Genomic DNA, 144,179 nt, shown 5'->3' with positions numbered 1-144,179 from the left:
GGTTAAGATCTTTCCAAAAGAAACAATACTTGAAAATATTACCTGCATTGATATTTTGTATTCACTAGAAATAGAATCTTTGCCCCACGCGTTGCCGCGTGTTTGTTTAACAATTCTTCCTAACATTTATATTACAACATAATTGAACAAAGAAATCTTAGTAATTTTGCCTAAAACTTATTAAACCTTTATAATTTTAAAAAGCTAGCAGTCATAAAATTTAACAAAGGTGGCTTCCGAATTTCTATTTTGAAACCTTTATGCATAAGATTAATCATTTATGTGACTATAAATATTACTTTTATAATAACATGGATAAAACCATTTACTAAACATAAAAGTATATGAGAAACTGTTTAATTTTTAAGAAGAAAAAATTGGCATTAGAGCATCAGGTATGGATACAGAATACAGAACCATTTAGAATGCCAACGCAGCGCCACATCAGCTTTTATCATTTCATCAAATTTAGACCGTTATGATGCAGAACCACCTAAAACGCAGAACACCACTTTTATCTATTCCTTTTAATAAAAATATATAATTAAAAAGAAAAACAAGACATTATTAATAATAAAAGTAGAACACATTTTTAATAATCTAAAAAGACATTCAGAATAATTTTAAAGATACATTATTAGTATTAATGAAGTTAATTTTTTCTTGAAAAATTATTAATATTATTACTTCATAAATATATAATATATAGATTTAGATGTATATGGTTTAATGTATATTCTCATAAGCATGCATGGTAAAGAAACATATTACAAATTTAATAGATAGATATTATACTTAATATTATAGAACTACATTCATCAGTTTACAAATATTAATATCTTAAGTGGGCCTACTTTTTTTACTAAATATAGAAGAGACATAACATGCCGGATATCGGCATAAACACCATGCATCTTGATGATTCTTGATTGTATCACTCGGTAAAGAATTAGGGGGGATGGAAGAGATTCGTCGCCGAGTGCCAACACACCATTCGGGGTTCGGCATATTGAGTCCATACCCAATGCTCTTAGTAATTTATATTGTACCATTGGACTCTTTTAAATTTGACAACAAAGAGAAAAATAGAAAGAAATAACACGTGTAGAGAACTAGAGATACATGTTATACATGACATGTTAAAAAAGTACAACGTATGTAGTTTATATAGCTTTATGAAAGATAAAAACAGTGGCCTGGTTTACCTAAGGTGCAGACAAAACCATTTTTATGTCCACATAGTTCTACTCTTACACTCTAAGGCCTGTCCTTATAGTGCGTCTAAGCCCACGTCCGACGCGAAGGAGCTCGAAGACGCTAGTAGCATCGGTGGCATCCAAGGGTGTGCCCGCGGGGTTTGTTCTATAGTTAGACGTGCTTCCAAGCTTGTGAGTATGGCCCAAATTTGTGGTTTCCTTTGAAATTTTTTTTTTTAAAAAAAAAGGAAATTTACAAAGTGGAAATGTAAACCATGTGATATAAAGAGAGATAGAGGAAGAAGACACTACATATATATGTATATAAATAATTAATATTAAATGTTTGTTTTAACCCTTGGACTTTACTATATTTACGAAATAATTATTGTAATTTTGCAAATGTTACTTCTAACTCCAAAACTTATATATAGATATTTATTGTTGTTTTTTTTGTGATTTTATTGTTATGATGATTCTGTTAGTGTTAGGGAGATACGTATTATATGGCACCTTTCAAATCTTCTTTCATCTTTGTTGCCTTTATTTTTTTGGAAGTAAACATATGAAGACGATGATGATGCTATTCATATTTTTTATTTTGGTTATTGTTTAGTTTATAAACCCTACTTTGAAGAAAGTTACCCATTATGCATAAACTGTAGCACTTTTAGCTACATTAGTTTTCCCTCACAAACCGACTTTACTTTCTAGTAGTACCAGAGGTATATCCGCGCGATACAACGACAACGATGGTAACACTAATGGTGGGGGTGGCGACAGGTGGTGGCGGCGGTAACGGGTTGCGGTGATAATGGCGGTGGCGAGTAATGTAATTTATTAATGTAAAAAATATGTTGTAGTTTAACTTTATCAATATTATTATAAGGAAGCATTGATAGTGTTATAAATAACAAAGATGTCTAGGGGTATTTTGATCTTATCAAATGCTCAAAAGTTTAAAAAGAAAAAAGGTGGATTTGTTTATGGGGAAAACTAGCATGGTACCCGCGCGGTGCGATAGGGTACCATGATACAGGCTTCTCATGTCGTGATTACCAAAAAAAGGAAACGTGGACAATCAATTAAACAATAGGATACGATGGATAACGTAGCTGTAATAGCGGCCAATGTCAATTTTGTGTAGAATGAAAGATATTTATATATAACTTAAACTTGGTATTGATAATGTGTATTTTTATTATGGAAATTCTTGTTAAATATTTCCTATAATTGTCAAAATAATGAAAAGATTTTTGTAAAAGTCTTGGTTTGCAATTGTCATCTCAGTTTGAAAAAATATATGAAAAACTTTTAATAGAAAAAATTTCATTAATATGAATAAAAATGAAATAAAGATAAGCATTAATTAAGAATATCTTTCTTTGAAAAACTTTTAATTAATAAAAACAAAATAATTATCATAGTTAGAAAACATATTGATAAGCATGAAATAAGTATGCTCACGTGGGGGTGGTATTTAAATTTGAAATAGATATAAACAACACAGGATTCTCACGCGGAGTGATTTGTATTTAAAGTGTTTTGTTTAATGAAGCACATAATAAACATTTTTCCGGGTATTTTCTTTAATCCTATTATATATTCAGATTGGATGTGAATAGGAAAGGACAACTTTTAAAGCTATAGGTATTAAAGCACTAGGATATATATTTAGTTTACCATTTATACAATAGACATTTTGGTAGTGTTATCTAGGGATGAGCAAAAAAACCGTTGACCCGTGCCCGACTCGGAACCGGCCCAAACCAACCCGCCCGAAGCCCTAATGGTCCGGGTCACGGGTCACGTTTTTGTTACATTCGCGGGTCACGGGTTTCACTGGTCGGGCCGGGCCGAGTCGGGTGAAGGCAAAAACCGAAAAAAAATGAAGGAAACTCGTGACCCGCCTGCGACCCGCCCGAACTCGAACCAAACCGACCCGTACCTTCATGGGCGGGGTCACGGTTCTGATTTTCATATATTCGCGGGGTCGGGTCGGGCCAGGTTTTCATGGACCAGGCCGGGTTTTCATGGACCGGACCGGGTCGGATCATTTGCACATCCTTAGTATTATCTATGAACAGTGCACGGTGTATACATAGTATCACCCTATATATATTTAAGTTTACAATCTATAAAATCATTTTTTTTTAAGAGAGGTGGTTTGCGGACTGATTTGTCTGGCACGCTCGAAACTTCGTGTGTTAATTTCCTTCTTTATTTTTCACTAAAATTTTTGATTTTTTGTTTTTGATTTTTTTTTTTATATTTAGTTTTGATTTTCTTTAACAAGCACTATAGATGATAGACTCAACCTTTTCATTGGGACAAAATGAAAATTACGCACGTTGGGACAAAATGAAAATTATGTTGTTATCGATGCACAGTCAAAGATCTATGAATACAGAACATGCCAGTAAGGTTGGATGTCTTTTTCTATCTATGGTAAAACCTGGAAGCAGTCTCTCTACCTTTGGTAGGGTAAGGCTATCTACGTATCAACCTCCCCCAACACCGTCTTCGACAACGGTGTTGGAGACCCAAAACCCGTGAAAGACGGCATTAGTAGTTACTTTTACTTTTAGTTTATTACCCGTTTGCTTTCTATTCATGTGAAATATTTATTCACCAACGAGAGAGTTTCTTTACAGAAAATTGTGATCGTAGCTTCTGATCATTTCGGCGTGCATGGAACTAGCGAACTTGCTGATCGTAGTTCCAATTCAGAGGTATGTATTGCTCTGCTCTCTTTTCTTGCAACGTTTCGATTTTTAAATGTGCATATGATGTGTTTGATAAAATGCCCGAACGAAATTCTGGTGAGGATTTAACTTATAATTACCTCTTTTCTTCTTTTTTCTTAGATAATTATAAGGCTTTTAGATTGTTTTTGTAGAAACTGCAGTTTATTATTGCATTATAATACCAATAGGAAAGAGTCTCATATCAGCTAGAACTGTTCAAAAACGAATTTCAACAAAACGGTTACTGGCGCGGTTGATTACTGGTTTTAAAGTGTCTCTGATTAGCTCGATTACTAACCAAAAATAGTCGCAGACCACCTTGATCACTGATAAACGTATCCCAAAAACATATTTGCTGATATACTCTTTAATATATATGCATTAACACTTCAACAGTCGAGACTCACTGATTTACATCGTCTATTATTTAAATAAATTTGGTGAGGTTACGGGCACTGTCCTGCCCAACGAGACCGGCACAGAGTGCTGGATCCCGCTAGGGACCCTACCCCTAGGGGCTAGGACCTTGCAAAGGGAAAGCGGGTCTGGACTCACGTTGACTTATATGGGTGTACACTTCATACCTCCAATCCATATCAAATAGAAGAAAAGTCCCACGAATACTAACATATTGACTTGGATTTCAAAAAGATCCATAATGAAGACATCATTGATTGAAAATTGTAACTACACAATCATACTAGAGCTAGATACTATTAGTATAGCACATCACAAATTACAACTGATTGGGAGCTTATTTAGATGCATTCAGGCTATATTAACCAATAGATTTACTCTTCAAAATACAACATAAAAAAATTATACCACTTAAAAAATTTTATCTTAACTGGGCCCCAAAATCCTAGAGAACAAGAATTTTAAACTCATCGTACAAACTGCAAAACAAGAGCTTTAAACCCGACTGGGTTCATTTGATTACAGCTTTTTATAAATCGGATGACCGGTGAGCATACTCTTGAACCAATGCCCCAAACAGAGTAGGTCTCTCAATTAACTTTGAAGGTTTGTCAAATTCTTTGGCATAACCTGTTTCCAACAACACAAGTTCACAAATCAGTGAGTTCAAGTTTAAAAGAACATATTCAGCTTGTTTTATTTAGACAAGAACAAGACTTACCAGCATCAATGACTAAAACACGATCACAGTCCATGACAGTTGGAATTCGGTGAGCAATGCTAATGATGGTACAATCAGCAAAGTCCTCGCGTATGATTTTCTGAATGACGGCATCGGTTTGTGAATCAACAGAAGCTGTTGCTTCGTCCATGAATAACAGCTTGCTGTGCTTTAGCATCACTCGTCCTAAACAAAGAAGTTGCCGTTGTCCCACACTCCAATTATCGCCATTATCAACAACTAGAAACAACAAACAGTATTTTTTTTTAAGTATAGAAACACGGAACTTCTGCTATCTATGAAAGCCACACTTTAGAGTTTTCTTAGTTTTTGGTACCTGCAGAATCTAGTTTACCAGGTTTTGCAGCTACAACATCATTAAGTTGGCACCGCTCAAGACTCTGCAAAACAAGTTACTGCATTAGATGACTCAATGGAGGCCAAAAGATGTTAGAAATTATTGGTAACAAGAATACAAGATTACCCTCCAGATCTCTTCATCAGAATGTTCACCAATGGGATCGATATTACTTCTAACAGTGCCTTCAAAAAGGATTGGCTCTTGAGGAATGATACCAAACCGTGACCTTAGATCATGTAGCCCTAGAGTAGATATGTTGATGCCATCAATGACTATACTTCCACCAGATGGCTCCACCAATCGGAACATAACCTGGATTAAAGTTGACTTTCCACCTCCAGTTCTACCAACTACACCGATCTTTTCACCTCCGTTAATGCTTAGGGTAATCCCTTTGATCACTAGAGGGGTGTTTGAACGATATCTAACCTGTAATCACAAACAAATATTCAAGAACTTCAACTGATATTTCCTTAGAAAGAGGCCTCTAATTTGGAATTTTGGATATAGGATCTCAACAGACGGCTGCTTGTGCGATGCGGTGATGGTTGTAGCGGCACCGGTAGCGGCGACGACTGGTGGTGGCGGCGACGGCGATGGGTGGTGGTGGCGGCGGCGAGTATTGTATGATATTAATGTAAAAGGGAGTAGTGTAGTTATTATAGGAGCTACGGGGTACATGTTGGTAAATTAATTTAATTAAGGGTATTATAAGTATATTAAGTGAAGATGTTTAAAATAATGAATAACGGTGAAGGACACTTTAGGTAATTCATTTTCTTTTTTGAGAAATGGGGGACGGGTGAAATGCTTTATATAGTATAAAAATAAAAATAAATAATTATACATTATACATTATAGATAGATAGTTGGAAGTTACCTGTAAATCCTTGAGCTCTACATTGCCTTGAGAAGGCCAATTTGAAGGAGCGGGGTTATCTTTTTTAACCCATTCCGCTTCTGAAGGTATGTTGGTGAACTGTTTGATCCTTTCAACAGAAACCATTCGGTTTTCCACAAAACAGCTCATGTATAGAGCCATAAACAGCACCCCGTTAAGTGACAATCCATAAGAGAGTGATAGTCCAACATTTTCTGATCCAGACGACTCCTTTCAAAATTAGTTCCTTAAGGAAAAAGGAAAAAAAAAGAATGACAATAGGGTTAAGTTGTGAATATACCTGGTTTCATTATACTGCTAGGTAGAATGATCATAAACACAGTGGAAATACATAGAAACAAGCTTCCAATGAACTCCAAACGGAAACCCAACCACGCGTTCGAACCATTATTGTGGAAGTCCATTCTTAGGTTTCCATTTACACGGTCAACGTTCTCTTGAACAAATATGTCCTGCTTCCTGAAACATCGAATCGTCATAACCCCTGCAACACTCTCCGAGAAATGGTGGATAATAGGTGCTTTTGTTATTGAGTCAAGTCGTGTAATTTCTCGGGAAGTTGAAAGATAGTATCTCTGAAACAATCAGGCCATTAGATCAGATCAGATTTCCAAGTAACGTTATTGTATCATTCACTCGTTAAACAAATGAAACATACCCGATACCAAAAGTTTAACCAACCGAGAGGAATCAGTAGGAACACAGTTGGCCAAGCATTCAGGCAAGTGACAATGATAATTCCAAGCACTGTTATGAACATGGCAAGGGTCAGGCTCATCATAAATGGAAGAAAGACATCGATGGCTGTTTGATCACTTGATGCCTGAAAAGATCAAAAATTAAACCATAAGATGCTTCTCTAAAGGTCTAGCAATTAAGTAGTAAAGATTAAGAATTAATCTTTACCCTACTAAGAATTCTTCCTGAAGGTGTAGTGTCAAAAAATGACATTGGAGCATGAAGGATGCTGTGAAGAATCCGTTGAAAAAAGATTTGGGAAGTTTTAAGCCCGAGGATAGTTGAACAAATGATTCTACCAAATACCAAAACCAGTGATACACCTGCTATAGCTGTATAAACTTCTATAAATAGTAAAGGGTTAAAAGAGGAAGCACGGTCATCAGCAGTTTCATAGGCCAACCAGTAATCACTTGCCATCTGTGAGCCTTGCCACAATAATGAAAACAACATAACACCAGTCACACCCCACCATCCAAAAGCCTCTGTCACATAAATCTTATAAACGTTTAAGCTGATTCTTCCTGTTTCCCTCTCTTCTTCTTGGATTAGTTTTGATGTGCCAATGATTTTACTAGAAGCGGATCGTTCTAAACCCTTTTGATCTTTTTCGATTTTTAGGCTAGGAGATTTTTCAAGAGGTTTAGGGGAGCTTTTATCCAATGTTGTAGCTTCCATTTCCACTAGGTTCATAGAGGTTTCATGGGCAGAAACTAAAGCTTTAAAATCGAGTCCAGATTCTAGTAGTTCATCATACTTTCCTGATTGAACAACCATCCCGTCTCGCATAACCTAACAGAGTTTAAGTTAAATTCTAGTCTGAAAAAATAATGAAAACTGTAGTCTGAAAAACTATACTAGAGATTAGGATGCATACCAAGATCTGATCAACGTTATGGAGAAAATCAACTTGGTGCGTCACAAGCAAGATTGTCTTATTCCGAAGGACCCCTCTCACACATTCCTTTGATCAATATCAAAAAACAAAACTGTTAGAGTTCTTAACTCAAACACAACCTTAGAGTTTGATTCTACTATGATTACCTTAAATATTTCTGAACCCGTGTGTGCATCAACAGCACTAAAAACATCATCAAGAAGATAAATGTCACAATCTTGGTAAACAGCACGGGCGAGTTGAATTCTCTGCTTCTGGCCACCACTAAGGTTAATCCCACGCTCACCAATTTCGGTCTGATCACCAAATTCCATCATCTCCAAGTCCTTCTCCAAGCAACAGTTCTTGATCACTTTTTTGTACTTTTGTCTGTCCATTGGCAACCCGAACAAGATGTTGTCTTGAATTGTCCCATTTTGAATCCATGATGTTTGTGCAACATATGCTGTACTCCCACATACCTTCACCTGTTATAGCATCAACAAAGTTTATAGCTTTTTGTTTTCATTAAAATTACTTAGCCCATCTACCAATGACTTATAATAAAGATTAATGGTACCTTCCCGGAGATTTTGTGCATTTCACCAATAACGGCTGAGAGAAGAGATGATTTCCCTGAACCTACTGTGCCAACGATTGCTGCAAGTTCACCTTTCTTGATCTCAAAGTTCAAATTCTTGACTGCAGCACCTTCAGCCGCTTCATCGTCCCAACTGAAAGACCCATTTGTGATCTCAATCGCCGTGCTGCCACTGCAACCCTCTTCCCTCTCCACCACTTCTTCATTCAACTCCTTACTCAACATGAATGCATCCAATCTTCCCAGTGAGATCATGGCTTGAGAGATTGAGATCATTGATTGAGGGAATGTTCGAATTGGGTCTTGCAAGTTCTTGAACAATGATGTGGCAGTGAACACTGTTCCTGCATCAAGTGGGATTCCAAGCAAAATTGCACTCCCAAAAGTGAGGGAAGAAATAAACAAAGGGGCGCTCCACAACACGATCATATTTCCACCTATTGAGATCATGAATTTGGTAAGCCATCCATATTCAGACTCACGAAATGCTAGAATCCTCTTGTTGAAATGTTCTTCCCATGCTTGGAACTTAATCACCCTCATATAGTTAAGCATCTCATTGGTGGCTTTCATCCTCAAATCTCGGTTTCGCATTATATTAAATTGAAATCTGTTGTTCCTTTTAGTACCCAAAACGACATACATTAGAACCAACAAGATCCCGACCAAAGATACCAAAGCTGGCAGTCCAATGTAAGCGTAAAGAATACCTAATGCCACAGAAACTTGAACAGGCATAATCCAAATAGCATGCAATTGCATCATCATATCACCGAGTTGCTGTGTGTCTACAGCCATGTAGTTCACAATCTGTCCAACACCATGTGATTGTCGAGCAGAACACGTGAGACGTAACCCCTTTTTGTATAATGAAGTTATCAATGTGGACCGTATCAACATTCCCATCTTCTGAGAATGAAAATTGAACTGGTGGGAAGACAATACTTCAACAAATTTTGCAACAAGAAGTATCATTATCAAGTAATAACCCTCATACGGGGAGGTTCTCTTCCCCGCAGTGTAATCAATAAATCTTTGGATCAACAGGGGACCGACATACATAACACAGAGCCTCAGAACTGCAAGGGATGCTGTGAAAGCACCGTGTTTCCAGAAACATCGGATCAATGTGAGTCGAACAGGATGTTTTGAGTTTTCATGAGGCTTGGGCCATTTTTCTTCAAAAAGCTTTGACATTTTTTCAGCTCGATGTTCAGGTGAAAGCGATGGAATGTCCTTGAGTTTTAGAGGGGTAGTGTACCCTTTGGTCAACAACGGGTTCATCCACAGCCAAAAGACTTTCGATGGGATTGAAGCTGATGCCCATCCGCTCACTAATGGCGACGTGTTCAACTCATCAGCAGGTATGACTTTACCATTCCCATTGCCATTTAGGGATTCAGATTCGGTCAACACTGTGACCCCAGTTGATCCATTTACTGATAAAACCAGCAGAAATACTGAAAACGGAAGACATATCAACGAAATTATATCTTCGGATTTGTATACTGAAACGTCTCTGGTGCCAGAAACTAGTCGAACAATACTGGACGATGCCAATAAAGCAATGACTATGAAATTCACAACCCAGAATACGCGCAGAGATAATGGATGAGTGACAGCTTTAAATCTCTTTTCATGGATGATCAAAACAGTAATCACTAGGAAAGATAAAGCTTGAATCAACCAACATATTCCATCAATCAGCTTCCATGGCATTTGGCTATTTTGTGTAAAAGCCAAAACTGATGAAACAACCGACAAAACTGTTAAAACGACACTGACTAGCAGGGACAACTTAAACCAAAGATTTGTGCTGATACCACCGCTAGCTTTAGTGATGAGAGGTTCATGAACATTTGAAGTAGTGTTGTTGTTTGATGTGAATCTTGAATACAATTTTTGGATAGCGAAAACGAAAAGGATGAACAAAAAGATAACATCAATGGAGGTCAAAAGAGCTCTTTGAGGACATGGAGATAGGAATATGAATCTTAACGATTGAAGAATAAGCGAAATTCCTGATGCATTTTCAGGCACAACAGAGCTTGAAGAACATGAAACAGAAGTAATCCAAGAATCCATATCTTTGGTTCCAAATCAAAACTAACTTCTCATCAAAAAAGGTAATTAACCCACAAAACTTTAAAGCAAAATTTTTGCAATAGTTTTTGGTTTTTAGTTTCACTTTTTCTATTCTGTGCCTCCACCAAGCTGCATATTCCTGGAATGTAGACAAATTCAAAGATTAGGCATATTAAACCAACAAACAAAATAAGAGTCCAAACAAATAAATAAATAAAAACATGAGATTTTATGCTCAATTATTCAAGATTCATGGATATGTACTAAAGATAGACAAATGATTCTGATAGTACATATGTAACAGATTAAAAAACATACACGGGCAATTGTGTTACGTGTAGGATCCGCTAGTTAAACAGAATTTTCTTAAACTAATAAAAATACATGCAACTATATATCATAGCATATCATATCATATATCCATACACATTCATCATTCATCATTGAAGTTAGAAAAACAAATACTAAAACTAAGCTAATAAAATAGATAAATTTACAACATCTTTTCGCTGTTTACAACACATATACATCTTTTACTACACAACATGTTTAATTAGCACTCCCTTAATGGAAACATACTCACATGTTACATATTCTTAAAATCACCAAATACCCATAATGACCAAAAAAAAGAAGTAATTATTATGAACTTGTTTGTAGCTACCAGCTGGAAATAAAAAAGGTGAAAAGAAGTACAAAGATTTGGCTGGTGTACAAAAAGAGAGTCTTTTGGTACCTCGGCTTAAAAATTTCAAATGGTCAGTATACTATTGGTAACTGGATATATAGAAAGGAAAGAGTTGAAATAATTGTTAACGTTTTTTATTGTATTTTTCTGGTTTGGTGAAGAAGCGGGCACATGGGTGATATTATTAATTAAAGATAAATATATTATGAAAACATATATCTATCTATATAAATAATACATCATGCAAACGGAAAGAAACACGAGGTGAAGGTGGAAAATGGCGTAATATGGTTGACGTTCAGGCAAGACTGATATATAATATAGAAAATGATAAATCAATCTAATTAAGTTGATTTCATTATTCATATAATAATATTAATATCTGGGAGTAATCGAGTAATATTATCATATTATGTAATGGAACACTACACTTCATTGCTTACGTACGTACTTGTTGATTCCGCCACCTACAAATTGACAAAAATATATATAATTAAAACAAATAATTGGGATCTTTCACGATTGATTAATTTTTGCAAGATCTAAGATATTTACTTGAATTAGTACACTTGATTAATTTCATGATTGTTTTATCAACCGGTCAAATCCGAACTACTTAATCTATACTTTTTGTATAAATGTTATAAAATTGTTACAACCAAACAAAAATATACTAAGAAGACTTAAAAATAATTTCAAACAGTCATGATAAAAAGATTTTGTTTTATACTCTACAAACAACTCAAAATAATATTAAAAATTAATTTTAAAAAACTTTAAAAAGAAAATAATAATAAGATTCAAAAACTAATTGAACTGGTCATTGGTTTACCCAATTAACAAGGCCCTTTTTAAAAAAATTATGATGTAATTAGATACAAATATAATACAAGTTAATGAAATGTTTACGTGTAGTTAACATTTTCAATATATATAAATAAAAGACTATTATATGTATGAATGTATGATAGGTACTTATAGAGTTGTAGTTACAAAACAAACATATAGTAAAATATATCACTATCTAATTAAGATTGTTTCTATTTGATTTAAATAGAGAGGTATCTGCGTAATATGACGGCAAATGCAACAACAGATGGTGGTGATGGCGGTGAAAGGTGGTGTTGGTAACATTGCAGTTATTAATGTAAAAGTAATTGATGTAAAAAAGAGTTTGTAGTTTATTTAAAGGTTGATGGATATATATTGTAAATATTTTTATTAAATATATTATATGTATATTAAGTTAAGACATTTAGTGAATAAATGAAAAGATTATTTTGGTATAAAGTGAGAGTTGAGTTTGTTTTGTATAAGAGTGGAGGGAGTGGGGGAGAGGGTTGATAGGGAGATGAGAGATATGGGAGTGGTTTGACCGCCACTCGAGCGAGCTCGCGGAGGGTTGCAGGTGAGCGAGATGAAAGCTCCCGGCGAGTTGATGGAGGGTTGGGGAAGGAGGGGCTGAAAGTGTTAAAGATTCAAACCTAAATGTAGCCATTAAAGGACTGCCAGTGTAACAAATGAGGCACTAGGGACCAAATGTGTAAAGCGGCCGAAACGTTTTTATTTTTGGTTTTCTTAGATTTATATACTAATTTAATCTTCCAAAAACATGACCAAAATAATATATTAATTCCTAAATACCATTTTATTTATAAAAGCAAATACAGCGACTAGAAATTAAAAGACATTACATGATCGACAAAGAAACGCATCATAATCTAATAAAAACTACTTTGAAATTAAAAGACATTACAAACTAATTAAACCATCTCATATTATCGTTGCACCGATATGTTACAGTTCCTCAATGCGAAATCCGCACTATTAAGCTGTTCAATTGCATTTTGGAGGCTGTCGATCTTAGATTGCAAATAATCTATATATTGTCACTCAAGTTCAGAATATTCTCTTGCTTGTAAAATAGAAATATGTTCTTGATACCATTTCTTTTTGTCATTTAGCTTATGCGTAACCGCCTGCAGTTCCTCTCTAAACATTACATAGTCTAGGATATCGGCCACCATACTTTCCTCCACCTGATTGACGGTCAATGGTCGTTTTGGGAAAGTGATATTTGATGAAGAAGTCATTTGGACGATACAAATTTATATAGATAAAGTATATATTTGCTCTGAAATATTTGTTTTTTTGGGGTGGACATGTTTGATTACAAAGACAATATATATATATATAGATAAAGTGGACGACGCTCCTCCAACGTTCAAATTCGAATTTATTTACAAAACTAGTCCCTCTAACGTTCAAATTTTAAATTATTTACATATTCAGTCCCTCAAACGGCCAAAAATTCAAATAATTTACCATTTTACCCTTCAAACGGCTAACATTGATTACTATATAAACACAATTCCAGAACATCCAAATTAATCTCACATTTCCATTTTATAATCAAATTTCAATTTTCATTTCATATTTCACATCCAAATGGCCTCATCATCAAACATCATTCATCGACCCCGCATGACCGTGGATGAGATAAAGGCACAAATCATGTCTGATATCAAAGAAGACAACCCCCCCCCCCAATCAAACAAAAGTTTCTAGGATTATGGAATGTTCACGGGAGAAAAGACGACGTTGTGAGGTGATGTTAAAGAAGCTACAGGCGCTAGGCTGTGACATTTCGAAGCATGAAGGCCAATATGCCTATTTTCTCCAGGAGGAGATCAAGAGGATCAAGCTCGCAATCAACTATGTTTTTGATGCCGGTCACATGTTGGGAGAAGAATGTACTTAGGCCGAAACGTACCATGATAATTGTGGTGAAGACAAAACCATCGAAGATGTCAGATTGTTGAAACATGACCAATGGTGGCTCGACCTAAATGCTCATCAGGGCATAGGAAGTATGTAACTAGAAGATCGTCATCAAATAGTTATGTTTTTTTTTAAAGTTATGCATTGTGTGTTTTTATTATGTACTGTGAAGTTTAACTATGTATTGTTTTTATTTTTAATTTGTAATGTGTTTTTAGTATTATGTAATGTGTTTTGTTATTAATAAAACATATAAATTAAAAAAGGGTTATGGGGTGTTTGGAAATGTGTTTTGAAGTGATTGTCTGATTATTACGTTCGTAAAACGCAAATAATCTAAAAAAGTGTTTGTATGAAAAAGTAATTATCTGTTGTGAAAACGCAGTTTCGACGAAGCACGTACCTACCTGCTTTTTCAAAACACAATTTTGAAAACGCATAATTTATTTTGAAAACGCAAAATCTATTTTATAATCACAATAACAAACACCCCTTTAGTTATGCAAAGTTTATAAATGTTAAGAATAAATTATTAAAGTTTGAAGAAAAAGTTGGGAGTGATGGTTGCCATTTAAAAAAATTGAAAAAAAGATTAAAATGAGCTGGATAAATTTGATTGGATAATTGAAAGGAGATGAGAGGGATGGAGGGTGATCACTCCCTCCACCCTAAACATGATAAACATTCGTTTGAAAAGATAATTATACTGATAATTTAAAAATAATTAGATCTTAACCATATATTTTTTCTTATTTCTCTTCCAACCATCCTTTGCAATCACGAAGCGTAACATGTGAGTCAATAATTGCGGAAACTCCTTTTTTTTTAAAAGGAGTTTTTCTTTAGTATGTATTTTACGAGATTAAACATACACGGTGTACATAACTAACTGAATATATAAATAAAAAATACAATAATTAATAGTTACTTTAATATTCATAATTTATGATAATATATTCGTAATATAGATATAATGATAGAATTAGTTTGATTTTAATTTGATTAAAAGTCTTCAAGATGTAGCCGACTTCGTCATTGATACAAATATATATTTTTTACCGTTTACTTTTTTTTTAATTTTTTTTATTAATTATGATGATTAGGATTAATGATTATAAATAATTTAAATAACATGGGATGATTAAAATTAAAAAATTAATAAGAAAATGACACATCATAAAAAAATACTACATAACATGCTCTCATAATTGTCAACTAAGCAAAAACATATTATCTTTTAGTTATATAGAAAGATTCGGTACATATTTTTAAAATCCTAAGTAAATTACAAATTTTAAATTATTAATAAGAATAATAAGTTTTAAATTTATTGAGATCGATATTTTCTAATTTATAATTTGTAGTTTTATATTTTATCATATGCATTATGTGTACAAATTATAAAAACACTTAAAGAAATAAATAAAGGCTTGTACAGACTATACTACATTATATTGGTTTTTTTTTTTATTTGACAATAAAATTTGGTTTATAACAAGAAAACGAACAAAAAAATTCAAACCTAAAACCTATGTTATATATGTTTTTGAATAAAATAATTACCACGAATTCACCTAATAAAAAGAAATAAGAGTATTCGTTATACAAATGCTTAATCACTACATTGGAGGTTTTCAAGAATCACAGGTATGTATGGTTCGAGTTTTACATACTCCTCGATTGAATGTTTCTGTAGCGAATGCAAACTATTAACTATTAACTCGATGTTAAATATTTTTTATAAAAGTTGTCATATTATATACTGAAATGAGACAAAAATCTTATTACATCCATCGAAGATGTTCTACGAGCTCGTCCATGGCCGCTTCCATCTCGTCGTTTTTGGACATTAATGCCACCAAACTCTTCCACCTCGTCGAAATGGGTAACGTTCGGAAATAAGAAAGGGTTGGACGAGCTACGTGTGGGGCCCGAGTGTAGTATCTGTTGCATAAAAAAAATCAAAAAAAGTTCAAGGAAGAGGTAAAGAAAAGGTCTTAATGCTAGGAGTAGTTCTTAAATTGGAACATGCTGACGTGCATAGTTGTCGACTCGTTGTTTTCGACTCGACTCAAAATCCTAATTTTTGACTCGTGACTCGAAACGTAACTCGAATCGTAAAAGTCAGGATATTTGATAATCTATATTTTATTGTAGAAAAATAGTATTATATTTATATATTAAGTTAAAAATAAGTTTATAAAAATAAAAAATTTCAAAAAATAATAAATTATTTTGTGACTCGTGACTCGGAACACGACTCGGACCACAAAAAATGATTCATGTTACGAGTCTGGAGCAAATACGAGTCATCCACCGAGTCGCCTCGTTTTTACTTCATTTTGACTCGACTCGTACGAGTCGACTTGTGACTCGTACGAGTTTAACAACTATGCTGACGTGGCATTTAGGAAGAGATTTAAAAAGAACCTTATTAATAGAGACCTAAAATGAAAGAAAGAGACTAAGAGAGGCAAAATCACTAGAAAGCTATAATGGCTTTTTTTTGTTTTTTTGTAAAATTAGTTTCGATTCAGACGTGTTGTAGGCAATTTTAACCAACAAATCGTTGGACCTTCAACCTCATCCTTATGGAAAATACTTTGAGATAAGAAACTCAAGACTCGAATCTGAGACTTTGGAGAAAACTGAGCTCCCGGACCCACATAGTGGATTTAGAAGATTTTTATAGTTCGGAGAAAACGTGGAGCACATTACGTTGACTACTTCCATTCATATAAAAAAAAAATTAGATTGATGGATTGGAGTTGATTTAACCTCGTTACTCTTGTACCTACTCTTTTGTTCAATAACCTGATTACTAGTACAATAATTGATGAGATGGTGATAGAATTTTTTAATTTATAAGCCTAAAAATTCGGATAGTAATATGTAAAAATTCAAAGGGGGAGTTTAAAAAAATAGATTAAATGAAATTGTGATATTTACTTGTCACATTCATTTGTTTAAGAAGATTAATTCTTTTACCTAATCTCATCTATTGATCTTGTCATATGTCATGATTTTGTAAGAAGATTTTTAGGTTGATTGATTAGGAGGATTTATCATTTCTCTTATATAATATATGAAAATGCTTAATCTTCCTAAACTAATAGCCTAAATATCCCCCTAACGATTAGATGATTACATGTAAAAAAATCAAGGGGACAAAATTATGAAAGAGAATTAGTGGATCCTATATGTCACTTTTTTTTTTATAGTTTTAGGAGGATTTTTAACATAATATTTAAAAAGATTATCATTTTCTTTAATATATACCTTTAATTTCTTTACAACTTTAATTATCATTGCATCTAATGAGTGGATGAGGTGGTGAATTCTTTCTGCAAAATAACTTTACCTATTTTTTAACAAGCGTTCATGTCCTCCTTTCCTCGATTTTTTTTTCAAATTTTTATTATTTTATCAAAAGTCAACACCTAACCCACTTATTATTGTTTGTATCGAGATCTGTGAGTTATATATATATATTTATTTTAAATTAGATCTGTGATATATAATATGTCATCATAAAGGAAATGGCTAAATAGTTTCATTTAATTGTTTGTATCGAGATCTGTGAGTTATATAATAATATAATATGTTTGTATCAAGTCGACGATTGTTTTGTTGTTGTTTCACTAAAAATGAAAATAACGCTAAAATGGAACATGAAACTTCTCTATACCTATATCTATCTATCAATATCTTATCTATCTATATCTATATCTATATCTATATATTAACTAAAAAAAGTAGTTAACCTGACTTTTTAAAGACCTCGTCAAATCTAAAACTATATTAAAATATTATCACATAAGATTTTATATCAAGTTGCATCCCCACATTTTTTACATTTTAAAAAAAATATCATAATCTCAAAATTTGAACTTTATTTTCGTCAATAATATCAAATAATCAAATAACTAAATACTAAGACCAATAAAATCTATATATTACACAAAACTAATAAAAAATCTTGACATTACAATTAAAATATCTAGTGTTCTAAATCTCTTCTCTAGCTATTAGTTATATAAGATTTGATTTTATTATATTTAAACTTTTTGTGTATGTGATCGTATACCCATATAAAATTATTAAAAAAAGAAAAAAAAGAAAACAAAAACCTATCAAGCTCTCAATTATTCCAGTTCATTGTCTTTACATCTTAATTATTTTACATATGTGTTATATATAAATATGGAATGAATATCCATATTTTTAGGAGATCTTTTGGTTATATTAGAAGATTTATTACTTTAAGATGAATCCACTATTATATTATAAATATAGCCTCTTAATGAGATGAATAATAGAATTCTCCATCCTCTATATATCTCTTGTCTCTTGTTCTTTATCTTGTTTTATAGTTTTATAACACGTTATCAGCACGCTCTAAACCTTAAAAAAAAAATTTGGGCCGATCAATTTTCGAAACATTCCAGTGATTAACAAAATTTCGGCTAACAAGTGACAAGCATCTACCTTCAATACAATTTTTTTTTTTTTAATCGGCATCCGTCAAAGTATAATTTTTTTAATTCTTTTAAATTCTTGTAGCTGATTGATTCTTTTTTGTGTTTGAAGTTTTTATTGGTCAAAAAGGTTATGTTTTTCTGATTTTAGTCTCACATATTACTTTTAGTTTCAAAGACACCTTAATGAACATTTATCATAAGGTAGTATGCATATCCAGTTAATTATTAATTGGACCGGTTGCAAAGTTTGAGCTAATATGGCTGATTTGAGGGTTGATACATGTTATGCGTTTCACTCTACCGGGGATTTAATGCAACCAGTTGCGTCTGGGTCGTTCAAGATCGTTTTAATTTTATCTCTTGTTCGTCATGAATCCGATCTGCGGAGGTATATTCGAATAACTTTTTTGAGTATTAATCTTATTTTTTTTTTCTGGTTCATTATTAAAATTATACATTTTAAGTCAAATCTTATTTTTTTTTTTCTGGTTCATTATTAAAATTATACATTTTAAGTCAATATTTTCAAGTTATTAAAATCAAAATATTTATTCTTAATCTTTTGATGGTCGATTGGAAACTAACGAAAAGCTTTATGTAATTTGAGTTGTACTAATATTGAAAAGGTATGAATTTTTTATTTAATCTAAACCATCCATTCGATGATGATAGTCATGATAGGCTATCAACACTAATTTTGATTATTACCATGTTTAATTCGATCGCTGTTTGGGGCTGGGTGACTTGACTTGTTCATATTATTATTATTCAATAATTAACATCGATTTGAGTCTACTGAAGACACATTGATCTTAGGATTAGTTTAATATTAAGTCTGTAAACTTGTTGATTGTTTATTTTTTTGAGAAAAAACCTCTATTGTTGCGGGCGAGATCTAAGTAACAGTTGATGTATAACGTTATAAGAGTGATTTATTCTTTATTGAAGAATCCATAAAATTTAGGTGGTGTATATATAAATATATGGGGAAAAAAAGTATTATTTTACATAGATATATGGGTTGGTGCGGATGAAACATTGAAGTAATAATAGATAAATTAATAGTTCTTAATGGAATGAAAGAATTTATGCATAAAGATAAAAGAAAAAAAAAATAGGATACCAATTCAGCCATTACACTATGTTTTTGAGTTTTTTCTAAGAAAGAAAAGAAAGGAATCTAATGGATTATAAAATAAGTTGTGTTTTTGAGTTTATTTTTAAGATAGAAAAAAAAAGAAAATGATATGATTTGAGGGGGTAATCTAGTTGCTTTTGTTTAAAAAATTTTCTCCCCATATTTGGGATGATTTGAGAGGAAACAAACTTATCTTTTAATCTTTTCTTTTCTTTTATAAATCAATCTCAAGAACATAATGTTAGAGTTATAATCCACGACCGAGGTCATCTGGTGGAATATGTGATATTGAGGTAATACTTGTAACTTAATTATTTATTGGAATCAATATTTGGTTCTCATGAAAATCTTGATGATTTGTACTATCTGACTTGACAATTTCCACATGCATGTTATATGTATTAATCAAGTTTAGCTTTATTGTAACATTACCGTATATGGTATTTTGCATATATGCATCTAAATTGGTTTTTATGTGGTTATTATTAAGACATACTTATATCATGTTATATTGTTATAGCAATATCATATTTTCAAAGTGATAGATATTGTGATTTTAGATATGAGTACATGTTTTATATTTTGGCTAATAAACAAATTAAGTTTGTACTAATTAGCTTCAATTATATCTTGATATGGCTGTATACTTCTAAGAACTTAATTGGTAGTTATATTTTGCTTTTAAGTCATGGCTAAAGCTTACTAAGGTCATATGTTTTAGCAATATAACATGCTTGAATTGATATTACGAGTATCGGTTTTACCTCATATTCAAATGACAGTAATTATCATAATGTTGTATGATATTGCTAGATTTGAATTATGGAATTTTGTATCAACAAATTTTTCTTATAAAGAGAAAAAGTGCTATTGAAAGCATAAGAATAAGATATTTGAGTTGACTCAAATTGAGTTGAGTGTTTGACATATATGTGTGACTTATGTTTATATATGGATTTATTTGCATATGAAATCGTTCATTAATTAGTTAATGGTATAAATGTATTTAGCGAAATTGTGTAACTTCACTATTATAGAACAACTTCACTGTTTAATATTGCTATACTCTCATATGAATATGATTTGGCCAAAGAGAAAAGAAAAGTGTGGTTATGTACTAATTTCTTCTATGTGGCTTGTATTAAAGTACTTATGGTCATAAATAATTATTTATGGACTTTGTTTATATGGTTGATTGGCCTGACCGGATCGACCATTTCGGGTCAATGATGATGCGAAAAATGTAGAAGAGTTCGGAGATTCTTCAAAGTGGTTGTTTAAATTGTGAATATTTGCTCTATATGAATGTATATGCCAAGCATAATAAGGATTGAATCCTTAAGTTAATGGAACATATGCAAAGGAGAGGTAAGTAAGCCTATACATCATCAATCAAAAGACCATTTAGTGTTTAAAATCGATGCATCGTCTAAATGGGCCATCAAAGTCGTAACATAAAGTTTGCGTGATTAATTGCTCAGTTGATAAGATTGAGAGCATGTTCCATATTGAGGCAATAATGATTAGTTTTGTAATGATTATTTGAGAGCAAAATGAAAAAGATTTGGGGCCATGTTATTTAACATGCAATAATTTGAATTCGCATCATGCCAAGAATTTATTGTGTTTCCTCCCCATTGAAATTGGTTTATGGTCAGAAACCACATATGTCTCATAAGAGTTTTGAATGTGCAATATATGATTAAGTTGCTCAACCACAATGTACAAAGATGAGACTTCAAAGAATGTTGGAAATAATGTTGGAAAAATAGACGTGCCTTGGAAGTGTGTATGCTTATGCTTTGATTCAGTTCGAAACTGTCTGATTAAACTAGACATTAGTATGGCTGTTTTGGGTATGAGTTGGAACATGAAAGAGGTGTACGTATTCAATAAAGCCATAATTGGAATATTTGTTTATGGCTTAAGTTTTTCATTGACATGATTTGGTTTTCCCAACATTAGGGGGAGACGTTCCCAACATTAGGGAAAGATGGAAAGCAGCTGAAATGAGTAATAATGAATTATCAAAGATCCTCACATCAATCAATATAAACTTAAAGTTTGTGGGATAATCCATTCACATGATTTAGTAATTGCCAGCAATGTAAACTGACCCAAAAGCTGCTAATGCTCCTATTGGTAATGAGTCTGCGCACATTTGAAAGAGGTAGAAAAGTCGATTCCAAATAAAAAGCCTCGAATGAAAAAGAGCATAAAGTTAAGATGGTCAAAGTCGAGGTATAAAAGACCCCATAAGAGATTGATGATGAGAAACTAGACATGAAGGTTTCGAGAAACCCCGGGTATTTGGAAATAATGAGATCTCAATGAATTGTGACATGTTTAGGTACTTGTGGAATCAAAAATAAATAAAAAAAAGACGTCGAGATTGATTGAATATGATAGTGCTAAGAGTATGTATAATGGTGAGGATCTTGAAAGCATGCATGCAAATGAGACATACGATAGTAGTTTGGGACGTGGAGTCTATGCACTTGAAAGTGCGGAATTATTTTATGGTGGAAGCAACTATTGAAAATCTGGCAATATTAGATACTTGATTTGCGTCTAAAGAATAAGAATAAAGCTCATTTTAGAGATTTCATGAACAGGACTCATGATTTTGGATGCTTGAAACACGTGTAAAAAGTTCTCGAGAATAGAAAGTATTATGTTTGAAACTTATAAATAAATTCGGATATGAGTATGATATAAGTTTCATGTATTTTGATGATTTGAATATTATGGACTCTGATAAAGTGTCCAATGATGATTGAATTATTAAATGTGAAATAAAAAGACAATGTTTGTCTTGTTTGTGAATCTTAGAGATAAATGATGTTCATGCTTATGAGGTCAGATGATATTGTAATGCCCCTTTTGACTTTCAAGATAATGATCACAATATTGAGTTGAAGTGTCACTGAATCACTGAAATTGAAGCAAAGAGATTTATTTTATTCAGACACTTAATATGCCAAACATCGAATATGTTTGAGAATGATAAGTATTTTAAGTGATGTGATTATGAGGGGGAGAAGATACGCGTTGCACTCTTTTTCAGTTGAGCAAGGCTTTGTCCCACTGGGTTTTCCTATCAAGGTTTTTAATGAGGCAACATCCTCAAGCGTATCAAAAGAATTATGTACTCTTTTTCCTTCACTAGATTTTTGTCCCATTGGGTTCTCTCTAGTAAGGTTTTAACGAGGTATAATGTCTTTTAATAATGGACATCCAAGGGGGAGTGTTATATATAAATATGGAATGGATGTCCATATCTTTAGGAGATCTTTTGGTTATATTAGGAGATTTATTACTTTGAGATGAATCCACTATTGTATTATAAATAAAGCCTCTTTATGAGATGAATAATAGAATTCTCCATTCTCTATATATCTCTTGTCTCTTGTTCTTTATCTTGTTTTATAGTTTTATAACAATATGATCTTTCTTTTGTTTTAAAGTACTCGATCATGGGGAAAACCATTGATACAAATTTTAATTATAAAATTTTTATTTGATTTATTTTGTTTTTCGTATGTAAGTTTTGATAGAAAAGGGTTTTCTTTTTTGTCAAAGAATTAATCCAATTTATGTTGAATATTACATGTGTTTGAGGATTGTATGGATTTAGATGATGACTCAGCTGTTTTTCAACCTTTAAAGGTAAATTTTTTGAATATGATTTTAGTCATAGTTGTCGACTCGTAACTTTTGACTCGACTTGAAAACCTGTTTTTTGACTCATGACTCGAAATGTGACTGGATTCGTAAGAGTCCGGACATTTGTATATACTACATAATATTGTATAATTATATATATGTGACGTATTTATAAACAAAATATAAGTTGATTATTTTAATATATTACCAAAATATTACATATTAGATACTTTTAAGTCATAAACTTAAATTTTATCTCCAAATTCATACTAAAAGAATAAAAAATACATATATCACGTACAAAATAATGTAACGTTAAATATGAATATAATATATAGCCATATTATCAAGCTAAAACAATCATAAATTTGCGACTCGTAGTGACTCGTTTCAAATTCACACCGCGACTCGTAAGAGTCGGGAGAAAAAAGAGTCACACAACGAGTCGCCTCATTTTCGGTCTAAATCGACTCGTCGTAAGATTCGACTCGTGACTCGTAAGAGTTTAACAACTATGATTTTAGTTGCCGAACATGTTTATATTAAAAATATATTTAACATGTGTTCATATTACTTAACTAGGTTTTTGGCTCGTGGGTTGCACGAGTTAACATAAATTCTTAATGAATAACTCAACAAAAACTCAATGTAAAAAACTATCATTGAATAACGAACATAAATTTTTCTGAAATTCAAGTAAAATGTCAAAAAACACAAAGTAATAAATATTATTACAATGAAAAATTATAAATATCAGAATGGGTGAATGTTTTCATCCCTCCCCATTCTTTCCCACATGCAAGGTATGTTTCACCATTCTTTCTCTATCTCTTTTCTCTTAAAAGAAGACAAAAAAAAAAACAAGAAAAAGATGAAACATATATCTTGAGAAGGTGGAAAAGAAACCAGAAACCACCATAACCACTTTGCTCCCCATCCCTTAGGTGCATATAGGGTAGGAGCGATTTTTCATCTGACTACCGGTCAGTCACTACCTTGCTCACCTACGTACTTTCTTCACTCTCAAAGAACTAAACATAGAGTATATAGAAAAATTATATTCAACTTAAATTAAAAAAACTTTTTTATGGCATCTTAAATTTAAATAGAGTATAAACTTCCTTTTATATAAATTGAAAGATTATAAAGAGATAAATATAAGTTCTCTTTAATAATTAATAATATATGACATTTAAAAAATACTACTATATATATATTTTAGAAAAAACTAAACAAATATTATATTTCTCATCTAAATAAATATACCACATAAGATTTTTTATATAAAAAATTATAAAATGTAATTTTAATCCTAAACAAAACATAAATTTTGCAAATGAAAGTTAACAATTTGATTAAATAATAGTTATATTTTTATAGAATATATAGAAAAACTAATTTAAATATGAAAGTGAAATCAAGGTATTTTCCATGAGGAACCGGAAGTCCAACAAATCACTGGTTAAAATTGACTCTAACACGTCTGAATCGAAACTATCTTTACCAAAAAAAAAATATGAAAGTGAAATTAATATGATATAATAAAATATAAAGTTCTTGTATTCAAAATAATAGTAATTAATTAATATTTAATGGTAAATTAGTTTATTAAGTAATAGATAATATATTTATATTTAGTTGGATAATAGATAACTATCTTATTATAAAAAAAAAGTGCTAAAAAACCAAAAAATAACACCTAAGTCAGAATCCTATGTGGCAAATAAAGATAATTATTACATAATCAATAACATATCATCTCTTAGTTATATAGAGAGATTAGTTTAAAAAAATAAAATTTAATGTATAATATATTAAGATTTCATACGGAGTATTTTTATGTGAAGTGTTTTTTTTATTAATCGTGATAACACATATAAAAAAGACAAAACATGTAACAATATAATCTTTACAGAAAACATATATAACATTGTTATATTCTAATTAATATATGTAGAATATGTTAATCTAAAAATAATATTTTTTTTCAACAATAAAATGATAATGACCTATTGTCATTTTTTAATATTCAAATATTATTAAGTATGTCCCAATCTACAACTTTGATGGACATATAATGAATTTGTAATATTCAAATATCGCCAAGCATAACACAATACACAACTTCTATAAACTTATTTTTAAAAATTAGTTTGATATAAAACTCATAGTGTTAACATATAAATCAAATTTTTATTACTAAAGTTTGTAAACTAAATTTTGAACCATAATAAATTGACATGTAATATTGGTAATGTCTTAAGTTCGTGTATTGGACACGAGTTTAAAATCTAGTTAATATATTAATTGTAATCGATAAGTTTTTAATACATCTAAATATCTTGCGGATATTAAAGACACCAATTAATTTTCTTAATTAAACATGAAATATGTAATAGGCGTATTTAAATTTGTGTGTATACAAAATAAAATAATATATATATATATATTATATATAGGGTAACACTCCGGTGAGAATACTTTTAAAATAAGAACGGTGAGAACACTTAAAAACATCATTTTGATGCATTAAAAGTCCATAAAACTAATATAGTGCTTAACTAATTATCATTATTTAAATGTTTAACAACACATTGATCCGTCAAAATCGAAAAAATCACGTTTTTTGTTTTGTGCATCCATCAAAATGATGCATTCAACAAAAAACGTAATTTTTTCGATTTTGATGGATCAATGTGTTGTTAAACACTTAAATAATGATAATTAGTTGTGCACTATGTCAGTTTTATGGACTTTTAATGCATCAAAATGTAATTTTTAAATGTTCTCATTTGTTCTCATTTTAACTTGGTTCTCATTTGATTGACACCCTATATATATATATATATATATATATAGTGGTCTTCGAACACCTTGCAATTCTAGCAAATGAGGATTCAAAACATAGCAAGAGCATTTTTTTGAAAATTTAACATCGGTATTGTTATAATTAATTATTGAGTACATATTAATTTAAATTTAAATGCCACATACCATTTAAATACGTAGAATATGTCATCTTCTTAGAGAAACTAACATGAAAACGACAAGTAAGAAAAAGATGATGTGACATTAGTATCACTCACACCTCTTTTTGTTTAAAACTAGAGTGGTCCACACTACTGTTTGTTTGTACTCACAATTTTAGAATCTGCCACATCCACTTAACTACAAAAACCATATAATCATCATCCAGATCTAACATTATTATTATCTTAAAAGAAAAAAAAATTACGGGCACACACTTAAACAAATATTTACCCTTTCATAAAAACCCAAATCTCTCATAAATTTCAAACAAATCTCATAAAAAGGTAAAACACATACTTACACCCATTGTAATTCTGGTAACAACTATCATCTTCCCCGACTACCCGTTGTAGATCCGGAAATGATGAGAAAGAAGTGATGGGTTTCAATTTTAGATGATAAAGATGGTGTTGTTGGTGAAAAGTCTGGTGGTGGTGCGGCAGCTCCTGGTGGGATTGGGGTGGTGGTGGCGCGGCTGTGAAGTGGTAGTGGGATGATGTCGAGTGGTGAAAGGAAATGTTGGGTGGTTGTAGATGGTGTTGTGGATGACTCTGAAAGTGTTTAATGATTTTTCCGGTTACCGAAAGACGGCAACAGTGGGTGGCTGGCCGGAATGGGAGAGAGTTTGCTTTGTTTGTTTGTTTGTTGTGCAAGTAAAAATGAAAGTGAAAGTGAGATGTGGATGTTGTAAGAAGTGAGTGAGCTGTGGTCCAACCCCTACATCATGTTTGATGGGGGTGTACTCAAATAAAGCCCCTATATATATATATAGAGAGAGAGAGAGAGAGAGACATGGTTAATACAATTGTACATGTATTAATCTATGTATAGATTTAAAACTTATAATGTTAAGTAATTTTATGAATCATTTCATTGTTGCTATGTGAAACTTGACTAGATACATTAGATTTATATTTAACAACGATGTGTTGTGTAACTTGTGTTGTTTTCAAATTTATATGTATGTGTTATTGCTTAACTTTTACATTTAGATTTAAGTACTTAACAGAAGCTTTTTAATTCTTAGATTTTAATGATAGTGTCGTCTTGGTAAATCTATACATTATTATCCTAGCTATGGCAATTAGAAGTTGTATCCGCTTCGGCTGAAGCCAACTACATATAGTAATTTTTTCTAAAATCAGTTCCTCAGTCGTCTTAAAATCATATAGGGGACATCTTCATGTTATTTTTACATTTTAAGACTTTTTTAACAAAGTTAAGGAAAGACACAATGAACTAAAGGCTTCTAATATTTTGTTTCAAACAATGGAATTTTAAGATTTTGCTTCTATCAATAGCTTTTAAATTATTTTTTATATATTATGCAACTTTTTTTATTTTTTATCTTTTACATATTCATATACAAACATCGTTGCAAATCTAATAAATCATTTGTTTATTTGATTATTTCTATTTATTGTTTATTTGATTATTAACATGCGGATTATCTTAATATATATACATGCAATTCATATTGTTTTAATAATTAATGTATTCTTGAATATTTAAACATTTGATTACTATGTTTCTAGCAATGGCACAATATTTAATTATTTATAATATGTGTTGTTCACTTTTAAAGGTTTTTGCAATTACTTTGTTTCTATGTTATTGAATCTTACATATTGATAAGAGAAAATAGCGTAAATAACTAAAAACCATCTTCAATATACAAAAATATCTAACTTTTTTTCAATTCATCAAAAATACCCACAAAATCGTAAGACCGTAAGGAGGAGAAGCGGATCGCAAGAACTGCTTGCGGATCGCAAGCACTGCTTGCGGATCACAAGGAATCCTTGCGATTCTCAAGCAAGGCTTATTGCAAGCCTCAAGCAGTTATTGCGATCCGCAAACACTGCTTGCAATTTTGACTTTTTTGACTTACGAATAAGATTTTTTAAAAGTTAAATGTAAAATAATGATATAAAGTTAAATGTAGATGCTACATTTTGAAAGTTTTTATATACAAGAGATAATTAATTATATGTTAAATTTGTATAATGTAACACCCCAAAAATATAAAAGATAAATAAATCAATATTTTATGTATTTTAGCCCTTAAAATAATTTCATAGTATTTTGTTTTGAGATAAAGGGTTAATTTAGTTCGAACTTTAGTGGCTAGCGGGTATAATACCCACTTAAAATAAATAAAACGTAGCAAGAGAGTGGGATGTCCAGCCACTTTGTGTTGATGATTCATGTTTTCACCATCTAACTCCCTCTCAAATTTTCTCTTCCACTAATTCTTCCATAACCTTCTTAATTCACAAAATTAATATATGAAATTCACTCCCCAAATTCTCTAATTCAAATTAAAGAGCTAAAATTTAATTGAGGGTTTGATTATCCTTGGAGGGGAGTTCAAAATTGACAAAAGGAATGAGATTGGATTTCAATTGTATTATTGTTCTTTTGAGGTAAGAAATTCTTCCTAATTGTTAAATTAAGAAATTAGGCTTCTTAATGATTGAAATTTGGGGTTTTTGTTATTTTTGGAAAAGAACCTTAATGGAACTAAAAGGGGAAATTAGCGGTTAATGCAAATGAGTTTTTATGATAAAACCCCATAGTAATAAACCTTATGTTTTTTGGTGTTTAGCTAGAATTATGGTATGAAAATCATTATGAATTTGTGTTGAAATTTTTTGTGAAGCCAAACATCATAAGGAATGAGTTCATAGTGAATTTAGTTTGGTAATGAAGGAGAATTGAGATAATGGAACTCATAGATATGTATTGTATATGAATAGGTGATGGTGAAGACCACCTAATTGTTCATAATAGTCAAGTAGAGCCTAATAGTCAAAGTTAAGGTGAGTGTATATGCATATGATCATGTTCTTGTTATTAGAGGTCATAAGTGGGTAAATTTCTATGACCCATATGTTTGTTGAATATGAAGTGAGTAAATTCATACTAGTCAAATTGTTGATTTAATGAATAAAAGCTAGTAGGTGGGTAAATTTCTACTAGCATAATTGATGTTTGATGATAAAAGCTAGTAGATGGGTAAATTGCTACTAGCATAATGTGAATTTGAATATGTGAGCTAGTAGGTGGGTAAATTCCTACTAGCCAAAGTGAATGATAAAGACTAGTAGGTGGGTAAAGTCCTACTAGCATAATCCATGGCTAGGGGTGTCCATCAAACCGTCAAAACCGGACCAAACCGGGGTACTTGGATTGGTTTGGTCGGATTGAGTTGTTAAAGCCTGGTCTGACGTTTTAATTTTTGAAAAACCGGGTTCCTTGGTCCGGTTACGGTTTGAGCAAAACGTAAACCGTCAAGACCGGACCGGACCAAAAGATATATATGTATATATATAATATATTTACTTCACATATTTATCAACTTTTACCGAAGATATTCTACTTACATATTTTAGTATTATGCGCAATATATTATCAGGTATTTTAGTTCAGATATATTATAAAAAAAAATTTGGTAGACAATTATAAGATATTCTAATAAATATTTATTTATATTATATAAATATACTTTTTCTTTCATTCTTTCCTATTTTTAGTTTATCCTTTTATTTTTTTTCATTTTCATTACTCCACTATTTTCCACTCAAAGATCAAAATTATAAGACTCGAGTCCTTCATCACCTTTAATATTTCATATTTTGTGAGTATAAAACACAATATAATTGTAACTTTATTAGTGTTTTTATTAATAATATTAAGATCATAGTGTTCGTGATATTTATTTGAGTAATAAAAGAAAGAAAAAAATATATATATACGGAATATATATGCATAAAATTATTTGGGGATGAAAATGAAAAAAAAGAAATCACGAAACCGTTGAACCGGTCAAACCGGACCGGCTTACATGGTTTGGTTTGGTCCGGTTTGACAACACACCTGGTCCGGTTTGGTTTGAGATTTAGTCAAAACCGGACCAAACCGGACCACGAACACCCCTATCCATGGCCATGTTGAAAATGATTTAAGATGATTTTTGTGTTTATGATTGATATGAATGAAATGTCTATCAAAAGATAGGCTATGAATGATGCTTGATGCTTTAATGTTTTGGTAACTTGATTATAATCATATGTATATGCATTCACTAAGCGTTGCTTAAAGTTTTAGTGTTTACTCCTTTATAGGAGTCGGTAGTAGCCGTGGCAAAGAATTGAGCAAGTAAATGTGCCTTGAATGAAGCTTTTTGGGTAAGAAGTTATTACCATTATGTATGATCAATTGGATGGTTAGTAGTCCCTTTTGACCCATGTGCTCCCAAGTACCTCCAAGTTGGTGTTTTGTATAGGATAATTGATGAATGAGGTTTTATGGTCATTGTAATGTAACTTTTTGTAAAATTTCAGTTTGGTCAAATAATATTGAAGTATGAAGTCAAGGTGTTAAACCTAAATGTTTGGCAAAATCGGTATGATGACCCACTTTGTGGTGTATTGTATTTTTGAACAATTGTAAGCTCTTGGAATGTTTTAATATGTGTTTATAACTTATTTGATTTGTTAAAGTATTTTGGAAAACTTGTAATTGAGTCGAAAACATTGAAAATTGATCAAAAGGCCAAAGTTTGATTCAGATCCACGCGCGGACTCTGAGATGCCTAGTGCGGAAGCTGTCAGGCCACCTACGGATGATGCAATCAGCATCTTCCGCCCTTCTTTGACTTTTTCGCTTACTTTTCACGAAGCATCGTTTGATCTTTCCGAGTTTTGAAACTCATATACTAGTCTTATTTCATTATTTTAAGAACATTCCAAGTGTCATTTGTTGATTTGGAACACTTTGATTTTTGACTAAAATTGGCTATATTTTTCTAAGTTTAAAGTTTTTCCCAAAGTGTTCAGTAGTTAAGGTCGATTGCTTTGATAATTTTGGTCATATAATTATGGGCGTTACATATAATATCATAATTTAACAAACATAGATTATAGATGTTGCAAAATGGTGATGTTGTCATTTTTAAAATCGTTTATTTATTGTGATCTCTCTAAACACCGTATACATATTAATATCTTTTATTTATATATCATAAGATATTAACGATGTAAACTAAGTAGTATAACCAATTCTCACCTGTTTACCCTTTTTTATATTTATTACGTCAAATGATAATAATCGCATGTTTACCCTTTTTTATATTTATTACGTCAAATGATAATAATCGCACGCTAAATGTAATAAAGAAGTAAACAAAAAAATGATTTAAAATATAATGATATAAAATTTAGGAATTATTTTTCATATTTATATCATTAAAATTATTACTTTTCATAATTATAAATTGCAAGGATTAGTTTTCATAATTACTGACTTATTAAATCAAAAATATAGAAGTTTAAAAAAGTGTATGCATTAGCATTTTGATCTAATGACTCTAATTAAAAGTTAAGTTTTATCTTAAGGTCCAAACTTTTACACTTTAAAGTTAAGGTTAGTCTTTCATATACATTTAGAGATATTCTAAATACTATAACTTTTATTATCATTATTCTTATAACGACAGTGATGTTTAATCCCAACAAAATTGGAATTTGAAGGAGGTACGACGTAGACATTTTTACCCATATTCAAAGGTAGAAAAGTTGCAGAAAAAAATCTCGACAACAAGAAGATAAGCAGAAGAGGAAAACTCTCGATCTTAAAATTGGATCTCTCTCAGATCTCATATCTAGAGCAACTCTAAGAGATAAATAGAGAGGGAGTAGTTGAGAGAGAGAGATCGAGAGATCAATATGCAAATTATTTTTTCTATTCTTATAAATCAAGGGGAATGTAACCCAATTATATGTTCTATCTATAATTAAGATGTCATTAATTAAAGCATCATAAATACATGATACATTTTTCGATATATGCATGATAAGGTATGTTTTACTTGCGAATGTAAATATTGTTGTAACCATATGATATGTAGATGAATCTGGTTCCTTAATTTGATAGATATAACAACCATACACGAATTATTAGATTATGGATGAATTGTCATAGGTTATATGTTTGAGGTTACAAAAACTGCACAAAAATTATATATGTTTTTCACTCACGGTTTTTTTTTTAATTTGAATTTTTATTGAGTTATTTTGTTAGAAATCTAGCTCGTGCAACGCACGGGCCAAAAACCTAGAAAGTTATGTCTATTTGATGTAGCTTCAAAATGCGGTAAACTATATTCCAGAACCCCGAGGTAAATCGAAACTAACCTATAGACGTGCTTTCTTAGGTATTAAGCTAAAACGTATGATGTTTTCCTTGTTTAGATTATTTAGATATGACGAATCTTTATGACTTAAATGTAGTTAGGTAACAAAAGAAACACCCACATTGTTTTGTGTGTAAACGTATTAATTATGTTGGATTCGTAAACGTAGTGTATGCTTTTACTTGAAAAAACCATACATTAGAAGTCAGAAAGAAATTAAAAGAATGGCTGATGGGCTTCATTGTAAGGAAGGTTCTTTGCCTTTTAATCTGCTTGGTTGTATTGGTGGCAATATGAATCGAGTTTCAAACTGGAATTTTTTATTCGATGTTTTTGAAGCTCGGTTAGCTAGATGGAAGGCGAATTGTATCTCAATTGTGGGCAAGGTTTTAAATCCGTATTGGAAAGTTTACCCATTTAGACTAAGTGGTATGAGGGGTTTTGGGGGAGGGGGGTCTTTTGACATGTGGCGCCAACTAGACATGATGACATTCCACCAAAAATGATGGTATGAGGCATTCCAACACAAAGGGACATCTCTTGCCATGTGTCTTTGACCAAATCTTTTTTTTTTTTTTTATAGACTTTTATTTACATATTTTTATTTATATACTAACATTATATACTTTTTACTATAGTTTAAATTATATGGTTATTACTACACTTTTTAAATAAGATAAAGTAAATAAAATTCCATAAAATCCATTACATAAACAACTAAATAACATAAACTTAGAACACAAAATTAAACTAAAGAAGAACATAAAAAAAAGACATAAACTTTGACAATTTTAAAAAACTACTAGTTACCGCCGTAATACTTTCCCCGAATTTCCTTTTTCATCTCCTCCATGATACTACGTTCTTCGTCGTCAAGATAGCTATAATTTTTCGCCATCATCTTCAACTCCTCCCTTTTCCCTTTTTTTTTTCTTTAAGTAACAATTTTCTTTCACTTAACTCCGCACGTTTATTGCTTGATTCCATTAAGCCATGCAATTCTTGTGTAACTTTCTCAAAAACTTCCGTGTAGTCAATACGCCGAACCAAACCCGAACCCGAAGCCGACCCCGATGCGGAAGCCCTTTTGGCCGCGTCTCGGCCTATGGGTCGAATATACCGACCTTCAACTTCCTCATCATCGTTTAAATCAATGTTCATCCTAATGCTTGACCCTTCGCTTTGTGGATCAATGGATGAGGAAGTTTTGGACCTTTTGGCGGTTGGTTCACCGTGTGTAGCCTTTCCATCAAACTGGGCAATAATATGGAACCTTGAACTTTTCTTAACAAGTTCCCAAATAGCCATGTACGGGAACGGTTTGAGCATTGCTCCTTGATACTTGGCCAAAACTTTTTCCAAAATTTGAGCATCGTACCACCACTTTGATGGTTGTTTTTATCTTTGTGACGAGTGTAGATTTGGTTGAAGACGGCAACTTGAGACTTTATCTTTCGCCATTTCGAACCGAGCGAGTTTTGGTCACGGTAGTCATCTCCTTTATTTTCAAGAGTGCGAAACTTCTTGGTAATTTTGCGCCAATATATCTTCTCTTTTTGATAGTTCGCTACAATTCACAAAAAAAAAAAAACGAAATTATGTTAAAAAAGAAAAAAAACGAAACATTTAAAAAAAAAAAAAGAAGTCGAAGCCTTTTTTTTAAAAAAAAAACTAATACAAGTTTGAAAAGAAAAAAAAAATAACAGAAACATTTAACAAAAAAAAATAAAAAAACAGAAAGTTTTAAAAAAAAAAAACAAACAGAAACATTTTTAAAAAAAAAAAAACCGAAACCTATTTTTTAAAAAAAAAGACAGTAACATTTTTTTTTTTTTAAAAACGAAAACTTTTTTATTTGTATTTTTAAAACCGAAAACATTTTTTTTTTTTTTAAAAAAACCAAAATCAAATATTAACAAAAAAATAATTAAAGAAACCAAAATAGTATATAGAAAAGTACCAAACTTCGGGTCCTCCGTCACGTCGAGCCACGCTTTAGCAAAGCTAAATTCTTCATCTAGTGTCCAAGGGATGGGCACCGCTTTCGCCCTCGGTTCGTCGGGTCCTTTCTTTTTGTGATTTCATTTTTTTTTTTTTGTGATGGACCGATTTGCTCTTCTTGTACTTGGGTCTTTTGTATTATTTCAATATCCGGCGAGTGTGGTGTGGGTGATGGAGTCTCGACCATCCTTTGTCGTTCTAAAAGAAAGTGTAAAAAATATATAAGTATATAAAAGTGTACAAAAAATTATATAAGTATATAAAAGTGTACAAAAAATTATATAAGTATATAAAAGTGTCAAAAAAAAAATATAAGTAAATAAAAGTGTACCAAACATTTGTTGTGGACTATTATAAAATTGTGAAACGGGTTGACTTTGCCCCAAACCGAACATGTCGGGCATCGGTTGCATCGGCATCGGCATCGGCATTTGTTGCATTTGAGCCATATACCTTATAACCCCGGGACTATTCAAGACGTTTGGATCGTTAACATCGGGTGGAGTTTGGGTATTTGATCTTGGAAATCCATAGTTGAAGTTGTTGGGATACATGTGTTTTTTTTTAAAAATATGATAAGATAGTATAGAATAAAGAATGAGAAGAGAAGAAAGTGTAAAGAGTTGTGGAGAAAAGGTGGAGTTTAAATAGAGTTAAAATTCTTTTTTAAAAAAATAAAATTTTTTTTTTTTTTAGAAAAAAGAGGTGGTAACGGGTCTTTTTTTTTGGGGAAGGGAAAAAGAAGCTTTTTGGTCGAACAATTTTGCCCGTTCGGTTTGGGCATTGTTGGCTTGCGAAACGCCCTTGCGGGCCGATGTGGACCGCGTCCTCTACCTCGTTTGGGCCGAGAACGGTGGGCTTCAACGCCTCACACCATATAGTCTTACTAGTTTTTCTTGTTTAAAGTTCCCGATATGGTCATTAATGGTTTGGAAGCAATTATTAGAAAATTTTAATGAAGCGGGTCGACCGAGAATAAAAAGATTCATTGGGTATCGTGGGAGAGGGTTACTATACCGATTAAAGAGGGGGGTTTATTGGGTATTTGTAAATTAAAGGACTCGAATATAGCAATGCTCTCGAAGTGGTTTTGGAGATACAAAAATGAACCCGATGCTCTTTGGAGGAAGGTTATAGATGCGCTTCATGTTTCTAATAGAAGCTGGAATTCTGTTCCAGTTAAAGCCTCTCTATCGGGGGTTCGGAAAACAATTGTCGGGGTGGTGGATAAGTTCAAGGTGGAGGAAAGAAGGTTACCAAATTTATTCAAAGGAGTTTGTGGCAACGGAGACAATATTCGTTTTTGGCTTGATAATTGGATCAGTGATGTTTGTTTGAAAGATTTATTTCCTTCTATATTCAAGATGGAAAAAAATAAAAAGTACGTGCAAGGTGAGTGATAGATTTTGTCAGAATACTAAGATGTTTGTTGGCTGCCAGGGTGGTACTCGATGCCTTTGAATGGCGATATGATAAATGAATGGATTAGTTTTCGTAATTTGGTGGATGTTGTTCGACTATCTGATGATACTGATAAATGCGTTTGGCTTAGCGATTCCAATGAGAGATTCTCGGTGAAAAGTGCAAAAGATTTTGTTAGAAGCAAGACGAGCGTTAATGGGAGATTCGTGTTTAAATGGGCAAAAGGGGTGCCAAAAGAGTGTAATATATTTATGTGGCGGACTTCTCTTAATAGGATACCTACTTATAAAGCTCTCCAGGTACCTAATTGTAATTTTGGCTCTACGTTGTGTGGATTATGCAACTCATGGGACGAAACCATTGAACACATATTGTGCCACTGCCATGTTGCTGCATCCATTTGGGATCACATTAGTATGTGGTGTAAGGTGGATTCGATATTTGTTTCTTCAGTCAAGGATATTATCGAGTTGTCTAGCAAAGTTAATCTTGATAAGAAGTCGAGGAAGGTTTTCAAGTGTATCGTGTTCGTAACGCGTTGGTGCCTTTGGAAGGCAAGGAACGAGAAGGTCTTTGACAATGCAACGATTACTATTGAATATTGATAGGGTGTTCTTCGATATTAAGTCGATAGGTTTTTTGTGGTATAAATGTAGAGAAAAAAAATCAACTAGGTGGGAAGATTGAAATTCTTTCGATGTAACTTAATCATTGTAATTGTTATCTACTCCGCATGCGGAGTAGAGTGATATATGTGATATGATACTTTTTTTAAAAAAAAAAAAAGGAACTACAACAAAAGGGGGTCCCAATATAAATAAAAATTCATATATGTATTTTGGCTGTATTTATTTTTGAATGTAATATATTATATTTATATCTTCATGATACTCATGAATCATGATACTATTTTTTTTATTCTTATATAAAACTGTTTGTGCAAAAACGAAGATAATGATTAGGCATTCTACGGAGTTTTTAAAAAAAAAAACTTTTCAGCTTGACACCTACTTTAGGACAAATTATATGGCAACTTCCTTGTTGTTCGAAAACTTTGATATATAATATCTTGTTAACTATGATTTAAAATCTTAACTTTTAATATTGTGATTTTCTTTTGGAAAGGCGTGGATTACTAGGGTCTAGCATCGTTGTCTTAACCGGGTCCGAGCTATATACCCCTCACTTCCAATATTTAGTAGAAGGGGAAACCTTCAACTACACCGCCCGAAGGCACGACATTTAATTGGGATAAAACTTTGTTCCCTCTGCAGAACTCAAACCTGCTTCACTGGATGACCTTATTTATGAAATTACCTGAAATGTCCTTCCCAGCACGTAAAGCTAGTGTTAATTCGATTAGATTACAAAACCGAAGATAAAGAGATTGACCAAAACGGGGTATGCTAAATGGATTTGGTCGACGAATTTAATCATTTATTAATGTTATCCATTGCCAAGTTACGAAAAATGGTTGCTTTATAGCGACGATAACCCAATATTATTTGCAACGAAAATGGAAATGTACGCACAATCTTTTTGGTTTATCAAGTATTTTTTTATTTAACGGCCAACAAATTCTAAAGCCCAGAACTCTATTGGGGGTGTACCAATGACGGAATTTAACGTTATCTAACGCAACTGAGTCAAGCAGAGCCCAAAGTCGAGTTGCACCAATTCCAAGAAAACCAATTCAAAGCCAAGCCGGTGATCAAACCTATGTCTCGCGAGTAAAACGTAGGTGCCCTCACCACGCGGATCATAGATCACTGGCTAATTGTGCAAGGGGTTAAGTCTATGGATTTTCTTTGGTTCACTTATAGAGCTAAAAAAGTGTCGATCATTTGGGAGAATTGATAGTAAATTTATATTGTCATATTTGTACATGGTGTTATTCCACCGGCCATTTTGGGGGTGTTTGTACCACCGTTGATGACGGTTTGACTTTGACCGTGCTGGTGACCACCGCTGATGACAGCTTGACTTTGACCTTGCTGGTCCATTGGAACAAGACAACGTCCCTGAAGATAACAAATTATCAATGGTAAAGTATACAACAGTGCAATTTCTTGTCATTTCTAGCACGGGTGTCAAATTGGATGGATTGGATAACGGGTCCAACAAGGTAGTTTTTATATGAGTTGATCTTTGATCATTTTTAGAGGGGATTCGATCCTCTAAAGTTGAAAGGAGTGGCTAATTCCTTGTCTGACTTGTTGCAAATATAACATAAGCCGTTCTAAAAAATAAAAAATATCAGTTTTAAGTAGTCACCACACATCATGCTTTTCATGTGTCTTGTGGAGAGGCGTGAAAGGATCAAGGTAATGTAGTAAGTATGCAGCTTCTGAACGGTTGGTGTGGCTTGCGACTCTAAACTGCTAAACATCTGGTTCATAATCATAAGCTCGTTTAGAGGTTTCTTCATTCGTTTTCAAACACACTGGCCTTCTCAAAGCTAGCCTATACATCCGGGCACTATCATCCAATCTCATCGTCATTTCAGTGCTCACACCTTTTTCTAATCTTCTCAATTCTCAACAAATTAGTTGGATGAAAACTCTCCATAACAAAAGAAACATCACCAAAAGATATCATATCCCATACAGTAAAAACGATCTTTTTCAAATATAAGAAAACACTTGATTGGAAGTTTTAATTATCTGTCTTGAATAACTAAGCAGCCTTTTCCATCCAAAAAAAAGGAACATCAATAAATCAAGCTGCTATGTGCATTAAGGCAGAAGCAGGACGACAACAAACAAAGAAAAAAAGTTAATAAAACTACTTTTTGATACCATCTGCATACCATAGCAGGTCAGCTACAAGCCTTTCTAGAAGTAGCAAAAGGAGCAGCCTATAGGTGTTTGCGCATCTACTCCCCCCTTATCGTGGTCCACGTCCACCTGGAACCATAACAAAAACATTTTCAGGGGCAAAACCAGGATTTCAACTCATAAGCATTTCTTTGTGTAAAAAAAAAGGATTACCTACAGTTTAAAATTACCAAACACCATAAAATCATCGAGGAAACAAAAATCAGATTAAGAAATAATCAATTTTTAATCAAATACCTCTGGTCCCTCCAGTCTTGCCACCGGGCCCACCCCTGCCACGCCCTCCTCTACCATTTCCATCATCATAGCCTATACCTCTCCCAGGTCGCCCACTACCATCACCTCTTCCCCTGCCACGTCCCAAAACAGGCGGTTTCCTATCTGAAAATTGTAATCCAAAAAGATAGCATTAGCATTAAGTAGTACATAGAGTTTGTACGGGGAAACATAAGCTTCTAAAGTCTGAAACTTAGTGTAGTCCAATGAGTTGGTATCGAAACAAAAATAGAGATACTCATAGTAATTAATAAAGAAATGAAATATACCGGCACGACTCTTCTCATCCTGAACCTTATCAATAACCTGGTTATTAACGAACAAAGTAGGTTAGAAATGTGTGCATTAATGAATGCCATGAAACACAACATATAAAGAAAAACATTTTAAGAGGATTAATAACTGTCACAAGAAGTTTAACGGGCAGACATTATACAATATATGAGCATCAAAAAACAGTATAAAGAAAATGACACTAACAAGACAGAAAAAACTAGACATTTCCATGTGGAAAACATTAAACTCAATATGCATATGCATGGCAAACTTCGAACTTTTTTTTTATATGTTTACACATGATGAACCCTTTTTCGTTATATAAGACGTGAACTAGAATCAATTACATCTTATTAGACGATTTATATAACCAAAGATGGAGCCTATGAGAACATTTAGCAAGGACCGATACATATGCCATTCAGAAGGTCTCCAGTATCCGTGGGTTACCTCATAACCAACTTATATGGTACAAGACATGTGAATAAAAACACAGTAACAGCTAGCCCTGGACAGTGAAAATGATGCGTGGACAGAGGCAGAGAGCTAAATCAATGTGTAAGTGAAGCACTCGCAAACTCTCTGAAATTTATTAACTTTTATACAATCCATTTAGTTATCGATCATATATTCATAGCCAGAAGTGTGAAATTTAGACCATTTACTTGATATATAACTCAAGTGCCTTGAAGGCCAGCCAATATGTTATATGAATGTTTGCAACCTTCTAAATCAGTTTAATCCAAGAAAACATATATTGTTTCGAAAGTATGGTTTTTTTTCCATATCAATATTCAGGGGAAATTGGCAAGAAAGATAAACAGAAATTCCAAAGTTACGTATGTGAACATGAAATCTCTCTCTTCTCAATAGATTGAGAGTTGAACTTTTATTTCCCTTCTTTTTTAAACAATAAGAGTGACAACTCATTTCTCGCCAACTTAGGTGGGCAGACCAAATTCAACATCAGTGAAACTTTTTTATTAGAAAGAATTCTTCCTCTACCCTAAACTTATGAAAACTTAAATCTGAATCCTACAATGTCAAAATTTGACCTCTTAATCCTAAGCGCTCAACAACTGAAGTCTCTATCCTATAATTGCCGAAAGTTGAACTTCAAGTCCTATTGATGTGAGAGAAAGCAAAAGAAAACAAACAAGAGGTCCAGTCACAAAACTCACAACACATAGTCATTCGATGCGACTCAAACACAAAAAAATTATATCCAATCTCACACCAAAGCTGGGCACTAACATACAGTAATTCACTCAGCAATTGAGCTAGCAGCGAGGTTTAAACTTAATTTTGTGTGTATGACATCACATGGGAGTATATTCATACTATCGCATATAAATTTACTCTCGTCCACGCTTCTTTTTTCTGGTTTCTTAAAAACATGCAAATAGAACTCGTTGCTCTTTCTTCCACGCTAGAAGTGAAAGCCAAGTTCTCTTTCTTTTCTATGGTGGACACATTGAGCATATTGTAGTACTTGATTTTCTATTTGCTAATTCTATTCGATGTGATATGTTCGCAATACAAGCCTATATATCAGATCTTCATTACCAATAGCACTAAATCAGTATGTGTTATAAGATACAAAAAATAAAAAAATCCAGTAATAGCGTAAACACTATCATAATAACAAGAGAGAACGTCTAGCTTACCTCATCAGGAACTCTAAGATACTTAATCGTATTACCACGTATGTAACATTCAGGCATTCGCCAAAACCTATCTCCATCCTACACAAATAATCATACAAAAGTGAGACTAAAATCATTGAGTAAAAACAAAACTGTATATAAAGATTTCTGTGAAGTTAATACAAACCTTTGAAGTACAGATAACTTCACGAAGATGGATATTCATCCACGTATCGCAGTTAACCAAATGTCCATTGTATGTCTCCCCATTTTTCAGTTCTACCAACTATCAGAAACACGCAAGTAAAACATATAATGTGTTTATATCCTTTGGTAAGACCTGATTAACTTCAGCTCATATACATATATGATAATAGAGAAATAATTCAAACAATTGACATTTTCTCTCCTTATATTATAGACTACAGGAACATGCAAAACGCAGTAACACGCTATTAGACAATGTTAACTTTGCAGCATGACTTTACTTTGTAACATACTTTTAAAAACATTTACTAAAAAGGTACTTTACACGTTAAAAAGCTTAAATACGTACCAAAATAATGCATAAAAAGAAAACTTAAAGGGTAACATACATTATGCCAATGTTACCCTTTAAATTATTCTGAATATTTAGTCAACTCACTATCGGACAATCATGAAGTATATGGTTGTAACACCCCAAAGTCTAAAGTCGTAGGTTGCCCCAATAAGTACAAGTAATAATGGAAGATATTAGGAGCCCATAACTCAAAATTTCTTATATTCTATCTATGCATGATCAGGTTGTTGTCCCCCAACTGAGAGACCTCTCTTACTTTTAGGCCACGGTGAGTTTAAAGTCACTCCGATTAACCCTTTCGCCATTAATTTACCAAAGGATCGGAATTTTGCCAACTTCAAAAGTTTAATTTTTAACTATGCTTTGAACATTGCGTTTAGTTTAGGACTAAGCAGATACATATATACGTATATAACTTGTGCGGAGAAAAAAAAAACCTACCATAGGATGGCCTTGAGCAGTCTTTAGTAGAGATAAAGGAAGCTGTAACAACAATTACACACCAAAATTACGTAAATGAACAAATTACTTCACAAAATACGATTCCGCACATTTTTTTTCAGACCACCGAACTATTTTTCATCTATTAGGTCACAAAGCTATCTTTTTTACCCCCTACGTGTCAAAAACTAATAAATTTTTAAAGTTAATACTAATAAACAAATAAATAACATCAGTTTTACATATAATAATAACACTAGTTAGTAAAGTTTCAACGACTCAATTGGACGAAGAATAGTTCGACGGTCTGGAAACGACAAACGAAAAAGTACTTAGGCATAGGTTATTAAGGCTAACAAAAAGGATGAGCTAAAAAAAATAATAATAATAAACAAAATTAGAGTTATAAAGTAGGTACCATTTTTTGGTGTGTTTTGCTAGGGTTTCAGAATGCAAGTAAAAGAAACCTGAAATCAAACAGAGTGCGGAATCAGTTGAATTATTATAGATTACAGATACAATAACTTTAATTATAACTACAATAATAAATATAACTATAATTATCTATATGTAAGCATATGGGATAAACCCCGTATAGATCTGCACTAATTTTATTAGTTAGCAATCTCATGATTATTATTATTATTATTATAGGGTTTAGTTAATATAACAATAGAATATATTAATAATAATAAAGTAATAATAATATGAAGAAGAGATACTTACAGAGAAGAATGGGGAAGACAGCTGAGAGGAAAATTATTGAGGTGAAAGATCGGGGCTTTAGCTCTTTTTTTTTTCCAAATAAAGTATGACTGAAAGTACAAAGTGCGACAGAATATATATTAACTATATTTTTTTTAAGGGTAATATATGACGTTGCAAGCCACCGGCCCACGGTCGATAATGATGTTTGTTTTGTTTAAATTTCAGGAGGCCATCAAATCGATCCTTTTGTCAAACAAATTGCTTGATTGTTTTTCGGGCTATCAACTTATCAAACTACTCATATACTCGAATGGTAGTAACGTTAAAAAAATCAATTCAACCTCAATATTCTCGAAATTAAATTTATAACTGACACAACACTATGAACAATATTTCATTATTTTTTTATTAATTTTTATATCTTTATATTAAATAAAATAAAATTGTTATGACATCACATTTTATAAAAATAACTAATTTGTCATCTCCAATTTTTTTCTTAAAATTAGTTCTTTTTTATTTAATTTATTTATGATGTCAAAAATACCTTCCTAATTAAAGTTTATTTCATTTTTATTTTGTTATTTTTGATGTCTTTTTTTTATTTTCTTTTGAAAACTCTAATATTTTATACATGGGACTTTTATATTTTCATCGTATAATTAATTTTATGATAACATAATTTTAAACTTTTGGCATATAATACAGGTTAATAAACTAATTAAATTTATTTGAAACATAAGATATAATATTACGAGGTTATGAGTAACGCTGGACTGTCATAACTTAAGTATCAAATATATGTTTTTACAAAACTTTTATTACTATTCTCGGGTTAAACCCGGGATACTTAGCTAGTACCCAAATATAATCCAAATCTATATTTATCTATACTCCTTTACAAAGGAGATTGGCTTAAGACATTCAGAACTTAAAATGTCAAAATTACCCCAATACAACCCTAACAACTCACGTCTCCTGGTCTTTTCCCACTCAATCACCTCCATCAGCCCAACATCATGCCGCCACCGTCAGTCATCTCCATCAGCATTCATTTGGGTGGTCGATTTACAATAAATCTCCATCAGCAAATTGATTTCTCAAACTGATTTTCCAACTCTTTTGGACTGGTAAATTCTCACATTAAACCCTATTTTCTTTTTGTGTATGTAGATTTCTTTAAATTAATTACTTCAATTCGTTGTGAGTGGCAGCCACCTCTGATCCGCTCTTTCCACCTCCGACTGGATCCACCGCATCCGCCATTGTTTCATTGGTAATATTTTTCTCGATAATTATATTGTAACCAACTTCAAAAATCTAGCTTTACATTTGGTCGCTTGAACCTTTTTGATTATCTGCAACAAAATGATTTAATGGGTTTCATGTTTTTTCTACAACAAGTATTTATATAACAGTTTGGATCAAGAATGAATATAAGGTTAGACTAACTCCATCTTTAGGTGATTTTTAACAGTTTCGTTCAAGATGATAGTTAAGTGATTTATGCTTTCAAAATGTTGATGGAAGCAACTAAACTTTTTATGCTGCCATATATATATATATATATATATATATATGTATTATATTCATCATGTTTTTTTCGTTTTTTTTAGATTTTTATAAAAACAATTTAGTGACAATATATGAAATTATGTTGCTTTTAAGGAGGAGGCTTTTCCTCAACTATCCTTATTCAAAATATGAAAGCAAGTCCATGATATTGTTATGACAATCCGCTACTATGGTTAATTTTGGATTATGAGAATGTTTATAATAAATCATAACATTCCATCATGATCATACATGAATCATAGACGTGTCTTATTGACTCCAAATAATTTATGTGCCATGCTTATAGTCTGTGTTATCTTTAATTCTAACTTTGTACTTCATTGCCCTATATGCATAGGAGGTGGAGAACTATATACGTGGGGATCCAACGAAAATGGTTGTCTTCGTATATAGGGTGTGAGATCGGAATTGCACCTCTTATCTTTGTAGTCACATTAATCCAGTATATATAACCGCTAAATTTCTCATATCAGAAGTATTCATGTCATTCGTGTGCCAGAAAGAGTTCAAGGTTCATTCCTGAAGCATTCTCTTTGCAAGGTCAGCTTTTTATGAAGTCAATTACAGCCTGTGGCACAATGGATGGTTTAGGTGTTTTCTGTAATGAGTAAAAATGTTTCTGGGACGGGTTGGATTTTGGTCAAAAAATTGTAGATATTCTTTACAGTTATTAGCTATATCAAGTTTATTGAATATGTAGAAGATTTTATACATTATAATTATGGTATTATGTGACGTTTTACCATACACCTGTTTGACCATTTGCAAAGCTTTCATTTTAAGCTTTTCTATTAAAACAAATTTGATAAAGTGTGGGATTGACTTCCAGGCACCTGGATGTCAAGGTGTTTTGACACGAGTTTTGTTGCTTTGGTGTATTGGACATCCAAGCTATGGCTACGGACAAGGTATTGTGTTGTTTATATTTTTCAATTTTTCACTAAAGTAAAATGAAATCATGGATTATAACCAATTCGATGGATTTCGATCCTACAGGTGAAAACGTAAATAAGAATGACAGGAAAAATTTGCTAGAGCTACTAAGAATCCCCAAATTAGTCCAGTGACAATAGCTGGGTCATCATGGACATTTTGATGAACCATGACGTTAGTGGCCCGGGTTCAATTGGAGTCTTCAAAAACCAGTTCGTTGACGATCCAAAGGTAATCTTCTTCATCTTATTAGTTGCAATGTAACTTGAAATAATTGAAATAAACGAGCGTTTAATTGAATAGAGGTAAATGAAGAACCCAAGAATGTTCTTCAAGTGGCTGGGAAAAGTGAAAATTCTGCAAGCATTGTTGTTGCCACTGGATATTATAACCAGAACATTCCTTTACACGAAATCTGTATAGATATAAAACAGTAATGTTTAGTCTTTTTTTATGGTTTTTAATTGATTGCCTGTATGGTGTTAATTGCAGCCGCGAATGGTGGTGTTATTGCAAATGAAATGAATTTACCAATTACCATCCATCTTGGCTCACGAGATATCTATACTGTCATGATCTATAAAGTTGGGCATATCTCGGGTGCACATATGAACCATACAGTCACCATAGCTTTTGCATTTGTTAGACCCGTGGAAGCGAGTTCTAGGTTAGCGTCGGGTCCAATTAACAACTCAACATAGTTATTCTCAAGTTATGATCTCACACACACACACATATATATATATATCTTTAATCACATAAGGTATTTCATAATTGTTCTTGAAAGTTGTATTATATTTTCCTTTTTGTATTCCTTAATATGAGCTCAAAGACCCGTGTTTGATGACAGTGGAATGAACAAGGCGACAATGCAGACAACCAAAAATTGTGAAAGCATTTGGTTGGATCGTAGGTATGATTGGATTTATTTTTTGCATGTTTTTTATTTTGTATGGTTTTAGATATGATTTCATTCATAGTTAATAGTTTAAGTGCTAATAATAGTCAAGTTTGTAGATTTCGAAGCAGATGGATCGAAAATCCTCATGTTAGTCATCGTTGTGGAATGAATAAAATAGTTTAGTATTATGTGAAGTTATTTAATAGGGGAATGGTAGTCGCCCAAACATAAGAGCCCAACATAAAAATACAACAGAAACTGATTTCTCAAACGAAGTAGCAGAGACTGTTAATTGAAGGGGTGGAGGTTGTTATTGCTCTAAATGTTTTTTCTCTTTTTTGTATCATCTTACATTTGACACTTATCTTGCTGACAAATTACAACATAAGAATTGAGACTACGATATACGTCTTTTGACATGGCCTCTGCTAGCGTGTTGTATGGCACTATGGCTATGCATACCCATCATTTTGTATATAGTTGCAGGTGAATAGTGTTTTGGATTGTTGCTGGAGTTGTTGGAATTACCATGTTGCAGTGGATCTATGTTGCACTTGATGTTTATTTGTTTAGTGCAAGTATGTTGCTTTCTTTATATGCAAGTAGGTAGGTCTTATTACGGTACATTTCTGTCACTTGAAAATTGGTGGGTATAGCTCCTATTCTTATATATGATTCAACTTTCCCAGCACATTTCAACAATTCAATAACTTTTTGGCTATCAAGATGATATGTTATTGTATTAATATGTTTAGTATTGCTCGCTTATATATGTATATATTAGATTATTGGCAGTTCCCATTGGTTTATGTATGTATATATGTAGTTCCCATTGGTACTAATCCACCGTTTTGACGGAGATTTTTGGTGCGTGTCGGCATTACTTTTAGGTAAACTGTTGTTTCAATGATGATTTATACTGATTATTATTCAAACCATATTGAGTGTTCACCTTTAATCGGACTATAAAAGCACATGGGTTTAATCGACATTAACACAACAGCACATTACGCCATTTAACAACTGCATTTGTTTTAAAGATATCGCTACAATCCGCGGATATTATGCTAGTGTATTAAAGAGAGAACCACAAGCTTGTTACTTCCTCATCAGTTGATTTTAAGTTAATTAAATTTTTTATTGGTCAATAAACAACTATATCAATTATTTTTTTAGTATTAAACTATTAACAAAGATAATGATGTATAAATGACATACATATATGTATCTTGTGATTAAACCTCTTTCGATCTAATCTATATTTATACTCTATTACAAAACAAATTATCCCTCCCAACTTTTTACCTTTGAAATACCTAAAATACCTTTAATTTTCAATACATTCTCTACTCACACACTATATCTACCCAAAATATTCTTAAAATATTTTTCAACCATATTTATCCAAACTATCACTACTTTATTCATTAATTTAAATATTTTCACCTAATATCTCTAAAAACTCTTAATAAAATTATTTACAAAAGGTAAATCAGTTAACCATATAATAACTACACTAACATTTACATCAATTATTTTTAGATTAACAACCACATCGTTACCACCACCACCACCTGTTGTCACCGCCGCCGCCGCATTATGTGGGTACCCCTCTCATATATTAATAATTTATCCATCTATTTTGCTTTGCGTAATCGTTGCTTGATTCATATTTTAATTCTTATCGATTATAAGAACAATATTGAATCTTGTCATAAAATGCACTCCATAAAAATATATTTGTTTTTTTTTTCATAAACTTATGGGCACTATTTTCATGAGAATTAGTGTTAACATAAATTTTTAATATATATTAAAACAAACCCATAATTCTAAATTAGAAAAGTAATGACCATTGATTGAATTTCATATCTTATTCTCTATCATTAGATCATTTTGATGATATCATCATTGACTAACACTTTTGCTCCTCATAGTTTTATAGAGATAAATGTGTCTTATAGAGTCTTTAATATTTATTTATTTTAGGACAATAATGATACTTCGTAGTCTTTAATGTATATAAATTATAAATACTATATTATATTTTCATGTATACAAAGTTTTATATATTATAATGTGGTGTAAATGATACGAATATTCAGTGTCAATCGGAATTTAAACGACCACTAATGTAACTTCATGTTTTTTAGTGGTTTAATTATTACTAGTTAAATATTTATGATATTGTAAAATTTTAACCTATCATTAATTATAAGCATTCCTAGTACATTGCATATTATTGTAGAATGTACCATATGTGTAGTAATGTCGATCCTGGATATAAGAATGTGGGATCTTTTTCATGAGTTAAATCTGGCTATAAATTGCTAATGTGTTAATCATACACCATTTAAAAATCTTCAAATTTCTCAAACGATAACAAATAATCCAACTAGGATTTTTAATCCCGTGCTTTGCACCAGAAAACGATATAACTTCTTTTTTTTCAGAGTCTAATAACATTAACTCTCCATGCATAATCTCGCTATAAATTTTTAACCAGTATAACATATTACAATATTACAAATTAAAAAATATTAACAGAAATGCAAGAATATTACTCTCAATATTGATAATCTATTTAAGGGAACAAATAAAAAAAGTTATGCTACACCAATCAAATATTATCTCCCAGAAAAATACATAAACTAAAAACTTAATTAAGTTACGAACTCTTCAACTCTTTAAAGTTACATTGTTTATATAATGCAGAATAATCAAACAATTCATTATACTCTAACTTCATCTGGTTTCTATAAACACCATTTCACCTCATCTTATGTCAGGATATCAATACATATTCCTCAATTTCAGTTAAAAGTAGTCCCGAAACTAAGTCCTTTAATCAAAAATAAAAATAAAAAAAGAACCGTTTAATATGCTTTCCTGGTAAAATTCAACTCTTTTTGCATTTGGGTTGAAACTATCACCTATAGTGAAGGTTTGTAGAACAGGTACAAATACTTCCGGGCACTCTTACACACTGAATCAGCCAGGTGACTCAGTTTCTGAGAGCTTGTTTCTGAGATCCTTGAGAGCATTTACTACCTCGGTATCAAGATTGTGCTTCAACAGTTTACCCTGTACTGAAGTTGACCTGAAAGGAAGAGATGCACCATGGTTGAATTACTTGAATCTCGCATTAATGCAAAAAAATAAGGGGGAAAAAAAGACGATAACTTGAAACGTTGTTATGGGCAGGCCCGCCTAGTTAGGTGAAGGTGATCTATCAAAGTGGGGTGGGCTACCTGGCTTGACCCCGCAAAAACTTGGCTTTTTTTAATTATTTGAGCTTGCAAGATATAAAATGCTTGACAACGTTCTATCAAGATTTAGGTTATTTTAGATATTTCATTCTGAAGAACTCACTTGTGTTCTTGAAGCATTCTCTCGACCTCCTTTTGTGAAGTCTTGATCTGAAAAAACACAATATTTCTAATTTACACATCAAAGGGGTTAATAGTGGTGGATTATTCTATGTAGCATATTTTTGAAGACACAAGTAGTAAATGAAGATATATGATGCCATATATAATGTACTTGATAAGAGTGCGAAAATCTTGAGTCATAAAGAGACCAAAAAACTAAGAGATACTGCTGGGGCTTTAGAATTGCACAACCTATGAACTTCATAAACAAACACTCAATCAGCTTTGCCTTATCGCTCATCTACTCTTTAACAACCTATTGACGGTCACGATAATATTCAGATTGATGAGAACTATCAAAAGCAAGCCAGAAGTGCTAGCTAGAGGGCATATTATCCAAGATAAACTACCTATACACACCAATCGCAACAACCTTGAATATTCTAAAAACATATACTTAAATTAACCAGAGGTTAAGTTTTGGCGCCAGGAATTTTGACATCATAGCCACATAGGGCCACTTTAGAAGTCAGAAGGAATTACCGTTCATCAACATTTGAACGTGATGCAGAAGAGTCATGAACAACCCAACCTCTATTGAATTTAATTTAAGTTATCTTTTATTTTAATAAGTAATCTTTTTATGATTATTTGTTATCTTCTATTTTTATAAGTTATCTTTATTTTATTAGATAATTATAGCTTGATTTGTTTCCTAGTTTAATCATGTTAGGATTAGTATAAATAGGGGTCTTTGGTTATTGTAAAGTGGAGTTGAATATTATTGAGTTATAAGAAAATTGACGTTTTGTCAATGTTTTTCGGTCTTTGATTAATTAATTGTTCTTTTTGCCATTTGAATGCACGCGTAACTGCATCAGTTGGTATCAGAGCTCAGGTTAATTCAAATGGCTATGCGTGATGAGAACCACTTTTTTACTCGCCGAATCACCGAAAGAGGCAGCGATGAAATCGTGTTCTATTCACAAGATCGCAAGATCCAAGAAACTGACCCAAAGAATGTCATCTGGGATGAAATCATTGGGAAAGAGGAGCATCTTGAAGACGGCGATGGTTACAAGTTTCAAGAAACCGACTCACCGACTTTCATCCGGGATGAGGACGATGGGAAGGAGGAGTATCTTGGAGGTTGTGACGATATCTATCTATCAACTCCTCGTTTTGATAGTTATGGAGATGAAGAGGTTAGTAATGAAGATTATTGGTGGGTTATGCAAGCCTTGAACATAGGTTTGGTTCAAGATAGGATAACTGTTGAAAAAAAGATCACTGGAGGCTGTTCCAAATATGCAAAGGTATTCACGGGTATTGAAAGGGATGAAGATATATTAATTTACGGTATTGAAAATATCCTTGCTAATAAGGATGTTGGATGGGAATCAATTCCAAGTGTATATTATAAGTATTCATGTCAACGTGAGACATATATATGTGGGCTGTCAATTCCAAATTACAGTGGCCATGGGAGTTCGATTGGGCCTAATATCTATGATGGGAACTATAGAAGAAAATTAACAAGACTGGTCGTGGCAATGAATAACAATGATGTTCCTTTTGATCCAGGAGGATGTGGCTTAACTGGTGTTGTCAAACTTGTTACAAAACTCGAGGACGAGTTTTTTCGAAGAGGGAGAGAATGATGCAGGAGAGTCATGAACAACCCAACCTCTATTGAATTTAATTTACGTTAACCTTATTTTTAATAAGTAATCTTTTTATGATTATTTGTTATCTTTTATTTTTATAAGTTATCTTTATTTTATTAGATAATTATAGCTTGATTTGTTTCCTAGTTTAATCATGTTAGGATTAGTATAAATAGGGGTCTTTGGTTATTGTAAAGTGGAGTTGAATATTATTGAGTTATAAGAAAATTGACGTTTTGTCAATGTTTTTCGGTCTTTGATTAATTAATTGTTCTTTTTGCCATTTGAATGCACGCGTAACTGCATCAGAACGCCATATGTACAAATTGTAGTTCTTTGTTCAACATTAGAGTTTAACTATTTAAAATATTTAATAATTTCTTAGGAGATTCGTACCTTCATATAGAAGGAGACAAACAAAAATATAAGTAATCTAGATAACGTTCGTTCTCTTAATTGAATTTCAATGAAACTCAACCCAATTTTTACTAAAAGAATTGAGCCAGACCCAATAACCGAAATAACAAGTAAGAATAATAGAGTGACAAATATGTGTATAATTACACACATACAGAGGGCAAATGTTTTACCTCTGAGACCAATGCCTTTGAACTCCAAACAAAAGCTCCCTGAAATCAAAATTCAACAAGTCAGTACCATAGAACATATTTTAAGTAACACATAATGAGCAAATTGTTTGTTCTAACCATAAAAAGATACTTTTTGCAAACTATGTAGTAAGGATTTCACATCTTCATAAATAGATGACGTATTATTTTGAATGGGAGTATAATACAAAGGGTATGCATAGAAACACAAAATCTATGGTATCGAAAGATAAAATCAAAGGGCATACTGCTCCATGTGCTGCGTCTTGCTGACAACGATCAGATGTCACAACCCATACCCTTGGGCATCCATCATCCCTCAAGGCTGCAACCTATCATCGAATTCAGGGTTACATTAGTATTAGAACCAACTTTTTTTATAAGTCCTTCAAAAAAATTTCTAAATTGATTATATCAATGAACTTAGGGGGCATTTGAATTTGTAAAATGGTAGACACTCTAATAACCAAATAATTAATTTGTAAAAAGAAAATATGTGTATAGCTGGGACTCAAACTCTTTTATATAAGCTTACAAATAAGAGATAGATGATGATCAAGTATGCTGCAGCTAGTTTGAAAACGTCAGATAATCTCACGTTTTATTCACGCACTATGTAGTTAGTACTACGAATTGTTGTTACACGCAGACAAGCTACGAAAATCCAAACACCCCATTATGTCTAACAGAAGTAAAAATACATGTTGCTACTTACCTCTTTCTCTATCCATGCATCAGCACAGGTTTCAGTTGAATAAACTATGTCAACGCTGCAAAAATTTAAGCCATCTAGTAGACAATTAAAAATCAAAAACAATATACAATAAATATTAACTATCAGGTTATGAGAGATACCCAGCAAAAGTTTCTTTGTGCATTGGAAGCCCAGACATCATAGCATCAAAAACAACTACCACTTTCACCTCTGCAATTGTCCAAATACAATATAAGAGAACAAGATTAGAAAGGAAAAAAAAAAGTGACAGATATAGCAACAAGAAGATGACTCTACGCTGAAACACGAATACACCAACAAAAGTACCATTTCATTCTACATGAATTTTCATAGACATATAAGATTACTGCGTACATTTCAAAGATGCAAAAAATAGCTAACAGCCTAACACACTTACTTAAAGGTGGAAATTTCGACCACTTACTTATATACAAACTGATTAGTTTATATACTTAATTCTGCCAGGTAAAATGAGTAGAAAAACTACCTACAAAAACAGGCCAACCAAATCAAACAGGCTGAAAGTCCCCTAAAGTGTACTTTCAATGCATGCAACTTATAAAATTGCTTTATTTTAGATACTTGTTAGTTAAAAGTAATAATTTTGTAAGCATACTTAGTAGACATTATACGGGGGAAAAGCTTCGATAGATCCAGGAAAAAGTTTTCCAGGTCGAATTAACATGATTGGTCCTATTCCATCCTTGCAAACATTTTGACCCATTACCCAAATGACAACTCGCCACTACCCCCCACCCCCACCCCACCTCTTCCCCAATTGTTTCGATTTGCTACCAAGGTAAACCTTACTACCTTAGAAGTTGTTTCAAGTGATTTATGATGTTTCAAATTAAATAGCACAAACCTCTTAACATGCCAAAGGTTATGAGCTCGTCAACAAGCTTTTGGCGAGCAAGGTCAAGTCTTCCACCCATGAAATGCTTTTTGAGCTTCGGCCAATAGCCGCAAACATTATAACCATCAACAAGCAACACAGGGACTGCAGTGTCTATTCCCTGATTTGTACTGTTTAATACATTCAGAAAATCGCTATGTAATCATTTGAGGCCAGATTAAGATCAGGAAAGAGAATTACTAATAGAGGGTCAAAGTAGGGTCACGATATAGGTTGGTATCATCATCCGGAAGGTCATCTTTCTCCACCTTCTTCCTACGGTAACTAGTAGCAGGCCTGGGTGTGCCAGATTTCCTCTTTTGATACTCCTATAAGTAAAAAAGTCTTCCAGGTTTTAGCAAAGATGGCAAATGAGCAAGTGGGTAGACAACCGAGTTGTTTTAATATGGCACATGTTTTGTTGACCCGCAAACATCTTTCTGTCCACACGTTATAAACACTTATTGCATTATATATAACACGGAGTAACAACATACTGGGTTTTTAAAATATTTGCCTAGTTTCATATAATGAAATTAAAAATGATTTACAAGGATCCAGGAATTGAAAATACATTTAGGGCACCTTTCAACTTTTTTGACCCATTTGAACCCTTACCACTTTTTACGTAAAAAAAATTGCTTAACCCATTTGGCTCAATATAAACCATGAACCACATAAGTCCATTCATAAGAGACTGGGTCAAAATTACCATATCTTAGTTTTAACTAGCAGCTGGCACCTGAATTCTAAAAAAAGAAAACGCCCAAAAAGGTCTGATCAGTATTCATCATAAATCACCTTCCACAACTTCAAGAACTGCAAATTCTGCTTTACATTTGATGTAATCCTAGCCGGAGGTGGCTCAGAACCCTATCAAAATGAACTCCGTTAAAAGATAAATATAATTAAAACCAAGTTATGAGATAATTTATAGCACTTTTCCAACGGACATTCAACAACATTCATAAAACTGTTTGCACATAGTGTTATTTGAACATTGGAACCGCCATCTTTACGTAAGAGTTATCCTCCTTTCCGACACGAATTCACCAGCAATAAGAACGCAATATGGTCATTGAACGTGATTCATGGTACGTTAAGGCATTGCAGGACAGATATCCGGGACACTCGAATGAAATTAGTAACAGATTACAAAATCTGTTGTGAAAAAACATAAGTAGCAGCATTTCATCTAACTTTTACGAGCTAACGAAATAAATGGCTCAACTGTCACAGTTTTTTAGCCCACAAAAATATCATTACATAAAGCAAATTCACTTATACATACATAGCAGCAATTCACTTTAAATAACAAGAACATTAAGTTTTACTCTAACCAGCTAAAAATTAGTCAATGCAATCAATCAATATATACACAATATAATTCATATGCTAATATATATATATATATATATATTACCTTAGAAGGGGATTGGGAATTATTATTATTATTATTATTATTATTATGATTTTTGTTCTTTTGGGCAACAATAATAATCTTGGAAGATGAAAAAGAATAAGGAAATACCAAAAATGAATTTGAAATAGAAGTTGTGATTGGTTTCATGGATGATTATTATTATTATTGCTACTTAAGTTTCAATCTTGTTTTTGTTCTCCATGTACATTCCATAACTTTTTCTCTTTTTTTTAATGTTTCAAAAGATTAAAGTTATTTAAAACTCCAAAGAGAAAGCTTATTATAACGAAGTATGGTTATTGGTTTGTCTGAAATTAAAGGTGCAAAGGGGATGATCGTGGTGGCAGGAGGTGGTGGGAGAGGGAGTGGTGGCGGGTTTTGTTGAATATGTGGTTGTCGTGTGTTTTCAATAAAACAAACAAATAGATAGGACATGAAATGACATATACTACTTTGATATTACATTAATTTTAATTCGTTATTGAGGAAATATGTTATTATTTACGAGAGCAAGTACCCGTGCGTTGCGGTAGTGAGATGGTGGGGTGATACCTAGGTCATAGAGTATGATAGATTATAGGAGTTGATATGTCATAGAGTATGATAGTCAAATGCCTTAGCCGTACGGGCTCCGCTCTCGGATTTAAAAATTTGTCGAAAGTATATCGAATAACATCTCTAATGAAAGAGCATGAAATTTTAAGAACACTCATACAATTTTTATAATTTATCGATGTACGATTTTTGAGATAAAAGATTTTGAATGAATTGGAGGAATAAATGATTTATGGATGAGAAAGAAAAAAGATGATTGGTTGAGATTTGAGAAGAGAGAAAGGGTATTATAGTTATTGTAGATAAATATAGAATAGATAGGATGGGCATTTTGGAAAAGTACTTAAAATCAATATTGAAAATTTCAAGTTCAATGTTGAAAATCTAGGGAAATCTGCTTTATAATATAGTATAGATATGAAATCAAATCAATAGAGCTACAGTAACCGGTTTGGTTGCTAGAGCTCCGTTTTAGTTGCTACAATATCCGGTTTCGTCAAAGCGTACTCGGTTTAGTTATCAATAGAGCTACAATTGTGACAACTCATTTCCTTACACTTTTTGCAGCAACAAGTACAACTTTTATAATATACACACATACATATATATAATCATCACATCTTACATAACCAGTTAACCATCAGGAAAAACCGTCGCCTTTATTTTCTCAGGCTTAAAAAATGGTAGTGACTAGTGACTATTTACGTCGCCGTCAACACCAACCATCCACCGGTTTGCAAATCCAAATAATATCATACAAAAACTGGAATCTCGAATATGTTGGTGTCGTCAACGTCAACTGTCAACCGTCTTCGAGATCCAAAAATTATCAAACGAAAAAAAGGGCCTTGCATGTGGTGGTGGGAAGATTGTAGCCGCAGATGATGATGGATTGATGATAATGATTGTACAAAATAAATAAAGTGGATCTCAAAAAGAAGACACCCAAAGGCCTTCCGTCGTCTTTCCTAACGAAGAATAAACACAGGGACCTTAAAATCTCTCCATGGAGAAAGTGTTGCAGGATAGAAGGGTGACTGAAGCTACCTAGTAACCGGCCTACTCTAATCTTTCCCTTGTTAGTTGTTACATTAAAATATAAACGAGGGGCTCCTATGGTAATAAACAAGGTCTTTTTTATTCTATCAAATAAGAGATTTAGTAATCCAACATATATGTCAAAAAAATTTGTTTACTTTAGTTTCTCCATCCATAGCTTTGATTAACAATCGTTTTACCTCTTCCTTCCATAGCCAAGACAAAAGATATAAACGAGTAACACATAACCATACTATGTTTAGAAGATTTTCAAAGAAAAATAATTTAGATCATAAATAGTTATGAACCATAAAGAGAAACATCCGCATGACCCCACTACGCCATGTGCGCTAATATCATTTTAGTTCTATTCTAGTATACTATAAAGCAAGTTGTATTACTTTTCGACCAATTAATACTGAATGAATATTAATGGATTTGATTGATATAATACAATTTTAAGGGGTTTTCAAAACAAATATCTAGAGGCTGATTACAAAGTGTATTAAATAGGTTTTTTTTAGAACGACAGATTCATTAAATATCTAGAGGCTGGTTACAAATATCTAGAGGCTGATTACAAAGTGTATTAAATAGTATATATTTATCATAAAATTCGGAGGAAAATTTTTGATCACGTTAATTTTTAATTAGGAAGAAAAACCTGCAACAACATGCGGGTATATTTTACTTGTTTTATCCTAGATTAACGAGTAATTGTCTATGTAGAGAGTAGAGACACGGGGGATTTACTTGGATTATAGTCGCTTCAAATTCTCCTAACAATTTCAAATTTTCAATTAAAATCAAAGTCAAAATTTAATAATCATCTTTAAATCATCAATGATGATTTTTGATTTAAGATACTTCAAATTTGACCAACTTGGTCAGTTCAAATCTTATAAATGAAGTGTCATGGTTGATAGTAGTATTTGTCATTGATCTATTGGTCTCTAGTGTAGTTTTAGGTATGTTAATGAAGAGAATATAAATTCAAGTAGCTTATTTCGAGTATTAGATTTGGGTAGCCTACTACAAAACTTATATGATAAAAATCAATGGCCTAACAATAATTCCGTAAATTATTAAATTTCTTCCTAAAATTAAACAAAACAAACCATAAATTACCATGTAGCGAGTAAGGTAGGTAATTTATGTAAGGTAACTAATGTTAAAAAGGTCGTGTAAAGTTAAAACATTTTAAAATTATGTTAAAGTGAAAATATTACTTTTCATTACTTTCAAGTCCTAAGTCCCAACAATAAAAAGTCATAAATTTTTTATTAAAAAAATATACATAGCTCAATAAGCTAGTCAAGAATGACTGATGCAAACAAGCTTCAGCCAATAAGCACTCTCAAGCTATGTAGCACCGAAACGGGTACGGTAACGGGGTACAGGAACGATACGGGATCAGGCGATGGCAAAACTAAAAAATACAAGATACAGGTACGGCAATAAAAAACATACAAATTTAAAATATATCAATTTTTTATAGACAGACTTGATACTTCAAATATTATGTATAACTGTATTTGTATAATATATGATTGATTAGTGATCACTCATCAAATGTTTAGTGTTTAATAATTGGTTTTGAAATTAAAAAAAACGAATGTTGATCAAATTGTATATAATATAGTCTGTTTGGAATACGAAAAGTCCATTAAACTCTAATATTAATTAGACTAAGTATGGAAACTTTAAAAAAACGTTTCGGTATCTATGGAAAATTCAAGGAAAAGTTTCACTCGTGTTTCGTACATGGAAATGTTTCCATGGAGTTTCTAAAACAGGTACGGCTACCTGTTTGGAGTTTCGGTGCATCATAGCTCTCTAAGTCATTTTTTTAAGATATCAAAATCTTAACATTACTATGAATGAGCAGAAATTCCCTCCTGATTTCATCAGCAGAATAACTTTGGTACTAAAATTTTTGCCAATCAGATGATACAATATACTTGCTTACTCCTGGGTAATCTACAACTATTGTTGTTCGGGAACCTAAAGCTGTTAAATTATACCGCTGGAAACATGGTGATAAATGATAAATCAGACACCAGAAGATCGTGAAACCAGCCTTCGTGAATTTTACTTGCATCCAAGCATAGCAACTTTCAAACCCCGAGAGTTTTTACACTAAACTAACATTGTACATGGGCAACGCATGGACGATTACAGGATGTCTTGTGAGTTTGTCACAAGGTTGAATCATCTACATCGGAACTTTTATGCACAGTTGTTAAATCCACTAAGTGACGCATTGTCGGTCTACCATGTGGACAATTCCATGGAGATCTTAGATCCATCAATCTCTCAACTATCTACAAGAAACACAAATATGGTAACAAATTTGTCAAGTTATGATGAAACCAAAGGGATTAATTGCATAAACAAACATAAAACTATAGCAGAAAAAGGTACTCACAATAAACTTTCGGCTGATTTTTATGTGTAACACACTTTGTACCAACAAAAAATATCAAACTTTTAAAAAATATTCATTTCGGACAATTTTCCAAACTTAACCAATTTCTAGGCGTGACAGTGCCACATAAGTGTTACGAAATTCCGATCAACATTTTAAGGGTTATTGCCTTTCTGAGGGTGCATATAAAGTGTGTTAACTGTTAAATAAAAAACTAACACAGTTGGCTACCTTTATATGCAGTAACCCCAACAAAATATTTCAAATTATATTGAGTATGTTTTATGTACTTGATAGTTTGGGCACTTCTGAATCTGGATTATGGTTTGTTTTTCATAGTTTAATCAAATTTGATAATTCTTCTCTTCCTTTCCCTAACCTCTCAGAGTGTCAATTAATGAAGGAAAATTATATAATTTTAAATTAGCAGGTTACCAAGAGGAATAGAAGAGGGAGTATATTGTTTAAACTTTAAACCATATAAGCAAAAATAAAGTGATGTACCCTTTGCATCTCATTTTTTCCAAGTGGATCTCCAATCATAACAGACGATCTGCAGGCACGTGATGCCAACATTGCACGTACTCTTGGGGGGCAAACTGAATCGGAGGTGTCCATCTTATAAGTACCCATCATTGAGCATTCTCCTTGACTATCAGTCAAAATAGATATGAGCTCCTTCACATCTGCAAAATACAGATCATATGCAAAGCTAAAATAAGAACGAGTTGAAGAATTTACGCAAATCTTTAATTCTTTTGAAGGGCTGAAGAATCTACACATATTGATGGTGTTTATCAATATTGTTTGCTAATATGGAATGAAAAAACCCTTCTAGACAACAGGTTAATCCATAACATATCATTGGGAGTCCAAGGTTCAATAAAGCACCCTACCTGTAACTCCAAAGGTTATGTTCTTACTGAAGGGAACGGCTTTTAATCTATAACGGTTCCCAGGGGGAGCATCCACATTCTCTTCCAATGAAAACCCATTTTTCCTGGACATTAAAGAGAAGAATACATATCAATAATGAATATAAAAATAAAGATCACAAGTATAACGTATTAATTTAATACTTCAAACTAATAGATTTTGTCCTTGAACTTCTAATTTGGAGCACTGAAGTCCATAAAGCTTTTCAGTCACAGCCAGATTACCGACCATCATCTTTAACCTATATTTTCTATTTCTATTTTTATTATGTAAATAAAATTCACATAAGAAAACAAAATACATATATTTATTTCTTGCAGATACTGCCTTCACCTCCTACATTATCCCACAATATCACAATCTTAATTCCAAGAACAACAATATGGATCCCGTATCAATGTTCTCTACTTTAAATTAATTAATCAACCAACATTTTGAACTAGCATAAGCTGAAACTTATTAGAAGGGGAAAGAGTAAAGCTATAAATGAAGGAGTGAGAATGGCTAGGTAAAATCACCTGATAGTATTCATGTGCATCGAGACCACCACTTCCTCTTCAGGGGATAACTCCACCACTATTGGTCTATTACATCATATTGCAGAAGAAGAGTCGTTATAATTTCCCATCAAAGAACAAATGCAAGTGCCAAGTAGAGAACTATGACTCGTGTTCGTGTACGACTTTAACATTAATTGAATATAACAAGATCTTCTTTCCACTGAACATTAAACCAAAAAAGGTCCTCACCTCAGCAAAGGTTGTTGATTCAAGATGGTTGACTGTGATAAATGCTCATAATTGTATTTCTCATCCGCAGCATGCTGGTGAGCCAAAAATGTTATTAAACTGTCAAGTACATATACATACTTGTATACTTTATACCCTGCAAGCTAGAATCTGTTCGAAGGATCTTCAAATAATATTTAGTTTTTATGTTCCTACATACATACAAAGTATAGGGAAGATGAAAAAAGATGTAAGACCTGATCCACTATAAAGAGGTCTTGATCCAACTTGCCAATGATAAATCCAAGATTGAATTGCCCAATAATCTGGAGTAATATACAAGGAACAGGAAAAATAACTTATTACATAGTTGAACCCTGCTTTATTACCATGATGAATTAAAATGAGCTACAGTTCGCTCCTTAAATTAGCTACATTTGTAGCACTTAAACAAGCAGGAAGGATAAACAACCTTCATGCGGCCAAAATCTTCCTTCTTGAATAGCTTTTCCAATTCCCTTGTTGCTGCAGACAAAGCTCGTGCCTTGGCATCTTCTTTTACCACTTGTGAAATCTCTAATGTTGCATCGGCATAGCTTCTGTAAGTAAAAAACTAAGAACAATCAAAAAGCAGTACTTTCCAATTCATCCCACCAAAAATCACAGTTTAATACCTTTTGTGCTTTGATACTTCAGATTTATTTTTGCTTGCTTGAAATGCTAATATTTTTTGGTGCCTCCACTTCTTTAGTCCCTCAAAACTGAACTTCATGGTATAACACCTCTTTGGACCAGAAGAAGACTCTAGTGTATCTGAAGCTGGCTGAGAAGAATGTAATGGAGTAGACATGTCTACTACATCTGGGGCATCATTGATATTTTTAGGAGATGAAGCATCTAATACTGGTTTTGGAGCAAGTGAAGGTGTCTCTACTGTTATTATGTCCTGGATAAGAAGCATGGTATAAAACCCATAAGATAAAAACCAATGAGAAGTAACAGAGATTATGTACTTGATTAAGCTGAGTTGAGAAATAAGCACCAACTTTCCTCAAACTTCTATTTAGGGTAATATCGTAGTTTCTCCCTCATAGAAAAGTACAGACTTTAAAGAAAAAAAAAACTCGATTTTGGTAAGTGAACTTGACGTATGAAGCTAGTAAACTGACTATCTTCGGCAACACCCACCTCCCAAATATAGAAATAACGAAAACTGTTTCTCTTGAACTATACAAAACTCAAGGTTAGTTACCCAAAATAGAAAAATAGTTATATAAAATTTAAGTTAATAACATTTAAGAGTATCAGAATACTATAATACCTAGAAAAAGCTTGGCTACCTTTACATGCAGTTAGCCCATTCAACTTTTATTGTGTTCAGCTTATTGTATGAAATAGCATGTCAATTCAATAATTAGTTGACATCGCTATGATGACATAAAAATCATGAGAGTTTCCAGCTGAGAAACATAAAAGAGGATATCCAAAGCCTTCTATAGCATGTTTAGAACGTGAGATGAACCAACAACCAAACAACTGACATACCTTGTCAACTTGTCCAAATTTTGTATTGACTTTATTAGGTGAGACATCTAATTCCATGTAGTCTTCATCCTTCATGGTACCAACGGATGGCTTTGACTCATTCCTATCAACTTCATCAGAATCATCAACCACATGAAGCTTCATTGGATTCTTTGAAAATGTAGAAGGAAAACTAGAATTTTGCTTAACTGATTGACGAAGGATGGGTCCATTTCTAAGGACCGGCACCTCAGATGAATTATTAGTGATACTTTCAAGCTTCCTCTTGTTTACGGTAACAAATGATGTAAGCCTTGACTGAATGGGACCTGAAGAACAAGGCGAATCTGTTCCTTCGGCAACAATTTTGTGCATTGTTGAGCTGTATGATGACATCTGCCGATTGTAAGTAGTGTCGTTACTTATAACTGCTTGCTTCTTACTAAAGTTCCCAGAAAAGGTATCTGCTTTCCTCATGCCATGAGATCTAAGTGTAAAATCTCTCTTTGATAAACTGTAATCTTCAACATTGATCACATTAACAGCAGGGGAGGATCTTGGTGTCTCTTCACCTTCACTTACAACACTGATTGTTTCTTTAAGTTGCTTCTCACTGCATGCTTCTTTTTTACTAGCACTTTTCTCAGGTGATACTTGTTTCTGTGAAACCTCTGAAAAAGACTTGTCACGTGGTGAACACAACTTGGTGTTCATTTCCTGGCTGATTTCCTCAGATTGTTGTACTGTGAAGCTAGCAAGATTTGGGGAATAGATCTTTAATAAAGCTTCCTTCAATGACTTCAGAAGCAAGCCTTCATCAGAGAAGAAGACTTTTCTTTTATCCGGAGTCACATTAACATCACACACATTGGTTGGAACAACAAAATTCATGATTGCGATTGGATATTGCTTTGAATTTGCAGATCTGTAAAGTTCATTCACAAGCTTACTGACCTTTGGCATGTCAACTGGTCGACCATTTACAAAAAAATACTGTCGATCACCTAAATGCCGTCCACTGCCGTTGCCAGGCTTAGAAAGAAACCCATCCACCTGGCAAGTATCTGAAATAAATAGACTCACGGATTCTAAGCAGTTAAAAGTGTTTGTGCCAAACACTGTAATGATGTTATCTTTGAGGGAACCACTTCCCTGTGTTTTAATCACTACAGTGTTTTTAGTTCTTCCAGTCGTATTTGTACAAACCAGCCGAACCCCTTTTGCAGTCAGAGCATAGGCCTGAATTACAAGAATTGTCATAAAACCAAGGTCAACTTTAGGCATCAGACATTTATTTAAAATGACTTGACCTACCAGACACTACAGATTTTCCAGAATACAAAAATATTGAAATGATAGACCATGCCCCTTTCTAAAGATGAATAATGTATACTCATAACTACCTAGAAACATCGATATGATAGAAATTTTATCTGAATTTGAATAAAAGCAATCAAAAAGTAACAAGATTCACATTCTTACATACCCAGAGTAAACAGAGTCCGCAAGATTCAGCAACAATTTTGGATCAGTCCTAGTACTAATCAGAACATGATAGTAGAGTAAAATACAATGAAAAGTTTGTCATCTATATACACATTGATTTTCTATGCAAGATAACACTAGATATCTAAAGAATGAGAAGCAAGATGAGCATCAGAATAGCATCCAGGGTAACTTACATATCTAGCCTAAATATACATCATCCATGACAGCCATCTATGGGAATGGTAAACTTGACAATTGTAAATGAAGAAAGAAAACAAGTACTATATGATCTATGCACAATTAAGAAAATTTTCCAAAGGAGCTATAAGTAGAATATAGATATCATCAATAAGCGGCAAAAAATAAAAAATTAGGACAAAAAGCTCACATTGAGTAAAGAGATCAACTTGCCATACTCTTTCCGAATGTTACGGTGGAACTCTTTACATCTCACAGGCAAGTTAGAAAACAAATTCTTCACAGTAACAGTTGTACCAACTTGTCGTGCCGTCTTTTTCTCATCAGTAAGCACACCCGACCGGTCAAAAGTCAAATGCGTCGCAACTTTTTCATTCTTCGTTCTCGTTTCAACTGTCAAATCTCCCAAGTTACACAAAGCACTAAGAGCTTCACCTCTAAACCCGAAAGTCGTCAACGATTGAAGGTCAGGGAAATCCGTTAGTTTTGACGTATGATGCTTAAGCGCTAAAACCTACCACAATATCAACAGTTTATACAGCATCAACAAACTTGACACACTAAATCACTAATTAATGGTTATAGACATAAAGTCATACAAGAACCATATACTTTCACCTTAAGTTTTCAACTTATGATCTGTTTTCGTAAATTAAAGTTCTTTTTCCATATCTAGTAATTACAGGTTCTTATTTACCTTTTCTGCAAAATTTCTTATATTTAGACAAAACTAAAAAGGGTAATGGAGGGAACCCTAGCCCCGATACCACAATTAGATACCCATCGACCCACCCCGTATGAGCCATATGATGCCGGTAAAATACCTCCATCCTAATCCCCCACATGATCTGGGCACCCATATAGGAAAATGGATATCAAACTATATATGAAATTCCATAAACTATGGTTAAAGGGACACTATGCTAGTATATATATATGTATATATACCTTGAAGTTGTTTGGGGAAATGCCGCAACCGTTATCGACAACTTGAAACGATTCCTGGCCGTATTCTTTCAAGCCGATTTCGATACTGGAAGCACCGGCATCCAAGCTGTTCTCAACTAACTCCTTAACAGCAGAAGGGAGGTCCAAAATCACTTGACCTGAACAGATTCTATGAATAGCATTCTTGTTTATCGGTTTTATAATAATTGATGCAGGCGGTGGTGATCTCACTGACCTGCTGCTTTCCATTTTTTTTTTAAAAAAAACTTAACCAAATTGCTGTCTGATTTAATTAACTTTTTATTTTGTTGTTGAATGATTTATGAGAAATTGGGGGGATTTTTTGGAGCCCTAGTTATTTAACAGCGATGTTTTGCCGCCAAAATGAAGGTGTAAATTTAGTGTGTTTATAGTTGATGGAAGGAGGCCGTATAACAACAGCGGTTTCGTGGTGTAGTTGGTTATCACGTCAGTCTAACACACTGAAGGTCTCCGGTTCGAACCCGGGCGAAGCCATTAGTTTTTTTTTTTTTTTCAGAAACAATTCATTAGCAATAGTGAGGGATATTGTCCGATAACTTTGAATCTTTTGATACAATCGCTATTACGAGTAGTTGTTAGGTAAATCTGACCCAAAACTCTCGATACCTTCAGCCCATTTTTTCAATGCCGTCCTTGATAAAAAAAAAAAAAAACATTTAAATTTGATGGAAAAACCAATAAAAAATAGTTTTTTTATTCAAAGTTCTTAATGAGGGGAACCTATTTAAGTTTAGTTTATTAAAAGAATTTATTTTCTAAAAATTTCTCAATAAAGGTAATGTTAGTTTTTATCGTTAAATGTTATGTCACCATGCCAAGTCACTAGAATGGGTTACGTGGACATCTGAGTGGGAATGAGAATACACTACAACTTCTTTTTTGTCAATGTTCAACAATGCCTAATCGAATACAGAACCTACTTCAACATTGAAGAATAGTTAGAAAGAAAAAATATTGTTATTGTTGTCATCTCCTCCATAACTATATAGTCGGCATCTCCACCAACACTAGTCTGATGCCCGCTAGCCATCTCCACCACCACACTGCGGCATGCTCTTCACTCTACTCCGTTGTATTTCTAGATCTATGTGTGTATGTGTGTGTGTGTCTATATGTATAGTTTTATATATACGTAGATGTAGATCTACCACCATTATACTGTCAGCCATGTCCAGCACCACTACACCGCCGACCATCTCCACCACTACACTACCGACCATATCAGCATATTAGGATTAATCTTCATTGGTTTCTTCATATCAACGGAAATAGAGGACTTTAATTGCACCTTATCTAATTGCAACCATAATAGGATATTAAATAAACAATGGAATCCCCATCCATCACGATCTGATGAATGAGTTATTAATTGTATAGTAAACAATGAGATGGATAAGAATTGAATACAATTATTAGTTGAAATAAGATCGAGTAAAGCGGAGGAGCCTCCAATAAAGCTAAATTATGGCCCACCCAAAAAAATCCAATCAAAAATCACCACCGGTCCAATACGATATAATTTAGTGGGAATGAAAACCGCAAATCGCCGAAACCCTTTTGTCGGACTTCACCACGATTCAATTACTTAGTTTTCTCCTTCATTTATGTTTATACTCGTATATATGAGAGATATCCATGTAAGCCTTTTTAATGAGGCGGCATGATGACGTAATATTTAACGGATGACTAACGAATAAAATTAACGACATTACCTTTATTGAGATATCTTTAGAAATGAAATCCTTTTAATAGATGAAACGTAAGTATATTCCTCTTATTATGAATTTTGAGTAAAAATATTACCTTTTTATTGAATTTTCCCTAAATTTTACTATATTTTTTGCCGCATATGGATGCATATCATATAGAGAAGTTCCTTTGTTTTCTATTATGTTGGTGAAATAATGCCGTATATGGATGCATATCATATAGAGAAGTTCCTTTGTTTTCTATTATGTTGGTGAACTAAGGAAACAGACTATATATACGATGACTAAAACCGTAATCATATATGTTAGTCTATTAGTTCAAGAAAAAAGCTATATATATTGAAGATAAAATTGTTACAAAATAATGATTACATATAATACTTTTTTGTTTGGCGTCGTATCATGTAGTATCTTGTATTAGTTAGTTTCTTACTAGCAATTTTCTCTATTATTAATAAAAATATTAATTGTTGTTCAAAAAAAAAAAACATATTATACTTTTTTCATATCTAACATTTACGAAGACTTGTAAAACTTACAAATTTTTAAAGATTGTAATATAAAAAGAGCCAAGTAAACTGTAAAAGTCTACTTATGATTAATATTAACATCTGCCTATTGTTGAATTAGAAATCACTATTAATAAGAATAAAACTATGAGAATTGACTACCTGATTTTTAACATATTTACTAGACATGTGACGCATCTTACTCATGTTATAACCTTTTCTCTTTGTGCCCCCTACTCACCAAAATTTTGGATCTGTCTCTAGGTGACAAGATATGAGTATTGTTAATGATAGTTGGTGTAGAGGAGATGTGAAGGTGAAAAGATATGAGTATTGTTAATGATAGTTGGTGTGAGGGGATGTGAAAGAGGTAAAGATAGGTCTATTTGTTTTTTTATATTAAATGTATTATTTTGTTTGGGTATATAGTAGCCTAGTAGGTATTATGCGGTATTAAATCTAAAGGTGAATGATGATATGTGCTTATTTTTTTAATAAAAATTGTCAGTATATTAAATTTATAAAGTAAACAAGAAATGTGTCTTAACTGATACACACTAACGAGCAGTAACTCATTCATTTGTAGTTAGTTAGTCGGTAAGTTCATGGTCATTCGTAGGGACACTTACAATACCTAAATCTAGTAATGTGTGTAATTATAAAGCAGTAGTGGGTTGTCACGATTTTAATTAAACTAAAAAACATAAAAGTAAAAGTAAATAAGGTCGCAAGTGCTTGGTGTATCGAAAAGTCCGTCTAGTGCCTAAAATACGAGAACAGTCATATTAAAATTATACTTGTTTGGAAATCAGATCGCATGCATAACGATGGTCTATTACTATAGTTTTAATGTTGGACTTTTGAAAGACTTTTTCACGATTTAGATCCTAGATATATTCACCAAATCAATTTAGTAGATATCATAGTTATATTATGATACATGAGATTAGGGAATTTCCATCCAATTACTTTTTTTTTCTTTTTCCTTTCATAGTTATATTCAGTTTACCCTTTAAAAATATCCTCGCTAAATTCTACAATTAAGCATTATTCGGTTCAAGCCTATGTTTACGATTTACTTAGACATTGTGATCTAGATATTGTCTCCATATCATTAGCACTTCTCAGACATTATAAGCATCATCCTCATCTAGTTCTAATTATATCAATTATGGATTCACTAGCTTGAGTAGATTCACTTTTACAACTAATTATAAACCGATTAGCCATTTTCCGTCTACAGATTATTAAATCCTAATGACTAAGTATAGATAGATCATGTCAAAAATAAACCATAGATATAAAATTAGTAATAATATTAAAAACTAGATAACGATGAATCATTGATAAACATAAACACAATTCAACATATCTAAAAACAAAGTAAAAAGATGGTCTACATATCACATCATCCAAACAAGTATTAATCTACTAGTTAGACGTAATTAAAGGAATAACAAAGTCCATATATGTAAAAGGACATTGTTTACCAATTGAAAGTAAAGAAAGATAAAGATCCTATGTTGAAGATCTGTAGATCAACAGGTGTTTGGAAGTCCAAAATCCCCTTAAAAGCATCTGATTTTCAACCTAGAATGTAGGGTTTTTGTCTGACAGGTTAATTGTCCTGTCTCTAGAAAGTGAAGGTTTAATCGTTTATTTATAAGGCAAAAGTCGGTTCAGCCACCGCCTTGACAAGCGTTGCTTATCGAGGGATGAGTGATTTATTTATGACTTTATATATATCTTTTGATCGTGTTTTAATGCTAAAATGAGTTTATATATGTAAACTTTTGGTACTTAATGAGATTTAATATTAACACAGGTTCACGAGAGATGCGAATGAGTGTAAATGTCATCTACCAACTCAAACTGAATGCCAAAGGACTTTACAAGACACAAGACGGTGAAACGAACGTAAAACGAAAATATTTGGAGTTTCATAGAAACCAACGCCGCTCGTCAGCATGACGAGCGTCCCCCCTTATTCTAGTAGCCACAAGCGCCGCTCGTAGCCCCTCACGAGCGCCGCCCGTGGCCCTGAAGTCTAAATCGACCATTTTCACTATAAATAGAAAAAAAATCCTCAGACGTTAGAGAGCAGTTTTTTCAGCCACCGGATGCTACACACAAACTTCAGGTTGAATTTTAGAGCTTTCTAAGAGGACTTTGGATTTTGAAACACCTCTTAATCTTTATCTTTAACCTAGATCTTCATTCTCTTTATCTTTTTATTTTTGGTAAATAATGTCTTTCATCTTTTCAGACTTTGTGATTTCATTAATAAAGTCAGGCTAGTAGGCTGAATACTTCTTTAGATTGATATGATCATTAGACTTTTATTTGTTCTATTTAATAATTAGATATTTAGATCCGTTGGATTGTGTTTATTGTTTACCGTAGATTCATGATTGACCAGATTTTCACATTGTTATTGGTTTTATATCTCAGTATGTTAATTTATTTTTGATTGATGTGTCAATAGTCTTTCAGTAGGATTAATATACTCGAGACTGAAAATTAGGGGTGTTTAAAACTATCCGTATTCGAATCTATTATCCGAAATCCTAAAAATCCGATCTGATTTTATCCGAAAAGTCGGATATCCGACTTTGAACACTCCTACTGAAAATACTAATCAATCTATAATTAATAGTAAAAGATGATTATACTCTAGCGAGCAAATCCAGAACCAATAAATTAGAACTAGTTGAACATGATGTTTAACAATGCCATACGCGATCTAATAGCATCGAAATGTGCACTATGACCACCAGAGATAATTAATACACAGTGCCTGACTTAAAATCTGAGTATAACTAAAAGTAAATCATAAACACTACCTTGAACTAGGGATGAGCACGGGTTAAAAACCGGCCCAACCCGGCCCGAACAGTCAAGACCCGTGACCCGAAAATGCATAAAAAATGGAACCGAGACCCGGCCCATTGATCCCCTGGGCGTGTCGGTTCGGGCCTGGGTTTAACCGGGTCGGGTTCGGGTTTTAATGGGTGACCCGAAATATGTTATGAATCAACATCTTTTTATCTTCTCCAATAGTTTTGAACAATGAGTAGTAACAATCTTCAAAAGCAGCTTTGCATCCTCGTATATTTCTAGTTATATAAGGTAGATATACAAGATATATACACTATATATATATAACATAAAAGAGACTATCGTTGTGATGGTGTTGATGGAAATGATGAAGAGCACCGGAGATGGAGATGAGGGTGTTAATGACGATGATGAAGAGTATATATATCATTACATATTTTTGCTGTGAAGAATCAAGATTGGAAAGCAAAAAGGTGTTGCCTCATGTGAGTGAGAGAAAAAATATATCAATTAAAATATACATGTAAAGTGGTGTAGCAGAAGATTTGGCCATATAATATCGAATAAAAACTAAAGTGGTGTCACATCCAATAGATGCAAGTGTTGATGAAGTACACGTACTATATATATAATAATGTTAAATACATATATGGAGCATTGTAGTGTCACATCTATGTAAAGTAATCTTGCAGGCTTTATCATATACATGCTTTATCATATACTTTCGGGTTTCTTCGGGTTTGACCGGGTTTGAATCAGCCAGACCCGAAAACCGAAAATCCACTAAAACCTGAAGCGTGACTCGGCCCGTTGACGGGTCGGTTTGGGTCGGGTACGGTCAGGTCTAAGACGGGTCACGAGTTTTCGGGTCTTTTGCTCATCCCTACCTTGAACTATAATGCTTAGCAGTGAATCTAGCAAGAATTTGAAATATTTAAAGATCAGATAGTTTTTAAATTTGATAGTGATTTTATAGATATAAAAAAAAACGACTAAGTGATAGAAAAAATAATTTCAGTGATTATAAAATGTAATAGATGAAAATTTTGATAATTTGTTAATATTAAAGTTTATTTTTAAAAAGATAAAAATGAAAATAATAAAAAGTAAAAATTGTAGTTAATTTATAAAAGATGTGAAGTGTATATAATCTTAAGGTTATAATGAATGTCAAGTATACTCTCACCTTTCTCAACTTTTTAATTAATTATATGATAGATATATGAGTTACACCTTTCTCAACTTTTTAATTATATGATAGATAAGATATATGAGTTATTTAGGTGGGTTGTTGAAGTATAGAACCCATCTAACAAACCAACCACCCCAAAATTGTATCTTTTTGTCCCTCAAAGCTTCTAAGCGTTGGCCTGTTATGGTTTAAGAACCCACGCCTAAGAGTACGGACTAGCAAAAACAGAAAGCCCATTTAAACCAATTGATATTAACTATTTAGTATTCTGATATCCGACAAATTTATTAAACACGGAATAATGTTTTGCCAAGTATTAATATTAATAGATTTAATTATGATTTTTAAACACCAGCCCTCCTGTATAACTATTTGTAGGAGTTTCGCTTATAAGTCTCCATGACTTGAGTTCGAAACCAGGGTTGGTATCTATTTATAAAAGCGTGATAATCCTTTCAATACCTTCTTTTTTTCAACAACTTTCAAGGAAAGTAGAGAGAATATTTATATTAATCTTTTATTTATTTATATAAAGTATTAAACGTGATCCATCGATGATGTTGATACTGTTGGAAATAACAGTATAATAACAATATGTAATTCCTTAAATATATATATATTATATATATATATATATATTACAATACGATTAAATAATGATAAAAGGAATTAAAGAAGAACAGAATGGAGGAACTAAATAAAAGAGGCAATTTGAAAGGTTCCTGCAAAACAAGAAAATGTAATAATAATAAGTAGAACCGGGCTTGTGTTTGACACAATTCCCTTAAACAGATTCGCCGTCTGTTCCCAGGGTACACCGGTCAAAAGCAGCGTACTGCCGGACGTTGAACACTTGCCTGAAAGACGAACGGAGCACAGGGATGGTTGCTGTTTCGTGACCGAAGTTGTAGTGAATGTGTGTGTGGTATGAACGAAATGTATTGTTGTTGTTGTATCTTTCAAGTCCCTGATAGGACCTTATATACACAAAATTGTAACTCCAAATAATTAACTAGCACTAATGGTGAGTTAATTATTTATCAGTTTCATGAGTTACAAAACTGATACTTATGATATCAGTTTCAGGAGTTTCAAAAGCTTCTTCTAGATCATTCTTGAACGGGTCAAAAACCGGGTCGGGTTTATTTCGGGTCGCAGCAAAAAGGAGCCCCGCACGGGCCCCAGTTTTTCGAGCTGCATTCGTGTCCGCAGGTACACGCATTGGTTCAGAGAATTTTGACCCAAAAACCCGTTTTCTGCACCCCCTGCGCGCGGGTAGAAGCCAGAGTAAAACACAACACAAGATCTTGACATAACTTAGAAACCTTCACTTATAAACTAGTAAAAGTTTATATCCCACACCAATGTAGGACAAAGCTTTTCCAACTCCAACTTATGCACCAAACACACAACTTTGAGACTCGATATCTCATTCACCTTTAACCCAATTTGGACGCATCTTAGTTTGTTACGTAGCCTTGGCCAGAGACTACAAAACCCACTAAACGGTTCGCAATATATGTCACACGACTATATATTTATTGATGTCCAAAGTGGTGAAAAAATGCACTTTTTCACAACAGATACTTCAGTTTTTTCAAATTTTTCCCAAGGCATGTTTCGAACAACTCCACCTCATTATACAAAAACAGTCATTAAACGTGAATTACGTTCTTTCGTTAATAATCTGTGTTAGTAATATTCATCAAAGTACACGGCATGTAATAAAATAATACATACAGAAACGTTCACTAGCACAAACGTTATTTTCACATTAAAAAAAAGAATCAAAATACACACAGTTAGTGATACAAAAGCATAAACTTCTATACGTACATAAAAACTGTTACCTTCACATAGTATTATATATATAGATGGATTAAACAACAAAATACAAGTTTACAAGTGTTAAAAAACTAGACCAAACCAAACAAAGTTTAACCAAATCACCAGCAGTCCGGTTCACTCGTCCAAACATCTTGTAACAATAAAACAAACTAGTAAAATGACCCAAACACACAAACAACCCGGTTCGGGCCGCTTCCATTTTGAAAAAAACCGGGTCCCAAGCCAAACTTAACCCAAGTTGGCTCAAATAAACCCCCATTGCACTTGGGTTTTCATGAAACCCACCTTCGGCCCAAACTAACCAAGCTGACAAGCCCATAACAAAAGATGAAGATATACATGTTAAATGCAAAGCCCACAAGGGTGGAACCCAAAAGGGCTTATCAATAGCCCTGTAAGCTCGGTTCCACCCAAAAAGAGCCACGTTGGCCAAGGTTAGAATCAATGGGACCATGATTCCTATTGCGAGTGACCGCATGCCTCGTCGTGGTATCGACGAGGGTTGTGATTTTTGGGTTCTTGTTTTGGTGTTGATGTCATTGTCTTGTGGTGTTGGTTGTTGGTCTTTTACTCTTTGTTTTAGCTCTTGGGTTGTAGAGTCCATGGAAATAAGATACAGATTTTTTTTCGTATGTATTTTGTTGAGATGTGAAGATGAGTTTATTTTATACTTTTGTTACTAATTACTCGTAAAAAGGTCTTTGTGGTTTTTATAGGTGTTATAGTGGGAGATGGAGTGACACGTGTAAAGAAAAGTGGTGAGTAGTGAAACATGAGATGAGGATTTGACACGTAGTGGAGTACAGGTGCCACGTGTGTTCGTATGATGTGTGGTCAAGTATTTTATCCATTTGAGTGCTTGCTTGTGGGTGAAGTGAAGATCGGCCCAATGTTTTAGCTCGGTGAGATAATGACCAATTGACCATCTATCTATCTATGAGGAGTAATATACAAATAGAAATGCTTTAAATCACGTGTAATATATTTTGCCATTTTGGCTTCTTGTGGCTTTGTTAAATACAAACCTTTCAAAAAAAGGTTCTGTCGAGTATATCAGTATATGATATGAAGAGAAAAAAAACGTTCAAAAAAAGTATATGATATGAAGAAACAATTTTGCTTGCGATTATGAAGTGTGTTGTTAAATATAAAAGATGTGGTTAACTAGTTATTAGTAGTCCTTAAACATTAATTTAATGGTTAAAAGGTCAGCTTTCATTCAAGCAAGGGCGGTTCCATGTGTATGTTAACTAGGTACGTTAAATTGGAATTTTTTTTAACAAGCATATAGAAGATTATGATTGGACACATGTTATCTAAGAGCTTGGACCTAGGTAAATATGAAATAAGTCTTTTAAAACATTTGAAGTCATAAGTTATAATTAGATACACTTAGTTTAGTTTTTGTTAGTAGATTTGTTAGTTATAAAATATAAAAGTGTAGAAAGATACATGAGCTCTATTTCTAATTTTAATGCTTCATTAGTAGCATACCAACAAACTTTTAAAGTTTTAGTCACTCTTCTTTCATTTTCAATTCAAAATGTCTAATCTTTATAACACTAAACTTTTAATAAATAAAAAATTCGAGCAATGATATTGTGTAATTATAATACCCCAACAACTAATTTTAGCAAGATTTCAATGTAGACGTGAGAGGAAACTTGAAATCGGGAGGAATGAGGAACCAAAAAAGATTTACCAATAATCAAATCCTATAGTAAAATTGTACAATAATAAAAACTCATTTCATTTCTTCGTAGTTAAGATAGTAGTCTTAATAAAAATTGAATTAATGTCATGACAAAGTAGAACCTAAGAATCTAATGTGAGTTTCGCTTAATTGTTAATATGTGCTTTGTGAAAAAACTCGCTTTGTGAAACAATCCAATTTAATACATATGATGTTTCGTGAAAGCCCGACCTGACACGTTATTGAATACGGACAAAAAAAATTTTTTTTTGCCCAAACTAAATTTAGACACGCGTGGTATTCATTCCTAGATCCGCCACTGCATTTAAGAGGTTTTGTATTCAAACCTTGGGGAAGATATAAGAAGACCATTGATAAGATTAAGCATTAGTTCAATAGTTGAAAGGTCATCCTCCATTCAAAAGGTCTAGTGTTTAAGTCTTGAGGTGGACATAAGAAGTCCCTTAATGAGGGCTTGACTTGGGTATATCCAGGTTCAAGTCTGAGGGAACATAGTTTATCTCTATTAGTAGGGGGTTTTCCTCCTATCGAGTATTTAAAATAGACATTTCTACTTTAATGAAGCTCTTTAGCATGTACCCCGTTAAGACAATGTATGCTAAACCTTTCGCTATCAAATTACGACACGAAGTTTTCATGAAATTCATCTTTCAAAAAATAAAATAAAAATAACGACTAGTTGTTAGCTAGATACTAATGATAACTTTTAAAAATACGGTAAACTAGTTAATGATCCTGGGTGTTGCCTCGGGAGACATAACCTTGTTTTCCGAAACCTTATACAAATTGTTTCGCGTTGCATTTGGAAATGTGTCGTCGTGTACAAATGTAATATATAGTAATTGTTTACATAATCAATATCTTGGATAGTTGAAGGAATAAACAATCTTAATCATGGAGCAATATATGATTAATTGAAGAAAAAAAATGTGATAGCGGAAAAAAAAAATGGAAACGCATAAAATATATACTATCATATGTGAAATACAAAAAAAATTTGAAAAGTACTATATGAATCATTGTAGATAAACAATAGACAAATGAATGTGGTTGCCATATAACTTTAGCCAAAAACAACTAAAAACGACAGTTTAGGTAAAAGATAAAATATATGTCTAAAAGCAAAAACCAAAACACAAAACAAAAATATAAACACAAATGAACACGTAATAACATTATTCAAAGTTTTATGTAAAAAAAAAGACATAGTAAATTTATACAATTAGTTTTACAAAATAAATGACAAATTAAAACAACCACTATATAATAAATAGTAAAAGCGAAAAAAACATAAAAAATAATGACTGCCTATTTAAAAGCATAAGCTAATTAAAAAAAGTCTGAAGTGGCAAAAAGAAGTGAAATGACATAAGTATACGAACCATCCAAGCCATTCTTGTAAAGTTGTATAAAGCATAGAGACCTTTCACGAAACTAAACAAAAATTTTTATTAAAAAAAAAAAAGAAAAAGTTGGCACGCAAAAATTATATAATATATATATATATACACGTGGTTAGGGGTATTAACAGAGAATTTTTGAAGTGTACATAGATCAAATGATTATCCACTAAAATTATAAAATTTACAAACCATGCAGAACACCTGTGCTACCTACTATCAATTTAAGTCTTGACAATAAAATAACTTTAAAGAATCACATTTTATTTTTCTTATTTAAATCCCTTACGAGTCTTTTCAGCTAACCAAAGTAGATCAAAAAGTATATATGATATTTAACCTTAAGAGAGATAAGAACCTTTTCTTTAAAAAATAAATAAGTTAGAACTTTGTCTTTTATCCTGTTTTTATAGGGGAGGAGGAGCATACAATCAATTTTACCTACATTCCGATTCCTAATCATGGATGAGCCTCCTTGAACTTCCAATTGAGTACTTTAGCAGGAGGGTTCTTACTAGAATTGGTAATAAAGTGGGTATAACAGTGCGAGTCGCCGAACATACATCAAGAAAGACATGGGGAAAATTTGCACGCATAAGCGTTGAAATGAACTTGAACAAATCTTTGGTCCCTAAAGTTCAATTAGATTAGAAAAAGGACTAAACAACATATAGGAACATCATCAAAGTGATTACAAAGAGAAATGGAATGAGCGTCTGCCTCGGATTGTGCTTGATGCTCTTCATTGAATACTTATACTTATGTTCATATTGCTTTCGTCACTTGTCATTCAGGCACCGGTATCTGTAAATCAACTCCACTATTTCTTATACCTGGCACTAGTCAAATTGTATCTCAGTTCATGGCATGTTAAAATGACTCTATCTGCTTATAGTCATTCCTGGACTCGGTGCACCAAACCTGCACTCAAGAATAGTAATGCTTTGAAAAAGGCGTGATGAGTGAAGGACGAAGATTGAACTCGCACGTGGTAGATTCACAATCAAAAGTATACAATTTTAAAAATAATATGAGCAAGAAACATAACAACAATACACACATATGAAGTCTAATATGATATCAACCTTCCAGATAGATTTTTAGCCTTCATTTAATTTAAAGTCTCTCGAACTTAATCGAGCTTGATATCTAAAACTTTATATGAAGATTATTTAGCTTTCATTTAATTCAAGTTTTTAAAACTATTGACTTTCTGGATAGATATTTTTCTTCCATGGTTAAGCTATTTGGAAATGACAATCATTTGAGACATTGTCATGATGATATGTTGGAGCTTATAGAAGGTTTGAATGACTAGAAGTCATCTATACTATATTATAAAAAGAATAACCCCATGTTGAAAGTTACATGGGGGAAAATGTCTAAAATATCCTTAATGATATATTACACTTATGGTCCTTAATCTTTTAAAATATCTCAATTAACTCTTTAATCAATTACATTTACATCAAGTATCTACACCACTTGACGCCGCCTCCACCACCACACCGTCGCCGCCACGAACACCGCCGCATAGCGCGGGTACCGTGCTAGTTATAATTAATGTTGATACGATTATTATTAGCATTAAATACCTAAGTTTCTTATGGTATAAAAAGTAAAAGAAAAATGTATATTTATTTAATTGGAAAGAGTGGTGTACATTCAATATATTATGAGATTTGTATGTATTTGTTCTCGGGTTACCCGTGCAATATGGCGGCAGAGCGGCGACAATGGGTGATGGTGACATTAACGATGTGGTTATTAATGTAAAGGTAGTTGGCGTAAAAGAATATCATAGTTAATGAAAGGGGCACTTGTGAAATATGAGATATGTGTGAAGATGTTTGGTTTTTTAGGGTTTAGAATAAAGGTGTTAAAAGGTTAGGGATAAAAAAGATAATTCAAAAACTGAATTGTTTAAAAGAAAAAATGTCTTTCTCTTTATTAGATAGTACTAGATGGATGTTCGCGGACGCGGTGGCGATTACAATAGCGACGACGGTGTGGCGAAGGTGATGTGAAGCGGTGGTGGTGGCGTGGTAGTGAATGTAAATTAATTGATGTTAGAGGGGTTAATATGGTTATTTAACGGTTGGAGCATATATGTTGTAAGTTATTTCATTAAGGGTATTATAGATATACATGTGAAAATGTTTAAATTAGTGAATAAAAAACAGAAGAATAATATGATCATTTTAAAATCTTAATTACTTAAAAAGAGGACAGTTTGCTTTATATAGTAAATTAGTAATATAGATAGATAAATATAGATATTTGTTGTCTATGAAAGTTAATTTTTTGAAAAACAAAAATTGATGGTCAACAATGAGTCAAAGGGACTGTTTTTGTAACAAACTCTGCTTACTTTGACAGGCCATCTGATGAAAATAACATTCTCACTGCACCCGCCGATCTTATATTTCCTTCTGCCAATCCATGGCGACCCGGCCCGCACCCAAATACAGACCCGGGAAAACAAGATCAAGCTCTTTTATTCAAAATCTTTACAAAAACCCCAAAATTCCATTTTCTTTTCTTTTGCTTCTCGCAGATTCTCTTCTTACTGCCCTCATCATCGCTTATGTTCCTTGTAAGCACCCTAAATTCCTTCCAATTTATTACATCACTTTTTACTGTTTTCAACGTTCTCTCGTGTTTTTATTGTTTTTAATACTTTTTTTTTTTTTTATATAGATACAAAGATTGATTGGGATGCTTACATGTCACAGGTGAGTGTCTATTTTATGATTGATGATACATAATTTTGTATTTTGTACAATTTGAATAAAAACATTTAGTACAATTTAAGGATATTAAAAAAAAAAAAAATCCTAAACAAAGTGTATTTTTGTTAAACCCCTTTAAATTATGTTGTTTAGGATTAGCAATGTAACATAGGTTGTTCATTTTATCATGTAAATGTGTGCCTAGTCGTTTGTTTGATACTCTAAAACAGAAGTATGGAATCGAAATCTTGCGCTATATGTTGCTTATTGATGCATAATGTTCCTGATATTAAAGTTGAGAAGTCAATGAATCTAAGAAACACACAAGTACTTACAGGAAGGTAAGATCATGGGAGCATTGTGAAACTTATGATCACGGGTCATGTTTTTGGAGTTATAGTTAATACTTTGGTGAGACATGATAAAATCTATTGACATTACTACATTAGATAGATTTATTTTTGTAGTTTTGTATTAGAAGAATGATAATTGATATTCTACATTATAAGTTGATCTGTGATGAGTTATATCGATTCAAAAGATATGATTACCTCAATGTTAAGTAATGTACCTAATCTCAAAATGTAACTGAAAAGTGAAAAGAATCCGGTTAGAATACTAAAGAATGTATTATACTAAACTGAGACCTGTATCCAGGCCATAATAAAATAGATGTTTTAAGGGTCAAAAACTGAGTTTTGTCGGTTTTGGTGGTTTCACACAGTTTGATTTATGACCATTGTGAAGTCTATTTTTTTTACATTAAAAATTATGTGGGCATGGTTTTGGCTGTTTGGATTTAAGGTGTTTGGTTTTACATTCGGTCTGTTTCCCCTTTGGTTTTGGTGTATTTGGTTTGGTCAGTTGAGGTCTTTTGAGATTGAGTAAATTACCAAATACGAGACGATCAACACTATTAAGCCACCAGGTTTTGATCAAACATCATATAAAGAATAGAGTTTGCACTGTTCTTGTTTTAAATTAAATAAGGTGATGACTTATTTTTGAAATATATTTGGTACATTATTCATTTATATTTCAAACTTATTTGTCTAATAAGTTTTTTTCACTTTAACTCTAAAATCTCATTATTTATTTTAAATAATAATGAGTCTGGTAAACACACATCCAAACACCCAACAAGCCAAGAGATACAAATGGATTTATAGAAAAAGTAAAGTAACACCCAATACCTTCTTCCATGGGTTATGGGTCCCAATACCGTCTACGGCCTTGTAAGGAGTAAGGATCGAACCCTTAACCTCTATCTGTAGAGGCAAGCGTGTCAATTACTTGATCCAAGCCTTGATTGGTTTTAATAAAGTATAAATTTTGCATTTTTAATACCCGTTCTTTGACGTCAAAAATTTGAATTGAAATTTTGATGGTGTAAAATAAGGAGTATTTTTGATTGTATGTTTTTTCTTTTTTTGGTTCGAAAAGGAAACAAATGAGTATGTGATTTTGGTTTTACTCAAAAATGGCATGACTGACCAAACAGGTTAATGGATTTATCGAAGGAGAAAGAGATTACAACAATCTGAAAGGGGATACAGGACCTTTGGTTTACCCGGCCGGCTTTCTTTATATATACTCCGCCATACAATACATTACAGGAGGCGAGGTCTATCCTGCCCAGGTGAATACTTATTTGCAGTCATTACTAGTTTGAATCACTTGCAGTGAGCCTTTTACTTATTGTTCTCTTACATATGATGGAAAGTTGCTCGTAGCTGATGAACTTGTTCTGATTCATATAGTATAGATATTAGTTCTAGTTAACTATTTTGGATCATTATAAGGTAGCATAATCATTCCATGTCAAAGTTTTCATAAGCTTCAAGCTTTGTGGTGAAATAAGTCAAAGAATCCAATAGGGGTGGTATTAGGATTAGAGGATTATATGGGTAACTCGTTCACTAAATTTGAAGTTACATTTGTCAAATATTTATATCCTCCTAATGAACACAAATGAGTGACACTAAAGATTAAAATGTATTTGGAACGACATTGTAGTTAGTTTTACCAGATCAAGATGAACAAGCATGTCAATGGTCTAGATGAGCCACTGTGCATTTACTGTTATTTTAGAACTGCAAGTACATTTGAAGTTGACCATGATTAGGAAGAGATACAAATAATATCTTTATTATGAAGCTTCATAGATCTTTGAGAAACTTTTTTTGCCTGAACTTCTGCGATACTGTTTGAAAATTACGGAATTTCACGTGTGGAGTTTTATGTTTTCAAGATCTACCTAAAAATATTCAATAGTGGCTGACAAGCTTTCTTGTTATTTCAGATTCTCTTTGGTGTGCTCTACATTGTGAATCTGGGAATATTGCTATTCATTTATGTCAAGACTGATGTGGTATAAACACTTTCCGTTCATTTGATGATATTCGTGACTCTTTACCATCATCAAATGTTACACTCTCTTTTTTTTTTCTTTTTCACAGCTACCTTGGTGGGCTCTCACTTTGCTTTCGTTATCTAAAAGAGTGCATTCAATCTTTGTCCTTCGTCTGTTCAATGACTGTTTTGCGATGACTCTTCTCCATGCATCTTTGGTTCCACTTCTTTACCAGAAATGGCATTTTAGTTTAATTATGTTCAGGTTTTATCCTATTTTCTATACTAATAATTCTATCTGGGATACAAGTCATCAACAGAATACAGTATGGGTTTAACCTTGGCTTTGTTTTCTGTTTCACAGCTTAGCTGTTTCAGTGAAGATGAATGTGCTTCTTTATGCTCCTCCGTTGCTTCTTCTCATGCTTAAGGTACACTATATGATTCTATTTAAATTTATTGAAGTTTGTGTCTGGATCCTACATACATTTAGTCATTTACTCAACCTACCATTTATCTTTTTCAGTGTATCACTTTTAACTACAGGCTATGGACATTATTGGGGTAATATCAGCTTTAGCAGGTGCGGCACTAGTGCAGGTGCTTATTCTTTAGTGCTTGGATTTGTATTTAATGTTCACGATATGTATGCTTTTTTTTCTACATAAAGGTGAAAAAACGGGCGGGTTGGGTTGTGGGTCAATTTGGGTTAAGGTTGATCCCAATATTGATCTTTTATTTAGCATAAAAGACTTGGGAGGTTATGTGCTAATATGCATCAAAATACTTTGAGTGACTTATAATTTGTTTAACCCATTAGATTAATTAACCAATATCTATCCGTTTATAAGTAAATGAGTCAGCATTGCTATCACTACTATGCAATTTGCATGATCATATGAGTTATCTTGCAACCACAGGGTGACTTGGTTTGTTATCCTCTTTTTAACAATCTTTTTGTATTCATTTTGCAGATTCTGTTGGGGTTACCGTTTCTATGGGCATATCCAATTGAATATCTATCTAAAGCCTTCAATCTTGGACGAGTATTTATCCACTTCTGGTAACCTTCTATGCGCTTCAATATGCAAAATTGTGCAACAAATAAATTTTTTTTATATGTAGATTCCCTTTTATATAATATATAAGGTGTCTCGTATTCTCATATAATATTGAAAAATTTTTGGTAGATATGTGTTACTAAATGTTATTTATTGTTTTGTTATTTTTTATCGTTATTGTTATTAGGTCTGTCAACTTCAAGTTTGTCCCTGAGCCAATTTTTGTGTCAAAGGCTTTTGCTCTCAGTTTACTAGGTGTTCATCTCGGTTCTCTTATGATTTTTGCGCATTATAGATGGTGCAAGTAAGTTGAGATCATACACATTTCATTAGTACGAAAAAATGAAATACAAATTCATTTAAAGTAATTATATTAACGTCTGCAGGCATGAAGGAGGATTGGTATCATTCTTGCATTCTAAATTAGTCCAAATACAGTTTAAAAGTCACGTTACCAGCTCCTTTCCTCTTCATGTTAGCACTGGATTAAAGCGGCTTAAAACAGAGCGTAAGTGTACTGTCTTCGAGTTTCTGTCATCTTTATATGTATGTGGAAGTTGGCAACTATAATTGTTTATTAATTATACAGATATTGTTACAACAATGTTCACTGGAAATTTTATTGGCATCGTGTGTGCGCGGTCTTTGCACTACCAATTCTACTCCTGGTAAATTACCTCACTTTTTATCGACCTCAAACTTGATAGCATATGTTGTAGTATACTGAATGGGCATGAGAATGATATGATTTGGCTTTAAAGCAACGTTAACATTATACATCTGCTACTATAGGAAAATGTTCACTTGAGACTTATCATATAATATGAGTTGAGGAGTTGATATGTTTAAATATGAATGATGATTCTCCATTCTTTAAGTGATTAGCATTTAAACTGACACACTCAACACCTCTTTTTGTAGACAACTGACAAATTTACAAGAATAACCCTGATAGCTCAAGAAACATTACAGTTTACTTAAGAAAGAAAATGTACCAGTGCTCGTTATTTCATACCAAATGAAATATGATGGTGCAAAATATTGTTTGGATGATATTTGGGTGTTGTTTTTTCAATGGGTTCTGCTTTATGTCAAATTGGTCGAAATAGGCAAAGATATAATAGCAAAAATACAGTGTTCTCAGTCATATTTAGCACATTATATATTTATCAAGTTCTCAAATATTTGACCCAGCTGAACCAAACCTGTTCTGACTTGAGATCGAATCTGCCTGATCCACCCATTCTGCCACCTTCAGTATCTATTGTGCGAATGACAAGTTTGGAATGTTACAATGACACTATAATATCATTTTATGCAGGTACTTCTGTAGCTTACCATATCTTTTATGGAAAACGCCTTTTCCAACTATAGTCCGGTAAGTCAGCTAACCATGAAAATTCACAAATTGTACTCTCATTGATAAATCCTCCTATAGCATTGAGACTTATGTTATGGTTTTGCAGGCTGCTGCTGTTTGCAGGGGTGGAATTGTGCTGGAATGTTTTCCCCTCCACCGTCTACTCATCCATCACACTTTTTTGTTTACATATAATCGTCTTATGGGGTCTTTGGAAGGCGCCACCTGAATATCCATACGAAAATGAGAAACAGCTGGCTGGGAAGAAGGTCAAATGAATTTCATAGCTAATGGTTTTTATTTTGGGTATAATTCCATTGTCTCTGTTTTGTTTTATTTTAATGTTTGTACTTTAATCATTATAGGACTAACTCAAAGTGGGTACCATTGTATGTGTTAAGGGTGTTTGTTTTGTTTATGTAATGGTCCCTTGAGTCTTACAGTTAACTGCGATGACAAAGACAATGCTTACTACAGATGGCTAATATACATTTTTTCTGTTCTAAAGATGGAGCCAGTTTAATTTGTGACGAAATCGTGTATTTTTCACTCTTTAGTCATTACTTTATAAGTGTAGGTATTGTAGTTATAATGTAGATATATACGAGTATTTTTTTCAGCGTGGCTATAGTTTTCATGTTTATAATGACTATCCAGCACTTTTTTTTTAACAGCTAATACTTTTATTGATACTGTGTACCGGCGTGCCGAAGCATGGAAAAAACAATTACAGTTACACTAATAGAGACGGACTCATTGCCCAAGTTGACCAAAACAAACTAGTTTTCCTATCACGACTACAAAACCAAAAATAAGATAACGACTATAGCTTGGATCACATCGTCACATGTTTCTTCACTATCTCAATGACTATCCAGCACTCTAATTAACGAAATAAAAAGCATTCACAATGGGGTTAAGGTGATTGTAATGGTCACATCATCGTTTCAAAACAACTGAACCCCTCAGTACCCAAATAATATATTTTATTTTATTTTATATAAAATAAAACAAATTTCAGGCGACCTCACCTTTCACTTGACGTTGACATACTCACGACGGCTTGGTGATCCTTAAACGACGCCAACCCTCTAACAATTGGCACAAATGGCACAAGGGTGGTTGGGCCTTGACGCCTGGATCTTCCACCCCGTTACAAACACTTTTATATGTTTTAACTTTTAAGATTAACATTTTAAAAGCCTATTGAAAATAAGTTGATTTAACAAAGACCATTCACAATGTATTTATTTATTTTACTTTTATAACTATTTGGTAACTTATGATTCATAGCAAACCACCAATTTGATATCTTTAATCCCTTATAAAAAATATTAAATTGTAAGGAAAAATGATTATGCTTCTAGTAGCATGTATCATACATGTTCCATCCTCACAATCTTTTAAAAATTTAAACATTGATTTCAATCACATGGCTTAATGTTTAATATTTTTTAAATAATTTGTGGGAGGGGAAACATGTTTGATATATGCTTTGAGAAGCACATATGTTATCCCCAAAATTGTATTAGATTAAGACTTTAAGTACATTTTTTGTTCTTAAAATACCCCTTTCAACATATTTATGGTTCCCAAAATGTCCCTCCACATACTAACACTATTAGTTCACTATTTCTTATCAATTTGTAATTGATTCTAATTTAATTAACATTGATTTTTCTATATGGTTTTACAATAATCGACAGAATCTCATAATCTATATTTTTGACACACTCTGAAACCAATGTATTCATTCAAAAAAGTAATTATAAAATTCCGCTGCAACGCGCAGATACTATGCTCGTTTTTTATTAAAAGAACAAAAGTTTTATTTCTGAAAAAATCTTGATCGTACTTACGAACTCCTAAACTCATTTTTGGAAAATTGTAAAGTTAGCCCACCTTTCACAAAAGAAAATTAAAGAATTTTTATATTTAACGAGAGATAGTGTCTATGTGTTGCAGCGTTAAGATGATGGAGGTGATAGGTCAAGTCATAGAGTAGGATAGCTAAATGGCTTAGCCGTACGAGCTTTGCCCTCGGATTTAAAAATCCGTCAAAAGTATATCGAATGACATCTCTAATGAAACAACATGAAATTTTAAGAATACCATACAATTTTTATAATTTATCGATATACGATTTTTGAGATAAAAGATTTTGAATGAATAAGAGAAATAAAATGATTTATGGTAGAGAAAAAATAAGTGGTTGAGATCTGAGGAGAGAGAAAAATAATGATTGAGATTTAAGGATATTATAGGTATATTAGGTAGAGATATTTATATTAGTGAATAAAAAAGAGGATAATTTTGGTAGTTATTAATAAGATAGGATTAGAAGTGTTAGATAATAAAATACATAAATGAATAATTTTTTTTGAAATAATGGTTAGTAAATTGGTAAAATAAGATTTACAAAGCATTTGCAGAAAACCTCATTCCCTCCCACCCTTCCTTCCTCCGTAGCAGTAACAACATATCGATCGATCGATCGCTTGATTATTGCCTTCACTTTTAATTATTATTATAATAATAATAAATAATGGTAAGCATCTCATTTCTTTTCTAATTATATATCATTATTATTATTATTTAGTGTTATATCCATAATTTGAAATTAACGTAATCTAATCACCCTAAACATTTATCATTATCAATCTTTTCTGTCCTCGGAAATATTGTTTTATTCAATTACAGTTATTCATTTATTTTGCATTTTAATTAAATGTGATAACCCTTATCAATTTTATTTTTTTTTAATTTAAAATTCTAATATCTTTTTTGTAGATGATTTACTCGATGCATTATTATCAACAGATTTGCATTTGATGAATTTATTATTTTAGTTAGTTTTTTTATTTTTATTAAATAATATGCTGATGTTGTGTTGATTCATTTAGTATCAATTATTAAGTTGTATATTAACTCATTAGATTAGATAGAAGTTGCAGCCAACTTTGCTGTGTGTCTGTTTCTTTTACGGTGCGTAACGATCAACCTAATTACGCTTTTGCCCCAAACTAGCTAGTAAATTTCCAAGATATGTTCGTACATATGTGTGTGTCTCTCTCTGTGTGTGTGTATATATATATATATATATATATAGGTTAGAGATCCGGAGAGAAGGTTCTTAAGAAGAGAAGAGAGAGAAGGTCCGTTTTATTTATTTTATTTTTTTTCATTCTTGTTTTTTAATTAACTCTATCCATAAAAAAAATTTAAAAGAAAAAATTTCTAACCCGAGTTAGTGAGTTATACATGTAAGAGTACGGTACGGGCTTCGCCTTAAGGATATTAATAAGGGGTAACTGGTGGGAGTAATAGGTCATAGAGGGTGATAGGTCATAGGGGGTGATCGGTGATGGGGTGACCTACTTAACGGGGCTTCGCCTTTACCTATCATGGCTCCGCCATAGTCTCTGAGAGGCTTCGCCTATAGCTTACGGGCTATGCCCTTTGAAAAAAAAATATTTTTAAAATTTTTTATATGAAATTGATTAATTAAAGAGAGAATGAAAAAAGTAAAAAAAGGAAAAAAAGCTCAAAAAAAGAAGCTAAAAAAAAAATGAACCTTCTCTCCCTTCTGTCTTTATGGTACCTTCTCATTTGATCTCTATCCTATATATATATATATATATATGATAATGGCTACTAGCTCAACATATAAACTTGATTGGTACCTACCTTTGCTGTTTTATGGAATCTAAGGGGGCGTTTAGTTGGGAAAAACACACCTTGTTTTCCATTTTTGTTTTCTAAGAAAACATGGAAAACAAAAAACGCGATCAAGTCATAGACTTAATGGAAAACTAAAAACATTTTCCACAACTAAATATACCCTAACGTTTTTTGTTTTTTACTCATCTGTAAATGACCTTTTTTACCCTTTTTTGTAAATACCAAAAGTGAAAACCCAACGTATGCTTGGTAAGGGCAAACATGAAAAAATCAATGACTTGATGGAGACAATAGTAACATTCTTGATCAGAGAGATCATCAATAATGGACACTATGGTTAACGGGACGTGGGATGACTCAATTTGAACTCGTGACCTTGGCTTTATGTTGCATGTCCTCCAAATTTAGGCTATTATCCTGGGGATAGTTTATGCCTTCTGGATTAAGTTGTAAAAAAAAACATGTGAATTATACCATACTAACTACTTTTTCAGTTAAATTTGGATATGTTAAAATAAAACAATGCATGAGTGAGAGTGATATAAGTAGTTGAGTTACTACCAGAAACTAAAGAAACACTCGCTACTAGACTTACGACTGGAGTAGATTAATTTTTGGCTGATTTGACTTCTTCGCAACCAGCCATATCATAGACTTATAACTGCAATGGAAAGCCAATATTTCAAACAGGAAATTAAATAAAGCTACAATTAAAATAATTATTTTACTAAGTAAGAATATACCTGGTTTCTAATGAATTGCAGATGTGCGTTAAGTTCTTGCTTGTTGAAAAGCACGAATGGTAGGAATGAGTTGAATGCTGGCCCTGTGTTTCTTTTTTCTGGTCAAACTAGTGTATCATGCAGAGGAGATAGTTAGAACAATTTGTATTCTTAAAGACATATTTGGTGTCCTTTAATTATCATAGTTGTTATGGTTGTGAAATTTCCTGCATTCTCATGTTAGGTTGTTAGAATCGTTCTATGATTCAGTTTATATATTTTTGTAGCTTTTAATAGTTTTCTATAGGTAGTTGATAATGAGTCGCGTATAATCCGTATATTTGTTCTGAAACAATTTACTCACTACGGAAAGGTTTGAAATGTTTATGTCCCCAGGAGAAAGATTCAGGAGATGGTAAGCAAAATACTGCTGACATGACACAGTTTGTAAGTTCCTTAGACTCTAGTTTATGTTTTACAAGATTTAATTTTGAGTCATGACATATCTCTGCACTATAAAATATGAAATTATCTGTCCTAAAACGGATGAATCTTACATGTTGTCTATATTATCTCCTTGCCTTACTTCTGAACTACGTGTATTAGGTTTTGACATTATATACATATTTGGTATTGATCAGTGATTGCCAACATTTTGTCTGCTAATCACATAAATTTTTTGAAAGCGGTTTATTCACTCGAGAGTCATAACTAATAAAGATACCATTTTTATTGCAGGTTCAAACCCTTCTTCAGCAGATGGTAACTTGTAACTGCTAGCATGGTTCTATGCTAATACAATTACACTTCTACTTTGTACTGATCGGTTTTCTCTTTGCAGCAAACCAGATTCCAGACAATGTCCGACTCTATTGTTTCAAAGAATATCCTTTTTACATAGCTCTGTGTTATTATTTTGCAATTGCCAAAATATTTGTGAATACCAAACTATTTCTAATCTTCATAGTTGATTTAAAGGGTCTTTGGGATTGTGTCTTAGATGAGATAATATGATTATGGCATATGCAAAATGGAAATAATCAAAGAGCAGTTTGGCAAACTATATGAAAAAAAGTGTTAACAAGCGTTTCCTGCATTTTTCTCAGATAGAATACACAATTTTGGAGAAACACGTTAACACATAAATTTTGAAAAATGTCATATTTTAACCAGAAAATGTGTTATTCAAATGCAAACCTAGACACCCCCCTGATATATAACGAGTATGATTCAGTCCTATGTAAATTCCTATCCTGAATTTTACCGGTTGTCCTATCATGGTTTAACAGCGTTGTAAAAACATCAGTCTTTGGGTCCCATCGATGTAAAATTCCTATTCCTATGAATTATGTGCCTATATATCGCATTCTTATCAATGGAGATAATGGTTTTTTATACAATTTACCTTAACATCAATGTACTTGATGAGATGGGAGAAAGAATAAGTGAGTTGGAGCAGAGCATCAATGATCTTAGAGCAGAAATGGGAGCCGAGGCCAATCCACCTCCTGCAGCACCAAAGCCCGATGAAGGTTCTGCATAGCACTTTATGTGTCAAGTCCTTTCAACTGATAAGTTAGATTCATGTTTTGTGTGTTAGTTTTATTATCGTTATCACATAGCGCATTTAGAATTTAAGAACGGTGATAATATCTATGTTTTACTCTTAAGATTGGCCTAGTCAGCAGTATTTTGCTGGATTGTTTTGGTGTGTTTGCGATTTGGGATGTTTGAACATGAATACCCTCTTTCATGATTTGGAGTTATCTTCATACATAATGAAATTAAATTTTTTACCTATTTTATTTTTCCATGTTAGCATGTTTCTTTTGTTGTTTGTGCAGCTAGTGCCCATCAGCTTCTCCAAATCACGACCCTTTTATATGGTCGACAGTGGCAAAGGTAAATTCTATTTTGTTTTCATTTAGTTTTCGTATTTTGGTAGCCGGATGCTTTTGTGGTACATGTGATTTTCATTTACTTTTAAACAAAGTCCTGAATTCGAAAAAAGAGCAGAAAAGAAAAAGATAAAGATGATTGCTTTTTTTTTTCCTTAAATAATTGTTTAGAATCTTTTAGAAGAAAAAGTTTGTGATAATTTAAAGGGGATTAGTTTTCTGGAATGTAACTATCTTTGACCGAATGTCTATAGTAGGAAAAAACTAAAGTTGTGTGTATTGTATGTAAGCAACTCGAAAAAGTGTTTATTGTATGTAAGAAAACATACGTGGCAATCATATACAGGTGCCACTTGTCAGATTTTAATTGGTTGAAACAAAATTCTTACATACAATAAACATTATTTATGAGTTGTTTACATACAATACACACAACTTTAGTTATTTCCTACTATAGACATTCGTTCAAAGTTTCTTACATTTCAATAAACTAATCCCTAATTTAAAGTCATGAGTCCTGTATGGTGGACACAGGACAGAAATGGCTGACAGTTGTATCAATATGAAATTTTTATATCGTTAAGTCCTGGACTAATTGTAATAAGCTACGTTTTCTGATTTCGTAATCACTGTCAACTTGTGACGTAAAAACCTAGAGTTTGGCTGGTTATATGGAATGAAAATTTTAGACCAGTTGATGCACAGGTGTCTAAGCTTCTATTTTTGAACACCAAAAAAAAAAAAAAAACAAAACTGAGAGATCTTCATATACTTGCTCTGCAATGGCTCCCCAAAATGTGTCTAGTCATTGCTGCTAACACAAAAGAGGATGAATGCACTATATACATGCTTCATTAGTTTGCTTAGATTTAAAGACGTTAGGATCTTATTATATTCCATTGAAAACAAAACAGGAATGAAAGAAAACCGAAAATGAAGTGTCGTCCTTTACCATATTAAGCATCATAATCACAATTGTTGCGGTATAAATTTGGCTTTTGTTGTATGTCTTCTCTAATATCTGACCAGAAAATAAACTTGCTTGTATCTGCTTATGGTATATGTTGCTGTCTTGTCCTCGTGTTCTAGGAGCAGTCGAGTAGGGGATGTCAAATAATCACAACTTTCTATTGTATCGATCGTTTGATACTGAAATAACATGGAAGGTAAGCCATCAGTGTATTGAAATTAATGAAAAGGTTAAATGGCAATTGTATGTGTTAAGCGTTAACCCATAAAAAGTAAGTAGTAAATAGCTTGCAGTTTTGGGAATTTTAGTTCACTTGAACGTTTGATATGGACATCAACTACTTAACCAAATGCTTACAAATGACGATATGGATGAATGATCATTATCTTAAAATGCAATTATGCATATTAAGGGAGACGTTTAGTTGGGGGAAACACTCATTATTTTTAATTTTTGTTTTCAAAAAAAACATGGAAAACATTAACGAGATGGAATCATAATTTTTCAATAAAATAAAAAACACTGTTTTTCACTTTTTTATGAGAAATTAGAAAACATTTTTTTTTTAATATTGTTTTTCACTTTTCATTTTTTAAATTTTGAAAACCTCAAATTGTTCTCGATATTCTAATTTTGAATGCATTTTTAAAATTTTCATTTGTTTTGTCGAGATGAAAAACTCCTTTTATATTCTGGAAAATTAGAAATGAAAAAACTATAAAACATTTCCACAACAAAACGCGCCCTAACTTTCTAATATTTTTTTGTAGATTAAAACACCCGTATTTGGATTAGAGTCAATTATGGTAGGTTCATCGTGTTAGTGTCGATGTAATCTTAGGGTTTTGCTACTTAGTACGAAGAGATGGAGAATATGAAATGAACCCACAAAATAGTTTTATGAATCTTGATTTGCTTACGGATTTTGTTTCGGGGTATTTTGTCTAATATCTAGAAGGTGATAAGGTTTTTTTCACTATTTTTTTTTTTTGACAAGTGAATTTTATCTCAGACGCGTATGATGTATGTTAATCGCACAACGAAAGGGTCCCGCACTAAGCGGATTTTAAATAGCCTTTCTCACCATACCACATCCTTTATTGGAAAATACCGTCGAGTAGAACCTACCAAGTCTCGAACTCGAAACCTTAATTCCCCGGGACCCCGCATAGCAAGTTTTTTTCACTATCTATTTCTTTTTCGAGGATGCATATAAAACGTTTTTTTTTTTTTCTCACTTTTTCTTGCAAATTACAAAAGATGCCAAAGGATTTGTTTGATTGCAATAGATTTGTTTGATTGCCCTTTATGAGGTTGACACGTCAACACTTTAGTAGCGGAAGTAGCAGTGAAAAGTTTTAGAGTTAATCGTATAATTGGTCTATGTGGTTTACACACTTTAGCGATGAGGGTCCCTTTTTGAGTTTACTAGCAATGGGAGGTCCCTACTTTAAGAATTTTTTGCAAGATTGGTCCTTTTTAACATAACCTTTAGCAGGTTTCGTCAAGTCTCCACGTGGCCATAACGTGCAGGGACAAAATAGTCATTTCATGGAACAGAGGGACCATTCTTGCAACTTATATAAACTTTATCTTCTTCATCTTGTTTTCTACATTATACTTCATCTTTCTTTATTTCCATATCCTGCAACAAAATATAATTAAATCTAAAACATGAAGCTTATACTCATTCAACATTTCAGCATACAAAATCAGCGATTACATGAAACTTATTCCCATTCAATCATTAGAACGAACCGGTTGTGAGCAATTATCTATACTATCTATACTACTATATAAAAATTATAATCCCCATGTTAAAAAGTTTACATTTTTTTGACATGCGAAATTACCAATTTACCCTTAATGAATTAAATCACCATCAACCCTTAATATTAAATTACACCATTAGTCAATTATATTATAAAATATCTCTAATAACCCCTTTTAAATAAAATATCTTTACGTACACCTATTGATGCCGCCACCATTGTCAACATCCATCGCCGCCATCACGTCACCGTCATCGTCGGCTTGCCACCGCATTGCGCGGGTACCATGCTCGTATTATAAAGCAAAAATTCGACGTCTAAATTTAAGTTTCAACATTTACTTCCCAAAATGCCCCCTATATATTATATATTTACCTAAAATAACTATATTACCCTTTCTTTCTCCTCAAATCTCAACCAAATGACCAATCATTTTTTTTCTCTCTCCTCCATAAATCATTTATTCTCCCAATTCATTCAAAATCTTTTATTTCAAAAACCGTACATCGATAAATCATAAAATTTATATGGGTGTTCTTAAAATTTCATGCTCTTTCATTAGAGATGTCATTCGATACACTTTTGACGAATTTTTAAATCTAAGGGCGGAACCCGTACGGCTAAGGCATTTGGCTATCACACTCTATGACCTATCACTTTCTATGACCTATCTCACTCTATGACCTATCACCCTATCATCTCACCGCCGCAACGCGCAGATACTTGCTCTCGTATTTTTAGCACAAAAAAGCGATTTTAAGCCAAATAACAACCTCAACATATGGCAGCAAACAAACACACTTTCATAATCAAATTAATGAAAATCCAAACATGAAATTCAAAATGATATTACCGATTAGAGGGAATAAGATAGAGATCTTAATGAAACTCAATTGCAACTGATCTCTTCAACTCGAGCAGCTTGTAGATCACGAATCCAATCCCTTGAACACCTTTGTAGTAGTAACAGGGGAGGACACAAATCTAAATCGATAACAATTCTGATCTAATCCTTAGATTGACGACATGTGTATATATCATAATAAATAACGCCATATGACTATGGAGGAAAAAATAATAATTTTGTTTTCGAAGTTATACAAGAATTAATTCATGGAGAAATGAAGTATCATGCTAACATATTCTTATAGATATATGAATATACTTTGTTATAATTATATAAACTTTTGGATAGATATCAAACAAAAATAGCTGTAGGCCTGTAGATATCATTTTATAAATACTTGACAATGAAAAATTTATATATATATATATATATATATATCCCCTTTTCAAACTAAAGGAGACCGCAAAGGTTGCGTCACTTTGTTGACGTGTCGAGCATTGGCCGAATCCACATTGGAAGTATGACATCTTTGATGACCAATTTGATGTGTTTATAATGGTGTTTTTAGTGTGTGTTGGAGGCAGAAGGCGGGAGGTGAAGTGAATTGAAAGAGTTTGGGCGGGACTTTGGCTGGCAGGCACAAGTTGGATTTATTTTGATTTAATTTAATTTAAAATTGTGATAATTCTGATTTTTAGGTATTAGGGTGATGGTAGTAGTACAATGTGATTAGAGTAGTTGTCTCACAAACATTTAATGCAAACTGTTTCCCCCATACACTTCCGGCGCATGCTCTGTTTCATGCAGGAATATGTAAATATATATGCCATATATGCATACATACACAGAGATATTATATATATGAGTTAATTTCACAAATCGTCCTTGTGGTTTTACCAAAAAATCATGTTTCATCCTTTAAACTTCAAAATGACACTGGTAGTCCTTTATACGCGGATAATGGTCACGTTTCGTCCTTTAATCTAACGAATGATGGTCACATTTCGTCATTTAATCTAACGGATGATGGTCACGTTTCGTCCTTTATACGATCGACTAAAGGACGAAACGTGACCATTATCCGCATATAAAGGACTACCAGTGTCATTTTGAAGTTTAAAGGATGAAACGTGATTTTTTGATAAAACCACAAGGACGATTTTGAAATTAACTCTATATATATTTTATAAAAGAAAAGTACAACATAATATGGGGAAGCTAATTGTGTAGTTGACACCTACTGTGCAACATGTACCTTCCCATCTCTATAGTTGTGATTATAGAGAAATTCAAAATCAAGAAAGAGAGAGACATAATTTGTGTTGACCAAGCTGGATTACTCACACCCTAAATATTTTTCAAAAAATTATTTTTTCTCTCTTAGGTTTTCCCATCCATTAGGTATGGCCAATAACAAGATTACTTATGTGAACGAACTTGATGCGTCTCTAAATTGGTTGAACATGAAGGTAAGGATAATCCGTCGATGGATCAATCCGGTGCAGAAGCTGGAGATGGTTTTGGTTGACGAGAAGGTAACCTATTAACTGTGTCTACATGTATTATATATTTATTATAAATATACAGTTATAAGCTTGCATCATACTTTCAACATGGATCTAAATTTTTTCAGGGTGGGAAGATTCAATGTTCAATGAAAAAATAGATGGTTCCTATCTTTGATCTGGTGATCAAAGAGGATACGGCTGTGTTGATTAAGAGGTTTGGTGTTGGTCAGTCTGATGACCCTTTCCCTGTGGTAAAAAATAAGTTGAAGTGTAATTTTTACAGAAGCACCGAGGTGCAGCCTGGTGTCACTTTCAGTGGTGATCCATATGCCTTTTCATTCTTGTCTTTCGATGGGATTACTGTAAAAAAGCTAGAGATGACGACACATTGAATATTGGTTAATATATATACTAGAATTTTTAACTCAATATACATTTATCAGACCATATACTGTTTGAACATCTTCACTTTCGATGTTATGTTGTTTTTCAGATGTAATTGGTTGTGTCACTTGGTGTGGAAATCTAGAGTTGTTCAAATCACAAAAAGGGGAATGGAAGAAGTTTATGTTGGAACTCAAAGATTTGGAGTAAGTACCCACATGATACATATTTATATATATTGTAAAATTTACTTTTTTTTTGGTTTAAGAATCTGTCAGTTGAAAACACAGGGTTATAAATCGGGAAAGGATATTTGTTAGTACATGGAATTTAGGTTTTGTATGCTTGTCAGAATATGTAAATCGTGTATATAGCAGTTTTATGGATGTGTTTCTTAATAAGGAGGTACAGTATTGAATGTGTATTTTTATGTATAAGAGTATTGAATGCAAAGTACATTTATGAATAATCATTGGTAATATTTATATACCATATATTTTATATAAGTTTGCCAAAAATAATAGATTTTTCAATTTCTATATTGTAGGGGTAACACACAACGCTGCACTTTGTGGAATGACTATGCAGTTCAATTTAATGACTATGTGGAGAAGAACAAATCTGGAGAGCATGTTATCACCATCATGCAACATGTCATCCTTAACGAATTTAGGGGTAAGTTTCGTATATGTATCTGCTGTTAAGTGTACAATGAAAATGTTAGGTAACTTTCTTTGCTATTTTTTGTAGAAAATGTGACAGTTCAATCTGATAAGTTTGGAACACGAATCTTCATAAATGAAGATATCCAACAAGCTCATGATTTTAGGAGGAGGTTAAATATGCATGTCTTCAATATTTCAATATTAAATACATAGCAAACTAACTAAATCTTCATAGATGAATATATCCCGTAAGATATGTTACTTGCTTTTTAACTGTTTTGAAACATGATAGGTTGATAGTGCAAGAAGGAGCATGGAGAAAGAACCTATAAACCAAATAAATTAATCAATATCTAACAAACTAATGTGACTGATTTTCATATATCATAATAAGTAATTAACATGATCACTAAAAAAAAGTTTGTACCACTTGATGAAAAGTGTAATCTTTTGCAACAACTAACTGACTGTTAACAGCGGAATAACCAGCCTGCATCATCCTACGATACTCCAAACCACCACTACAAAATACTTGAACACCAAACATGCATTCCTCTTTCAAAGTAAAACACACAGTACCAAATACTTTATAAGGATCAATTTTTACAAACTTTTTCCAACAACTTCCAGAAAGCAAACAACTACCATCATCTAAACGTGCAGCCCAAATCTTATGTGTCTTCCCCCTACTATCAACCAAATTCATACAAAACATAAATTCTTGTGGAAACAGATTGCCAAATATGTTTGGTATCACCTAAACAACACAATCAGAATAAATATTTCATCTTTCCAATTCTTAGAGTCATACACATAAAATTAAATAATAATGAAAAACTATATTGGTAAACAACAACTAACTAGTTTCTTTTCAAACTCCTTAATATCTCCACATTTCACCAGAAATTGGAATTCAAACTCCAACAACTATGAATACAAATGAAATAAACCCAACAGAATTAAAAAAACTCACATTTTTTATTAACTAAGACAGATTATGCCAAATATGAACTTCTAAAACCCTAAAATAAAGGGGTACCTTAATATAATGGTAAACAACGTGGACAAACACGTATATAGTTTTATATATCGATATATACATATATATATATATATATATTGTATCATCCCAAGATAAAATATGTTTTATTTAGAAAAAAAACAAACACACATGGTCCCATCCCTCATAACTGGCAACGGATTTCTGAATCACATAATCAATATATGGTCCCTTATCCCCTAAAAGTTTACCAGATTTAACCATTAACCCCGAAACCCTAAAAAACAACTGGTCCCAAAATAGGGCCGCAATAATTTTAAATAATAACACAATAACGTAACAAAGATAAGAACATACTTTTAGTAAATAATATTAGCAGAGATTCACAACATTAATGAAATAAAATAAAAAACAAAAAAAAACATACCTTTTTAGACATGGTTTCCTGATAGAGAAAAGTGAAGCGCGGATGATTTTGTGTGGTGGTCGAGAGATTAGGATTAGATTATGTGATTTTATTTTTTTTACCGTGTATTTAGGATATTTACAAAAACAACCCTATACTTCCGGTCTTCAACAATTCCGCTAAAAACCAAGTAGGTAAACATGTTAAATAATTATACATAATAAATAAACACATGTTTTTAAATCTTTTTAATTATACTAATGAATTTACACAAAAAATTAGTCAACTAAAATTGGTTAATTTAAATTGTAATTAAAACAACACATTCGAATTGTATGACCATAAATATTATGTTGTTATAAGTGAAACTATTTACAATATTTTCATCGAAATATGTAAATGAAATATCTTTGTACTTAATAGTTTGAATGTAGTATTACATACTTTGACTTCTGGAATTTGAATGTATCATTAAGTATTTTAAGTGATCATTTCTACACGACAACAATTGCAGGTATTTACCAAATTAAATACACTTCTCATTTTTATAACATTTCTTTAAATATTTTCTATACATTCTACTATATTATATTCAAATCAATTTTTTTAGTTTCTACAATATTTTATTAAATTTATTTTTTTATAAACTAGCCTGCGGTTTCCCGCGGGATAAAAATCTAGTATATATATATATGAGAGAGATCAAATAAGAAGGTGTCTTAAGGAGAGAAGGGAGAGAAAGTCTTATGAACCAATCAGAATGTGACATGTGGATTTAAAAAAAAACGCGGTGGCATTTTTGTAAATAAATCAAATTTTTGTCAGCCTGGGTCTGGGTCAGCTTGGGTTATGATCAGCTTAGTTTGCCAGCTTGGTTGGGTAAACTTGGTCAGCTTGGTTGGTCAGTTTGGGTTCTGGGTCAGCTTGGTTAGTCAGCTTGGGTCAGATTGGTCAGCCTGGGTTATGGGTCAGCTTGGTCAGCCTGGAATCTGGGTCAACTTGGGATCTACATTTGTGTAGATTATGTATAGTTTTGTGTCAAGCTGACCTAACTTGACCCAGACCCCAAGCTGACTCAACCCAACCCCAAGCTGATCCAAAACCCATTATCTACATTTGTGTAGATTGTGTCAAGCTGACCCAACCCAAGCTAACCAAGCTGACCCAATCTGACCCAACCTGAACCAGACCCCAAGCTGACCCCAAGCTGACCCAAAACCCATAATCTACATTTGTATAGATTAATCTACATTTGTGTAGATTGTGTCAACCTGACCCAACCCAAGCTAACTAAGCTGACCCAACCTGACCCAGACCCCAAGCTGACCCAAGCTGACCCCAAGTTGACCCAAGCTGACCCAACCCCGAGCTAACCCAACCTAACCCCAAGCTGACCCAATCAGACCCTGACCCTAATCTGACCAAACTGATCATGCTGACCAACCAAGCTAATCAGAACCCAAGCTGACCCAAACCTGACCTAAGCTGACCCAACCCAGAACCCAAGCTGACCCAAAACCCATAATCTACATTTGTGTAGATTATGTGTAAATTGTGTCAAGCTGACCCAACCTGACCAGACCCCAACCTGACCCAACCTGACCCAGACCCAAGCTGACCAAACTGATTATGCTGACCAACCAAGCTGACCCAGACTCAAGCTGATCAGAACCCAAGCTGACCAACCAAGCTGATCAGAACCCAAGCTGACCCAGACCCAAGCTGATCGGAACCCAGGTTGATCACTTCAGAAAAGTTTGATTTATTTACCAAAATACCACTGCGCATTTTTTTCATTTTGACACATGTCGCGTTCTGATTGGTTCATAGGACCTTCTCTCTCTTCTCTCCTTAAGACACCTTCTTTCAGGATCTCTACCCTATATATATATATATATATATTATATTTAATAGATTTGTGATTATGTCTGGATAAATATAAGGAAAAAACAAATGTTGTAGTAATTGATTACGCAAGTTGATTTTTCATTTTGACATCATATTAAATTTTTAATTTTTTATTTTTTAATTTAGGTATTAATATATTTTTATTTATTGGCTTTTAGCGCCACTAAATTTTGTTTTATAGAATTATAAAAATAAATTGTTTATTTACTATCTTTATAAAATTACTATCTTTTTAAATTTATTTATGTATCATTATTTTATAATAAAAACAAGATTATAACATTTAAAACTTTATTTTGATGCATTATAAACCTATAAAACTAAACAAATTTATAATTATTTTCTTTATATAGGATTTTAACAATACGTTGATGCGTCAAAACCAAAAACTCACACATTTTGTTTTATGCATCCAATAATGCATCTGCATCGAATTTATAAATCTTTAATTTTTTTATAATAATGTTGATACATCCATGTATTAGTGTTTATTTGATAAATAAATACATCATGCAAATGCATCAATTTAATAATAATAATATAGATAGTATTAACAAAATTTTCTTTAAAATCCCGGATTGATTACCTAGTATCTAATTAAAATAGGATATTGAAGAAGCCTTTGGAGCTATTTAAACTTTTTGGTTCCCGTACTCCTATTTAACAATATATTTTTTATAACATTAAAACAATAAATTTATACTTGTTTATATATGTTCCTTTATCTATATTTTTCATTATTAAAAAATAAAATAAATTGGTAACTTTAGTTTATAAAACGAAAACTATAAAATATGTATTTTGAAAGTGTCTGTTCATATTTGTGTTAAAGTTGTTGACACATTTTGAACGAATCAAGATTTTGGTTTATATATATCTAATTTCTTGCGTGCCTCGTGCACTAATTATTTATAGATATTATTCGCTTATTGTTACAATACAATGCATTTTGTGACTTTACAACTAGATCGATAAAAAACGAGTTTGGATCTTAATTTTTTATTTTATTTAATTGTTGATTTTGATTTAGCTTTATTGAATTCGACTTTAATTGTCGATTTTGATTTACTATTTACTGAATTCAATCTTATTTTAAGTCGATTTTGAGTTAGTCTTTATTGAATTCGACCTTATTTTAAGTCGATTTTGATTTAGTCTTTATTGAATTTGACATTACCTTAAGTTGATTTTGATTTAGTCTTTATTAAATTCGACATTACCTTAAGTTGATTTTGATTTAATATTTATTGAATTCGACGTTATTTCAAGTCGATTTTGATTTAATCTTTATTGAATTCGATCTTATTTTAAGTCGATTTTGATTTAGTATTTATTCAATTCGACCTTATTTCATTATTGAATCCGACCTTAACTGTTTTTGATTTAGTCTTTATTGGATTCGACATTATTTCAAGTCGATTTTGATTTAGTCTTTATTGAATTCAACCTTACTTCATTATTAAATTAGACCTTATTTTAAGACTTCGATTTAGTTTTTATTGAATTCGACCTTAATATTTTTAAGATTTTGATTTAGTATTTATTGAATTCGACGTTATTTCAAGTTGAATTTGATTTAGTTTTTATTAAATTCGACATTACTTGATTACATATAATGTCATTATGTAAAACATGTTGAACTAAATTACTCGACCACTTATGTGAATATTACATATAATGTCATATAAACCATGGCATATTTCTTTATTATACGTCGATTTCAACCATACTTCTTTATCCAAAAGGTTAAGTTCGACCTAAATATATTATAGGTCAACCTATTGATCGAGTTCAACCTAACTTTTTTATAAGTTGAGTTCGACCTAAAGTAATGTCCAATTCGACCTAACATCTTATCGAGTTCAACCTTAATGTTTTAAAGTCAAGTTAGACCTAATCTTGTCTAGTTCGACTTTAACTTATCAAAATCGACCGTTTACTTGTTGAGTTTTCCTTAATTGTCGAATACAATTTCACCTTAAAGTTTTACGGAAAGATTTGCCACTTAAATTTTGAAAATAATTTTTCTATGCCATTTTTTTTACCATAACACATTAAGAAAAATAAAAATAAATAAAAAATACAATAATGAAATTTGATTTAGTCGCCAAGGGCACTCAAACTTTAAAATTAATTTTTCTATGGCATTTTTTTTTTACCATAACACATAAAGAAAAATAAAAATAAATAAATAATTCAATAATGAAATTTGATTTAGTCGTCAGGGGCTGCCGTCTCTTGGACCCCGCTTTCAAGGGTGTTGCCCCGGACCCCCATAACTTAGGGGCTTCGCACTAATGTACATGGTCTCATCATTTGTGCCCAAAGGTCAAAGGTGATTCTCATGTTGCACTCTTTTTTCCTTTTGCATAATGAGCACGAAGTATATTAATTCTGCCCAAATGTGATTTAATATGCTTTGTGTGCGAAAAGGACTATTTGCATGCAGAATATACACGATTCTTAATTTTGCGCCTAAAGGTCAAATGATAAGCGTTGTGTTGCATGATCCTAATGCTTATTTATACTTAGATATTAGTTATTTCTGCCCAAATGTGATGTAACATCTAAGTAGAGCCTTACTTTAGTTTATTGTTTTGGTGTTTACAATAGGCTTACCTATCACTAGTTTCATTACTATAATAATGGTCATAGTCTTATTATTTTAAGGAACATTACTATTAAGCATACTTATTACTTTAGTTCCATTACTATTAAGAGACATTACTTACTATTAAGAGACATTACTTAGTCTGCCTTAGATAGCTAATCATGTCACTATAAGAACATTAATATTAGACCAACTTATTTTAAGCAATAATATAATAATCTTCTATTGCTTGTATCATAAATTTTATTTTCCCTATCTCCGCTATAGTACCTAACCTAAGCATTGAGCCACTTACCGGTGCAAACTTTGTTTCATGAAAAGATTAATTATCTCTAACTTTGAAGATGCTAGACCTTGACAATGACATTCGCCATAATGAACCCACTGCTATTACTGCAAACTTTTCCACATCTCAGAAAGCGAATTTTTAAAAGTAGGATAGGGCGAATCGTTTGTCACTAACGATGGTCAAGAACTCCATTAATCTCAGTATCCGAGGAGCTATGACTTCAAGTAAACGTCTAAGGCGCACACGAGTAGCTTAGATACAAAGGAAATAGTAGTGTTCGTGAACACATAGTTAAGATGACTGACATGGCTCATAAGCTTAAGAGTCATAAAATGAAAGTCTCTGACAATTTTCTTATGCACTTTATAATCACCACATTGCTTGCTCCTTTTGACACCTTCAAAATTACCTATAACTCTATGAAGGATAACCCGTCGATGAGTGAATTAATTGCAATGTGTATGCAAGAAAAGGGTCGCCTCAAGTTGGGCTAACCTGAAGCTGCTCACCTTACTACCACTGCTAATTCCAATAATTTGAGTAAGGGTAATAACAGTAATAAGACTGCGAGTTAAGTTCAAAAGACTAATCATAGTGCAGTTGCCTCTAGCTCTGAGTTCTTGACGAGCAATCCTAACTGTAAATTCTGCTGTGTCAAAGGGCACAGTAAGAAAGATTGCCCTAATATCAAGGAATGGCTAGATAAGAAAGGTAACTTATTTAATGTAATATTTGATTTCTTTACTATTCATGTTCCAATTACTATATGGTGAGATGACTCTTGGTCATAATTTCTCACAGTCTTTGTTGTCTCGTAATATTGATGACATAACTAAAACAAAGACAAAATCACCTAACCAATTAGAGAATTCCTCCATGTTGTGGCACAAACGTCTTGGCCACATTTCATGAGTTTGCATCACACGACTCATAAAATATGGAATAATGCATTATCTTGACTTTAGTGATTTTTGAAACATGTATTCAGTGTCTCAAAGGCAAAATGGATAAAGAGAATAAGAAAGAAGCCACTAAAAGTTCCAGCTTCTTGGAAATAATTCACACTGACTTTAGTGGTTCCTATCTCGCATCCATCATTGGGCATACATCATTTATTACATTCATTAATTATTATTCGTGTTATATACACCTATATCTGATCTGAACCCTTATAGACTTTTATTGATCTTAAAACTTTGGTTTAAAACCAACTTGATCATAAGATAAAAGTTGTGAGATTAGATAGAGGATGTTAGTATTATGGTAGACATATTGATATTGGTAGCTCCTAGTCCTTTCCATAACTTTATCAAGAAACATGGCATAAACTATCCAATATACCATGTCTGGTTCTCTTCAACAAAATTGTGTTGCTAAAAGAAGAAAAAGAACCTTAATGGATATGGTGAAAAATATGTTTGCCAACACTAACTTACCTACTTTAGTTTGGACTGAGACCTTAAAACAGTCGTTCATATACTCAATAGGGTTTCATCAAGTTTTGTCCATAAAATTCCTCATTAGATCTGGAGAGGTAGGAATCTGAGTCTAAAATATATGAAAGAATGATGTTGTCTTGCAAAGCATAATTTTATAACCCTAACTTAAAGAAACTGTATCCTAAAGCTCTTACATGTTTCTTTATCGGTTATAAGTTTTACTGTTTTTCCCACACTACTAGCATTATTGACACACAACATGCCACGTTTCTCGAGAACTAAGAGATCGGTTGGAACAAGAAAAATCATAACTTAAGATTTGCAAGAAGTACAAAAAGTGGGGGGAACCACTCGTCGGTTATTATTACTCCTCCGATAATTCCTCTAGTACCCAACGTTGCTCCTAATATCACTGATCCACCTTCTCCCAATCAAAATGGTCCTAATTAGGAAACTATTAATGCTGAAGCATTTTCCTTAACCTGAAAATCAACTCGGGAGATCATCTAGCTTATGCAAGGCCACAAGGTTTGATGATTTCATAACTTATTTCACTGAGGTGGAGGACATTGGAAAGCTTACTGATCCTATCTCTTATTGAGAAGCCATTAATAAGAATCGGGCCACTTAATGGAACGAAGACATGATTTAAGAGATTAATTCCATGTAGCATAAAGACGTTTGGGACATGGCTGGATTTCTTGAAGAATCCAAACCTATAGGTTGTAAACGGATCTTCAAAACCAAATTAGACCCGAATGAAAACGTCAAACGCTATAAGGGCTTTACTCAAAAGGAAGGAATCAATTATCAAGAGACATTTTCTCATGTCTCTCATAAAGATTCCTTAAGGATCGTCATGGCATTCGTAGCTCATTATGATTTATAATTAGATCAGATAGATGTCAAGATCACTTTCCTGAATGAAAACTTGGAATAAAACGTATACATGCGGCAACCTGAAGGATTCATTTTAGAAGGTAAATAACACATGATCTGCAAGTTGAATTAGTCCATATGTGGGTTGAAACAAGCATCACTAAAATGGTACCTTAAGTTTGATGAAGTCATAAAAAGACACGACTTCCTAAAGAATCAAGTGTATCATTGCACCTATCTCAAGACCAGTGGGAGTAACTTTACAATCCATGTTTTATACGTGGATGATATTCTACTTACAAGTAACAACTTGGATATGTTGCATGAGTCGAAGTGTATACTTTCACATAATTTCGACATGAAAGATCTCGGCGATGCCTCTTATGTCATAGGTATCGAAATACATCTAGACAGGCATAATGATGTTCTTGGTCTTTCTCAAAAGGCTTAGATTGAACACAACATGCAACACTATACACCCACTATAGCTCAAGTAGTAAAAGGAGACATATGTGATTGTTTCCAAAGTCCGAGCATTGAGATTGAAAAGGAACAAATGAGGATGATACCTTACTCATAAGTAGCCGGGAGCATTACATACGCTCAGGTCTGTTCTCGTCCAGATATCGCTTACATCGCCGACTAAAAGGTTCTACGATATCTGCAAAGGACCAAAGACTACACATTAACTTATAGAAGAAGTGACGACTTATAAGTAATAGGATCTGCTGATTCCGATAAGAAATCTACTTCTAGATATATATTTATGTTAGCTGGCGGACCTATCTCTTGAGTGAGTCATAAACAGTACTGGCTGCAACGCCCACTATGATGGTTAAATACATGTTGTTTACAATGACACTTGCCATGGATGTTGTTTACATCGGGCTATAGTACCCCATTACGTCCTGAACAAGTTGGTATATGCATATCCGCCTAAAAACTTCCATCAATTCCAATATCACCATGAAGCATTTGTTACATCCCAAACCATGAGAAATAAACAAAAATGGTAGATTGATAGGAACCGTTTGATCTCATGCACCGAATTGGTATCCATATAACCCCAACAGTGATAATGTCAAGGTAATTCAACCATTTAAATTAAAATGATTGTAATTTTCCAATTTCAAAAAGTTGAAAATTTAACCCAAGTATAAAGATATGTTTGGTTGGTAGCTTTTAGCCGCTTCAAGCTTTTAAAAAAAAACTTTCATCCAGTATAAAGCTTCATTTGGTGACAAGAGCTTCACCTTTTAAAATTAGTCAAAAAGCTCCTTTTGTAAACACTACATTGCCTTGCGTTTGAATGTAGCTACACCATGTCAAACTACTTAAATATCCTTTAAATATTGTAAGAATCTTCGAGGCTTCATGCTTTTTACTGTACCTACAATCCTACACTCTTTTTACTTATATGCAACATGAGTTATAGGAGTACGCTTTTTAGTTTTTACATTTAGAATATTGACAGAAGTACTACACTTATTAAACAAAAAAAAAGTATATTTTATAAACAAATATATGTAGGCTATAGCAACATAACTTTTAAGTTACACTCGTAATTTTGTCAAATGACTATTTTATTTAATTATAATAATCACTTTTATTTGATTAAGAATATAAATATAAATATATATATATATATATATTAAGTTTAATGTTAAGTATTTTTTTTTATCAATGTTCTTTATGTCATTTTATACATTTTATTAAAATCTACAACTTTTCTATCAAACATCAAAATATGTAAAAAAAAAGTTCAGCTACAGCTACCAGCTAGCTTTGCCAAACATGCCTTAACTATATCTTAATCTTAATATATACTATAAAACAGTTGAACTAATGATTTATTAACCAATCAAATCGTTCAATTTCATCAAATTTACTATCGCTTATGTCATCATTTAGCTTAACTATAAATTCAAAGTTTTAATAATCATTACCCAAATATATTATTATATTAGTATTTATATTAATTTCACAATTTATAGAAAAGTCTCATTAATTTACACTTTTTTTGTTTTCCATCAATAATTTACACTTTTTAACCCTGAATACTTAATTTATATTTATTTTTAGCCATCAACTTATAAGACAGTTGAACTAATGACTTATTAACCAATCAAATTGCTCAATTTTATCAAATTGACTATCGCTTATGTCATCATTTAGATTAGCTATAAACTAAAAATTTTAATAATCGTTATCCAAATATATTATTATATCAGTATTTATATTAATTTGTAGAAAAAGTATCATTAATTTACACTTTTTAAGCCTGAATACTTAATTTACATTTATTTTTAGCCATCAACTTGAGGTGTTTTTTTAATTTTTTTTAAAAAAGTTACAAAAGTTATTTAAATTTAATTTTTTAAAATTACAATTGTCACTCAAATCAAGAGTCCTAATTGTTGTCAAATAATATAAAAACAATCATATTTGTTATCTAATTATCATAGGACGGGTGATTGTACGTATGGTCTCCACGGTATACGCTCAGATTATCGTGGAGTACTTTGTCGATACGGCAAAACCGATGCGAGATGGAAGAAGCGGGGATTAGCCGCCTGCTCCGGAATGAAATGGGATGAAATAGAAAAAACGGGACACGTGTTCGGTTAGGAAGATTGGCTGCAATCGGAGCGACGGAAAAATTGAGGATTTTCATTCTTTAAACCTATTCGTGTTTTGTGTCCGCATCACGATCAAAGACATATACTTAAATGTCAAGTACATGATCACAAATTTTTTTTATATTTCAATTCTTAGTTATCTATAATAGTGGAATTGTAATAGCATGTGCCTTATGGAACGACTACGGCAAATAATTTCATCAATATGTCTCAGCTAATAATGATATTGACGAACTTGTGATTATTGTACTACAATTTGCAAAGTATAACACTTAAAACCGTGTACTTTCAAAATTATAAGCTTTTATGAAATAAATGTATCAAATCTAATATTGATAATATCATAAACCCCGTGTCCAACGTTGGACACGGGTCTAAAATCTAGTAACATGACTAAATGTATAATTAATTAATTAAGATATAATCCGAATGCCCCAAATCCTAACAGTAATCTTAATCTTATGCTGGGCTAGCTTTGAGGCCCAATTACAGCCCTTGTTTTTGAATCCGTAAGGCTCCATCACTCCATGCCTCTAAGGCTCCAAATCCAAATATCAATAGTTATAATCCGTCTTGCATTATCGGATTCATTCATTTTACTGGAATAGATTTCGATAATTATATGATTTTTCACTATCATTGATAAATTGCCTAAAACCTCCCATGTTGTGTTTTATGTTGGTCCGATATTATTATAACGTTGGTAAGACTTGATGACATTTGAATCAAGTTGTCGAAATTATCGAAATGGTTTTTTATTCGAGTTTTCTTACCTTCAAATATCATATAGTAGGTCGGTTATATATATATGGGACATTTATTTTGAAAACCCATTTTTTTAAGAACAGTGAGAACTCTTAAAATTCATATTTGATCACATGTTTTTTTTATTTATTCACATGTGAAACGTTATAAAAATATATGTTGTAGAAGATATTTTTTTTTTAAAACCTTTTATATAGTCGTTTATCACATGTGAACAAAAAACGTGAACAAATTTATTTACAAGTTCATAAAAAAGCTACTTTGAAGGTTTCTTAAAAAAGTTTCTTCTACAACATATATTTTTATATCATTTCACATGTGAATGAACAAAAAAAACATGTGAACAAATATATAAGTTAAGAGTTCTCGTAATTCTTAAAAAAAAAAAATAGTTCCCAAAATAAAGAATCTCTCTCTCTATACGTACATTAGGTGCACTCCATATTTTATTAACCCTGCAATGTATATATATATTTTTTTATTTTTATTAAGCTTATATCTATTATCAAACTACACCCTAGGATATATCTGAGAAAAGCTTTATAATGTTAAAAATAAAATTATCAAATGATAAATAAGCTTTGGTTACATCAACTTGGTAGCGGACACACATTTTCCCACTTCTATCAGCATCGTATATATGTTTGTGTGCGCAAGAATAATAAATGCTAAAATAGGACATCCTGCTTAAGTCACGACACCACCAACCATAGACTTTTAGATCATGAGGTGAAGAGGAAAGAAATAGCTATAAGACAATGTAATTATACTAAAATATTAAGATCATATTATGTAAGCACACTGCACACGACCTTCTTATCCTTAATCCTTTTCTTTTTTGTTTTTTTACTCTCAACTTTTCAGCTTCATACAAGATAACTACTATTACATCCCATAATATACCAATAAGGATAATGGGCATGTTCGGTTTTTATTTTTTTCTTTGTTTCCTGATCCCTCGGCAAAGTATTGGCACATCGGCTTCCCGACCCCCTATTTTTCGGCAAGTATCGGCTCGGTGTTTGGTAAACGAAATCGCTCCTATGTAGCCGGTGTGATGCGGAAACATCAAGATGTGGTTATGTCCAAAACTCTTTATTTTCCACTATTTAATTTAATATATTAAATGTTTCGGTTTCTTTTTCTACTATAAATTGGGATGTAATATGTGTTAGCAATCAATTTTTTTGATAATGATATGAAAAGTTTTCTTTCCTCCCTATACACATTGTGTGTTTAGTGTGTGAAATTTCCTAAGTTGTCAGTATTCATTGTGAATCAATGATAATTTAGAAGAATTGTTCCTGGGTATTCTTAAGATCAACAAGTTTCAGTTATTTATCTTTTTTTTCTCATATAACGATTTATCTCTTTTTTCTCGCTGCGTCAGTTTGGTAACAGAGTCGAAAATCCTGTTCAAGATGTCTCATAGTAACGATATAATCTATGATTATCCACCTATGTATGATGAATACAAGGATGAAAAATGCTATCTTTCGTTCGGGTCTAGTAATTGTCCATATGATGAGAAGATCAATGAAAAAGATCACATGCCAACTCGAAAAATATTCGAGAATCCGCTTATTTTCGTACAGCCTTGCGCAGTTGCGGGAAAAAAAGCGGTACAGATTCGTTCACCGTTGGATCTCTCTGATTTATGAATATGTTGTTCAAGACTCATTGAATCACGGTCTGACCGTTGGGATTTTCGATTAGAGTTTTCTACAAAGAGCTATGAATTTTTGAAAGTGCTGCAGTTTTTGAAGAAAGTGGTGGATTGGGTGGAGATAATGCATTGGTCAAGAATGGTGACAATGGAATTTCTACTGTGGTGACAATCAATTGGGGGACTAACACTGTAGATCTATCTTACATGCTGGAAGAATTGAAGAGTTTGATTGTTGACTCACAATTGTCGACATATGCAACTGATGATGATTAATTCAAATCTTTTGATCAAACAAAAGTTTATGGGGGAAATTAATAGAGTGAATTTTAAAAGACAGGAAAATATATTGGTTTCTAACAATAAAGATATGCTTGATAAATGGGAATTGATTCATACTATATTTTATATGGACTTATGTGAGGATGAAAATCTTAAACATCGGTTGCTTTTTTCCATACAAATTAGTGGTTGGCATGAATATCCAAAAGAACCTAATAGCTCTAGTGGTTGGTTTCATACAAATGACGATATCACCGATTCAATTTTAAGAGCCGCCGTACAAAATAGAGTTGACCAACAAGAAATATTACTAGATTATTATGGGCTTAAAGAGAATGATGGAAGCAATTCAGTTCGAATGGTGGAGCTAAATAAATATGATTTTCTTATCGCTTTCGATGCAGGTGGTTTTAGTCTGAAGACAAGACTTGAGGTCGAGTTCTTTTTGAATAGAAGGAGAATGATGCGAAAACATCTAGATTGATGTGGTTATGTCTAAAACTCTTTATTTTCTACTATTTAATTTAATATATTAAATGTTTCGGTTTCTTTTTCTACTATAAATTGAGATGTAATATGTGTTAGTAATCAGTTTTTTTGATAATGATATGAAAAGTTTTCTTTCCTCCCTATACACATTGTGTGAAATTTCCTAAGTTGTTGGTATTCATTGTGATTTGTGAATCAACGATAATTTAGAAGAATTGTTCCTGAGTATTCTTAGAATCAACAGGTTTCAGTTATTTATCTTTTTTTTCTCATATAATGATTTATCTCTTTTCTTTCACTGAGTCACGATGGAATGGAACGTTGATAGTGTCTCGATCTTTCTGGATTGTTGGGAGCTAGTGAATGTTGGAGCAGCGTGCTGGCTGTTTATTATGTCGTATATGTATAATAAACTCCATCCAAAACACATATACACTCAACTTAATTAAAAACACACATTCTATATGTACAATTCTTCATAAAACACGTACATACATTTTAAGATCTAATATTCACATCAAAAATTTCCAACGAGACGAACATTTTCTCGAAGCTATCATCCACGATTTCCAAAACATACACTCAACTTAAAAACACACGTCCAGATAACGAATCATCGATGTACGTCTAACTCTAGCGCACGTTCGAGTTCTTGTTTTTAAAAATCATTGAAGATATTAAATCCAGATTTATATGGTTTCCAGAGAGTGTTGACGTGGAAAAGACGAATTAAGAAGTTTCAAGTCAGTTCAAAAAATCGTCATTATTGTTTATTCAATTCCCTATGGGAGGGCTCGTACGTGAGCAAGGCTATAGTGTAAACAGCTGACATTACAATCAAGGCTACTATCGAGGGGACCCAATGTTCGATCATAAAGAAAAGGTAATGAAAAGACTCCAAGAGTTCATGAAAAAAAGGCATTAAACGAGCATTAATCTGGGCTTCAGAAGAACAAGTGGGTTATCCTAGGACGACCAACATGAATGAGGAAGAAAGAAAAAGTCATTAACACCATGTATGCATGTGTTGTTTTGCATAACATGATTATCAAGGATGATGGTATCGTGATCTCATCAGTTCACATTAAGAATCCTTTAAACGATGCTAGTAATGTCCACCCTAATTCCGATATCATATAACATCTATTTAATTTTATGTTTTTCTTTTTAATTATATAATGTGATTTTATTTATTTAATGAATTTATTTTTAAATTTCTTTTTAATTAAAGCATGCATCATAAATAATTTACTAATCATTACTTATATTATTTTTATATGAAATCAAAACTTTAAAAATATTCGTATTATATAAAAGTTCGTATTGATTTTTATATTTATTTGTTAATTATAGATTATATTCCCGCATAATATGCAAATCAAACATATTAAAACATATTAAGCTTTCATAAAAACATAAATAAGCACATCACATGGTGTGACGTAAGCTTTAATTTACTAATCATTAAATATATTATTTTTATATTGACCAAATTTTAAAATATTTATAACATCTTAAACAAGATTTAAAAGTTATAAATTAAGTTTTAAATTCATCTAAAAGTTCATATTTTTAATGATATTTTTAAATTTACTTTTTTTATAGTAGTAGTAGTTTTTATAGGTGGTGACTTTTTGTTATGAAAGGTATAAGTTTTTTATGCATATTATTAACAACTCCTAGATTTTTCGTTGGAAGTCTTTATTGAAAATAGATGTGTATACTTTTTTTATTTACATGTTATTTTAATATAAATAACATAACCGCTAGATTTAAACAAACAAGTAACTTAAATAAGGTGGTTTGACTTCTTATTAGATAAGAGTTCATTCGTTCAAACAAGGCATGAGCACAGGTCAAAACCCGGCCTGGTAAAAACCAAAACTTGACGATATGCACGAAAACCAGAACCGAAGCTCGACTCGTTAAGCTCCCAGACAGGTCGATTGGGTCGCATTAGGGCAGACCTGAGATAGGTCTCGGGTTTTCGGGACATTTGCTCATCATTTTTCAGCACATGTCAAAACCCGGCCCGACTTTCTCCGAAACCCGGCCCAATAAGCTCTCCGTAAGTTCGGCTCGAAATGGATTCAGACGGACATGAGGCAGATTTTAAGTTTTCGGGTTATTTGTTCATGCCTAGTTCAAACATTCTCATTTTCTTTTGTGTATCTTTTGCTTTTTGATTTTCACATTACATTTTATTCCTTTTAAATTTATAACTTTTCAATTTTAGTTTTGATTGAATTGTCATATAGTTTTGATTAATATAAGTAATTTGATTATGATTGTTTTTAGCTAAACCATTATCTTTAAAGTTTTTGTTTTATCTTTATTTATTAATTTTTATATTTTAATTGGATTTAAATACTTTAAGGTATAACTTTTAAAATTTTATTTTTTAAAACTTTTTGCTAGAATGTTGTTTTTTAAAACCTATGCTTTGTTTTTTTAAAGCAGGGGATTAAGATTGAGCCACCTGGTTATTAATTAGTAGTTAATTTAATTAATCATTTAAAATATTTATATAAAAAAATGATAAATCTTTTTAACTATGAAATCGATCATAACATTTAGTAGAATCAATGAATGAGATTAAGAAAAGGAATGAATGACTTATATTTATCATATTTTAAGGTTTTTTAAAAAGTTATTAAATTACTTATTAAGAAGATATATGTAACAACCGCAACATTTGACCGTTTGACTATACATGTATTTTGACTATCCTATTTAATGACATGAACAAGTTCATTTCGAGTTATAATTAAGACTAGATAACGTGTTTGACGGGTCGATTGGCCGACTTATTATGTGACTCGATGCTTGACGGATACTTAATTTAACTAGTTAATGTGATGGGTCAACACATGGGTCAACCACAACCCATGATCCAAGACTTGACTCAACCTTATCCCTTCCCAACTCTTACATCCACCTATCCATTTATCCATTCATTCATTCATTTTCTTATCCCCCTTCTCTCTATGAAATGCAAACACACACAAATACACTCACCTCTCTCTCTCTCTCCCTAATTTAATTCTTATCTCATATAATGTTCTTAGGTTGAAATAGTTTAATAATCATCATCTCTTTATCTCATCTTCTTCATATCAAAGTTTGGAGTTTCAAGTTGCAAGGGTTATCCATTTGTGTCATATTTTCGGGTTTGAGCACTAGGTGGAAGTTTTGGTAAGCCAAACTCATTCCATAATCATCATTTTATGTTTATTAACTTGTTTCTAGTTGATTTCAAGTAAATTCGGGTCATGAATCGGGTCAAAATGCAACTAGGGTTAAATTAGGGTTTTAGAAATGGGTCAAACGTTTTGGGCATGAATTTGATGTTATCATTTGAGTTTATGAGATGGGTTATGTTTGTTTATGTTTAATTATGTCCAACAATGAATAAAAACGGATTTTGGATCATCACAAATCATCTTGGAAATCAAAAATGGGGTTTTGGGGGTGTTTGGGTCGTGTTTTGCTGTTGATCTGTGCATAGGGATGGCAAATAAACCCGGACCTGATGGGGGAAACCGAAACCTGATATTTTTGGGGCGGGTTCGGGGCCGGATAAACGGGTATAGGGCGAGATATGGGGATGATTTTATTTTTTTTAACGGGTTCGGGTCCGGGTCCGGTTTTAAAATAAAACCCGCATACCCGAAACCCGCCCCGAACCCGTATACCCGACCCGTTTATATTACAATACATTACATAATATACTTAGTTTCAGATTCTTAAGGTTCTTTTATTTTTATAACTTTTATAAAAGAGTTATAGTTATCTAACCATAATTTGATAGATACATCAAAAATGATGAGATGTATTATGTTGTAGTCAACTGTGATACCAATTTATGGTAATTTGTAATTGTTTCGATGCTTAGAGCTAGCAATTGACATATATCCACATAATATATATTAAAATATAAAATTATGTGTATTGTATCTGTGTAGATGTGTGGAAGATATGCATTAGAAATTATATGTATGATCTGATCGATATATATACTAGCAAGTCCATTAAAAATTATAGAATTTGTATGTATTATTGATACTGTCAAACGAATTTATACCGTCTTACTAACTCAAATGGCTTAACAGAACATATCCTCTGTAGTCTATCCATAAAAATTAAAATGAAAAAATAAGTAAGAAATGAAAAATTAATGAATCCCCGATTACCCGTGGGGAAACCCGTTACCCGACGGTTAATAAGTAAATGGGGACCTATCGAGTCCTAGTCCGGGTCTAGGATGGGTATTTATAAACGGGTCTGGGTCAGGGACTGCTTAAACCCGGACCATACCCGACCCGTTGCCATCCCTATCTGTGCAGAAATGGGCTAACTGTGGCGCAACTAGCGCGTTGAGGCGCAACAAGATTTCAGAAATATAAGTCTTTGCGCGAAGTTGAGGCGCAACTTGGTCCCTAGTTGAGGCACAACTAGTTGTTGCGCAACACTTACCAGTTTCATTCCTTGGCAGTTTTCAAACACTTATAACTTTTGATCCGTAAATCCAATCGAGTCATATGACTTATCGTTGTAATCAGATGAGAGTCTAGTTTCTTGTGATATCATTATGTGGGATGAATCTTCCTACATTTCTAAAAATGTCGAGTCAAAGTATCTTGTTTATACTCGAGAAGGTTGTTTAAGCATTAGTGGGTTTGTGACTTGACTTAAACTTGCTAGACCAACTTGTTAGGGTTACTAGAGTTAAATTTTATTGTATCGAGATGTACATTGTGGTGAATATTGCACGCTTTTAGCTTAATCTTAACTTGCAGTAACCGCTCAAGGTGAGTTCCGTAGCTCCCTACTCAATTGAGATCCGGGCTGAAAAGTGTACACATACGTGTTTGATTGTTTGATTGTGTGATCGAATGTTTAAATTGAGTTATGGTTTGATTGGTTATTTTATTGATGGAATGGTTTGATTGATCGTTGATTGATGGATGGTTTTGTTTGAATGTTGATGGTTTACGCATACGAATGTGATTTGGTGATTATTTAGGATAGTTGTACATACATGGAAGTCGGTTATGCCTTCAAAGGGTTTTAGATGTGGTGAGAAGGCTGCGGGTGACCCTATACATAAGCATCTAGAAATTGACAAAAGGAAAACCCTCCAAAATGTAAGTACGTGTTGTTAGTGGAAATGGATGGGCTTGTGATTGAGATTGATTATGTTTGTACTTAATGATTTGTTTGACGTACTCCCAAGTGTTTTACACTTGACAACATGCTTTTGTACTTATTGATTGGTTGACGTACTCCCAAGTGTTTTACACTTGAGAACATGCTTTTGTACTTATTGATTGAATGGCTTGAGTTACGATTGTCTTATTGCTTGATTACTTGTTTGATTGATTTGTTAACGGTTTAACCTATTGTTGTTGGATTATGTGTTTGGATTGGATTATGTGACATGTTTAGGATAGTAGTACATACATGGAAGACGATGATATATTTAATGAGTTGTAGATGTGCTGGGAAGGTTGCGGGTGACCGTATATATATACGTATCTATGGATCCTTAAATGTAAAGTCGTATGAAATGTATGTGCATTGTGGTTTCGGTTGGATTGTGGTACGATGGACTTGTGAATGGATTTGGCCATGCATGTACTTATTGGTTGGTTTGACGTACTACCAAGTGTCACACACTTGAGAATGCGCTTTCGTACGACGTACTACCAAGTATTTCATACTTGAGAACATTGTGGTTGTGGTGGTTTTTGTTGTTGTTATGGTACACTTATGATACATTATCGATGTCTTATTGTTGAGCACACATGCTATGCTTTCTTTATCTATTGTGATTAGACACTTGTACGTGTACTAACACGTAGCTAGGTTACGTCATGAGTAACCCTCTTTACATTCATGTATGATGCGATGTTTTGTTGTAAGTTATGGTTTATTTATACTTTATGCATATTATGACTCGCTTATACTCTATACTTATTGTGACTTGGATGGTTCCTGGTGAACCGTTGCTACAAACTCACCAACCTAATGTTGACTTTGTTTAGTACACTTTTCAAGTAAATCTTGGACGTGGAGTTTGATTGATATTATGTTGGACTTGGGCTTGGACTTACGTGGATCAAGGATTCATTTGCCTATTGTTTACTTTATGCTTAGGATTAATAGCCATCTTTTGATAGTCTTTTGTAAATGCTTGATGGTTACTTGCTCCTTGTGCATTTGTACTCTATATTTGATGTTTGGATTCACCAGATCCCTTTTAATCATTTAGACTTATTCTACGATAATTTCATGCATACGCTATATTTTTTCAGTGACATTTCGATCATAGCTTGGGGTGTTACAATATATTATTTCCCTACATTATATTACATTACACTACATAACTACATAATCAATTAACGTTATTGAAAGTGCTAGGTTAGGTCACCCACCAACTAAAATTATTAGTTTGGGCCACTTTGAATTTGTTATTTAAATTTGGTCTACTTTGGATTTCTTTTATTTGGCCCATCCTAATTTTTGTTGCATTTTTATTTTGTTTTGATCTGGCGGCCAATTTTAACTTTTGGTGATGTTTTTTCTTTATTTCATTTAGTTGTGCTATTGCTCCAAATATATATAAGTTTAAGTTTTATATAACAAATAATTTATCTGATCATTTCTTTAGTCTACTTTAGATTTATCGTTTTCATTTGGCCCATCCTAAACTTTTTTATGTGTGTGTTCTTTTTTTGTGTTTTCTTGGTTGTTTTATTTCTCTTCGGTGCACGAAAATTTTTATGCGTTATTTTCGTGTTTATCTGGATGGCGCAGCCTGGTGTCTTGGACTCTTGGTTGGAAATGGACTAATATACATTTTAACCATAAATTAAAACGTTTATTCAAGTTTTATTAATTAAATAAATAGGCAACAAAACATTACCTACACATATAACCACCCATTCTCATCAAATTAACACAACATTTAACGAGTCAACACCATTCATACCAAAAGCAAAACTATTGGGACGAATACGCCTTCACCCAAGCCGGCCTAGACAGGATATCGTTAGCCCATGCAGTCACATGAGGACGAGCATCAAACAACCTCTTGACCTTTGTTCCCATCGAGTACTGAAGATTAGGGAGGTGGTGGAGATCCGCCAAGGTGAAGCTATCCCCTCCCAAATACTTGCTTTTTGACAACCTTGATTCATACACATCAAGCAAATCTTCTAGCTTCTTTTCATTCTCGGCCACAACTGTGTCGTCTGTTGTCATGCCAAACATTGGCTTCAAAACTAGCTCCCAACTTAGCTTTGCACCGACGGGTTCAAATTTGTGGGACTCCACTTCAATCCACACTGCCACTACTGCCATCTTTTTCGGATCTTTGAGTACTAGATCAGTTCCGTTGTCGGCGTATGTGTGAGCTAAGTATTGTGTAATAGCCCTTGATTCTAATCGATTAACCAAATACATCCCCAATTTATCAAAATAATAAATAACAATAAAAATATTAATCTAGAGGGTTTTTGTTTGTTAATTATTACAGTACTTATACTAATTTTTTTGCACACAACTTATTAATAAAATCAAGAAAATTGCAATTATTCGAAGTTTTAAGATTATCATACCAAATAGTTCGAGATCACCATCCTCAAAAGCTGGGACTTGACCAAATGGCTGAAACAAGTATAAATATTATATATATAAAAAAAAAAAAACCACAATACATATAAATATATAGTGACAATAATAATTAAACTTGGAGGCAGAGGTATTGACTGTCTACAGTTAACCTTCCCCATACCCCGCGATTGGGCTATGTTGTTGTAATAATAATTAAACTTACGTTACGAGAAAGGAAATTAGGGTGCTTGTGCTCTTCTTTTAACATGTCGATTTTGATATACTCATAGTCGAGGTCCTTCTCAGCAAGGCAAGCCCGAAGTCGGAGAGTTGCGGTTGAGCCAGGGGACCCATAAACTTTGATGGTCATATATGGTTTATGTTACTAACCTTAAATTTAGCTCAAAATTTGACTGTTTTTGAGAGAAAAAAAGAAAAAGAAAAAGAAAAGAAAGAAGGGTCAGGGGAGAGAATTGGATCCGAAAGTAGAATGTGAGCACTATAGGAAATACGGGGGGGTGGGGTTATAAATAAATAAAAAGCAGAGGGTGTGAATAAGTGTGGTCAGTAAAGGTATGTTTGGTGGATTTATGTGTAGAGGAAGGTTCTTCAATATACTATTACTAGTTAGTGCTATAGTTTGTATAAATCAACATTTTGCCAAAATTTTATTCATTGTTTTAAGTATATGCCACGAGTTTAATAGTTGTCCATATTATCAATTAATGTTGATATATTGATATCGATAATGATATAATTTGTCTTATTTTCGTTTCATATATATCTACACACTAATACATTTCAACAATAATTTAAAACATTTATTCAAGTTTTATTAAGAAGGCAACATAAGATTGCCCTTAAAAGTTAAAACACATACATATCCATTCTCATGTAACACAACATTTAACGCGTGGACATCATTCATACCGAAACAACTTCAAACACAACTATTGCGATGTAAACGCCTTCACCCAAGTCGGCCTGGACAGGATATCGTTAGCCCATGCAGTCACATGAGGACGAGCATCAAACAACCTCTTAACCTTTGTCCCCATCAAGTACTTAAGGTTAGGGAGGTGGTGAAGATCAGCCAATGTGAAGTCATCCCCTCCTAAATACTTGCTTTTTGACAACCTTGATTCATACACATCAAGCAAATCTTCCAGCTTCTTTTCGTTCTCGGCCACAACCGTTTCGTCCGTTGTCATGCCAAACATTGGCTTCAAAGCTAACTCCCAACCTAGCTTTGAACTGACGGGCTCAAACTTTTGAGACTCCACTTCAATCCACACAGCCACTATTGCCATTTTTTTTGGATCTTTGATTACTAGATCGGTTCCTTTGTCGGCGTATGTGTGAGCTAGGTATTGTGTAATAGCCCTTGATTCTAATCATTTAACCAAATACATCCCTAATTCATTAAATAAGAATAACAATAACAATAATAATAATTGACAAAATATGACCAATTTATTTGGATATCAGGTTCAATAAATATATAAAACGCGATATTTTGTATCTATGTACAGAGTTATAATTTATATATTATTATATATTAAACTATAAGCCCCTACGGATCTCTACATGCAATTCGCTCATTTCGGGAAGAGTGAACATACTAAAAAGCAATATGACATGCACAAGTCTTTAAGCATGATGTACAACTACTTTTACTTTTATAAATTTTCATTTTCACCCCTAAAACTTTATATCTTTTAACTTTTTTTTTAGCATAGTACAAATTTACTATATACATGCTAATATGCTATAACATATTTTAACTTTTTGTCTTTTTTCCATTCTTACCCCTAAAGTTTTTGTCATTTAGCTTTTGCCCCCAATCAAAGTTTTCGTTTTCAATTTTTTGACACCAAACTGTTGGGTTCTCATGTTTCAATCAAACAACATTCACACGTTTACGTTAATGAAAATTTTAAAGCAAAATACAATATTAAATCACCGTTGTCGGAATGTCATTTTTTTGCATTTATAGTTGTTTTGTTCTATTTTTTCACATTGTTAAATGTTTTCTTTGTTTTTCAATATGGTTTGAATATTTGATATAAATGTATTTGTATTACATTAATACTATTATATATTATATATTGTCTATATAGAAAACTTTGTTGTGTAAATTAAAAATATGTTTCGCAATAACGTGCGGGTACCATAACGAGTTAAATACTAAATATTAATGTCGTTTTGTGAGGAGATTTTACTGTAGCTAAAACTATCCTACTTAATACGCAAGGTACAAGTTTGGTAGCAATAACTATATTATACAAGTTTGGTAGCAATAACTATATTATACTATTGGAAAATGATTTATCCTACTAAAAATCCTCCTAAAATAGTGACATGTGAATAACACTAATTCTCTTTCCTAATCCTACATTTGATTTTTTCATATATCCTCATCTAAAAGTTAGGAAGATTGATTTTTAGACTAATCATTTCTAAAAATATACGGAGTACTATTTAATGCCTATGTTACAAGTTCTAATTACTCAATTTAGTTTTTTTTTCTGATATATGGACTATTGAGATGGGTGTGCATGTACACATGTATGACATTTTCCAAGAAAAAGTTCATTTCAAGATTGAGATCTTCTAAAGTTAAAACCTAATTTCATATGTAAAATTGGCATCTGGATTATTGGATTAAAATCAAATGTCAAACATTCAAAAATCATATTTAAATCATGACCTTTGATTTTAATCCAAAGGTCAAGATATTCTCAACTTCACCTATGAAGTTTAAAACAACTTTAGAGAATCTATATCCCAAATGTAAACCTTTCATTCACACCAAATCTTTACTCCGTTATTTACGATGCACCTATTTTTAAAATAAGCTTAGTCTTTAATTTAATTATTGTATCGCTTTACGATATTGTTTGTCGAGAATGTTGTTATCTTTCTCCTGATTAATGTGTAACGTTTGGAATGATATAGTATTTTAAAAATCATTAGGTAAATAATATAGTTAAAAAGTAGCAATTGATTGTGCACTTATTCTTCAATCATATGTCAACTTCGTATTCAAAGATGTTATTTTTTCGAACCACTGCGAAGCACGGGTTGATAATACTAGTTCTATATCAAATGTATATAAAACGAAAACTTTAATAATAGCCTAAAGCTAGAGGGCTTTTCTTTGTTATTACAGTACTTGTACTTATATTTTTGCACACAACGGAATAAAATCAAGAAAATTGCAATTATTCAAAGTTTTTAATTAGATTTTCATACCAAATAGTTCGAGATCACCATCCTCAAAAGCTGGGACTTGACCAAATGGCTGCAAAAACAGAATTTCTTTTTTTTAAAAAAACACACATTACATTATATCAAATACTCCCGGCTATAATATAAGAGATCAGGAGTGGAATAAATGTATACATATAAAAAATATATAGTTATAATATATTAAACTTACGTTACGAGAAAGGAAATTTGGGTGCTTGTGCTCTTTTTTACCCATGTCGATTTTAATATACTCATAGTCAAGGTCCTTCTCGGCAAGGCAAGCCCGAACCCGGAGAGTTGCGGTTGAGCCAGGGGACCCGTAAACTTTGATGGCCATATATGGTTTATGTGGCTAACCTTAATTTTAGCTTAACTAAAACTTTTTTTTTGTTGTTGTTGTTGATAAAAAATGATAGAAGGGGGCGGGGGATAGAATTGGATCCGAAAGTAGAGTGTGAGCGCTATGGGAAGTGGGGAATGGGGTTATAAATAAATAAAGGAAATGTAGAGGGTGTGAATAAGTGTACGTGGTCGGTAAAGGTATGGCATCTAGGTGGATTTATGTGTGGAGGAAGGTACTAGTACTAGTTTGTCCAAGAAACAGAAGAAAATAACTCAAGATTTTGTCAAGATTTTATTCATTGTTTTAAGTATATGCCACGAGTTTAGTAGTTGTCCATAACTCCATATTATCAATTAAAATTGAAATTGATAATGATATAATCTATCTTATTTTCTTTTGAAAATACGAGAGGGGTACCCGCGCAATGCGGCGACGTTGGTGACGACGGGTGATGATAACGGCGGTAACAGTGTGGTTATTAATGTAAAAGTATAAGTGATGTGCTAATGAAACCCTAATTCAGATGGAGGAGTATATGTTTCCATAGAAGGGCAGTGATGGATTTTGAGATATGTGGAAAGATAATATAAAATGTCAAGGGTAAATCCAATATTTCAAAGACGGAATAGTTTAATTTACAAAAAAAGCTTTTGCTTTATAAAAGAGTAGAGATATCTACGCCCTTATAAAGTTTAACAAAAACATTTGATTAAGTAATATCTCAAATTTTGATTTTTAAATTTACATTATTATTATTCATTATATATATATATATATTAATTTTAAATTTAAATATATAATTTTATTCTATCTAACCTAACTTTTTTTAAAAATATTTTATCAAAAAAAAAAAAACACAAACTTTTAATGCATAAAAAACACAAATCTAAAGTCATTGGTCGATGCGGGCTTCTGCCAGAGTGACAGATTTTGTCTCTTCATGTGGCATTTACTAATTATAGCTTATACATTTTATTTTTGAATTTAATTTATTTAACTTTTATTAATAAGAACATTCACTTTCATTAACTCATGCTCTTACTTTGGGCATCTACAATGGGAAGAAGTTTTTAAAGCTTTTTATTTTGCCAACTAATCAATCCGTTAATTAAAAAAAAAGACTATTACTCTAATGCAAAAGATTTTTCTAAAGCTTTTTTTGTGTGTGCAATGAAAAAAAGATTTTCTTCAAAGGATTGAGCTTTGTCAACCTTTTGATATATTAAACTTTTGTACCTAATGGTATCAAGTTTTTTAAAGACTTAAAAAAAAAAAATTTCATCAATCTCCATTGGAGATGCTCTTATGTTCCTTTAATAATTTAGTCTTAGTGTATATTTTTGATGCCGTACAGTCTAAATCCAATCAATAATGTTTCGAAGCAATATAACAATAGAGTTCAATGGCGGGTTAGAAAATTTGTTCGAGATGAGCCAAATCAACAATAATAAGTCAAAAGCTATATAAAAGTCATATATCAAGTTTAATATACATATGCTGCATGTTAAAAAATCGAAGTCCAGGAATGAGCCACGACCCATTTACACCTAAGGTGGCTTCGCCACTGATAGAGTTATCTCTAACCCTAATGATGATTCCTTTTTTGGTACATGACCTGCTGACTGAATAGAGGATTGGTGGCCATAACTCTTACAACGTATATGATCTCTCAACCCCCGACTCCTTTAATTTCCAAACATCAAAATATGGTTCCTAGGCTCTCAAAGTTAGCCTATCTAGATTGCTTGGTTTCTTAAGTGTTAGTTTCAAAATGAGATCGAATTAGAATTTAATGAGTTAAATGACTAAATGAAGGTAGTTAAAGGCAAAGATGATCTTAATTAAGGTGACATGAACTCATTAGCGCAAGAAACTAAAATTTCAATCCGAATTTATGTAACACCCCAAAATTTCTAAGGTAAAGAAGTTAACCCATTTTTATAGTTATGACATTAAATTAATTTCCAAGTATTTTATATTTAGATTTGGGGTTAATTTAGTTGAAAATTTAGCGGATAACGGGTAAAAATACCCACAAATTTTGATAGAGGGCGTGGCAAGCCCAGGATGTGCCAGCCATCCATGTTTTGTGATTCATTCTTCCACTACTCCTATTCTCATCTTCTTCACCCCTCCTCATGCAATTTCTTCATGTTCTTTCAAAATCAAAGATCAATTCCTCCAAGTAAAGGATAGAAATTATAATAATAATCACCACCAAATAATCTTCATTCAAGAAATTGAAGCTAGGGTTTGTGTGGAAGTGGTGGTGGTGACGAATTTTCAAGGAGAAAGAGGGGAAGAAAAATCTCCAACCTAAGTCTTGAATTAACTTATTGTTTGTTGAGGTATTGATTTTCCCTAATTGAGTTTTCATCTTCCTTTTGAAATTAGGGTTCTTAGAGTAACCCAAATTTGGGGGTTTTGCTAGAAATTAATTTATGAATGATTTTTCCCCAATTCCTTAGATAACCTAGTTTGTCATTGAGTTATGTATTGAGTTTGGCTAAGAAATTGATAAGCTAACGTGATAATTTTTAGTTTATGAGAAAAAATGAGTTTTTACTAGTTATTGAAAAGTTGATGAAAATGGTAGGTTGAACTACCAAGTGTTATTGTTGAGAATAAAAGAAACTCAATGACAAATGGGTTGGGTTTGGGTTTAGAAAGGGTAGTGATTGAGTATGACTAGGTTGAGCTAGTCAAGTTGCGAATGTGAGCTTATACATTGTATGTTATGATCATAGGTTGAAGCTTGTTGTGTGCTTTATCTTTTTATCAAGTCATTGTCCAAGTTGCTGCAGAGGTGAGTATAGTTGCATACCTCTATGTATACGTTGGGTCAATCGACCACATTATGTTGAAGTTTGATTATCCATGTGTGGTGATTGATTTGGCGTAGTCCCATATGGGGCATAGTGTTTATGAGGCCTAAGAACCTCCGGGGCCTAAGAATCCCGATAGTTGATTTGAGATGAGGCCTAAGAACCTCCGGGGCCTAAGAATCCCGATAGTTGTTATTGTTATGATTGTTTAGCTTATATGGATCCATGTATAGCGTTTAGTATGCAAGGCGAGCTTGTAAATGTGGCATGACGGTGTCATAGGTTACATGTAATAGTCCTTGTACTTTGCCCTCCTCCGTGTTTATAAATGTATGCAAGTATATTCACTAAGCCTTTGCTTATATTTTAGCTGTTTATCTTTTATAGGTAGTTCCGGAAGAAAGAACTAGAATTGTTGAATTGAAAGTGTTAATTTAGAGCTTGAAGTGGTTGAAGTAAAGATTGTGCAAGACTTGAAGGTATTTAGGTCATTCATGGATGAATGCCAAACTTTTGGTTTAGAGGCTTAGAAATCCCTCTCCTCATGGCTCTTGGTACATATAGTTTTGAAGGTCATACTTTCGTTAAATTCCTGTAATTGATCAAATGCAAAGCTTTTGGGAAGTTTGTGTAGTTGCTTTTTGGACGAAAATGGTGTCAAAATGGGTAAACGACTCATTGTTGGTGTTCATGTGATTTTAAACAAGTTGATGTTGTAATTATGTTTAAAATGTGTCTATATAGTTGTTGGTAATCTTTGAAATGTGTTTTAAGAAATTCGTTTTGAAATTTGAATGTTGTAAGTTTGATCAAGTGTTGAAATGAGTTTACGGTTGCTGATCTGGTGCTCACTGCGGCGCAGTGGAATCCCTCGGCTCAGAAATGCCTTTTCTCCCACTGCGGCGCAGTGGGAGTGTTTTCAAACCCACTGCGGCACAGTGGGGTTTTTCTGGCGCAAGATCGAGACTTTCCACTGCGGCGCAGTGGGGAGTGCTCAACCCCACTGCGGCGCAGTGGGGATATTACAAAAAAAAAAAAAAATTCTAGTTTTTCAGTCTATCGAGTCAAGTCCTTTCAATTTAAGTCCTAAGCTAATCAGTATTGGTAAAATGGGTACGTAGACGCACAAGAGAGGTTTTCTAGTCTTTTAATTCAATATACGGTTTTTTATTTAACTAAGTTACGTTTTTTGATATAAGAATCTAGCAAACAGTTGGGAACTTAAAAACATACAAGAACATACCCGATCCGACTATTACCTCAACTTTTATGCTTACTGAAAGGAATTTATAACTTTACAAGAGATAGTGTCTGCGCGTTGCGGCGGTGAGATGGTGGGGGTGATAGGTCAAGTCATAGAGTATGATAGCCAAATACCTTAACCGTACGGGTTCTGCCCTCAGATTTAAAAATTCGTCAAAAGTATATTAAATGACATCTTTAATGAAAGAACATTGAATTTTAAGAACACCCAAACAATTTTTATGATTTATCGATATACGGTTTTTGTAATAAAAAGAAATAAAATGATTAATGGATGAAAAAGAAAAAAAAAATGAGTGGTTAAGATTTGAGAAGATAGTGAAAAATAAATAGTTGAGATTTAAAGGTATTATAGGTATATTATTTAAATTAAGATAATTTAGATTGTTCAATTACTTAATTTAGATTTGGAAAAAATGACAAAATGCTTTATAACATAGTATTATATAAATCAACCATTTGACAATGAAGAGTGATATTTATCAAACAATATAGCTATCTATAATAAAGGTACAAACTATATTACACAATGTATAACTATATTATGAAAGATTTGTTATAAGTTACTAAAATTTATTATAAAAATATCACTTCCCTTTGACAATTTAAACATGACCATTTTCAACCATACAAAAGTCTACGTACAACCAAAACAAATCATTACAAAAGAGTACGTGGCCACGTGGGTTAATATTCATGATATCAAATAGTGATATTTTCAAAAGATGCGGTCACTTCTAGATCATATGAATGGGAAAAGTAAATTTTCAACCCGATTTCAAAAGCCTTCTAGTCCACCGGCCCTTTTTTCCACTATTTCTTGAACCGGGCTATATGGCACAGGGTAACACCACCAGGTCAACGGTCAATCCCACCAAACTATTAGCGGCGACGTCATCGCTAATAGTGGGGCCCCTCTCTGACAATTCACGTTTAGGAAGTCTCGGGAATCGTTATTCACCATGGATAAGATAAGAGTATGGCAGCCCTTTCTGAAATAATTCGTTATTGGCCAGAGTATGTCAGCCCACCATTCAGGATAAGAAAAGCCCATCTTGATCCTGCAGTATAAATTGTATATTTCGTAGTTTCATTCGCATAACTTTTAGTTTTCATACGCATAACTTTCGTTTTCAATCTTTTAGTTTTCATACGCATAACTTTCGTTTTCAGTCGTTTTGATTCACAAATTTCGTTTTCAAAGCCATATTCCAATTATATTTAGCACATGTATATTGATGTATACGTATATATATATATATTATGAATATAAATATAGATATTATACATATGTGTATATTATGAATAGTTAATGAACTAGATGTTTTGATGCAGGAAGAAGTGCATTCAAATGACTCAAGAACAAATGATTAAATTAAAGACCGAAAACATTGACAAAAGTCAATTTTCATATAAACTTAATAATATTCAACTGAATTGTACAATAACGAGGATTCATATTTATACTAATCTTAACACCTTTAAAATAAGAAACAAATCAATTCATAGTTATCAAACCAAAATAGAAAATAACTTATAAAAATAAAAGATAATTTATTAAAATAAAACATTTAAATTAACCGCATTCTGGGTCGGGTTACGGGTCTCCTGCATCATTCTCTCCCTCTTCGAAAAAACTCGTCCTCGAGTTTTGCCGCATGCTTAAAACACATAGTCGAACTACAACCACCTGGTTCGTATGGAATATCACTTCGAATCATACTCATGAATATGATGAATTGCTTAAACAATTCTACTTGTTTTTCTATGATTCCACCATCAAAGCTACTCGATTGAAGTAGATTTTCATGCCAACTATTAATTGACAACCCACGTGTGAGTATCTCATGCTCACATAAATCCTTACAAAATACTATAGAAATTAATTCCCACCCAACATCCATTTTAGCAAGTATCTTCTCCACCAAAAAACAAAATATCTTTCTTCTTTTGAATATTCACCATTTTTCTAGTTTCCTCAATACACGGTTGTTTAGTCAAAATACTAACATCATCACCAGTTTGACATCCCGACAAATCAGGTCCAACAATTAAACTCTTCGATTTTCTAGGCATGATAGACGAATCTACAATGCTAGCAGCCCAACAGCTTGTCACCACCATAGAACTAACATTGTCACCAGTCATGGGCATCGTAAAACTGCCATCTTCAACTGCTTCAAGGCCTTCAACGAGATACTCTCTGCAACTACCGCAACTTTATGATCAATAATGCTACCAATGTCGGTCTTTTCTCCCATCATGAAATTACTTAAAATACGGGTCGATACATTCGCATACTCGGGATTCTCTCCGGTGATCTCTCTTTCGTCAGTTCTCCCCTCTTGAACGACAACCATGTTCAAGGCTTTTGCAACCCACCAGAAATCTTCGATGCTCACCTTTTCGTCTCCATAATTATCGAAACAAGGAGGTGATGGATAAATGGTGCTACAACTCTCAAGATATTCCTCTTTCCCATAGTTCTCACCCCGGATGAAAAACTCTGAGTCGGTTTCTTGAAACTTGTAACTATCGCCGTCATCAGGATACTCCTCTTTCCCACTGATCTCATCCCAGATGACATCTTTTGGGTCAGTTTCCTGGATCTTGCGATCTTGTGAATAGAACACGATTTCATCGCTGCCTCGTTCGGCGATTCGGCGAGTAAAAAAGTGGTTCTCATCACGCAGATCCATTTGAATTAACCTGAGCTCTGATACCAACTGATGCAGGAAGAAGTGCATTCAAATGACTCAAGAACAAATGATTAAATCAAAGACCGAAAACATTGACAAAAGTCAATTTTCATATAAACTCAATAATATTCGACTGAATTATACAATAACGAGAATTCATATAGAATTCAATATATAAGTCAGTTGAATTCTATATGAATTCTCTTTATTGTACAATTCAGTTGAATATTATTGAGTTTATATGAAAATTGACTTTTGTCAATGTTTTCGTCTTTGATTTAATCATTTGTTCTTGAGCCATTTGAATGCACTTCTTCCTGCATCATGTTTACTTGAATTGTTTCAAATGGATAGTTTGGAGGATATTTGGGCAGACCCAGAAAACGTACGTATTGAAGTGTCGGATAATGTGTTTGAGCAACCTGACCGCAATTAGTGGGGTCCATGGCACGTGAAACGGTCACGTTGAATCTCTGCAGTCTGTCAGTTGGGACCCACTATTTGCGGCGAAATAGTGGGTGGTGGGGTACCCTGTTTGACCTGGTCGTGTTACGCGTTTCGAAATTGAACGGCGACTAAAATGTAAGCGACATGTTTAGTGAGATCAACCATCATACAAACAATATAAAAAAACAAATTAAAAGAATCAAATAATGATAGGATCATGCATAGACTTTACACTTACGTGTATGAGTCAAATGAATAGTAATGAGACCACATCATGTCATGACCGACCGATTGTAGAGTTTCTTTTGCATAAAAGTCAGGGCTAAATTAATTGCCAAAATGTTGTTTATTGTCAATGAGTTGTTGTACGCACTGCACATATATGAAACCAATACTCATTCACCAAGAAGTGTATGTCCATACGCTAGGCCATTAAAATCAACTACAAAGTCGTATATTAATCAGAGAACTTACCTTGTTAAAGTTGTGACCGCCTCTTATATATTACCTATATTCGATCAAGTATAACCTTATTCAACTCAACTTGTTTTCAGTTCCATTTTCACTACTAACTGAGAAGTCCTATAGTTTTGGCCATTTTCACTTTTAAGTGAATTCCATTCTATCCATTGTCAGAAAATCTTTTGTCGAAGTTTCGAATAAAATTCCTACGTCAAGTTCAATAAACTTCAATTTGACTTTGTGAAACTATAAATTTCAATTCCAATTAGAATATCATGTTATTTACATCAATTTTGACCCAAATTTTATCTAAAAAAACTATCATAATAATTTTACAAAACCCACACACAAAGGACTTAGGTCTAGGGGTGGTTAAATAATTAGAAATACTTTAAACTCTTTCTAAAGATAAAGAAATATTATACAATTAATTATTACTAGCTTATTACCCGCATAATACATGTTATTTACATCAATTATACCCAACTTTTATCTAAAAAAACTATCATAATAATTTTGTTATATCAAATTGATCAAAACTTCCAAATTTCTTATAACTTCAGGAACCCCATTAATGATATACATATACCCCTCTGATTGACTATATGTGTGGGGGAATGCCCACGAAACCCACACACAAAGGACTTAGGTCTAGGGTGGTTAAATAATTAGAAATACTTATACCCTTTCTAAAGATAAAGAAATATAATACTATTAATTAATATATATCAGGTCAAGATAGATAACTATTATGAAAGTTGTTGAACTTGGCATTGAAGTTTCTTTCAACCATCTCAACCCTTATGAAATATGTTATGTACATCATTTCGTAGGTTCGTATAACATCCTATCAAATGTGTCAAAATCTTCAGATTTCTAATAGTTTTAAGAACTCTAAATCAAAAGCAGTACGAAGAATATGCATTTATACCTCAAATAAAATTTGTGTATATATAATTATTGATTCTATCACATGCGACCCAAAGGTTAATTCCGTTTCATCTTTCTCCCAAATTTTTTGATCAAAACACCAAAGCCAACCAAATAATCATAACTTTCATTTCTTTAGGGATTTTTTTAACTTCTCGTTTTAAGAAGCAAAATCACATGTAAAACCATAAATGACAACGACAACAACAATAATGCCCAATCTGGTTAAAAAAGGGAGACGTTACAACACGAACAAACATGGAAAACGAGGTTTGAGATTGTGTTTCTCCAATCCAGACTCTTATCCGAATTTTGCATATTAGTCTCCCAAGTATTGCTTTTGACAGTTTCTATCCATTCCATTTACAATACTCCTTAGCTATTTAGGTTCTTTTCTCAATACATTATTTATCCATTTTAACCTACCAATTAACATCTTTATAAAATATTTATGATACATTATATTGACATATATATAATAATTTTTAGAAGTTGGGGTGTTAGTGTGTTACAACCTTACACGAGTCTCAGGAGACATGACACTGGTTGGTATACTATATGCTAAAGATGGAAGGAAAAAATATGGCCATGTGTTGATTATGAAAAAAATATGGCCATGTGTTGTTTTATGAAATTAATTCAGGGGAATAAACAAGTAACAAAAAAAAAAAAAATGGAAGTGGCTTTGCAGAGATAATATAAAAAGTTTGGCCTCAGAAATCTTGTTGGGCTTATGAAAGTTGCTTCAAGTAGTGGGCTTACACTTTTGTCCGTTCCAAAACCCATAGAACTACGATGGCTCTATATATTATATAGAAAAAAATAAAACTCTTTTCCTTTTTAATTAGATAATAGATAACATTTCGAATGTACTGATCTTTTGCGAGACTTGTTGCATGATATATAGCAACAAATGGATCATCATAGTGAATTCAGTCAAAAGATAGTTAAATCTAGTGAAATCATGTTATTATACCCCCTCCGCAGAGACGGTTCTACAATAGGGGCAGGGGGCAACTGCCCCCATTTCAATTTTGGTACAATGTATTTTTTTAGAGGTTATTTGAAGTAAATAAATAGAAGATGCAACAAATGTCACCGTCGTTGTCATAAAATTCTTCTTTGAAAGTACGTTACTTATGTTTGAAGCATTAATTTTGTGATTAATTCGCTATTAGTAGAGTAAAAATCTTGAGTTGTTTTGATTTTTAATAGAGTTGAAAAAGAGAGGTTGAAAAATGGTGGAGATTCCAAGTTAAAAGTTACTTGAGGGGTAAAGTTGGAGGGTTAATGAAGAAAGTGTTTTATTTGTTTGGATAAATTTATTATACATTATATAGTATAGTTGTATATGAAAATATTATTGTTTTCAAATCATTAATATAATAGTAATCACAATAGTCATATACTCCGTATAAAATATATATGTACAAGCTAAATTGTATATCATTGCTCCAAAATTGCAAAGACCAATATTCATGTAAAAGATAGATATTTTCATAACTGACACTTACTTGTGCTAAACCCGGCCTTCTCAAAACTGATTGTTGATAATCTGACTAAACCCAATGTTAACGAAATTCTTTTAGGAGTCCATTTTTTCTACTTATGGTTCAGGGTCTATTTTTTTTAAAACAATTTTCCCCAGAAGATGAATCTAATAATTATAATAAACAACTCTTAAATTTGCCCCCTCACAAAAATTATTCTGGCTCCGTCCCCGCCCCTCCGTCCCATTTTAATTGTCATATTGACAAACTTTGACCGTAAATAACTTTGTTTGTGTCATGTAACACTTGATATAAAATATATGAATGAATTGAGTTTTTAATGTACTTTTTGTTCATATAAGTTTCATCAATTAACATATAGTACAAACAAAGTTATTTATGGTCAAAGTTAGTCAACATGACATTTAAATTGGGACGGAGGAAGTAACTGTTCAATGTCCAATTTTAATGATATACACTAACTTTTAAAAATGTACGAGTTTTTACTAATTAAAATTAAATATCATAATAATGGGTAAATAATATCTATAATCGTGTAAGAGTTATTTTATCCAAGTATTTTTAATTAATATATAATGATTTTATTAAACATAAAGATTATGGTTAACGAGTAATATTAATTTCAGAGAGCGAGTAATATTAATTTTAGATAGTGTTACCAGTCCTACAACTTCTCATAAAAAACATATACATATATTACGATGTTTAAGCATAGGGGCTATGTGCTATGTTTATAAAGCTAATCATCTGTTCTCCATCTGAAATTTGATATGAACGTATAAAAGTTACTCCGTAATGTACCGCTTTTTTTATTTAACATCAGTATTTCTTCTTCCAAAAATTCAAGACATCTTGTGTTTGACTATTGCAAAGTAAGTTACGACTCATATCAGCTAGCTAGTACATCAAGTCAAGAATGCATTCAGTTGTTAATGATTGTTAGTGAAACTCTAAAATGGTGTAGTAAAATATCATTATGTTTTGGTTTATATCAATATGAGTTAAACAGAAGGGGTTATTTGGTTCAAATATTCCACGAGAATTTCATGGAAATGCCCTTGCTTGTCATGTTGATTAACTTGACAAGTAACAAAATGTCCAAGTTCTCAATGTTCATATAAAACTCTATCACAATTCACAATGTCACAAAGAAGAAAGGACTATGATAGCAAGTTATTTAAGCTTCGAGTCAACCTCGTGTCGTTCAGGAGATTCTATCCACCCTGTTTTCCAAGTAGCTTGCACCACAACTCGAGACAAGAGCGGTTTTAGGACGAACACGCCTATGGGTCCCATCCTCCAACCCTCTCTTCTTTTTTGGGTTCAAAAGTCCATTTGCAAGAGCTTCCAATGCTTTTGTGGTCAATGGACGGTTTCTTGTACTTTGTCTTTGACCATTAGCACCATGATTCCACAACTCAGGCTGCTTGCTTGTTTCAGGGGAAACCGACTCTTTAGCAGAGCATAATGAGTAATCAAAATCGGAAACTGGAGCTACTCGAGGGCTGTTCAAGTCTATCCCTATACTTTTATGCTTCTTTTTTGGACGTGGATCTTGCATAGTTGTATCTTCAACTCTTGTGCAATCATTTTTAGTAGTAGTAATATCAGGAGGCTTTGCTGTTGTTTTAAATATCAACTTCAGTTTTCTTACTGGTTTTACATTGGTACTTGATTCTGTTTTGTTCTCTCCAATTTTTGAAATCACTGGTTCAAGATGGGCCGTCATGTCCTCTTCTGTAGCACTAGTTTCACAATCTTGTAAACTAAGGGCACCGGAGATTTTGACTCTATTATGCTGCACATCTTCATTTTGCGATACTTCTATTGTGTCAAGTTCAGTTCCTCCAGAAACACTTGATAATGCTTGCATATTAGTCGGTTGCAAAGTAGGTGAAGTGATCTCTTTTGCTTTAATAGGCCCAACTAAACTGGTATCCACAATTGTGAATTTGATCATATGCTGTTCATCATCCGATCCTTGTTCAGCAGGCGGCTCCACCGAGCTGTCTTTGTCTGGTTCGTGCCCAATAAGATGTGGTTCCAATGCAACTTTATTCAACACTTCGGTGAATGACTCAAAGTAGTGACTTCCTTTTGCCAGGCTTCTTCTTGAAAACTTTACTACACCAGGTGCAAGAAACACCAAAGAATGGTTTGTGTTTTCCAACGAATAGTTTCTTGGCTGCTCAGAGTGCCATCCTTTTGCTAAAAGACGAGGCCAAACAGCTTCCCAAAAGAGCTCATCTAACTTTGATTTGCTTAATCCGATGCGATCCTTCAATATATTGACAAGTTCTTCTGTTTCAAGAGAAGCACAATCAGAGTGAAGCTTCTTGGTTTTCACTTGTTTATTGCTTCTCGCTCGCTTCTTGACTTTGACAGCAAGGTCTTGCTTCTCTATGCCAATGCCTACGGCTTCTACAAGATGATGGATTCCCACTGCATCCCTCAAAGTACATATATACTTCTCAAAGGAAACTACTCCCTCGTCGAATGTACTACTGGCCTGAAAAGGAAATCATATCTATATTAACGAGTAGTTTGTGTAAATGAATAGATGTTTGTAGTATATAAAGGACTTCCTAACCAGCTAACCGAACATTATAGAATAAATAACGAATACGAATGGGACAGTAGGAAAACTACCTCAGTCAAACAAGTTTTGCATTCATCTGTCACACGAGGCAGTAAGCGAGACAAAAGCTCCTGTCGCCTCCACCCCTTGAAAATGTTTTTTCCTGGCATGGACTTTCTGCCTCTCTTCTTCAGATACATTGACCACTTTTGGTGTTCACCGCTTCTATAGAACTTTCCGTAGTAATAAGATATTACATCTGAGATTCCTTTACTCCCCATGAATCTGTTCACTAGACGAAGATTTTTGCCAAATAGGTATAAACCAAGAAGAAAGCTTTTATGTTCAATATCACTCCCAGATTCTTCCCCAGACGAACAAGGAACCGGAAACAGATCAATGCCTGTTCCAGAACCTAAAATACCAGATTTACCCTCTCCAGATTCCATGGTTTCTTCCTTATTTTTATGTTGATTATGAACCCAACTGACAGGAATTGGCAGACCAAAGCCAAAGTGATTTCTAACATCTGTCTGCTCGGCATGACCACATGTGATCTGTATGAGCTGCACACGCTCGTTTTCAGTCATCAAAGATGGGATTTGTGCCTGGTATCTATCTCCAATTCGACAAGTCTTTTGTGGCTCTCCAAAGATGTCACCAGCAGCAGAATACTGTTCGGAATGGAGCCACTGGACACGTTTATCAACATCTTCCATATCTTTATCCATCTGTCAACAACCACACAAGTAAAGACTAAATTTTATAAACCAATCCATTCTAATCATCAAACAAGAACAAGAGAACCTATTTGGAAGCACATTTTCCCCTTAAAATTTACTCGTCTCATTGACTAAATCAGTTAGGTTCTCATAAACAAAACTTTGTGAAAAATCAATCAAGAAATTCATTAAATTTAACAAATAAATGGTTGATTGTTCTTACTTATGTTCAACTACTACAATATAGGTACTTCATTCTTTAATCTTTTCATTTATATGTATAAGCAAATAAACAAACACATACAAATGATTAGCACCTAAATAAAACAACAGACCGAGAATCAAAGATCCTTTTCGGTTAAATTTTAATAAGATTCACATCACACCTAGAGAAAATTAAGTTCAGATCCAAAAATCATAACATAATGGTAACCACTCGCATATATAAACCATCAAATGGATCATAATTCATAAACAAACACATTAAACAAACATACTTATACATGTATGTATATATATATATTGATAATTAACTTTCCTCTCTATATATAGCGTGACAGAAACAAAATTAAAAGCATTTGTGACGAACATGGAGATTATCAGGTTAAACCTTGATTAAGTGATGATCCCAATTTATGTACACAACCAACCCCCACCATTATAAAAAAGAATCCATAAAATACAAGAAAATTAACAAAAAATGATCGAATTTTAATAAAAAAAAACTCGCTAAACTTTGATACGCATAGTTAAACAAATGAGTGTTGAAGTTTGTACATAAAATTCCATAGTTTGCACTAAATTTGTACATACAGAATATATGACTATGAACAGGCAACTCAATATAATATAATGCAAGAAACAAATATATAAATATATATATAGAAAGTGATTGATATGATGAAGAGAAGGAGATGATGGTAAATCTTTCTTTCTGACCTTAATTTGAAATATGCAGGTGAATTAAGAAGAAGTTGCTACACCAACGTGAACACTGACCGGGCTAAGACAAACTTAAAGAAAATAAATTTTATTGAAAAAAAAAACACAAACTAACAATAGAAAATAAGCTATATAAGTGTTGGGGTACGTTTGTGCTAGAAATAAATCCGTAAACGAATGAGGTTTTTTCTTTTAAGTTAGTTAAAACTTAAAAGGGGAGGGTAACTCAAATATAAGACCGTGTATGTTTAGTCGGGAAGATTGGCGTAATTTTTTTTTTCTTATGGAACCGTAACTGATTATAATCGTCATCATGTGGTTTTGGGTTAATGTGAATAATAAAGTAGTTACTTTTATTTATAAAAAAAAAAGTGTTTAAATTTGATAGATGACTTTCACTTCGAAGTTAGATTGAATCTGGTAAAGTATAATACGAATGGATGGGGGTAATGTATAGCTGACCATCATTTTAGAAATGAGAATGGAGTAAATTACATAAAACATCCCCATGTTTTTTCAGTGTTCCACAACCATCCCTTTAAAAGTTTTATAAACTAGACTGTAATTGTCGTTTTTTTCTGAAAACATCACTGAGGTTAACTCCATTAAATATATTTCGACATTTTGTTGAATACCTTCATGTGGTAAAACATGTAAGGGATATAAATCCCAAAACCATTTAGATCTCCAACCATACAGTTATATAGAAAAATGAGATGATCGATGCTACTAAAGTTTATAGAGGATTATATGAATGTATAAAGTAACTAAAATGCCGAAAATATAAATCCATTTTATAAATTTGTGTTAATAGCACTTAAATTATGTACTACTATATATTATTCTCTTTATATATAGAGAAAATAATAATGTGACAATACTCAATAATCGTCAAAAGTATATGATAATACATATAAATACTCAAAACCCGTCAAAAGTATATGATAATATTCATAAATACTCAATCGTCAAAAGTATATGACAATACCCAACTATCTTTGAGTTTTCAAAAAAAACCTATAAAATTGCAAACCATGGCTTGCAATTCTTGATAGTTGATAATCCATGGCTTACATTTCGCAAAATTGCAGATCATGGCTTCCTTTCACAATTCATAAATATCAACTCAAATGAAGATTTTTAACTGTTAGTATGTCAATACATTTTAACATAATATTAATATCCATCTCTTTTCTTAGTTCTTATACAATTTTACCATTTATTTCCACACCAACTATTGTTTTATCATGGCTATAAGGTCAAAAAGATTGAAGGTCTTGCATCCAGGGTAATCGAGGTAGATAATTACAAGAATTGGTGTTATGGTTATGGGGTGAAAGAGTTGGGATGGACTGGTCCACCTTGAAATGAATTCGTGAGGACAAGGTCGAAGCTATATATTTTTTTTAATCGAATTTTGAGATAATGTTAGATATAGTTTTTCATTGTCGTGGGATACAATTTTTAAAGTAATTTTTACGAATGTGAAATGGTTATGGTCTGTTATTTATGTGACAATGCTATGGCACAACACTTTGATGTGGTGGTACACTGGTATGACCAATACTAATGCTTTAAAGTTAGCTATAAAAGGTGCATAAGATTTACATACCATCAACAAGTTAGCCGTATTGCAGGGCATCTTGATATATGCGGTTTAACTGATATTCAAGTGACCTAAGGTATTTATCTTACTAGGCTAAAATATAGAAACGGGTCATTTTATGGTTTTCAAAGGCCTTGTTCTAATCTAAAATAGGTCTCATATACAATCTTTAAAACGTAAGCTATGAATGTTTGTACTCTTTTTATTTATTTAAAGTGATAAGCAAATCATTTTATAATAATGATAAACTAAAAATAAAATAAGGATAATAGTGATAAATAAAAATAACAATAATAATAGTGAACATCAGTTTATTAAAACAAAAGAAAAAAAGTATATACGTAATTAAAAAAAATCATACTAGTTATGTTAAGTTTTAAGGTATGTGCTTAAGAATTGGAAGATAAAAGCATTACCAATAGGCTAAATATAACATTTAATAATATCCTTTTTTGTTTATTCATATAAATGTATAGTTGAACGAGTAAAATTTTGAGCCTTTATAAAACATTGAGTCATGCTCGTTTGCGCGGGTTGCACATGCCCAAATCCGGCCTTGTATAGAACACAACCACATGAAAATCGATTGGTCATACGGGATAAACTTATATATTTTTACTTCCCCTTCATATTGATTTCAATCACATGATTAAATTTCAAAGTTCCTCAAACACTACTTAACACTACTTTATGTAGTGTTTCATTTTGGAGTTTTTTCTTTTAAATAAAAACTAAAATTACTTGCATCCAAATAAAACTTTTAACAAAATAAGAGCTTTTTTTTCAAAATTAAAAAGCTAAAGCTCTTGCTAAACATGCCCCTGGAACGTATTAGTTATCCGTATATACATTCGTTATTAAAAAGAATAGTCCACCTGTTGAAATTTACAGGGGAAAATGTCAAAAATACCCTCCATTAATACAATACACCCCACCCTAAATATAAGAAATACACCATCAGTCCCTCAACTTTTAAAATATCTATACTAACCATTATATTAATTACATTTATATCAATAGTCTACACTACTCGTTGTCAACACTATCGGTCGCCGCTGCCACTGCTCACCACCGCATTGCCGCTACTGCTGTTGCATTTCGCATGACATGATGCTAGCTTATCGTATCAAAAGACTCATTTAAAAAATAAAAATGAAAAAATAATGTTAATAGAGATGCTGTCCTTGCTTCTACAAAAGCTCATGACTCTCACAAAGACACAAAATACTTGCTAGAATCAATCAACCCGAACTAAAAGTCATCTATCTACAACTTTAATATATTTATATATTTAAATTTAATTCATATCTATTTTAAACACACACCCAACACTTTAATTGCTTTGAGTTTTGTTTGTGTGTGTTCTCTTTCTTTGAATCATATACATTTTCTCCCCTCTTGTCTTCCCCCAGTCTTCACGTTCACTTCGCAATATCATTTACATTACCATTTTCTCAAAGGTACGTACGTGTGAATTACTAACATCTTAATCTTCATCATTAATTTGTTTCTTGCATTCTATCATTCTTATTATATAATATAGATCAATATCATCATGTTGCTTGTTCATATTCATAGTTATATGATATCCATGTTATATTTATAGAATCGTGTTTATACATCGGAAAATATGAATTTGATGTAAAAACATGAACACCCATTTGTTTAACATAGCGTATTCACGTTGGATTCTTTTACTTCATGTGTTTATACAAAGTTCAACAAGTATTTTTGGTAATTTCCTTTTTTTTTCTTCTTTTTGTTACCAATATTTTGCTTTGTTTTTGTAGACATAAAAAAAAGATTATCATTAATGGATTCTGTTTAGCGAATTCCGTTGTTTGCTAAACTTATTATCAGGTTTTAATCTAATAATCTCCATGTTTGTCGCTAATGCTTTTGATTATGTTTGTGTCACGCTATATATATGTTTTATGTGTGTTTGCTTTTTTCTTCATCTCATTATTCATTCATTGTTGTTTTTATCATTGATGATATGTATGTTTTTTGATCCATTTGATGTTTTATATATATATGTGAGTAGTTATTATTTCATGAAGATATTTGGATCTGAGCTTGTTTTTCTTTCTAGGTGTGAATTTTGTTATTCTTTTTTATTTTATTTTTAACTACTATACATTTTACGGCTTTTATTTGAACCCGCAAAGTCTTGGTTGAAAATTCACAACAGGACTGCTTGGCCAAAGGCCCTTTGGTTTTTTTAGGTGCTAATCATCTGTACTGTATGTATTTTTTTTTACAATTATTTGCTTAAAATTAGTAAACAAAAGCATCCAGATCAAGAAATAGTGATTAAAGGAATTGGACATTGGTAGGGGAAACATAATCAATTATTTATTTGTTAATTTGATGAAGTTTGTGATTGATGCTTAGCAAGGTTGTTGTTTTTGTGGGACCAAAAAAGGTTGTAGTTAATGATTCAAGTAAATATTGGGGGAAAAATTTGCTCCCAAAGAGGTTTTTTGTTCATGTGTGATCATAACTACTGTCATTATGTTATATATAAAGTTCCCATTGTTTGGTTTATGGATCGGTTTCAGTAATCATCGCTTTTATATGCAAAGACAATCAATATCTAATTGTTATATTGTTTGGTTGTGGATAGATGGGTAAAGATATGGAAGATGTTGAAAAACGGGTCGAGTGGCTCCATTCAGAAAACTATTCTGCTGCTGGTGATATCTTTGGAGAACCACTGAAGACTTCTCGAATTGGAGATAAATACCAGGCACAAATCCCATCTTTGATGACTGAAAATGAGCGTTTGCAACTCATTTGTTTCCCATTTGGGCAGCATGACAAGACTGATGTTCAAAACCAATTTGGGTTTGGTCTGCCAATTCCTGTCACTTGGGTTCAAAATCAACATAAAAACAAAGAAAAATCTGCAAAGGGTAAATCTGGTATTTTAGGTTCTGGAACAGGCAGTGATCTGTTCCCGGTTCCTTGTTCATTGGGTGAAGAATCTTGGAGTGAAATTGAACATAAAAGCTTTCTTCTTGGTTTATATATCTTTGGCAAAAAATTCTGTCTAGTGAACAGATTCATGGGGAATAAAGGAATGCAAAATGTGATATCTTATTACTATGGAAAGTTTTACAGAAGTGATGAACATCAAAAGTGGTCAATGTATCTGAAGAAGAGGGGCAGAAAGTCCACACCAGGAAAAAACATGTTCAAGGGGTGGAGGCGACAGGAGCTTCTGTCTCGCTTACTTCCTCATGTGACAGATGAATGCAAAACTCATTTGACTGAGGTATTTTTCCTGCTGTCACATTTGCAAAATCATATAGTATATCAGTATTCATATTCATAATTCTATAATGCTTGGTTAGCCGGTTAGGAAATCTTTCAGTTACTACAAACTACTCTTTAAGATAGATTTAATTCCTTTTTTAGGTCAGTAGTGCATTCGACGAAGGAGAAGTTTCATTTGAGAAGTATATAATTACTTTGAGGGATGCATTGGGAATCCATCTTCTTGTAGAAGCCGTAGGCATCGGCAGAGAAAAGCAAGACCTTACTATCAAGGTCAAGAAACGAGTGAGAAACAATAAACAAGCGAAAATCAAGAAGCTTGATTCTACATGTACGTCTCTTGAAACAGACGAACTTGTCAATATGTTGAAGGATCGTATCGGGTTAAGCAAATCAAAGTTAAATGAGCTTTTCTGGGAAGCTGTGTGGCCTCGTCTTTTAGCAAGAGGATGGCATTCTGAACAGCCTAGAAACTATTCATTGCAAAACACAAACAACGCTTTGGTGTTTCTTGCACCTGGTGTAGTAAAGTTTTCAAGGAGGAGTCTGGAGAAAGGAAGTCAATACTTTGACTCGTTTACTGAAGTATTGAATAAAGTTGCGTTGGAACCACATCTTCTCAAAATCGAATCTGATAAGGACGGGTTAGTGGAGCCACATGCAGAACAAGGCTGGGATGATGCACAAGATATGATCAAATTTACAATTGTGGATACCAGTATTGCTGGGCCACTTAAAGTAAAAAAGATGGCAAATTTCCCTGTTACAAAATTTGTTGATATGCAAGCTTCAACTAGCATTTCAGGGGAAACAGAACATGACACAACAGAAGAATCACAAAATGAAGATGTGAACCATAATAGTGCCGAAATCAATGGTGCTTTTGAATCGGGAGACTGTGAAACTAGTGTTGTGGACAAGGGCATGCCGGACCATCTTGATCCCATGGTTACAAAAATTGAAGACGACAAAACAGATATATCCACCAATGTACAACCGGTAAGGAAACTAAAGCTGATATTTAAAACAAAAGCAAAGCCGCCCCAGATTACTACTACTAGCAATGATTACGCAAGTGGTGAAGATGAAACTATGGAAGATCAACGTCCTGAGAAGAAGCATAAAAGTATAGTGATTGACTTGAACAGCCCTCGAGTAGCTCCAGTTTCAGATTTTGACTACTCATTATGCTCTGCTAAAGAGTCGGTTTCCCCTGAAACAACAAGCAAGCAGCCTGAGCTGTGGAATCATGGTGCCAATGGTCAAAGGCATAGTACAAGAAACCGCCCATTGACCACAAAAGCATTGGAAGCTCTTGCAAATGGAGTATTGAACCCAAAAAAGAAGAGGAAAGAGTTGGTGGAGCGGACCCATAGGCGTGTTCGTGCTAAAACTGCACTTGTCTCTAGTTGTGGTGCAAGCTACATTGAAAACATGGTAGATGGAGTCTCCTAGTGACATAGGTTGACTTTAAGTTCAATCTGCTTGCTATCAAATGGTTTTTTTAGTCTAAATTTGGAGACATTATGATAGGATTTTATATATAAGCATATAGAGTTTGTTAATGTCTTAATGATACTGTCTTGTATCATGTTTGATTTTGACACATGTATTCATCTTACTTTTAAGCCCATTTTTAGGCCTATATGTTAATCTGTCAATCATTTTCCGAGATATAAACCATTTGCCTCAACTATGAACTTCATTGTTACATCAAGAGGCAAATGCAAAATGTTAAACAAAACCAGGAGCTCATCAAAGAACTTTTTGTAAATTCATTCCATGCTTCAGATAGATAACAGATTTAGGTTTGAACACAGTAGTGTTTATCAGAAACTGTACTTTAGGTTTGGAATGAATGAGAAATGTATTATATGTATTGATAATTGTATTTTAAATTCAAAGCACCAGCCTCTAAAAGATGTAATACTACTAATAGCTCTCAAGTTAAGATTATCATTAGCAAATTCTAATAAATACCATGAAATAACCAAAATTTTCTTTTTTCCATTATGATATTTATTTTAAAACAGCAGAATAATATATATACTTTTATTTAGTAATTATTTGTATTTGTATTTGTATTGTCAAACATGTTTCTAAGATTTTGGTAGAGTGCATGGTTGATACTCGTTCCGACCCGCAAAGTAGCCAGACTCAGCAAACAGGTATTTCTTCTTTCCAGATTCTCAGCATACAGGTATGGTTTTTCTAAACAATTCTCATTTTCCATCTTGCACATCTTAGTGGCCGGTGGTCCCTATGGAAGCAGTCTCTCTACCTATGTGTAGAGGTAAGACTGTCTACAGCTTACCTCCCCCATACCCCACGCAGGGATTGGGTTCTGTTGTTGTTATTGCTGACTAAAATTACATTCGTATAATACAATTAAAACCATTAGGTAATAACGCAGTGGCCACTAGTCGCCGGTTCAAGTCTTGCTAAGGCAAACTTGAGATAATGATTATTAAGTGGTTAAGATTTTGGACACTAGCCTCATGAATTAATAGGTACCAAATGATATATGGCATTAGGGGATTTCCATCCAATTATTTTTTTTATGCAGTCAACAATTAATCCTGGTCTGAACATTCTTGCAAAAGATCAAACGATCACATATTTCAATTTATTTATTTCTTAATCTCAAAAGACTTGTCATCATGATGGAAACACAACCAAAAAATTCAAATTGTTTGTAGTACAATTTAAACTACCTCGGTACCTCCAAGGTGTCCTTGTCGTTATCGTACTCATATCTTTATATGAGGTTTTAGGTGTTGGATCAGTGTTAAACACCTTTGCCTCTGGAGACAGAGGTCATGGGTTCGATCATCATCCCATGTAAAGGTTGGAGGGTCTTTTCTACCATTTAGGTAGAAACTGGAAGCAGCCTTTTTACTTAGGTAGAGGTAAGGTCTGCCTACATCTTAACTTTCCCCATACACCGTCGAGGTACTGGGGCTTAAAACCGCGGAAGGCGGCACTAAGTAGTTACTTACTTACTAGGTTCGAATGTCATTAAGTAACATGGTAATTAAGAATTCGGAATTAGAAAAAAAAAAGAAAAAAAAAAAACAAACCCGGAATTGGTAACGTTGTAACATGGACTTGCTTTTCTCAGGTGATGTCTTCGACCTATTTGGGCTTTGGCCTTTTAATTTATGGGTTTCGCCTTTCGTAAGCACTATCTGTTGGGCGGAGTGGAATGCGTGTCCTACCTCTTTTGTTCAGCGAATTTGATGTCTATGCGCGATCAGGTGTTTTCCTTGTGGTCTTTGCTTGTTGCCTGGTCATGTGGTTTGGTTGTTGGTTTGGCCTCGGGACTAGTTTGGAATTGCACTTAAACACCATGAAGTAAAAGCCCATGACTTGGCCTTAGTG

General features: G+C 32.7%; 12 protein-coding genes, 3 long non-coding RNA genes and 1 other non-coding gene across 17 annotated transcripts; 7 read left to right on the top strand and 9 right to left on the bottom strand.

Annotated features, from left to right (window-relative positions):
• Nucleotides 1-4,765: 4,765 nt before the first annotated feature.
• Nucleotides 4,766-10,659, bottom strand: LOC122581973 (ABC transporter C family member 14-like). The gene is made up of 11 exons (XM_043754307.1): nucleotides 8,539-10,659; nucleotides 8,126-8,446; nucleotides 7,959-8,045; nucleotides 7,250-7,873; nucleotides 7,002-7,166; nucleotides 6,624-6,918; nucleotides 6,323-6,537; nucleotides 5,566-5,871; nucleotides 5,419-5,482; nucleotides 5,082-5,321; nucleotides 4,766-4,990 (listed from the first exon to the last, which is right to left on the bottom strand). The coding sequence occupies exons 1-11, from the start codon at nucleotides 10,642-10,644 to the stop codon at nucleotides 4,890-4,892; spliced, it is 4,524 nt and encodes a 1,507-aa protein (XP_043610242.1). The 5' UTR covers nucleotides 10,645-10,659; the 3' UTR covers nucleotides 4,766-4,889.
• A 25,039-nt stretch (nucleotides 10,660-35,698) lies between these two features.
• Nucleotides 35,699-36,652, top strand: LOC122583146. The gene is made up of 2 exons (XM_043755576.1): nucleotides 35,699-36,017; nucleotides 36,066-36,652. The coding sequence occupies exons 1-2, from the start codon at nucleotides 35,699-35,701 to the stop codon at nucleotides 36,650-36,652; spliced, it is 906 nt and encodes a 301-aa protein (XP_043611511.1).
• Nucleotides 36,653-38,651: 1,999 nt separating this feature from the next.
• On the bottom strand, nucleotides 38,652-42,916 carry LOC122582267 (sm-like protein LSM4). The gene is made up of 8 exons (XM_043754638.1): nucleotides 42,812-42,916; nucleotides 42,504-42,552; nucleotides 42,086-42,127; nucleotides 41,270-41,368; nucleotides 41,104-41,181; nucleotides 39,430-39,466; nucleotides 39,122-39,265; nucleotides 38,652-38,953 (listed from the first exon to the last, which is right to left on the bottom strand). The coding sequence occupies exons 2-8, from the start codon at nucleotides 42,504-42,506 to the stop codon at nucleotides 38,934-38,936; spliced, it is 423 nt and encodes a 140-aa protein (XP_043610573.1). The 5' UTR covers nucleotides 42,507-42,552; nucleotides 42,812-42,916; the 3' UTR covers nucleotides 38,652-38,933.
• Nucleotides 42,917-43,728: 812 nt separating this feature from the next.
• Nucleotides 43,729-46,723, top strand: LOC122582126. Of its 2 annotated transcripts, XR_006321101.1 has the most exons (7): nucleotides 43,729-43,923; nucleotides 44,008-44,069; nucleotides 44,706-44,908; nucleotides 45,198-45,276; nucleotides 45,365-45,532; nucleotides 45,794-45,968; nucleotides 46,152-46,723. It is a non-coding gene; the product is annotated as an uncharacterized LOC122582126 (long non-coding RNA). The 2 variants fall into 2 exon arrangements; XR_006321102.1 differs by lacking the exons at nucleotides 43,729-43,923; nucleotides 44,008-44,069 and adding an exon at nucleotides 44,102-44,234.
• A 2,122-nt stretch (nucleotides 46,724-48,845) lies between these two features.
• Nucleotides 48,846-55,329, bottom strand: LOC122581074 (uncharacterized protein YacP). Its single transcript, XM_043753217.1, has 10 exons — nucleotides 54,903-55,329; nucleotides 54,281-54,352; nucleotides 53,681-53,808; nucleotides 53,450-53,610; nucleotides 52,704-52,773; nucleotides 52,564-52,618; nucleotides 52,097-52,180; nucleotides 51,831-51,869; nucleotides 49,575-49,621; nucleotides 48,846-49,302 (listed from the first exon to the last, which is right to left on the bottom strand). The coding sequence occupies exons 1-10, from the start codon at nucleotides 55,047-55,049 to the stop codon at nucleotides 49,194-49,196; spliced, it is 912 nt and encodes a 303-aa protein (XP_043609152.1). The 5' UTR covers nucleotides 55,050-55,329; the 3' UTR covers nucleotides 48,846-49,193.
• Nucleotides 55,330-58,428: 3,099 nt separating this feature from the next.
• Nucleotides 58,429-65,047, bottom strand: LOC122581073 (DNA mismatch repair protein PMS1). Its single transcript, XM_043753216.1, has 11 exons — nucleotides 64,746-65,047; nucleotides 63,988-64,311; nucleotides 62,133-63,350; nucleotides 61,262-61,533; nucleotides 61,060-61,186; nucleotides 60,845-60,913; nucleotides 60,609-60,682; nucleotides 60,378-60,443; nucleotides 59,820-59,923; nucleotides 59,428-59,609; nucleotides 58,429-58,819 (listed from the first exon to the last, which is right to left on the bottom strand). The coding sequence occupies exons 1-11, from the start codon at nucleotides 64,992-64,994 to the stop codon at nucleotides 58,694-58,696; spliced, it is 2,811 nt and encodes a 936-aa protein (XP_043609151.1). The 5' UTR covers nucleotides 64,995-65,047; the 3' UTR covers nucleotides 58,429-58,693.
• Nucleotides 65,048-65,187: 140 nt separating this feature from the next.
• Nucleotides 65,188-65,261, top strand: TRNAV-AAC. Its single transcript has one exon. It is a non-coding gene; the product is annotated as a tRNA-Val (tRNA).
• Nucleotides 65,262-72,886: 7,625 nt separating this feature from the next.
• On the bottom strand, nucleotides 72,887-73,543 carry LOC122580844 (translocator protein homolog). The gene has a single exon (XM_043752999.1). The coding sequence runs from the start codon at nucleotides 73,485-73,487 to the stop codon at nucleotides 72,915-72,917; it is 573 nt and encodes a 190-aa protein (XP_043608934.1). The 5' UTR covers nucleotides 73,488-73,543; the 3' UTR covers nucleotides 72,887-72,914.
• A 4,816-nt stretch (nucleotides 73,544-78,359) lies between these two features.
• LOC122582293 (dol-P-Man:Man(5)GlcNAc(2)-PP-Dol alpha-1,3-mannosyltransferase) lies at nucleotides 78,360-84,009 on the top strand. Its single transcript, XM_043754664.1, has 13 exons — nucleotides 78,360-78,593; nucleotides 78,698-78,732; nucleotides 80,231-80,368; nucleotides 81,032-81,100; nucleotides 81,189-81,346; nucleotides 81,446-81,512; nucleotides 81,628-81,681; nucleotides 82,056-82,144; nucleotides 82,330-82,446; nucleotides 82,529-82,650; nucleotides 82,732-82,810; nucleotides 83,464-83,520; nucleotides 83,609-84,009. The coding sequence occupies exons 1-13, from the start codon at nucleotides 78,440-78,442 to the stop codon at nucleotides 83,778-83,780; spliced, it is 1,311 nt and encodes a 436-aa protein (XP_043610599.1). The 5' UTR covers nucleotides 78,360-78,439; the 3' UTR covers nucleotides 83,781-84,009.
• Nucleotides 83,639-89,393, bottom strand: LOC122582295. Its single transcript, XR_006321156.1, has 4 exons — nucleotides 89,311-89,393; nucleotides 87,927-88,033; nucleotides 87,779-87,844; nucleotides 83,639-83,727 (listed from the first exon to the last, which is right to left on the bottom strand). It is a non-coding gene; the product is annotated as an uncharacterized LOC122582295 (long non-coding RNA).
• On the top strand, nucleotides 85,889-89,705 carry LOC122582294 (heat shock factor-binding protein-like). The gene is made up of 5 exons (XM_043754665.1): nucleotides 85,889-86,050; nucleotides 88,302-88,352; nucleotides 88,644-88,667; nucleotides 88,747-88,789; nucleotides 89,327-89,705. The coding sequence occupies exons 1-5, from the start codon at nucleotides 86,048-86,050 to the stop codon at nucleotides 89,446-89,448; spliced, it is 243 nt and encodes an 80-aa protein (XP_043610600.1). The 5' UTR covers nucleotides 85,889-86,047; the 3' UTR covers nucleotides 89,449-89,705.
• Nucleotides 89,706-95,387: 5,682 nt separating this feature from the next.
• LOC122580954 lies at nucleotides 95,388-96,113 on the top strand. The gene is made up of 3 exons (XR_006320931.1): nucleotides 95,388-95,490; nucleotides 95,832-95,959; nucleotides 96,035-96,113. It is a non-coding gene; the product is annotated as an uncharacterized LOC122580954 (long non-coding RNA).
• Nucleotides 96,114-117,320: 21,207 nt separating this feature from the next.
• Nucleotides 117,321-118,447, bottom strand: LOC122580928 (glutathione S-transferase APIC-like). The gene is made up of 3 exons (XM_043753071.1): nucleotides 118,163-118,447; nucleotides 117,945-117,993; nucleotides 117,321-117,767 (listed from the first exon to the last, which is right to left on the bottom strand). Exons 1-3 carry the CDS (start codon nucleotides 118,307-118,309, stop codon nucleotides 117,328-117,330), a joined length of 636 nt encoding a protein of 211 aa, XP_043609006.1. The 5' UTR covers nucleotides 118,310-118,447; the 3' UTR covers nucleotides 117,321-117,327.
• A 291-nt stretch (nucleotides 118,448-118,738) lies between these two features.
• LOC122580927 (glutathione S-transferase APIC-like) lies at nucleotides 118,739-121,666 on the bottom strand. Its single transcript, XM_043753070.1, has 3 exons — nucleotides 121,382-121,666; nucleotides 121,195-121,243; nucleotides 118,739-119,329 (listed from the first exon to the last, which is right to left on the bottom strand). The coding sequence occupies exons 1-3, from the start codon at nucleotides 121,526-121,528 to the stop codon at nucleotides 118,890-118,892; spliced, it is 636 nt and encodes a 211-aa protein (XP_043609005.1). The 5' UTR covers nucleotides 121,529-121,666; the 3' UTR covers nucleotides 118,739-118,889.
• A 10,966-nt stretch (nucleotides 121,667-132,632) lies between these two features.
• Nucleotides 132,633-135,981, bottom strand: LOC122582882. The gene is made up of 3 exons (XM_043755314.1): nucleotides 135,911-135,981; nucleotides 134,321-134,980; nucleotides 132,633-134,180 (listed from the first exon to the last, which is right to left on the bottom strand). Exons 2-3 carry the CDS (start codon nucleotides 134,978-134,980, stop codon nucleotides 132,876-132,878), a joined length of 1,965 nt encoding a protein of 654 aa, XP_043611249.1. The 5' UTR covers nucleotides 135,911-135,981; the 3' UTR covers nucleotides 132,633-132,875.
• A 2,880-nt stretch (nucleotides 135,982-138,861) lies between these two features.
• Nucleotides 138,862-142,363, top strand: LOC122582722. Its single transcript, XM_043755145.1, has 3 exons — nucleotides 138,862-138,979; nucleotides 140,146-140,796; nucleotides 140,940-142,363. The coding sequence occupies exons 2-3, from the start codon at nucleotides 140,146-140,148 to the stop codon at nucleotides 142,251-142,253; spliced, it is 1,965 nt and encodes a 654-aa protein (XP_043611080.1). The 5' UTR covers nucleotides 138,862-138,979; the 3' UTR covers nucleotides 142,254-142,363.
• Nucleotides 142,364-144,179: the final 1,816 nt, after the last annotated feature.

This window comes from Erigeron canadensis, chromosome 9 (genome assembly GCF_010389155.1).
Source record: "Erigeron canadensis isolate Cc75 chromosome 9, C_canadensis_v1, whole genome shotgun sequence".
In the NCBI taxonomy this organism is placed as follows: domain Eukaryota; kingdom Viridiplantae; phylum Streptophyta; class Magnoliopsida; order Asterales; family Asteraceae; genus Erigeron; species Erigeron canadensis.
This window is presented reverse-complemented; position numbering and strand designations above follow the sequence as displayed.

Coding starts and splice junctions, on each gene's coding strand:
- LOC122581973 (XM_043754307.1), bottom strand. CDS start 10,644: ATGGATTCTTGGATTACTTCTGTTTCATGTTCTTCAAGCTCTGTTGTG. Junction 8,447..8,538: donor TGCACAAAATCTCCGGGAAG/GTACCATTAATC, acceptor ATGCTATAACAG/GTGAAGGTATGTGGGAGTAC. Junction 7,167..7,249: donor CAGGAAGAATTCTTAGTAGG/GTAAAGATTAAT, acceptor TGATCTTTTCAG/GCATCAAGTGATCAAACAGC.
- LOC122582267 (XM_043754638.1), bottom strand. Junction 41,182..41,269: donor AAGTTATCTGTACTTCAAAG/GTTTGTATTAAC, acceptor TTATTTGTGTAG/GATGGAGATAGGTTTTGGCG. Junction 39,266..39,429: donor GGATGAGAAGAGTCGTGCCG/GTATATTTCATT, acceptor TACAATTTTCAG/ATAGGAAACCGCCTGTTTTG.
- LOC122583146 (XM_043755576.1), top strand. CDS start 35,699: ATGCTCTCGAAGTGGTTTTGGAGATACAAAAATGAACCCGATGCTCTT. Junction 36,018..36,065: donor AAATAAAAAGTACGTGCAAG/GTGAGTGATAGA, acceptor GTTGGCTGCCAG/GGTGGTACTCGATGCCTTTG.
- LOC122580927 (XM_043753070.1), bottom strand. CDS start 121,528: ATGGCCATCAAAGTTTACGGGTCCCCTGGCTCAACCGCAACTCTCCGG. Junction 121,244..121,381: donor CAAATTTCCTTTCTCGTAAC/GTAAGTTTAATA, acceptor CTGTTTTTGCAG/CCATTTGGTCAAGTCCCAGC. Junction 119,330..121,194: donor TGGTGATCTCGAACTATTTG/GTATGAAAATCT, acceptor TTAAATGATTAG/AATCAAGGGCTATTACACAA.
- LOC122580928 (XM_043753071.1), bottom strand. CDS start 118,309: ATGACCATCAAAGTTTATGGGTCCCCTGGCTCAACCGCAACTCTCCGA. Junction 117,994..118,162: donor CTAATTTCCTTTCTCGTAAC/GTAAGTTTAATT, acceptor TACTTGTTTCAG/CCATTTGGTCAAGTCCCAGC. Junction 117,768..117,944: donor TGGTGATCTCGAACTATTTG/GTATGATAATCT, acceptor TTAATCGATTAG/AATCAAGGGCTATTACACAA.
- LOC122581073 (XM_043753216.1), bottom strand. CDS start 64,994: ATGGAAAGCAGCAGGTCAGTGAGATCACCACCGCCTGCATCAATTATT. Junction 64,312..64,745: donor TTTCCCCAAACAACTTCAAG/GTATATATACAT, acceptor ATATTGTGGTAG/GTTTTAGCGCTTAAGCATCA. Junction 60,444..60,608: donor AATCAACAACCTTTGCTGAG/GTGAGGACCTTT, acceptor ATGATGTAATAG/ACCAATAGTGGTGGAGTTAT.
- LOC122582882 (XM_043755314.1), bottom strand. CDS start 134,980: ATGGATAAAGATATGGAAGATGTTGATAAACGTGTCCAGTGGCTCCAT. Junction 134,181..134,320: donor GCAAAACTTGTTTGACTGAG/GTAGTTTTCCTA, acceptor TTTCCTTTTCAG/GCCAGTAGTACATTCGACGA.
- LOC122581074 (XM_043753217.1), bottom strand. CDS start 55,049: ATGAAACCAATCACAACTTCTATTTCAAATTCATTTTTGGTATTTCCT. Junction 52,181..52,563: donor ATGCATGGATAGAGAAAGAG/GTAAGTAGCAAC, acceptor ATTCGATGATAG/GTTGCAGCCTTGAGGGATGA. Junction 49,622..51,830: donor CAAAGGCATTGGTCTCAGAG/GTAAAACATTTG, acceptor GTGTTTTTTCAG/ATCAAGACTTCACAAAAGGA.
- LOC122582722 (XM_043755145.1), top strand. CDS start 140,146: ATGGGTAAAGATATGGAAGATGTTGAAAAACGGGTCGAGTGGCTCCAT. Junction 140,797..140,939: donor GCAAAACTCATTTGACTGAG/GTATTTTTCCTG, acceptor TTCCTTTTTTAG/GTCAGTAGTGCATTCGACGA.
- LOC122582294 (XM_043754665.1), top strand. Junction 88,353..88,643: donor CTGCTGACATGACACAGTTT/GTAAGTTCCTTA, acceptor TTTTTATTGCAG/GTTCAAACCCTTCTTCAGCA. Junction 88,668..88,746: donor AAACCCTTCTTCAGCAGATG/GTAACTTGTAAC, acceptor TTCTCTTTGCAG/CAAACCAGATTCCAGACAAT.
- LOC122580844 (XM_043752999.1), bottom strand. CDS start 73,487: ATGGACTCTACAACCCAAGAGCTAAAACAAAGAGTAAAAGACCAACAA.
- LOC122582293 (XM_043754664.1), top strand. CDS start 78,440: ATGGCGACCCGGCCCGCACCCAAATACAGACCCGGGAAAACAAGATCA. Junction 82,447..82,528: donor GCGCATTATAGATGGTGCAA/GTAAGTTGAGAT, acceptor TAACGTCTGCAG/GCATGAAGGAGGATTGGTAT. Junction 82,811..83,463: donor CACTACCAATTCTACTCCTG/GTAAATTACCTC, acceptor CATTTTATGCAG/GTACTTCTGTAGCTTACCAT.